Source organism: Sinohyriopsis cumingii, chromosome 12 (genome assembly GCF_028554795.1).
Source record: "Sinohyriopsis cumingii isolate HCF-2022 chromosome 12, ASM2855479v2, whole genome shotgun sequence".
Classification (NCBI taxonomy): domain Eukaryota; kingdom Metazoa; phylum Mollusca; class Bivalvia; order Unionida; family Unionidae; genus Sinohyriopsis; species Sinohyriopsis cumingii.
The window spans coordinates 74421380-74565558 of NC_142972.1; the positions used below are offsets into that span (position 1 = coordinate 74421380).

The following is a 144179-nucleotide window of genomic DNA, read 5'->3' on the forward strand; positions in this document are numbered from 1 at the left end:
TATATATATATTACCTGTGCATCTATGCACACAATACTGTGTATACATTACCTTTGTAACCATGCACACACATTAATGTGCATGGCTAAAAAGATAATGTATATTCAATATTACTTATCTGAAGAGATGCGCAAGTAATGCATACACAGTATCATGTGCATGGGTGAACATCATTGCATACACAATATTATTCATGTGCAAAGGTAGATGGGTTTAATATAAATAATATATTTATAATATTAATCAATCCAGCCCTATAAAAAGACAAAAATTAATCTGTTCTATCTGTATCATATAGATAAAGGACAATAACTCTTGTACATTACCTCCCCTTGCTGCCACCAAGTGTCGCTTGTTTTTAAGCTGAGAAAAATATCAGTGAGGATGCTTGCATGACTGAGCGGCTGGTGAGTTTTCAAGTAATGTGACCAATGAAGTATTCTTGAAGAAACATAATTTACTGAAAAAATTTGCTTTCTCATTTGAATATATTCCACGTTCACAATAATGTTGGAAGGGTAGTTAACACGAGGAGGGAATGTTGAGCATCATACCTATAGCTTCAGTATCCTTCTAGGGAATAATAAGTGAACAATAACCTTCTCTCCCAACCTGAAAGTTACACACTCTATGGTCAAGCAATTTGTGGCCCCTATATCTGGTTAAGAAGGTGATATTCTTCTTACAGACACAATTTCACTAGCAAATCCAGTGACGCTAAGAACCTGCATTGGTTTTAACTGGATATAGTGATCATCTGGGGCACCACAACGGAACCCACCAGATTCAGAGTTTGACACTGCAGAGCAAAATCTGCCATCTCACCTCTGTCTGCGTGGGTTCAAGTCTAGGATTCGGCCGATGTATGGGAGAAAGCTTGCCAGTAGCTTCTAGTGGGTTGGTGGTTCTTCCCGGGTTTTTTCTCCACCATTAACACTGGCCGCCATACATAGCCTATCGTGTGCTGAAAAATGGCATTAAACCCGACAACAACAACAAAAATCTTATGGAGACACTAATCTATCGAGTTTTCAGAGTATGTAAAGTGTATAATCTTTTTCAGCCATAAATATTAGTCTTGAGGGGTGATATCCTGCTTCCTGGCCTTCATCAGGAAAATTAGTCGTTTGCTTCTATGCACTTCAAGTAGTGCATGACTCTCAGATGGCCCACCAATAGCAACCTATTTTTGGCCCAGTTGCATCATGTGGAAGCAACTGATCTGAAGATAGTTTGGGTCAAGTGAAAGTGCAGATAACTCGTTCACCCTGTATACTATTCAAAATTTATTAGAAATATGTTTTGCAGGAAATCAGGTTAAGTGAGGCTCAGCCTAAAGCCTGTTTTATATTAGTTGAGCCATGTAAAAGCCCAAGACAGAAAATTGGCTGGTAGGTCTGATCTTTATCATGACCAGCAACTCTACTGTCAAGATGCCTGAAATCATGGAGGGTAGCTCTGATGGTAACTATGGCCAACGTTTTCTCCTTTCTAGGGCCAGAAAAAAGTCAACAACTTGAGGGATCGTGGCACTCAATGGGATAATGGTACTCACTAGGTACCAGTCCCTGAAAACATGTCACTTTCCCTCATAAGATTTAGATTGGAGGACCTTCTTGTTCTCGATATCCTCTCCACAATGGATGGTCTAAATTCTTTCTTTCAGAAGGCTCTCCTGGCAAGAGCCAGTTGTGAAGGGAAACGCTGTCCAAGCAGGGTGGACAACCTGTGACCACAGAAAGAGGTTCAGCTTGACCTGAATCTTCCTTGGCAAATCTACTGCTAGACAGAGTAGATTACTAACCCAGGACTTGTCTCATCTAAGAGAGATAATTGGAATTTTGCATGTCTGATCCCTCAATTTCTGTATCATTTTTGGTACCAAGACCATTGGTTGGTAGATACAAGGTCTGGAATCGCTAAAAAATGATTAACATTATCCACAGGTCAAAACTGGGTCTGGAATGGGAGAAATGAAGATGTAAAACTTATGATTCCATCTTGCAAAAAGACATCTTCAGACATCCCTTGCATGAGCGAATTTGAAGAAAGACTGATTGATGGAGTGACCATTCCTTATGAATGACATAGGATACTGAGTCTGCCAGGAATGTGTTTGATTTGTATGCTGATTACATTTATATCAGTTGGTAGCACCAACACAGAATCTGCCAAACCAGAATGTACAGGTTGGAGAATTTGGTGTCCACCTGTAAGAGGAGGTAGATCACCACTACATAATTATCTGACATGACTGTTTTCCCTGATAGTCTGAACTGAAAGGCATTGATGACTGCCTTCATTTCAGGAAGGTTGATGTGGAGAGGCAGCTTCCTTGGCTCCCACATGCTGCTAACCATACTGAAGCCCAACAACAGGTTAGAATTCCTGTTGTAAGCCAACCATGGAGTTTTGTACCAGTGTAATGAAAACATCACTGATACTTGACTTTCAGAAAAGAAATCCTTCGCATACTCTTACAGACAGATGGCCATTAATCTCTCTGGTCTTTGCTCACTGGAGAAGCAGTTGAAGGATAAAGTCTCTTCTTCCTTAATGATATCTGCCAAGGCATTTTCCTTGTAGTCATGCATAGTGTTTGGGGCTGGTTGGGATTTTGAAGATGACAATACCTACTATATATCTTTGAGGGTATCTTTAAAACTGAATTCAGTCCACACTACGATCGGATTGGATTAAGGCTGTTGATCAGGTGCATCTTCACACTCCCTATGTGTAGTATCCTGTTCAGGTTTTGCCTCTATATCTGGATACCCCACCTCCGGTGGCAATGACATCATAAATTTCTTGTGGATAATCCATTAATATATGGTAAATGAAGTCTGATGGATAAACTTTTGTGTGCTGGTACCAGATGTTTGGTTCACTGGAAGCAAGGTTGGCATGTCTGCTGGCCATGCTGAAGGCAGTCTCCACAGTGTCATTATCAGCCATAAGATATATTGTTAAGATCCCCATCAAGGTAGGTGTGTGTAGTTATAAGCCTGGTGAGATGGTTAGATCTATCGCTAAGAACAGTGAAATTGTGGAAAGTCCATTGGCATGGCTAGACAGATTGATCTATAAAAAAGATCCCGAAACTAAGAAAGCTGCAATGGCTGAATGGTTGGGACTGCTCTGGACAGATATGCTGTAGTATAAGATGGATTAAATGGATCCTTTAAAAAAAATATTTGCCTGGGCTAAAAGTGCCAAAAACTAATTGCTTGGACAATCAGGGGGATATATCCCCACTGGGCTGCATAAATTTGGATGGTTGCTGTTGTTGTAGGGTTTGATGGCATTCTTCAGCACATGATAGGCTATACATGGCAGCCAGTATTAATGGTGGAGGAAGAACCAGGGAAAACCCTGAAAAGAACCACCGACCCACAAGAAGCTACTGGCAAGTTTTCTCACATACCCACATTAGCCGAATCTGAGACTCGACCAACTCAGACAGAGATGAGATGGCAGTGATCCGTAATGGAGAGCACTTTAGACCAATCGGCCACTCGGGGCCCCAATTTGGATGGTCATTCCCTCAATATGTCAGAATTACCTGTGAAAGTAAGATAAAGATACAATGGTAAAACCTGCCTGGAATTTATTAATGCATTGTTGTCTCCTGAACCAGTTGACATATCTGTAATCTAAGTCTGGAATATATATTAGTGACTGCAAAAATTGAAAGGACACAATAAAACCCAAAGTACAAAAATTAAAAATGCAGCTTCTTAGCAAGTCACTGAAATAACACCCATTACTAACTGGGGGAGCACACAATAGGCAGTGTGTGCTAAACAATGATAGCATGTTGTGCCATGTGGTCTAAATGGACAAAGTTTGAGAATGTACAAATTCACAAAAATACTGAAAAATTTAAAAAATAATGTATACCACCTATAGAGGAATGATCAAATCACAATAGAAATCTAAATTTTTGGATGGATATTTAAAATTCACATCAACAGTAGCATGAATTTGTGGGAGATTTTTCGTATGATGCTGACTGTACAAAATGGAAGCTTAAATACTAGCAACACATGGTGGCAGCAAGGGGAGATAATGATAGAGTTACTGCCCTTTACCTATATGATAAACACAGAAAAAATGATTTTTTGTTTTTTTAGTAGAGCTGGGTTTGGAAAGTAAAAGGCTTGCATCCCCAACATTAATGTGATTTGGCTTCCGATTATATACATAATACATTTTTCGCTTTTTACAAATGATTTCCATGGAGTTAATATTTTTAGAGAAATGTTTTGATAGTTTGATGAATACGTTTGCGACATATTGGACATTTTCGAAAGGCTGGTGCACATGATTCACAACAGACCAAATGGCCACATGGAAGAAAAATTACTCTAACGGGATTCTCCATGCAGATTTTACATGTTGTCTGCTCCTTCAGCTTTTTATTTTCCTCTTCCAACTTCCCATAGTCTGAAAGAAATTACACAATTTGAAAAGTCAAAGAACTTAGTTTTCCACAGGAAACTCTTCACAGATTGTTTTTAAACATGATGAAAAAGACAACATTTCATGATAACTGTTTATAATTTTGTGTTCATATTTATATTACAGTGAGATAAAAATATGCAATGTTGGGATATCCTCTTATTTTCTCAAAATATAAAATACTACAATAGTAATTGCTGAGAGTTACTCCAGGAATAAAGATTGTGGGATTGGAAGGCATATTTTAAACTAGAGTTCCTCAAGGGGATTGATGCTGTACTTGCTAAAAAGAACTTTGATACAAACCATCAGTTCAAAATGAGTAGTGATCTCTGTGTGTGTTATGTGGATTTTTAACATAGCTTAAACAAGTTTTCAGTCATATCGCTACAATGTGTGCAGTGTGGAAGCTTATAGTGATGTCTAGTACTGGGACATCATGCTGCAGACATCACAAGAAGTCTTGTAGCAAAAACCCTTGCAGTGATGCTTCCATGATTTGATACAAATGACAGGAAAGGCATCAATTGTTCAAGCCCTGTAGGACATGTGTTTCTCTTATAAATAATTAGAGGAATTTCTAAGCATAATTCTTTTTGTATTAACATACATCAGCCAGCTTTGGAATAGAGAGGTATTTTGATCAAATTAATATCCTTAATTCTTCTTTAGATTCTTGTTTATTCAATATGCCACATTGAGTACATTTTAAAAGTATGATCTTTGACTAATTTATGGGAGTCTGCATGGATCACTGCTTTCAAAGTGCACAGATTCATACAAATTTTGTGTAATTTTTGCACAATTGAGCAAACTGGCAGCGTCTCTACCAGTGCAGTGCTAAAACAAAACTAGCCTGATGCCCGGGACACCTCTAATTTCAGATGAGACCTGTATTCTATTTGAAGTGCCCTTCAGGCTTGTCATACAAAAATAAAACACCAATCAACACTAACACTAATCACTGATCATATGGCCAAAATACAGAATTTTATTTTGAGGTTGTTGAAAGACTAGTAAATTATTAATATTTTATTCCCATGTAGGCCCCTTACCCATATGAACATTGTCTACTTACTGTACTTTTATCAAAGGCTTTTTATTGAAAGCTGTAAAACATGTATACCAAGTGAAGCATGTGACCTATGAATAGGGAACAGATTGCCCAGATCACCCATAACTAATGTTCATTTGGCTTTAACATATATGTATTCATAGGGACTCGTATCACCGCTTACAGTTTACCTATAAATTTTATATGAACTGTATACTGTACTTATATAGTGCATATATGTTTTATAGGAAATTGTAAGCAACAATATAAGACCCTGTGCATATAATTCTACAGGAAGTTGGATTAAAATTCAATTTTAAGTCAGTGTACCACTAATAATGATTTGTAGTATTAATGGATATAAAATAATAAAAACTGAAAGAAACATTATTTTTATGTTTTCTGTCCATGTATTACAGAAACCAGTAAACATGTTTTTAGGAGTTAAAGTAAGAAAGGAATCAGAGATGGTCCATGATGGCTTTTGCATATTTGATTCTAAAACTTGACTGTCCTTGGGTGGAGGAGATAAAAAGGTGAGACTGACAAAAACAAATTTTGGGCACATGTAAATTGGAGTCAGGGCTTGTGGAGTTTGTGTTTGGGTCTATGATCTTTTTAAAGTCAATAACCCTGGGTCTGTGTCTGGAAAAAAAAATGTTTCTTTTGAGAACTGCCATGGTAATGTTATTATTCATTCAGAAGGATTAGCAATAACAAAATATTCAAGATGACCATGTGGTGGCCATTCTCAATTTTCAAGATGATCACTGTGGTGTCCATGTTCACTTAATACCAGCCAGACATAAAATAAAGTCTTCTGGTGAAAACACCATGGCAATATTAATTTCCTTTGGAAGGAGTAGCATCAAGCAAAAACAATATTTTCAAGATGGCTTCACAGTGGCTATAAAGACATCAGATTGGCACCATTGTCATTTAAGACCAACTTCTATTACGTCTTCTGGTGAAAACCCCATGACAATATGACTTTATGATCAAGTGGAGTATTCATAACAAGATTTCAAGATGGCTGCAGTGGTCACTGTTGTAACTTTACTGGACATCAATCAGTACCATTTTCATTTAGAACCAACTAGACATCATCAAAATTCTGGTGAAAATCCCATGGCAATATGATTTTCTGCTCAAGAAAAGCAGTGATACCAAAGTTTTCAAGATGGCAACTGTAGCAGCCATAATAGACATTGCACAGGCACTATTTTCATTTTGGACAAACTAGACACCATAAGACGTCTTTTAGTGAATACCCATGTTGACATGATCATCTGTTAAAGTGTAGTAGTATTAATAAGATTTCAAGACTGCCAATGTGGCAACTTTATTGGATGTCCAAGTAGTACCATTTTCAAACAGATCAACTGCGTAAGTCTTCTGGCAAAAACCCCATATCAATAAGACACGCTGTTGAGGAGACATAGCTACAACATGATGGTCACTGTTGTTGCCATACTCGACATCAGACTGACTCCATATTCACTGAGGACCAACTAGACATAAGAAGTATTTTAGTGAAAATCTGATGTTGTTATGACCGTCTATTCAGGATTAGCAATAACAAGATTTTCACAAATTCTTATGAAGGTACAAAGTCAAAAAATGAAATTTTCATTCAGACATAATGGGTATCTTTTTGTCCTCAACATCAAATGGCTACTTTCTTATCCCAAGTAAAAGTCATCCACAATGTTTATTCCTGGAAAAAGTCACTATAATGTAAACGAAAGTGACAGTGACCTTGACCTTAGAAATTATGATTCCAAATTGGATTAATTCTTTCATTAAGAATAGTTTTCCTGTAAAATCTGGAAAAGCTAGGTGCTGTTGAACTTAGGTTAATGCCAAGAAAAGGAAAAGCAAATGGACAGAGATACAGACAACCTCATAGCAAAATTTCTCCTCTGCTTATAGGTGGGCATATTCAAAACACAGTGGTATCTTGCTGAAGAGTTCTTTTGCAAAAATTTAAAGTAATATTTTGTAGAGAATTTTGTTTGGTCATCAGCTCATTCTGTTTTGTGCAGTCCTCCCAATGATATTTATCACACATTCCAATTTACGTGCGACTTTTTCTGCTCATGGATGAAGGCCATTCGAGATCAACCTACCCACCAAGAGTGCACTAAGTGACACTTAAGATAACAACATTGTGCTTGTGCCAGCAAGGATGTCTGAAATTCTTTTTAGAAATTTTAGTATTAAAAAACAAGTTCAATAAGTCCTGCTTGCTTCATAACATTAAGTTTTGTTTATAACAAATTCCATGTCATAAACTGAAGTGTTTATGCTCTTTGTGATGACTACAAGACTTTGTATAGCTGTAAGTACATACTTAAATAATGATCTACAATCCACAGTCGTTATAAGGCATTGGTGTGTGGGGGGGAACCACCCTTTTGGTATCAGAATTTGAAGGCAGGAACATGGCAAAGCATTGTTCCTGGCCATAACATCTGACTTTGGGTGAGTTTCCATTGGATACCTGCACATCTAATGGTTTAAATCAGTCACACTTTCCAACAGAACAAGCAAAGCGAAACCTAAAGCAGGCTAGGTCACCAGACTAATTCAGTGGCTAAAATGGTGGTGGGGGGAGAGGCTAATCTGTAATTCTTCTAAACATTCAGCACACAAATTAAGTGCACATAAACTTTCTAAACATCTGGCACAAGAATTACCTCTATTTTCCATTTCTTCTGGGTCTAAGGAGTGAAATTCTTCATCTTCACTAATGAGTGCAGCAACTGCTTGGCCATGGTTACCTGTCCCCTCTGACTGACCTCCCTCTGCCCCTCTTGGTCTCTGTTCTCTCTGCTCAGACCCCTCACGATTTTGAGCCACCACCTCTTTCTTAACACTACCCTCTGACACTCCTGGTAGGTAGACAAAAAGATCAAATGAATTCTTGATTACAAATGCCTTTTTGCAGATAATAGGAATGTATGATTTCTAGTCCTCTAAAGCAAAGTATGTCTCCACATTTTTATGTAGTATAACACTCCCATTCAAATCCCACCATCTTCATGTAGTACAGCGCTGTCTATCAAATCCCACCATCTTCCCTGTAGTACAGCACTCCCTATCAAATCCCACCATCTTCCCTATAGTACAGCACTCCCTATCAAATCCCACCATCTTCATGTAGTACAGCACTCTCTATCAAATCCCACCATCTTCCCTGTAGTACAGCACTCCCTATCAAATCCCACCATCTTCCCTGTAGTACAGCACTCCCTATCAAATCCCACCATCTTCAGGTAGTACAGCACTTCCTATCAAATCCCACCATCTTCCCTGTAGCATAATACTCCCTATCCAAATCCCACCATGTTCCCTGAATCATAACACTCCCTATTAAATCCCACCATTTTCCCTGTAGTATAACACTCCCTATCTAATCCCACTACTTTCCAGTAGTATAACACTCCCTACCTAATCCCACTACTTTCCAGTAGTATAACACTACCTATTAAATCCACCATTTCCTGTGGTATAACACCCTTTATCAAATCCCACCATTTTTTCTGTAGTATAACACTCCCTATCTAATCCCACTACTTTCCAGTAGTATAACACTCCCTACCTAATCCCACTACTTTCCAGTAGTATAACACTCCCTATCAAATCCCAACATTTCCTGTGGTATAACACCCTTTATCAAATCCCACCATTTTCCTTACCTGATGCCAAGTAGTATGTCTGAAAGCACTATTGTTCACAAAGTCAAGTAACTTCCAATGAAAAATAATTCAGAGGTTCTGTCTTTATATATCTTTGCTGAGTCAGATGTGTCAATCGTGTAGAGGGGGCCTTGAGCCAATCCAGAAGTAGGGAAATCCCTCGGCCCTGGCTCCTGATGATACCCTGGGGAAATGTTGCACCCCAACATATACCGGATGCCATTTCCTTCCTGTCTCATCTTCATACAAAACTATATTATGCAGTGAATTTATTTACTCCCACTGTCAGCACGATTGGCCAGTCATGCAAACAACTCATTTAGCAGCTACACATGCTTAAGAAGAAAACTGCCTATGAAATGAAATTTTGTCCAGCTAGCTTGCACTTGTTAGGATGATAGTTCAAACAGCCCAATTCAGTTACTCAATGCAGACTCTCATTATTTTAAGACAAGGTACATGTTATATTTCTTAATGTCAGGCATTATCAACTCCAAATATTAATAACAACCCAAACTGTCTTTATGGAAAAAAGCCACATAAACATTTATGAACTGAGATAGAGAGAAAGAAGGAGAAACAAAAGATAAAACTGGACTGAGGAGTCATTTAAGGAAAACCAGTAGTTATATTTATACTAAAATTATACTACACTGTATACAACTGAACTATAACAAACTGCAAATTTGGTATACTATTTAGAACCACATCATAGTAATCAAAGTATGGATTAAGTGGCACTTTCTGTCATGCTTTTTCTACCATCTGCCAGGGTTGTGTTGAATTTTTTTTTTTTAAAAATCCATACTACATCTCTATTTCTAAATGTATTACATATCCATGGTGAAGCTCAAAAGTCAATCATTATTTATTTATTAGTTTATTGTTAAATCTTAACAATGAACATCTGCACGTTCAAACCACATTTCATAACAAACTGACAAGTATCATTTTAATTTTATGTGCAGCAGACTTCATGGAAATTTATGGCAATGCAGATTCTGCTAAATTAGTAATATGATTTTCATCACCATGTTATTGTTCTGTTTTACAAAGCAAAACCCCTCCCTTTTGCCCTCAAGCATCTCTTGCCTGGAACATATGTGTCATTGCAGAATAGAAATAGAGTGGTTAAGGCCCCTGATGCCTAAGATGCTGAAGGAACGTTTGTGACTAAACTTTAATCTTTCATAATGGTCGTAAAATGTGCTTTTTGGATTTTATACAACACAAAGTGAATTTCAACTGACATTACTTCTCCATGCCATAATTATTCAATCAAATTTGTTCAGTGCTTTAAACAAAGAAGAAATCTGATCGTCACACATGCTTCTCTAATGATCTACAAAATAAAAATGGAGTCAAACAATTTGCACATTAACTGTGGCAAAAAAGACACAATGTACTTCTAAATCAAAATAGAATACCCAACCTAATCTGTGTTTATCACCTGTCCACTTTGTTGATATGAAAACCACGTTGTTGATATGAAAAGGTGATACAGAATGAAGAATAAATTCCAAGAAGAAATAAACCAATTTAAAAGTTCCTTGAAAGAAATGATGTCACCATTCATTTGGGAGGAGAAGAGATAACCATACGGGTATACTAGATTGACATACACACCAGACATGCTTTCATTCGAGTCAGAGACATGTTTTTCAATCCTGGTGCCTTATACTGCTAAATGCATCTAATAACCAAGCCTCACACCAAGAGTTCTTATGATATTTTGTCATGATCAACATAAAAATGTGCTATGAGGATAAAAACTTAATATTTTCTTGTGAACTGTACAAAGACTGAAGTCTGTTAAATTAATAGTGACAATTAATTCAATCCATTTTTTACTCAATAGGTGCATCTCAAAGCATTTAGAACTCTGTTTTATTTCCCTCACCTTGCCTGTGAAAAAATTTGTTGTTTGATACCAATACAAACATAATTTTTTTGACGTTTTTCTGTACTGGCAACCTTAGACACTAAGGTTGCACTAAGCTATAGTTAATTTGGGTGGTATTCTAAGTGAACTAAAGGATAATAATCAACACCTGTAATACTGCCAAATGATAAGAATAAGTGTTGCATTTCAAGAAATAATTACCACATTCCTACATAACAGATGTAGATAACCAAGTAAATGCTATGATATAAATAGTTTCATGTTGTTCTTAATTTCCTGTGCATCTGCATGTAAATGCATAAACTATTGACTATTGGCATTATATAATAAGAGGTTAAAAATTTCCCAACATTTTCCAAATTAGAGTCTTTGCTTTTTTAATCATTTATTAATAGAAGTATGGTAAAGATCTGAAACAAACTAAGAAAACTGAAACCATTCCAAGCTTTCATAGAAAACATTATGGACATTCAGATTATGTGCAATAATGCAAGGTATTTATGACCTGAGAAAACACCATCCCAACCTGCAACTCTGTGCAGTTACATATAGGTAGAAACGGTAACTCAAAATAACCGTAATTTATCTGGTGACCAGAAACAAACTCTATACCTTTGGTCAATTTCATACATCATAGGAAGAGGAAGTTAACTGTGACTATAGTGCAAAAATAACTGTTCAAATGCATCCTGAGGATGAAAATTCTTCATTAACAGAGTCTACTAGAAACCTTAGTCTCACAGGTAGGAAATAAATGTGACAAATGATCCAGACAGTAGTAGCTACTGAACAGCTGTGAAGTTTAATGAGACTTGTTTTCCATAACTGATTGCATTTTTGCTTGTGTTGCTCTTTAATAACTCCAAAATTTTGTAATTTGGCATAAATCAACTAATGACAGAATCTGTTTCACTCAATCCTCCCTCCCCACCACCCTTTCATCTTATGTCTGAAGTTAACTCAATAAATATATCCCCACATTATGTCTTTCACAAAAATTTTAAAATTTTATGACTATACCATGCCTCCAGAAATGCCTGTATATGCCAGACATGTCCGACTGTAACAAACTTTTAACCAATCACAAAATACTCCTGTCAAAGTTATGAAACTAAATCTGATTCTTTGACTTAACTCGATTCATTTTCTTCATTACCAAATAATCTGCCAACCCAGTGAACCCATCTATACTGCTATGTGTAGAGTCTGGGTTTTTACTTACCTTTACTGCCCTGTTTTAGATATTTCAATATTTATGTTGGGATATGAGGTTTGAGTGCATTTCCTATAAAAAAATAAAACATGGAATTCATCAAAACCACATGAAAGTAAAATGAAAAGGTCACACTGGACAGGGTCTAGCAAACTTACATAACTCTGTAATAAAACCCTACTTTCTTCATATTGATAATTTTATCATATAGGCCTGTATTTGAAGCTTGATCACAACTGGATCAGAAATATATCTCCCATAGTTGCAATAAACTCAGCCAATCAGATCCAAGGTTACATCATCAGTATGTGTGGATCTCCATATTTAACCCATCCATGATCTTGATGATACAAGCCCATTCCTGAATTTTGATCAAAATCAGAACAGACATATGGCTTCACAAGGCAACAAGTTCAATGAATGACATGCTCAAACATGTCTTGAATAATTCTGTATCTCGATCATTACTGAAACTGTCCAAGATTTTTTTATAAGCACATATTCCAAATTGTATCAAAATCATAACATGCATGAAACTTGTTCATTATTAAACTCGTCCAAGATCTTTCTGATATAAGCACAAGTTTCAAGTTTGATCAGAAATCCAGAATGTTAACAAGGTCAGCCAATCAGATCCTAGATTATCTCATCAACATGCATGAATCTATTTATAGAACACATCCAAGACCTTCTCAATATCTACTTGATGCAAGTTTGATCAAAATCAGGTCAGAAATATGGTTTCCAGAGTAGTCAAATTCCCATCCAATCAGATGCAAAATCACTTTATTAACATGTGGATCTGACTCATTATTGAACTTGTCCAAGATCTTAATAATTTAAGCATATGTTTCAAGTCAGAACACAAATGAATCAGGAATATGACCTCCAGAGTCATTACAAACATGCTCAGTAAATCATATGCAGTATCACCTAACTAGTATGATCAGTATGTGATACTTGCATTTATTATCAAATTCATCCATTATCTTAATGACAAATATCACGCTGGATCAAAATCTGATAAAAATTGCAGTCTCCATAGTTAAAACAAACAACTGTTGATGGACAGACAATCAAAGATGCATAAAGGATGCAGGGCCATAACATGTACTTAGTTAAGATACTTTCTATCAAATTTGATTGAATTCTGCACAGTGGTTTCATTTCAATTTAATTTTTTTAATATTATATTTTGCAATTGTTGCCATTTTGGATGGCATAATGTCATAATTTGTACAAAACCAAAAGTCCTTCATCCTAAGGTAAAATTTTGGTCTAATTATGTTAAGTGCTTTTTGAGTATTCATTTATGAGGTTTTATATTTTTCCTCACTGTGACCATATTTATTCGCCAATAAATTTGCAAAATAGGAGTCCCTTTAAAGGGATCGACACTCTGCTAGCCAAAAATATTTCCAGGAATCGGAAATAGGACCATTTTTTTTTCTTCTTCATCACTGTTGAGTGTTGAAACCATCTCTGACATTCATTAAGCACAAACAAGATTTTCAAGATAGGCACAACTGCTGTCAATTAACACTAACTGGACCTCACATGAAGTCATGTGTTAAAAATCTTATGTCAATATGACCATCCAATGAGAAGTAGCTGCAACAAGATGTTCAAGATGGCTGTCATAGTGCCATACTGCGTGTTATATCAAGACTATTTTCACTTATGATTAACAAGAATAAGTAGTTTTTTCACGAAAACCCTATGTTGATATGACCATCCAATGAGTAGCAAGATGGATGTAAGATCAACATTATATTTGTTTACGACCAACCAGAGTCCTTAAGAAGTCTTCTGGTGAAAACTATTTCACTTAAGTAGTTGTTGTTGGGTTTAACGCCATTTTTCATCAAAAGATAGGCTATACATGGCAGCCAGTATAACTGGTGGAGAAAGAACCCTGGAAAAGTCCAGGAAGAACCACTGATGCACAAGAAGCTACTGGCAAGCTTTCTCATGCACCCACATTAAGCCAATCCTGAGACTCGAACCCATGCAGACAGAAGTGATGACAGTGATCCAGAATGGTGAGCACTTTAGACCAATCGAGGCCCCCTTCACTTAAGTAAACAAAGGGCTTCACTCATATGAGCTCTTACAGTGTGATTTTTGTCACAGTCTGAGTTGCGTGACATAATGAGTATTGTAAGTGTTATGTCACAGTATGAGCTGTCACTCATAAATTATGTCATTGTATTACATCAAAATATGAATTATGTCTCTTGTATCTGAGTTGTGTTAAATCACAGTGTGATACTAACAGGGTTCATACAGAATTCTGAATGATAAATTCAAAGACTTTTCCTAAACTTTCAAAGACCACAAACATAGATTTCCATGACCTATTTTCGCTAACATTTAGTATACAAGTTAAGACACATGAGAAAACAATGAATGCAAATACTACAGTATTGTTTAATGATGAAATGAAACTGAATGGGCCATTAAAATAAAGAAACCAGGAAAACTTGACTACATCCGAATATAACAACCTTAGACAATGTTATTTGTGATTATGGAAAGAAATTAAAATGTTCAGGTTTATTTAAATTTTCAAAGACTTTTAAAGACCTCAGGGCAAACTGCTCGATTTTCCCAAACTTTCAAGGCCTTGAAAATGCTACCTCATTTTTCTCCAAACTATCAAAGACCTTCAAAGACCAAATGAACCTTGACTATGTTATTTCACTAATAGCTGTGAATCTTATGTAATAAGAGAATACATGGATATTTCAATTGTGTGTACTTAAAAAATTCTACTGTGGATCAAAGCAAGACATTAGACTGAACAAAACACTGTCAAAAATGCTTGCCCTTTCTTGTGTTATAGGTCAACTGAAATAAATGTGCAGTATATTTATGTAAATATTATTGTACACACTAAATAGCATGATCCAACTTCTGCAAGAGCAGATTTATTACTAAATAATAGTTAAACACACTGATATAAATTTGTCTGATAAAAGTACTATGTATGAGGTGACCAGTCAACCTGGAAAAGTTGAATGTTGAGTCTGGGGGTAAGCAGGTTACTTATCATTAATTACTGCATACTTTGAAGTTCAAGGCACCTAACCTTCCCTTTTAAGTCACTACTCCAAAGCAAGGATAAAGTTCCCAGTATCTTGATACCTATCTAAAATTCATTCTGATGAATTGTTTATTATCTAGATTTATTTTTCACATTTGACATGCAAGATGATATCAACCTGTTGTTTTGTTATTACAGATGTATCTCCCATTAGCCACAGGTACAACATAGATAACCAGTGTTACACTCAACCTTAAGTCTTGCCCATATTCATGTAATGATGCATAGGTCTGACTTGTAACATGGATGGGACCCACTGTGTTTTGTTATTACAGATCTATTACTAATAAGATATATATGCAACACAGAAAACATGTTACATGGAACCCACTGGCTCACCATTACTGATGCAATTCTTTAACACCCTATATCTGGCTTGTAACATCTTTAAATCAAGTTTTCACCATCATCACCATAAAAGTGATGCCTGGGTCTAATTACACTTAGGTGAGACAATATTCATTACAAAGTTTTTGAAGGTTCAAATAGTTTTGTTGAAAAGTCTAACCATCTCTCTGCATTGATCTTCCTCTTGTATTTCCATTTCCTCCAACACTGGTATTCTGTCCTTTACCCTCATCTTTCCCCTGTCCTTGACTTGTTGCATTGGTGCTCTGTGTTGTTCCAGTGGCAGAAGTTGAAGTTGAAACAGATGTTGTGCTAGAGGTTCCCTGTGTGGTAGAGGTACAATGCAATTAAATAATTTATCTCCAGGATAACAGAATTACCCAACTATTCTAAATTAGAAACATCTTGCATATATCTGGTATGCATAAAGTTGCTCTTGTGCTGCTTTTGCTCATGCAGCATCTCAAATTTTTTTAACATCTTATCAATTTGTTTTCCATTTCTATGGGCAATTATCACCATCCTACATTCTGTGTAGTAATAAGAATGTAAAAAAGAAATAGCTGTACTGAACAGTCTTATCTGTATCTTTATTAAGGGCTTTTATCACCATCATGTATTCTGTGTAGTAACAAAACTGTAGACAGGAAATCATGGGCTATACTGGACACAGTCTTATCTGTATCTTATTAAGGGCTTTTATCACCATCCTGTATTCTGTGTAGTAACAAGACTGTAGACAAGAAATCATGGTCTGTACTGAAGATGGTCTTACTGCATCTTTCTTTATTATCAGCTTTTATCACCATCCTATATTCTGTACAGTAACAAATCTGTAGACAGGAAATCATGGGCTATACCGGACACAGTCTTATCTGTATCTTTCTTTATCACGGGCTTTTATCACTGTCCTGTATTCAAGTTTTCACAAGACTGTATTAGGAAAATCAAAAGCTATATGGAACACTGTTGTGCAAGTAAACCACTCATTCTCCCTGCAAATGACTTTCTAAAGAAAGAAAAGAATAACTTGAACAAAATAAAAGATCAACCTAAATCCTTTACACTGACAATATTGGCAATAATACTATCAATGTTATCACAGTAAAATTGACACCAAGGCCTCACTATATGCAAATACATGCTAGATATTAATCAATCAGTAAATTTTATTAAAGTAAGAAACATTAAAAAGTCAAGTACAAATTGCTCTTGTCAGGACCTCAAAATATTGTGTTCTATGTGATGTCCTATAAACGGAATTGTGTCCCTTCCTGCTTTTATGCACAAAGAATCTGAATCTTAAAGCATCTGAGGTATTACTGTAAAGTTAGTCTGGTTCCCTGACTAACTCCACTATTTCTAATATGAAACTCTGAGCCAAATCAAACAAGAACAGACCAATTATCTGCATCTATCGGCAACAACCATTTTTCTGTAGTTTTTGCTTTTACTCCTAAGTCCATATTGTAAGAGTCATTTTTGCAAGACTTAAGGCAAAATCATAAGGGATGGCATTCTGTAGATAACCTGGCAAAATCTGCCGATTACACGGGAGACAATTCAAACTACTAGGACATGATGACAATTTTTCGAGTTATATCTTTTGACAAGAATCAGATGACATTTAAGGCTGAAGGTGTCAAAATGAATGCATTTGAAAGAAGAAAGCTAATTTATGAGAAAACTGAACAAGGAATAACAGATTTTTAAGTTCATTACAGAATGTTTTAACACCCCTTTATGCACAAGATTTTTAAGATGCTGCTGCAATGGCCATAATGGATGCACCATTTTCATTTAAGAACAACTGGACATAATAAGAAGTAATCTGGTAAAGACCCATATCAATATGATTTTCTGTTCAGGTACAGTTATGATAAAAAATTTAAGATAGCTGTCATTGTGGCCATATTTTACATCAGACTGGCATCATTTTTATTTTGAGGATTAGCTAGACATCATAAGAAGTCTTTCAATAAAGATCTCGTGCTGATACAACCATCCATTCTGAAGGGATAGCAATAACAAGATTTTCAAGATGGCTGCTGTGGTGGTCATACTTTATGTCAGATTGGCACCATTTTTATTTAGCACCAACTTGACATCATAGACATCATAGAAATCACCATGTTGATAAGATTATCTGTCAGGAGGAGTAGTGATAACAAGATTTTCAAAATGGCTGCCATAGTGGTCATACTGAATGTCAGATTGGGACCATTTTCATACAGGACTAACCCAACCAGACACCATCAGAAGTTTTTCACTGAAAACCCCAATATGATATGCACATCATTCGTGAAGAGCCACAATAACAAGATTTCCAAGATGGCTACCATAGAGGCCATATTGGATACCAGACTGACACCATTTTCATACAGAACCGATTGGACATCATAAAACATGTTCAATTTAAATCCCTGTGTTGATATGCCAAACTAGTCAGAAGGAGTAGCAATACAAGATTTTCATGATGGCCATACTGGATGTCCAAACAGCACCATTATCATTCAGGATCATCTAGTAGATTAGGCAGAGTAGAGATAACAAACTTGTGCTAAAGGATTGACAGTCTACAGGACAACAGATGAAACCCCCCACACCCTCAAATTAAACAGATGATCCCAAAAGTCTACCAACTATTTTGTTTGAAAGAGTCATAAATGCTTAAAATATATATTTTATTTTATTTTATTCAACTTGAATTTCCAGTCATTTTCCACAAGAAGAGAACATTTTCAACAGCTTAATGATACATTTTGGGTTCATGTGCACTGATCCTCTTAGGACCTCAAAACACTTTTAACAAAGAGGCCTTTCCGCTTTAAGGATACAATCTGGAATGCTTTAACATTATCATCTTGTGTACCATTTTCCTTCATGACCTTTAACTTATGACCTGTTAAGATGAGACCTGGTGCACTAGTACACTGTCAATAGAAGATGCATTTCTTTCCACATTTGGGGTTCTGTTTTCAAGGTCAAGGTCAATGGTAATTATTTCATGGCTACTTTTGTTCAGCTTTATGTTTTAAAAGTTGTTTAAGGCTCAGCAATGAACGATGACATACTTACATTTCTTTGTTTGATGGCATCTCAAGCATCACAATCCAGTTATTATCATCATTGGTAAAAGTCTTTCTGGGTTGCATCTAGGATTTAGTAAATTTAGGAAATGCCCTTCCCTTTCCAAAATATTGAAAAACAAAGGGATGGGTGGCAATCTAGTCATAGTTGGGGCCTCTCAATAGGGTATAAAAAGCAGCTAAAATGATAATCTTATATTCACTTTCTTTAGATCTGCATTTCCACCATACAGTCGATCACTCATCTGTCCATTCATAGTTTCTGAAACAGCACTGAATATATAAATTTTACTATCACATGAAGTTCAACTTAAATGAAGAAGTTCACAAAAAACTTCCTCCATCACAGACTTGTTCTTTGAAAGTATAACAAGAAATTGTTAGCCATCACACAGCTGATTATTAGATATGACATGCAGGAAATATTATCATTGTTGTCTATGTTGATCATTCGATTTCATGTACTGAACAAAAATGGTATTGATTAAAATCTGCTGTCTTATTGTTTGATGCTTGTCTTATAATATGGTGTTGACCATGATATGTATGATTTGGGGGATTGGGGTACAACATCCAATAACAATCAGTGCTGTAGAAAACACTAGGCCAACTTTTAAAGCATATCATAGTTTGCAGCCCATTCTGACACTGTCACGTCAATTTACTTTATCTGTACTATAATTACTCTTTTTCCTTATCTAATAATTCCAGATACAATCAAGTGGTTGCATTTCCAATTTCTGTGACTGCTATTTTTGTTCTCTGAACATCAGTGTAACAGAGGAATGCCAAAGTTGGCTGAAAAAGGGGTGCAATGTAATTAACAAATGAATCTGTCTAATCACATTTAGCCTCATCTGATCAGATATATTTGCTTTGTTAATTAATTAATTCAATCAAGTCTGGCATTCCTCAAAGCAAAAAGACCGAATAGTCGCTTTGAGCAAGTGACTGCTTAAGGAAGGGAGAAAACACTGTTTCATTAAGAAACACCTGGCAGTTGACTGTTACATACAGGGCATTTATATAGGAAATTTGCCAGTTTGGAAATTAGAATGGCCATTGTGAGCAGGTGACTGCTGAGCAAAGATGACTCTTAGAACAGGTACTTTGACTAATTTAATCTCTCAAAGGGAATCAACAAGGGCAAACCAGTAGTGCACCTGACACCATTATAAGGAGGTGATCCTTACTGGCTCAAGCAAAAAATCCTAAATGTGTCCCTCCTAGTTTCGATTGACTTGAAGAATGAACTGAAAGGCAATATGTATAACCAAAACTGTCAGCAATATTTGCGGCAAATAAAGAAATTTAGCAGAAATACTAACTGATGCTGAGCTCACTGCCCGGGTAGCTGAAGTTGTGGTGACGACAGCTGTGGTAATGGAGGATGTTGAAGTGGTAATTGATGCTGACTGCTGGACAGCAGCCTGGGTAACCGCTGGTGAGCCACCTAAGTTAAGACGCTCCATTAAAGTAGGTAGTGCTGGTGGCTGTGCATCGCCAGGACGACGGGGTCGGCTGGCTTCCTCTTCTTGTCGCTGCCTCTCAATATCTTCCTCCTTCCAAATGAAATTAAGGACTTCCACCGCAGTAATCTCAGCACCAGGTTCTGCAAGGAAGAGCATCATGTAAACAGCCAACATTTATGTTAGTAAAAAATACATCTCTTTAATACATAATGTAGTAATGTCCACACATTCCATCTCCCATTATCAATCAACAGTAGCCAGTTTCTTTCATGCTATGATTTTGTGTCATTAAAACTGTAAGAGCAACCCTGTATCATCACAATGCAGACAAAATATAGTTCTTCAATAAGTGTTTTGTTCCAGCACGGCTAAAGATTTTCATGACATGACGACAATAATGCAGGTGAAAGTTATGCAAAAAAAAAGTTACAAAATCAAATGAATACTATAATATGAAATAATCTGCTTTGACCTGTGGCATTCTTAGTAATCTATTGTACTCTTTCATTTCGTTTACACTTTGACCTGTGGCATTCTTAGAAATTTATTGTACTCTTTTTGTTTACACTATCAATCCATAACAATTGTAATTAGTGTTCTCTAACGTTTGGTACAGAAAAATTTCTTTGTTATGAAGTGTTTGTCAAATTTTAGAGATAATAATTACTTTGTACATTATTATTTGTTTACCAGAAGAAGAAAAAAATAATAAAGAGTGTATTGAAAAATCAGCAATTCAGAACTCTAAATTACATGTCTAATAAGAAAGAGTTTACAGATAATGAGGAATAGTTTGTGTAACTATAGGCCTTTTCAATAAGTTACTTACTTCCCTTAGATAGGGGGTGCTGTCATCACTTAATAAACTTCCGGGGGCTATGTTTATTGATTTTGATTACTCGCTACAATGAGCTATTTAAACGATGACGCTTTGGAAAGGTGTAAAATCCCGGAACTTAAATCTTACCTGAGACAGCATGGGCAGAATGTTAGTGGGAGAAAAGAAGAATTAGTCAAGTGAGCAAAGGGGATTAAGGCATTGGGCCTACAAGATGTAAATTGTGTTTCGTTAAACGATCAGCTGGGACACAATTCAAGGACAACCGAGAAACTGGTCACTCCTCTTGGTGAGAAAATGCCATTGCCATTGTCATTGAATAATTGGATGAAAGATCTGTGTAACATTCCTAATTTTACAGATAATGACGTTTACAATTATTTAGTTTTGACAATGAAGGCAAAGCGACAGTTGAAGAGTGAAGTGTTTTTTCAAGACCAGCACATCCACAATGTTGAATTTAACAATGTTTCGGAGGAATGTTCAAATTGTTACGTGAGATGTCAAGTGATACCGTCACTACCAAACAGTGATAAGAAGGATTATACTGTATGGGTCAGTCTGTCCAAAGTCACTGGAAATGTGAATTCAGCAGATTGCAATTGTACAGCTGGGTAACTATTTCATTTTTATATATTTTGTCTTGTGATACTTGCTTTATTAACAGATTAATGTCAAGCCCGGATGTAACACAAATCTTTTTGTTAAAGAAAAAAGGACATAACTTTTCCTATCTTCTCAAATTGGCTTAAGATATAAATCTGCATATCCTGTACTTTTTGGTTATTTAAATATCCATGTTACAGGTTTAAAAAATACCCAAATATATTGCTTAAAAATTCTAACATGTGCACCATACTTCATTAATTATACTTAAAAAAATAAATTGGAATAATAGAAAAAATATATGGTTATGCATTTACAACATACTCCACCCTACCCTACCCCTACTTAAATTTAATCACTTACTACAATATATATTTCATTATACATATATAACAGTGATGGACCTTGTACACCAGTTATTTTTCTTGACTTTGTTTTTTGCAGTCTGGGTGAAGCCTGCAATCATATTGGGGCAATGTTATATGCACTGGTGGATATATCTGAAAAGAACAATGATGGAATAAATGCTTCGACTTCTGCCAAATCAAAATGGAATAATCCAAGGAAACGACGTCTTAGTCCTAAGAAATCAAAGGATCTCTCCTTTCGCCGCTCACCATATAATATTGAGGAGCCATCATTAAAACCAACTGTTAATGTTGAAAGGTTTAGACAAAAGCTTTTAAAGCTAAACTCCAAAGCTGGATGGTTAACCAATTTTGAGAAGATCAAGGATGAAGAAGATATCATACCAGCTCTCAATGACAACACTGACTTCATGTTTTCTGATAAAACAGATTTATCTTCTGAAAGCGCCACAATTCATTTCTGTAATCACTTCAGAAACATATCCTATTCTAAAGAACAATGTGTCAAAATAGAACTTGGAACGAGAGGTCAACATACTAACAATAGGTGGATGGAATACCACAAAGGGAGAATAGCAAGTTCAAAGTTTGGCCAAGTGGTAATGCATCAAGAAACTACTCAACCCGACAATTTAGTAAAAGTTATCATGGGCTATACATCATTTGATAATAAGTATGTCAAATGGGGTAGGGATCATGAACCTGTAGCCCAGAGAACTTACATAAATATCATGACAAAATCTCATCCAGATCTTCATGCGACACCGTGTGGGCTTTATGTTAACACACTTTTTCCTCATTTAGGTGCAAGTCCAGATGGAGTTGTTCATGATCCTTGTTGTCAAGATTCCTCAGGGTTACTGGAAATAAAGTGTTCAGCATCCGACAAATGGAAATTTAAATCTCCAAGTGAATGTGCTCAAGATTTAGATTTCCTTTGCACATTAGACCTCCATGGCAGCGCAATCTTGAAAAGGAAGCATGCATATTATTTTCAAGTGCAAGGACAAATGGCCATTACGGGCAAGGATTGGTGTGATTTTATGGTTTGGACTTTGAAGCAACCACCATCTATTCAACGCATTCCATTCAATCTAGAATTCTGGAATATTATGGTAGAAAAACTAAATTCTTTCTACTTGAAAGGAATTGTTCCTGAAATGTACACAACACGTGTGCTTAGAGGTGTTCCTCTCTACCATTTGGTCAGTGATGATGAGAAAAAGAAATAAAGTGATTGTCAAATTAATGACATACGGTGACATTTCAAGTAATTTATCGACTCAATGAGATTGGAATAAGAAGTTACACAACAATATGGAATGAAGAGTTTAGTGTTTTCTTTATTAAAACTGCAGTTGACATGTTTACTAAATGAGTTTAAAATATGTGTTGTTATATAGGCAGGTGTTTTTAAAAGTCAAAATTATTGCCACAAAATTTTTGAAAGTAATGTCATACATATGATCATAACAGACTGCTGTAATACATGTAAATTAAATATAATACTAATTTGCTTTGCAAAGTGGTGGCTGTAAATTTGTTAATCGTGTACATATCTTCCATAGCTTTGTTACTTGTTGTGACATATTTATGGGCATAACAGTTTTAAGAATATTAATTTTTTTTATCCTTTCCATCTGTCTCTCAACATGGATACGAAGATTTGCAATTGTTCGTGTTTGTTGCACTTCTCTTTTGGAGAACTGTTTTTTCTTTTGTTTAAATGGAGGGATGATGAGATGGATACCTTTTGGGGTTGCGATGTCTGAAATAAGGAATCCTTTGTCTGCCATAATGGCATCTCCAGGTTCACACATGTCAACCAGGGTACTATCTTTAGTAATTTGTTTGTCACTAGCACTCCCTGCCCACAAATCTGATGCAAATGTTACAACCCCTGCTGGACTAATTCCAATTAGCCCTTTCCATGTCATATGTGATTTGTAATCATTGTACATCAAAGATTTGTGCTGTAAGGAACTAGGCATTTCTGTGCATAACTCTGTACAGTCAATTATCACCCTACAATTTGGATATTTTTCCTTGAAACAACGTGGGATATGTTCATCAACAGCACATCTTGATGGCCATTGGATTAGAAAATCTAACTGTATATACAAATAATCAATCCACTTGTTAAAAATCATTCCACATGTCGACGTTCCAATGTTAAGTCGATCTGCTAAATCTTCCAGTAACAAGCCTAGTCTCAATCGCATCAAGACAAGAAAGAATTCATCTATCAGACGCAATTGTCTTGGATGTCCCTTTCCACTTGTAGCACCATAACAAGCTCTCTGACTTGTAGCATCATCCTTAATTTCATCAAATAATGCCTTGAAAATAGCTGAATTTGGAACTCCTGTATAAAATAGAAATTTTTGGTCATCATGTTCAATATCCTCAAATGCTAAAACAGGGGAATTAACCTGTATCCCGCAATCTACAGTTGTCACTTTGTTAACAGGTGTGCCATGTTCAGGTGACATTTCATTAAAATCACACTGTGTAGAAACATCTATCCGCAGTAGGGTATTGGTTTATGTTGATTGGTTTTTAATATGACTGGCAGCAATATCATTTAAATTTATTGGTCCACAATAATCATGTAAATGTATAGAGGTGTCCAGAGGTGATTCAGTTTTTGCAATAAATGGTTCTGAAATATCATTTGAATCATCCTCGTCATCACTCTGTTGTTCAGCAATGTCACCTTGTTCCATATCTTCATTTAGTTGTAAGTCACTATTGGCAAGTTTTAAGGTTTCACTCTCCAGATTCTGAAATTAAATAATTATACAAATATAAACATAATTTTTATAACAGTTAATTAATATTTACATATACATGTGTAGCATGCACATATTAAAAGTTGGTGCTGGTGTAAGTTACAGCATTTTCTTTAAGTACTGGATGGGTAGACAGTTAGTCCATATTTATAGTGTAACTGTGCACCTGTAGACATTACAGCGCCAATTGCAACAGCAGATTTAAAGACAATACAACTGTTGAAAAAGGTCATTACAACATCAAATCAAACTACAATGCAGTAACAGACTACACACAAATGCATAACTTTTGTTATCTCTGAACATCTGTATGTAACACATCACAGAGAGGAGTACACTTAATAAGTTAAATATGGAATATGACTATTTGTTAAAAAGCATACACAATGCTATTGATTACAGTTGATTAAAAACCACAGAATAACATCTCTTTTAAAATGGATGGAGCATAAGAGTACTCAATGTAGCCACTTACCGACGTTTGAAACACCTTGTTTGGGAAAACTGAAGGCACTGGATGCTCTTTTGACAGCCCACTTCTATTCACAAAATGATCGGAACACATTTGACTGTTAGCTGTGTAAGTGAAATCTTTCCGTACTAGCCGTGACCGCTGAAGCCAAACTCTACGTAGTTTACATCTTGCAGGAAATCTGTGCAATGATATTGTTTTCCCATCTACTTCCTTCCCTCTGAAATTGCTACAAATGCAACAATACTTGCGGGTTTTTGCCAGAGGCATTCTTTGACAGCTGATGAATGGGTAGGCCACGGAAGTTGAAGTGACAGCTAACGCATGCGCAAAAGATGCACTGAAGAGTTCCTACTAGGGAGAGACAACAACCCTTATTGAAAAGGCCTATAGATACAGTACTGTATATTTCCTGCCTAATGAGGGGTTCGTGTAACTATAAATACAATACTGTATATTTCCTGTCTAATGAGGGGTTGGTGTAACTATAGATACAGTACTGTATATTTCCTGTCTAATGAGGGGTTGGTGTAACTATAGATACAGTACTGTATATTTCCTGTGTAATGAGGGGTTGGTGGATCCAATGAAGATTGCCAGCTGGCATGGTCAAGTGCTGCATCACAGTAAAATTTCACAATATGTATCAGATAATGCAACTGTGAACATTCCAAACCTAGAACAATGGCTGTATCATCAGCCTACAGATCAGCATCTGTGCTTTTAGTTCTATCAATGATTCTGACTTACCATGTAAACTATTCAAATAAATCAGCCCTCCCCAACCTGTATATATGTTGATGGTTTGGGGTCTGATCTCATCTATTCGTACAAAATTGCAATTATAAAGGGCAGATTTGTCTGCAGTACAAAAATACACATACTGACTGTAAATATATACTGATTTTCCTCATGCTCTTGCATTACAGTCAGCTGAAGGTGGCTTAGGGCATACATACCTTCATTTGAAATTTTATAAATCCACTTGGAATCACACATTAGCACCCACCCCCATTTTGATAATCAGCTGTTCCCTCTGACAATAGCAAGCAACCAGTCAGATGTGACATTTGCTGATTCAAAAGTATTCTGGTTATTTTGATCATGTGACGAGTGTCCATGGATTTATGTGACTGTCATGTGATAAATATCTTATGTTACTATTATCACAGCTTTATGACCTATCAGATTACAAAAATGGGCTTATTTTACACTGTAACACAAGTTACTCAAAACGCTGTCTATTAATGCACCAAATTCTTAATTATAATTTCCCATTTTAATATAGAAAATAAGATTCATGAATTGTAATGGAGAAATATCTAACTGAAGCATACCATAAATTTCATGGAACTAGCTCTTTGGGGTACTACTAAAATCTCCTGGGAGACTAGTAAATTTGTAACCTACTCTAGCCTCCTGAGCTACTGAACAATTCCAGGAGGCATCATTTTCTGATAAACCTTAACAACTTTGAATAAATAATGAACTCAAATTTTGTGTGGCTATTATGTGTTAACTGTAACAGAATAATTGCTGTAAATCCATGATTTGAAATAAACATGTTAATTTAAACATAAAACTGAGAAAATCTGACTTTAAATTAGACTATGAAATTTTCAGAGACAAAACTTTTAAGTTGAGTACAAACTCAGGTTGAAAGGCTTTATGAAAGGAATGCATGGAGAAAACAAATGTCTCGTCTTCAACATATTCTTACCTTTCTGTCGACGGAGGATGAGAATGGAGTTGCGGACTGTATCTCGTGGATATCCCATCTCCAGGAGTGTGATAGCTGCAAGTGTCTCCAAGGGGTCAGTGCTGCCAATCCCTGTAACAGATACAAAATGTATGTGAAATAGTGCAGCATTATAATACAGTGAAATGTGAATGAAACATAAATGAAGACATTATTATCAGAACCATGCATTTAGTCAAGATTCACATAAAGTTACGAGTGAGTCAAATGTCACAGGGGTCATACTACCAGACAAAGAAAGAAAATGTAAAAAATTATGAATTCTTATTAATAGTTGATAATTTCAAAATGTTGATTAAATTTTTATGGTCTATCTACCGTTTTCGATGATAAAACGAGCGATATATCAAAGTTGCCAATTTTGGTCAAGACTTTCTTTAAGTTCAAGTTAAAAAAAGGGATCCACACTTGACTCTACATTATAAGCAGGTTCATGAGTTATCAGGGTGGGAGTTATTGAGGGAGTGGTGTAAATAGCAATTTCTGTTTAAGAACAGAATTGGTGATCTGGATATTGTATCTGCCTCTTGTACACTATTGCTTTATAAAATAAGTTTGTATCTGTAAGTGAACCAACAATGGGGAAATAATGGCAAACAATGATTTGTCTGGGAAGTGCCAGTTTATTAGACTGTTTTCGTAAACCATTGGGCAAATATATTCAGAAAAAATATACAATTCATGAATAGCAAGGCCTAGGTTTAATATTATTTAAGATTTAGCTTTAAAATGCAATTATACAGATCAGAAACATATGGAAAATTGCTATCTTTTGGAATTCGCAAGAAACACTGTAAGGTCAAAATCACTTTCTTACACGATATTTTAGTCAGGGTGTCCAACATCAAGCAGAATCAATCTTGCTAAAAATACCATAAGTAGTTAGTGAAACACATCTATATGATATTTTACTTAAGTCGCTGTCAGTAAAGTTGTATCATCAGCATGTTCTGACAATTGTGTTATGTGGATAATGTACATTCCATACATAAATAATACCAATGAGACAGATGATTTGTGTTGATGAAAATGCATTCAGAAAATCTGACAACACTCTAACTTTACAAGCCATCTGTCCAAATCAGTCCAAATGCTTGACATTTCTCTCATTTTCTGATAAAGTTTCTCTCATTTCTATGTTTAATTTGGTTTGCTATATATACGAATTATGGTGACTGGTGCTTATACTGGTACCTTGTTACATTCATTCTGTATTTCCCAAAAAGCATATTTCCTGATCTATTAGAAAATTTTGCACCCATCAGTAAACTGAATAGGTTTAAAATTAGTGTTTGGTCCCTTTTTACAAATCCAGGGCAGAACAGTGGGATAATAACTGTATGGAGAAAAGGGGAGTAAGTTATGATTTTATATTTCAAATTTATAGTGAACCTAATAATAGGTTACAGAACAATATACATGTATAGAAAACTGTAATCAAAACTTTAACCAAAATGTGTTCCCAAAGTATTTCTTGATCCTACTGCTCAATCCTGGGGCAGATCCCAGAACTAGTAGTATAGACAGAGAGAGGGAAGTAGTTGATAAAATTATATTCTGGCTAGTGAACTGAGTAAGGGGTTACATAAATACTAGTGTAGAAAAAAACTTGAAGCAAAAGCGTCACCAATGTTACACTTTAATCAAGTTAATTCATGAAGGTATTATCAAAATGTTATGAAACAAACTTTAATCAGCATCTTCAACCTATATATCCCAAATATAATTACTGACCCCATGGACATACCTAGGGGCAAAACTCAGTCACAGGAGTGGTACTGAGAGAAGGAGATTATGTAATGATGTTATATTCTAAATATGAAATGAATCAAGGGCTATGAAAAAAACTTGAGAACATTTTTTAAACTATTAGTCTCCAACATAATTCTTCACACCATTTCCCCATCCAGGGGCAAAGTAGTACTGAGTGAAAGGCAGTATTTAATACCATAGTCCAAATATGGAAGTAAATTGTGTAATGGCTGAGTAAGAAATACTGGAAAATACTTTAACCAAAGCTGTCCACACATGCACACCTACAAAACTAAATCCCCCTAACAGAGGCATACAGAATTATCAAGCATACCATACTGTGCCTTCCTTCGGCACTCTGCTCGCTGGGTTGCTAACTAGAAGAAAATAAATGAAAATAGTTAAATAAGCAGACAAGTCTATTTCTCATATAGTTGACACAAATATTCCTTAATTGATCTTGAGTAAGATAAATCTATCTTGTGCTAGAAGTAGTGAATATAACAAGCAATTTCTGATAATATATTTATCTAACAAGATAAATGTTTGTTATGTTATGTACTAAATACAATTATCATGTCAATTAGAAAGTAAACCACTACACATTATATGATACATGTATTCAGATGTCAATTACATTGTATAACTGCTATACATATAATGTCATATGAACCCTGGTGTAGTTTACACAGTATACCTGCTAAACAGTATGTGCTACATGTGTCCTGATGTCATTTACATCGTATACATGCTACACATTATCTGCCTCATGTACTCAGATGTCATTACCATGGAATACCTGTTAGAAGTTATGTGTTAAATGTACCCTGATGTAATTTACATTGAACACTGCTGCATATTTTTTGCTTTGGGTACCCTGATGTCATTAAGTAGGTATACCTGTCAAACATTATATCCTACATGTACATGGTATACCTGTTACACATTATAACCTACATTATATCCTACATGTACATGGTATACCTGTTACACATTATAACCTACATGTACTGAGATGTCACACATAGGTATACCTGCCACACATAATGTGCTATATGTATCCAGATGTCATTTATATGGAATGCCTGCCATACCACATTATGTGCTACATGTAATCAGATATCATTTACATGGTATACCTGCTACACATTATGTCCTACTTGTATTCTGATGTAATTTACATGGTATCTGTAATACATTATGCAATAGATGTAATCAGATGTACATGGTATACCTGATATTTGTTATATATTACCTTTATTCAGATGTAATTTATATGGTATACCTGCTACTCATTTTGTGATATCATACCATGATGTAATTTACATGGTATACCTGCTAAACATTATGTGATACATGCACTTATATGTCATTTACATTTGATATACTTGCTGAACATTATGTGCCACACATACTTGGATGTCATTTACATGGTACACTTGCTTCATTATATGCACTATGTGTACTCAGATGTAATTTCTATAGTACACCTGTTACACATTATGTCCTACATACACCCATGTTATGTACATGTGTAACTGATACTATCACATTATGTCCTACAGGTACTCAGATATCATTTACATGGTATACCTTCTACACAGTATGTGTTACATGTACTTTGATGTTATTTATATGGTATACCTGCTACACAGTGTGTCCTACATGTACTCAGATGTAATTTACATGGTATATTTGCTACACATTATGTGATTCATGTACTGAGTTGTCATTTATATTTGGTATACTTGCTACACATTATGTGATTCATGTACTGAGTTGTCATTTATATTTGGTATACTTGCTACACATTATGTGATTCATGTACTGAGTTGTCATTTATATTTGGTATACTTGCTACACATTATGTACTACACATATTCAGATGTTATTTGCATTTGTTTTACCTGCTACAGATGATGTCTTATATGTACTCGATGTCATGTACATGACACACATGCCTGCATGAGGTAAGATCAAAAATAATTGCCACCTAAGTACAGGAAGAGTAAATGTACTTTAAACAAAATCTTATTTTTTGGGAATGGAGAGGTTGTTATACTTGCAAAAAAAAAATAGCATGCAAAATAGTCATTCTTGGGATTTAACCTAATAGAGACTATATGGATATAACTATTGTGAATATTTAAACTCTGAAGGAGTATGGTATGTATTTTCATAGTTTACATTTACTGTTTAATTTATTAATGTTTTCTCTCTTTGACAATAGCTTCAGCAAGATGGGGGCAGTAAGGTAATACATTTTTTTTTATAAAAAAAAAACAAAGAGAGTTTGCTCTGAATATTCCCACCCCATTTTTCATATCTGGACATTTAGGTTGGGGTGTGGGGTCATTGCAACTGCATATTGAAAATAAGGAATTTGCCGCCACCATGCAGTAGCAAATAATCTCAAATGATGACATTGAAGTCCAATAGTCACATGATATCAACAACAAACTCCTTTATAATGTTGTTGTACAGAAATACAATTATATTAAATGAAAAAAGTCGGATACTTTTTGTAAAAACCAGCAATATGGCAGTCTGATTTATCAAGCAGAGAGCACATGTCAACGTGATAGTCACGTGATACAACAAAAGTGCAGAAGTTGTTCTCTGAATATATAAACATGGAGGATTTTGTGTTCTTTCCTTTTGCATTTTTATTACAACCAGTGGATTGTTTGATTTGTGTACTCATGCGACTAGCAATACAAACTGCGAGTACCAGGTCACATTTTATCAACAACGTAGTTTTATCTGGACTTTCAGCAGATTAAAGACAATGATTTTAATACTCACAGTTTCTGAGAAAATAAGTAATTTTCATATCAATTGTTTTAAGTTTGCTAGGCCATCTGGTAAGTGGTTACGCCTTGCCACCACCATGTTGGCCTCTTGTGATGCTAGACTGGTTTTCATACCAAGTAAGGAAAGACGGATATCAAGCTGACTTTGAAAATAAAAGTCTACTAGACGAATCTAATCCACTGGGTGTTTGGATTGACTCAGCATATATGTTTATTGCAAGCAACCAAATGATCCATACTGCACCCTCAGAATATTTGGTTAGAACTCGATAAATTTAACTAAATATCAGTTTAGTTACGACTCAATTACATGGTTCTTTTGGGTGTCAAGTGGTGGTGGGAAATTGCCAGGTTTTTCCCCCCTTTCAACAATATTTATGAAATTCAAGGACTTTTTATAGTCTGGAAAAAAAATTTCATTACTTTTTCCCGACTTCCCAGTAGCGTGGGAATCCTGCTCTCTCTCTCTCTCTCGTATATATTGGACCACATTTTATTGTAATCACAGGGTGCAAGAAGAAAAATGCGATGGAATACATATTATGCATCCTTCTCTCCGTATCTGTGCCCCCCCCAAAAAAAAAAGTAAAAAGCATTTTAGCATTATTGATGCAATATCCCTATTGCTGGTAATCTGAAACATAAAGTGATACTTTTAATATTTATTAAAGTTATTATAGTTTAATTCCACAAAGCATTATGAGTTTTATCCTATCCTTGACTCAATAAATGTCCAGGTCAGCATCATTATATCTAGCTAAAAGTACATAATACATTCATAATACTTAGTGCAAAACAAATCAGGTACTTTTAATTACATTTGATGATCCCGACTGAAAAAGTCATAGAATTACAGATAGGATAAAATTTGTGATGCTGTGTGGAATGAAGTGAAAAGCACAATCTGAGGTATTGATCTGGCCTCGTTTTATACTCAGTATCGACTTATATATGAATGGAAAATTTGCTAAATTTGCTGATTCGATTTACACACCACATTGACTTATAGGCTGGCAAATACGGTACTCAGATGCCATTTATATTGCATATTTGCTATACATTATACGCTACATATTACCTGGTGAAATGTACATGGTATACCTGCCCCACATTATGTCATACATGTACTCAGATGTCATTTACATTTTATATACCTGCCCCACATTATATGCTACATGTACTCAGATGTCATTTACATTTTATATACCTGCAACATATTATATGCTACATGTACTCAGATGTCATTTACATTTGGTATACCTGCTACATATTATGTCCTACTTGTACTCAGATGTCATTTACATTTGGTATACCTGCCCCACATTATATGCTACATGTACTCAGATGTCATTTACATTTGGTATACCTGCAACACGTTATATGCTACATGTAATCATATATCATTTACATTTGGTATACCTGCTACATATTATGTCCTACTTGTACTCACATCATTTACATCATATACTTATGTGATACACATATTTGGATGTCATTTTGCATCTGGTATAGCTGCTACACAGTATGTGCAACATGAACTAAGAGGTCATTAATGTTATGTTTACCTGCTATGCATAATGTTGTGTATGTACTCAGATGTCATTTAAATGGTAAAACTGCTTCACAGTATGTGCTACATGTACCCAGATGTCATTTTTTATTGATGGCTGTAGCACTCAGGCATAAGAATGATCAATTTAAGAAATCCCTGAATTGCTATCAATCTCATCATAATATGTATCCTCTTTAACAATTCTTCATCTTTGATCATCTTGAACAAAAACTGGATTTTTTTCAAATATTTGTTATTAACAAAATTTCCTTTAAATCTTGGGATTTTGAATCAAGTGCTTTTCACATCAGTGTACTTTTCATAATGCAATTACATGCTAAGTTATTTTTGCCTCAGAGTCAATAGTGTCTTTAAGTTAGCAAATGAGCTCAATGCAGAAGTGAAGCATAAATACAGGTCACACTGACCTGGATTTTAAATGATGGATGTAAGGTTGCAAAGTTTACCAATATTTTTAAATGTGTACATGCCATAAAATGATCAAAACAAAGCTATTCAAACTGTTTCAAAACTCAACATCTCCCTTTCATCTGCATGTCTGACTTAAAGCCAAATGCTTTTCACATTCAACATATTGACAATGTACATGCCATACCTTGCTCAACATGTGATGGTTTCAAGTCTTTTACCTCTTATTATGACAGGGTTCAGATTGCAAGATGTATCTTTGCTGAAAATATATTATGATTAACAAGGCTCATCAATAAGATAAGATACTTTTTGTTCTGCTGCTTATATGTTTGTGAGGAAAAAATCAATAATACAGCCACACTCCCTACCTAAAAAAAACACACATAAAATGCTTTTGAAAAGCCACAATGATGCACAAAGGAATTTTTCTTTTTGTAAATTACGTTACCCTGAGAATGCTCACCTGATCACATTAATATTAGGTAAATAACTTTTGGTACTGCCAAATTCAGGAATCCATGAAAGACCTAAAATCAGCTTTCCATGACAATATCATGTAAACATATAAAAGTAATTCTTACATATTCTCTGATATGACAAAGAAAAACAAGTGCTTACAGCAAATAGATACACAAATTATATTCAATTAGGTGAACATGTAATTACTGAGATGACCTATGAAGGAAACAAATAATAAGGTAAAGTTAAACAGCACCAATCAAAACACAATGGTATAAAGTTCATGCAAGTCTTACTGATTGATATCACATGGACAATAACAGCAAAAATATGAATAAATTCACTGAAATGCTATATACACAAGGTATATAAACTTTATGATTCAATAATGAAAACGTCTGCTGGAAAGTAAAAAATGTTTAAAAGAATTTGGAGGCAATGCAACCTGTCTCTCAGCAAAGGATTAAACTGTTAAACAAGGGAAATGGGTGGCAACCTAGCAAGGCCAATGGTAGGTAATATGGATTTAGATTTTTAAAACAATAGCTTTAGCAATTTTTCAGTAATATATCTACAACGTCTGCAGTGTGGCAGTTTACAAGGATGTCTAGCACTGGGGCATCATGCTGTAGACATGTAGCATCATGTCCCACCCAGTCACATTATCCACACACCAGGCTAACCAGTCCTACCACTAACCTCTTAATGCCGAGTGCTTACCGAGGCAGCTGTGAGTACCATTTTTATAAGTCTCTGGTATAACTTGCCCAGGGTTTGAACCCACAATCATCTGTACCCAAGGCAGATGCTCTAACCACAAGGCCACTGGAGTGGTCATAATCTGTATGAGATGCTTTCATTTGTTTATATGATACAAGAAATACATTTGTTTTCATCTTTCAGGAGAGCTGGATTTGAAGGTAGTAGAGGTTATTTTCCTAATGTAAATGTGATTGGGCAATGTATTCACCAGATAAGCTTTACAATGGCTTACAAATGGTGTCTATATATAACTTAATCAAAGATTTATTTAATGAAAAGTTTGTTCAAATGTTAGTCATGATTATCAGTAGATCAACCCGATTTGTAATATTGCATAACATATATTACAAAAAAATCTCATCAACTTTGGCTCTTTCCTTGTGATGCTATATTTAATGTGAAAATAAATCCATTCTTTAAAAAAAATTAGTACAACAATTCTACTATACAGTCCTCTTAAGCAGAGACTAGGAAATATGTAATTTAATTGGAACAGGTAGTTTCTTTGTCCCTGACAGACAGCCAACTGCATTTTCTTTTACAATGTTATAGATTTACAAGCAGCAAACTAAATAAAACTCTTTAAAAATATTGCAGCTTTAAATTTGTAGATTACCAATGTTATATGATTTTATCCAGGATGAATGGCTTAAGAGTCACACAAAAAGTGCATACAAGGTACCAGATTCATCTAGAGATATTATTCTACTCCTTCAGTTCCCTGCTTATATTTAAAGACTCCTACTGAAAAGTACCCTATAGTCCAGCACTCTGGCTTTTACACTACTTATGCAAGTACCTATAGTCCAGCACTCTAGCTTTTACACTAATTATGCAAGTACCCTATAGTCCAGCACTCTAGCTTTTACACTAATTATGCAAGTACCCTATAGTCCAGCACTCTAGCTTTTACACTAATTATGCAAGTACTTATAGTCCAGCACTCTAGCTTTTACACTACTTATGCAAGTACCATATAGTCCAGTACTCTAGCTTTTACACTACTTAATATGCAAGTACCCTATAGTCCAGCACTCTAGCTTTTACACTAATTATACAAGTACCCTATAGTCCAGCACTCTAGCTTTTACACTACTTATGCAAGTATCCTATAGTCCAGCACTCTAGCTTTTACACTAATTATGCAATTACCCTATAGTCCAGCACTCTAGCTTTTAAACTAATTATGCAAGTACCCTATAGTCCAGCACTCTAGCTTTTACACTACTTAATATGCAGGTACCCTATAGTCCAGCACTCTGGCTTTTACACTAATTATGCAAGTATTCTATAGTCCAGCACTCAAGCTTTTACACTAATTATGCAAGTACCCTATAGTCCAGCACTCTAGCTTTTACACTACTTATGCAAGTACCCTATAGTCCAGCACTCTAGCTTTTACACTAATTATGCAAGTACCCTATAGTCCAGCACTCAAGCTTTTACACTAATTATGCAAGTACCCTATAGTCCAGCACTCTAGCTTTTACGCTACTTATGCAAGTACCCTAAAGTCCAGCACTCTAGCTTTTACACTACTTATGCAAGTACCCTATAGTCCAGCACTCTACCTGAGATCTCCTGCAAATCAGGGTCAATTCGAGTATATGAAAGGTGCTCTTTGCAGTATACAATTTTATTCAGCTGTTCACTCTTAAAGTGCTTCTATCAACATAAGCTGGTAGAAATAGGGTATTGCTTGCCACAAAGTATATTATTTTGTAACTGTTTTCACATCAGGTGTCTTTAGATTGACATAAATGGTTGTTATGCTAAATTTAATTGTCACACTGGACCCCATAACAAGCATTCTGTTGTAGTTTGAATCTTGCACCAAGAAAGTGTTACAAACGTGCATTTATAATACAGGTTTTTTAGAAGACCCAAAATGGCTGATTCCCAGCGTGGTTCCTCTTTAGATAATGATTTCAAATACTGGCTTGTCATAGTAATGAAGGCAATTTATTTTTAAAGTTAGGAAGTATAGCAGATCAATGGAGCATGGAAAGTTTTAACGAAGATACCAGAGAGTGATTTTCAAACTGAAAATGGTGTTATAGGGAATCCAATGTACATGCTGGAGGGACAAAAACAGGCAGGATGCTGATCAACCCCTCATTTCAACAGTATTCAGAATTAAAATGCAGAAAAGGCAGAAAAACAAACCAAATTAAAATACAGAAAAATTAAAAGCAGAATGCACTTTTAATTTCTTTTCTTGTTACATTTTAGCTGTGCAGAATAATGTTCCAAATGACTAAGCTAGCTGCAAATATGCCTCTTCAGATAGCAGACTATGAAATGGGGTTATCGGTGCAGAACAATATTCATACATAAGGAACAGATTAAGCTCAGAAACAATCCACAAATTAATGCTTATACACCTACAAGAAACATCTTTGAAAGGTTTTCATTTCAGGGGTTAAGACAGTGAAGCAGGAAGAAAGAGAGAAGGAAAGTGTTATGTAAATATTGAACTATGGCAGATTCCTCCTCCCCCCAATTCTTGCAACAAAAAGTGTGACTGTCCTGAACTCAGACCTTCAAAATGATTTGTGTATCATTGCAAAAAGACTTCTGATACATGCATACACATCCCTAATTGTTAACTTCTCTATGCAGTGAACTCTCACTGTCAACAACAATCATATGCATCATTTCCTACCCAATTACAATGACACATAAAATATACAAATACCTAATTATATGTGTACAAGTCTAACGCAGCATAATTTCTTATCTATCTATCTATCTATCTGTATATCTATCTATCTATCTGTCTATCTATCTACCTATCTATCCTAACAAAGTAGTACAAGTTCTAACTCCACTAATAATTCAGTCATGCATTATATTACAATGCAACATAGTAAATTACACAATCCAACAGTCTACATATCTTAATCTTGCATGTTAATAATTCGCTAAACATTGAAGAATTGATTTCTAATAAATAAAAAGGTACATAATAATGCATCAATTCTACAACAACTAGTTATAAAAGTGAGACAAATTCAGGTGAAGATAAGCTACCTCAAGAAGCCTTCGCTCACAATCCAACTTAGAAATTCCATGAAATTCCTTTCCAGCTTTTTTTAACGAGCATACAAATTTGGCACTCGGAATGTAGTCTAGTGTCTCCCAACTTCCTTATGATCTGCTTTCACCAACTTCCAAACATGCACTATCAGAACAATGGACTTCCCCGTTCGAGACATCACTAAGTGCAAAGCAAACAAAGGCATCCCAACGTAGAATTCCTTCTGAAGTAAGCTGTGAGCAGACCATTGCATCATGGTTACACAACCGACAGGCAGTTTCTTTGTCCAGAATCGGGTCTACAGTCAAAACCTTACATAATACATATTAACACATTAACCCCTGAAGGTTTTTGTCATTTTCACCTGAAAATCGAGTAGGAAAACATTTTGAAAGCTATTTCTGAACAGATCTGAAAACCAAATCCCCAGTGATCTTTCAATAATATACTGCCTAGCTGTGTTAAAAACATAGTTTTGCATTGGCTATTTGGCTTACGCATGAGCAGAAGGGTAAAAGTTGGAGTTCTTTTCTTTTTTTTTGGTGCTAAACGGAGCCATTATTTTTGCATCGAGACCACTCTTTACACCAAATGCCCATCTTATCCTGCAATTTGCAAAGGCTCATCTGTCTGTTTGCAGTTCATACAGTTTTGCCTTAGATCTGAGACCAAAAAGTCTAAAATCTGGACACCAAATAGGATTCTGACCACGGGCGAATTTTGGATAGAAAAAAGTCGGGTCCAAAAAATGAGTTTTTTTATCTATATTTTGTAGTGCAACTAGATATTCAAGATTATTTGGTATCGTTGTAGAGCTACATCTGTCTACCTTTCTATAATACCACCCACTTTAGTGTATCATGCATGACCATGACGCTACAGAGCTTGGCAGTAGGCTACTACCTCCTGCCCCGTTAGTCGTCGCTAGGGGTTAATTAGGGGTTAATGTGTTAACAAGGATTTTTTTTTTTTTTTTTACAATTTGTCAAGGAATTGCTAAATTTTTAATTTATGTACAATTTCGATGCACAAGTGATTAAATACACAAGCAATATTCAAATTTGGTGATGTCATCAAAATGCACTGTTTAACACATTAACCCCTGGAGGTTTTTGTCATTTTCACCTGAAAATCGAGTAGGAAATACATTTTGAAAGCTATTTCTGAATAGATCCGAAAACACCAAATCCATGGTGATCTTTCAATAACATACTGCCTAGTTGTGTTAAAAACATAGTTTTGCATTGGCTATTTGACTTATGCATGAGCAGAAGGGTAAAAGTTGGAGTTCTTTTTTTTTGTTGCTAAATGGAGCCATTATTGTTGTATCAGGACCACTCTTTATTCCAAATGCCCATCTTATCCTACTTTTTGCAAAGGCTCATCTGTCTGTTTGCAGTTCAAACCAGTTTGCCTTAGATCTGAGACCAAAAAGTCTAAAATCATGACACAAAATCAGATTCCGACCACGGGCGAATTTTGGGTAGAAAAAAGTCGGGTCCAAAAAATAAGGTTTTTTTTATCTGTATTTTGTAGTGCAACTAGATATTCCAGATTATTTGGTATCATTGTAGAGCTACATCTATCTACCTTTCTATAATACCACCCACTTAAGTGTATCATGCATGACCATGCCGCAACAGAGCTCGGCAGTAGGCTACTACCTCCTACCCATTAAGTCGTCGCTAGGGGTTAATGTGATAACATACCAAGGTACTCTCACCACAAAGTAACTATAAGAAAATATGTGTATACATGAACCGGAACATCAGCAAATTTTCCCCACAATGTGACATCGATATTTTGTCCAATTTTGTTATCCACAGTGTACTGAGATTGTTGTTTGTAAAGAAGATTTAGAAAATTAATGATATATCAAGGTTTCATTTACTAATTTTGATCACAATTTTCTTCCCATTCAACAATCAGTTTAGTATTTTCTAGTAAAAGCACATGGGATCCACTCTTGACCCCACATTATAAGTTGTCTTGCAAGTTATCCATGTGCAATTTACAAGTGGATAGTGGACTCTGAAAAAAAGGTCTCTTCCTGCCATACATTAATTCTGGAATAACCTAATATTTTTCATCCTCTAAATGAATGTGTTTTTATACCAGTTCAGCCTGTTTTTTTAGTACAGCATTGACAAATCTCTGGCCTTTGCCTTTTTCAATATGAGGACATGTGGGATACCATCTGCAGTGTTCTATCCAGGGATTATCTCCAGGCTCCCAGTTTCGAAGACCACCACCACACTGGTAACATCTAGTGTAGTCCTGATTACCTATAAATAAATTTTAACGATGAAAACTAATAATGCAGCAAAATAAAAATAATGTATATAATCACAAAATATTAGTGAGCAGAAGCTTAGATTTAGCAAGTAAATTTTTTTTTGCTAAAATGTTATTTACAGCAATTTTTGTGATGAAAAAGACCATACTGCATATCCTATAAGGGCGGACAACTATCAGGATGGATAGTTCCAGAAGCAAGGTTGCCATCATTTTGTTTTGAACCAATACTGAAATGATGTTTTAGTAAATTTAATGTCCTTAGATACACTTTGTCATAACATTCAAGTTTAATTTCCCCAGCCAAACTCCAAAATAACAAAGGAGTAACAACAAGTCACCAGATAACAAAAGTGTGATGATCACATGTCATTCATAAGTGGTACTTTTGAACCATGTGTTGCTGGTTCAATGCAACTATTAACTTGAAATGTTTTTGTTCATACTTTCAAGACTAAATAATTCAGACATATGCCTTGTTGTTGTAGTTGTTGTTGTTGTGGGGTTTAATGCCATTTTCCAGCAGATGATAGGCTATGCATGGCGGCCAGTATTAACGGTGAAGGAAGAACTTGGGGAAAACCCTGGGAAGAACCACCGACCCACGAGAAGCTACTGGCAAGCTTTCTCACATACCCACATTGGCCGAATCCTAGACTTGAAACCACGCAGACAGAGGTGAGATGGCAGTGATCCATAATGGACAGCACTTCAGACCACTCAGCACCCCTGACATATGCCTTAGCTACTGCTCTATTCCTGTCATGTATGTCGACTAGCCAAATACAGCGTGATGTCAATCTCTCTCATGTTCATTTTGAATTCAGACTTGTGAAAATGACATAAAATATGCTGGTCAGAAAAAGACAAAATGTCTCTTCAGACAAAACTACTACGAATAATATGAGGAATACAACAAGGCACTGATGAAAGAACATGTCTGAATTTTTTTGATTTTCAACTTTCAATGACTGGAAATATTTGTTGTAATTATGAACAAAATATGAGTGTCACTTTCTTGAGATGGATCTGGTAATGAGAATGTTGATTGGATTATGTTCATTCTGACAGTGACAATGTTGCATCAGAGACAACAACAACTGAGGAAGAGGAAATTGTTTACAAAATTAGTGATTGCCAGGAAACAAAACTAATGTTTCTGTTACTGGAAATGATGGAGATGACAATGATTCAGCAGCAGCCATTAACATAACCAGAGCCAGTGACGTTGTGGTTACTAAAGTGTGGGGGTAAGGGGTGAATATCTTTTTGGTAGATATTTTATTGCAACATTAAATTCATGGTCCAGCTCACCCCCAAAAACATTAATAAAATGAATTAAAGTGTTTCACAGTAATCTGAACGACATGTTTGTTTAGCACTTCATATAAGAACCACCAAGAATATTCAACAAGGCTTGATCATCACATAAAAATGGGAATTATAGTGCATGCATCTAGTGTACATGATCCATTAAGATCCATTAAGATTATCTTGTTTATATCCAGCCTCTAAAATGCATCCCCACCAACTTTTTGTCAGGTGGACTACATGCACCCAATAATGTGTGAGAGTATGTTTGCTTTGGCTTTTTAACATAGCTTTAAAAAAAAATTCAGTCATATCGCTATGATGTTTGCAGTGTGGCAGTGTATAATGATGTCTAGAACTGGGGTATCAGGCTGCCAACACATAACATTATGTCCCACTCGGTCACATTATCTTGACACTAACCGACCAGTCCTAGCACTAACCTTTCTAACCTTTTAATGCTGAGCACTGAGCAAGGCAGCTGTTAGTACCATTTTTATGTCTCTGATATGACTCAGCTGGGGTTTGAACCCATGACCTCCCACATCCAAGGTTGACACTCTAACCGCTGATGCCACCGGAGTAGCCTGTACCCATTAATAAATATAGTAATGAAATGACAAATGTCAAGTTTACCAGGCTATGGTGATCAATATTCCATAGCAGGTTCTTTATCAAATGTAGAAATGCAATTACTAGTCCATTCTTATCTTTCTTGAGATATGCTTCTTATCAAGCATTTGGAAATTAAAAACATGATTTAGTCTATTCCTTCAACTAACAATACACACATCTATTCTTCTCTATACACCACAGCCTATACTCAGCCTTAAAACTCACATCAAAGGGAAATAAAACATGTGACATTCTAATGCTGTGTAATTTTAGGACTTGACACTGCTCAGTCACAAAAACAGAGTTAAAATGGATGTAATACAAACACAGCTCTGTAGTAAAATACCACAGGACTACTTGTATTTAGCATCTATAAACTCTCTTTCTCTCAAACATGCAAAAAGCAATCAAAATCTTATTTGTAAATCACATTATTAAATTCCAGCTTGTACTAAAAAATGAATCAGATTTGAATCTCTCTGCCACTCTCACAACAATGATATTAGTAAGTCCAGATGTTAACTTGAGTTAAGTGACTTCACAGTAACCATACTGTGGTTGCATATTGAAAGTTTGCAGTCTTGAATTAAAATAATAATTTTTGTTACCTTTTTCATACACTTTCATTTTGATCAGCGTCCTTGGATTCAGGCAATGAACATGTATCTGACTGGTTTGCTGCATCACTGAAATATTGTGCCATATCCTTCTGCTTTGGAGTTTTGCCAAATGGTCCCAAACTTAAGTACCACAGAACTGAAGCAATGTGTGAATGTTCCCACAAAACAGTCATTAACACAACACAAACAGCACCAACCTTCGATTGGATCACTCCTTTCCCTGTTGTACCCTATGTACCCTACCCATTCGTTGTACAGTACAGCTCAAATGTATTTTTGGAACCCCATGCAACAATGTGGTGATTAGAGGAGAATGGAGAGGATTATGAAAAGAAGAACCTCCACCATCTCTCCATGCATCCCAACATTGCTGTCATGGTGGCCCACTGAGAACTGCATTGCAAACCACACTTTCTCACAGAGAAGTTGAGGATGACCACTGTGGAGTGGAAATGGTCTATATCAAATGGGCATGGCTTAATATGTATGAACCCTGCAAGCATGCTCTTTAGAGGTTGAGCGACACAGAGAGATGCCAGTTTAGCTACATCATTATCAGATATTATATACATTTCCTAGTTCTAATGAAGACTATGTAATAAATATAATGCCAAATCAAATTTTTTATAATGTTAACATAGTTGCAATGTCTTGAAAACTGTACTAATAATAATGTACTTTTTTCATTTACAAAAGGATGAATAACACTTTTCGAAACAAATTTATGCTTTTACTTTATTCAAAGAAATCTAAACAAACTTACACACAGACCTGACAAGACTCTGTTGATCTTCTCTTGAGCAGTGCAAAGTTATGCAACTGTTTAAACCAGAAAAGTAATCCTCTAAGGTATGTACATTAAATTCCCAACGACAAGCCACTGAATTGACACTAAATACAAAGCACATGTCGAGTCCTTGAAAAAATAATGCTCCCGTCACAAGGCTGAATATACATTTACACAGCTATGAACTTTAGTTCAATTCTGACTGCATTTGTACTGTATCAGACCAGACAGTTATGTTACGGTTTTTTCTGACGGGCATTTGTTAAAATTCTTTTATGCATCACAAGATAAAATTGTATCAAATGATATAAACATTTGGAAACTCAATTGGTCTCTCCCTAACAGAGAATTAACTCTGCCATGCCAGTCGCAAGCCCGGGTGTAAAAGGAGGAGGGTTGGGCGTAGGGCTAGCAACCCGACCCTGTAAAACCCAACTTGCTACAAAAACGCCAACAGAAGAAAAACCAGAAACTGAAAGCCTGAGGGAGGAAGGGTTTCTTCTGGAAGATTTATGATGTTATGTGGTGAAAGCTGCGAGCCTGCGGAAGCCATAAAGCAGACCATATCAAACAGGAGAATTGACATCACAAGATGGAATGTGAGGACAATGTATGAGGCAGGAAAAAGAGCACAGGTAGCAGCAGAGATGAGGAACCACAACCTATCCCTACTGGGCATTAGTGAGACAAGATGGATTCAATCTGGACAAAGAAGACTGATGACAGAGGAGATGCTACTGTATTCAGGACATGAGGAAGATAATGCGCCTCATACACAGGGGGTGGGGTTCTTGCTGTCAAAGCGAGCATATAATGCACTTATAGGATGGGAACCACATGTACCCAGAATCCTCACGACAACATTTAGGACCAAGAAGGAGAAAATAAAGATGAACGTCATACAGTGCTATGCTCCAACAAATGACAGTGAAGAAAAAGATAAGGACAAGTTTTACAACAGACTACAGAATATAGTAGAGAACTACCCAGACAATGGCATCAACATCCTCATGAGTGACTTCAATGCCAAAGTTGGGTCAGGCAACACAGACATCCCATGGGGATACACAGCCTGGGCGAGATGAATGAAAATGGAGAGTGATTTGCAGACCTTTGTGCACTGAACAACCTGGTCACTTGGGGTACCATCTTTCCCCACAAGAGAATCCACAAGAAGACATGGATATCACCAGACCATGTGACAGAAAATCAGACTGACCACATCTGCATAGCCAAGAAGTTCAGAAGATCTCTGCAAGATGTGAGGGTGAAGAGGGGAGCAGATGTGGCATCTGACCACCACTTAGTTGTCGCAAGGCTGAAACTTAAACTGAAGAAGAACTGGATGGGCACAAAAGAGATGAAAACAAAGTATAAGATCAGCCTGTTGAAAGATGCAAAAACTAAAGAAGAATACAGACTGATGCTTAACAACAAGTACCAAGTGCTACATGAGCTTCTTGAAGATGAGGAAGACAATGCAAACATCAGATGGCAGAAAGTTAAAGTGGCAATAAAATTAACATGCCAAAAAGTACTAGGCCCCATGAAGAACCAGCAGAAAGAATGGATTTCAGCCAAAACATAGCGCAAAATCCAGGAGTGTAAACAGAAGAAAGCAGCACTAAATAGCAGAGGACAAGAACTAAAAACGTAGCAGCAGGGGGGGCGAATCCGACATTTTGTCCAAACGTTATTTGGCTTAATTGTTACTTTCTGCACTCAGCGGATCCGGTGTAGTCAGCGCTGGTAAAAAAAAAACGACGTCGTCGTCGAGGGGATCGTCCGGACGTCATTTGGTTTAATTAATACCTTCTGCGCGTCGATCCCAGCGTCGTCAGCGTCCGGTAAGCACAGCGACGACCACGTCGATGTCATCGCCCCCCCTGCTGCTAAGGGGCTATTTACAATGAAAATTAGTTACAATTTAACCGAATATTTGGTCAAGTCCGATACGATATCGTGTCCGAGGATCATGTAAATTTATCGTTACAAATCCATGTGGGGTCGACTGAGCATGACTAAAAAAGTTTCGAAAACCATTAAAGTCCATGTCACCGCCACACCAAGTTTGCCAGATATTTCGTAGCGTGTGTGTATCAACGCCGTTGAACACAGCAAGAATATTACAGTTGTCTCTAATTACTTTTGGAATCTGAGTGTATCGTTGAGTGACATATATCACGTCAGTGTTTTTATGCCTGCCTCTGGAAAATATCCTAGCTGGGTTTTTTTGATTGTCTAACATAACATCATCGTACACGACTAGATTGTTAACGTCGCCATCAATATCATCAATACCCGGTGCATCATTGATATCCGTAATAAACTCAATAACATTTTTTTTAGCGATCGCTGATGCATTCTCGTTGAAATCTTTCAACACCTCGTAGCATCGTTGATCATCTACGCTAGGAGCAACCAAATACAACTTATCCCACTTCATCCATCTCATTATTAAATTGAGTAACAATTGCGTCTTGCCGGATCCAGATGGTCCGATGATAATCATCCGGATCGAGTTTGGTAACGCTGCAACATGCTTAACTGGTTCTCTTGTTTTAGTCGCCGAAAAATCAATTATATTCATATCTCTATACATAAATTATGGATCTATATTGTGTGAAGTGTAGAGTACGTACTGGCACAAATGATATGACAACCGCTACAACAAGAAATAACAGATCGGCCCTTACTGGCAAGTGTGTACAATGCGGTACAAAGAAATTTAGATTTATTTCTATTAGACCCGGAGATGTTTTAAAAAAAAGCGAGGAGGTGACATCGCAGCCAAATTGGCAAAACTCCCCGGAACACCGTGGGCAAAGTATCCAGGAGAAAAACACCTCCCAGGATATAACTACTGTGGCCCCGGAACACGATTAGATATTAGACTCGATGATCAAAATCAGCCCAAACCCGGTGAGTATCCAATAAACGCTATCGATAAGGCGTGTCATGCTCATGATGTTGCTTACAAAAGTAGCGATCTGCAACAGCGTCATATCGCGGATGTAAAATTAATTCACGCATTAAATGCTATTCCTGATAAATCCGTCAAAGAAAAATTGGCCTCATGGTTGGTAAAATCGGCTATGAAAGGTAAATTAATGATTGGAAGCGGAGCTTCTGGCGCTGGTAATTGAAAACGATAGCGTTTATAATAACAACATGGAATCCATCTATTATTCTCCGAGAGGATACTGGAAGGGGAAGGCCGCAATTGGTAAGCTTGCAAGCGCTGCAAAGGTAACAAAGACCACTGCGGCTAATTGGTTATCCAAACAGGCTATATGGCAAATCTATCTACCACCGCCTAAACAAATCAACTTCTCGCGCTTTGATGTCAGCGTACCTAATGAAGTTCATCAGGCTGATATACTATTTTTGCCGCATGACAACGGTTACAAATACGCGCTAACCGTAGTTGATGTTGCGAGTCGATACAAACAAGCGGAGCCGTTAAAAACAAAGTCAGCAACTGAAGTAGCCGCTGCGTTTGAAAGAATTTATCGAAGAGGTCCTCTGCGCTGGCCAAATCTATTACAAGTTGATCCTGGTAGTGAATTTCGCGGCGCCGTTTTATCAACGCTGAAACATCATAGCGTCGCGATACGACGAGGTCATACTGCGCTACATCGTGATCAGGCAATTGTTGAACGATTCAATCGGACTCTTGCTGAACGGTTATTTGGATATCAATACGCGAAGGAATTCATCCAAGAAAAACGATCTCGTGAATGGGTCAAAAGGTTGCCAGGCGTAATTGCCGCGTTAAATAACGAGATTACCCGAGCAATCAACATGAAGCCCAGCGACGCGATTAAATACGAGTATATATCCGGAAGATCGAAAATAGATAGTGTTTCCAAGCCGATTCTCGGCGATGTTACCGTGAGATATCTATATGAACCAGGAGAGCTTGAAGGCGGTAAAAAAAGAGCTACTGATCCTATTTGGAGTGTTACCACACATAACATATCAACGATAACACGATCAACTGGTAGACCACCGATCTATAGACTGGATTCAACTGCTCCTCAGCGCGGATTTACACGCGAGCAACTACAAGTGATACCTAACGATACTCAATTACCCCCGCGTGGTCTTAACTAGCGCCGTTGCGTCTATTGCACTCAAGACAGGTTAATCTCACATTGTTTTTGACATGACCGAGACTGTTATCGATCCTGTCCACGGTAAATTGGCGAGCGTCTTTATCCGAATAACGCCAACGCATTACACAATTACAACTCGCGCAGTGATTATTCTGTTGTTGTCGTAGCGAGATTATTAATTCGGCATCAATATCAAAACGCCGCTGTTTTTTTTTATCCTGTTGGCGGTAACCCGAAAGTTTTCTATCAATGACGCTTGCATCGATGGTGACTCCGTCACTGACTCCGTCACTGGCTGCGTCAACAACAATTCTTCGAAGCTGATTTATTCTCCGTACTCGGGACACTGCAAGATAAACTAGATTCGACCATTCGATGCGATTATCAACTATCCAAACAATTGTGTCCGTGATGGTCAGTCCCTGCGAGGAATGTATTGTTGTTGCGTATCCTAGCGTCCACGGGGATTTATCAGCACGTAGCGCGTCCTCGACGACGCTGATATCAACGAGCACGATATCATTCAGCACGAGAATTTGTTTTTCTGTCCGGCCCGGAATCTCAACTTCAATGTTCTGCCGCCGTGTGTCCGCGGGTCTATAACATAACGGCACTGGACGCGTTGGAAACTTTTCCTTATGCAACGTAAACAACTTCCGCTGAAGTGTGTCTCTGACTATCTTTCTACTCGCTACAATCAAATCGTTTGGTCTCCATGTTTCCCAGAATTCATTCAACGGCGTTTCCGGAATCACCTCGCGGATTATTTCACACTGAATTCTATCCGGCTGTAATCTGATTAGTTTTTTAACCTCGCGCAGTTGTTCATCAAGTGCCCGGTAATCAGTATCGGTTTCTTCATAATAGTCCACAAAACCCCTTAACCAATCATGTGGACCCTCGCCGACAAATGGTGGTGGTTGACCATGGTCGCCACACATGATTACCGCTGTATTCGCGAGCAGCAACCAATCAAGAAACATTCGTAAAACATCTAACGAAACAGTACATATCTCATCCCAAATGATAACCCCAGGAATAAATTTTTCACCCATTCGATCAGGAGTCCACTCGCCGCCGCTGTATCGAAAAAAGCTGTGATAAGTAACGGCGTCAACATTTCGTTGTTTTATCTCTCGCGCTAGTCTATGGGTCGGTGTAAGCACGATTATACTTGCCCGCGTTCGAAATAATTCAATTGCCCGAGTCGTCTTTCCTGACCCGCCACAGCCGCTTAAATAAACCGTCTTGTGTCTACAAATTGGATCAGAACACGGTGGTGCATTAGACCATTCTGACAATTTATCACCGCGTAGGTAATTGTTTTCAACGGTGACATCTGCTGACGGGGAATAATCGCGTCGTATTTCATTTTTAATTCTCCATGTGCCCCAACTCTCGTCCGGACTAGTAAACTCGGCTATGTTTTCCTTATACGCTACGTCAACATAAAACGAATCAACGGCTACTCTAACCGCGGTGCCGGGGAATCTATTTATCATCGAGAATAAATTGATAGCGGCGTAACCCAGCATAGACGCCCTCAAATGCGGGTATGCCGGGCTGTCTCCATCGCTGTAGGTAACAACTGTACCCAACCTTGTTCCATTGGACAAGAAAGCTGTTTCGCAGTTCACGTATCTATTTTTCGCCACTGCGTCCTTGATTACGAAATCATATTCTGCGTCATCTATAATCAGCCGTGAGCAATATCGTTTGTAGTCGCAGTTTTTTCCACCTTGTGTGAACTTACCAATTATTCTTCTACCGAGATCTTTTGCCTCGTGGTTTCGTTGGTTGAATATCCTCCTGGACCATTCGACGATATATTCCTCGTCGGCATCGATGTGTTTTCTGGATTCGTCAATTATGCTATCTAGACGCTCCGGTTCTGGTAACCAGACTTCAGTCTGCGCTCGGTATGATATAATCGCATCACTGACAATCAACGATACAAGCATGCTACAATCAATCATGTACCGTAGCAGCGCTATTGGCAGCCACTTCTTTTCAGCCATGTGTCTACCGATCCAAATATAGCAACAGCGATGAAGTCCTGCCGCGAACTCAAATGATACTACGCGAGCGAATCCGGTTAAATCAAAATCGGGCAGTGGTCCATTAATAGCAACACGAGTCATTTCATGTCTGGGGTGTCCAAATCGTCTAAAGTACTCAGCGGCGGATCCATACCCGAGAAAACTCGCTGGATAACAGGCAACCATACCAACGGAAATCATAGCGTCGCGGTTGTATTCAGTGTTCCATAGTCCACCGTGATAGTATTCCAAACAACTGGATTGTACATCCGGTAGAAATTCCTTGCGTGTTGGACTCCACGCATTTTTCCTCGCTGCAACATGAGCCGCAACCGATGGAATCGTAAAACAATTTGTTAGCAGTTGTTCATCATGCTCTTCAAATTCTATGGCGGTTTTTTTCATCCTGTTGTGAAATGCTTCAGTGCGATATAATTCACCGTTTGGTCTTACAAACTGATCAAAGGTATCAGCGCTGCGAAGTAACCACACTGATACAGGGTCGTTTTTACACAAATAAGCGATAGCATCAAATAGTTTCCTCTCCGCGAGAAAACCATCTTGTATAAATTCCCCCGGGATATACTTTACCGTTCTATCCCGTGGAAACACTGTGATCGCGGGCGTCCATGCGTGTTCGTTATGATCAATAATTTTGATTGGGGCCCCATTTGATTTGTACTTTGATTCCTATAATACTTCACCGGTTATCGTTGTAACGGTTATTGGAAATCTCAACGACGTTTCTAATCTCGCTATGTCGCTGATGGTTGCTCCACGCTCGCGCACTGTCTCCTCCCACTGGTTGATTTTGCTACGTCGTAAATCAGTCAATTTGTTTCCTCGACATGCATTTGTAAAATGCTCTATTACTCGTTCTGCTACACAATTTATCCCCGTTGACTGTTTCATTGGTTTCAGTTTTCCGATATCAGGTTTCTTATTTAACGGGTATATTCCATAAACAACTGCTGTTTCAGGATACGCTCGTTCATAGTATGGTCTGTCAATTCCGGTTAACAACCCCGGCTTGGAGTCGCGGCTGACAATGACTGTTTTCTTGTCGCTGAGAACTGGTTCAAATTTATCACGTATGATCCAATCACCTGATTCCACCCGGACAATGAATTTTACTCTGAAGAAATACCTTTTACCGTCAAGTTGTGATATTATCGTTGCTGCGCGGTTGTCGTTCATGGTAGCATCAACAACGCCATCAATTCGAAATGTTGACCAACTATGAGATGCACCATCACGCTTGAATTCATTGATACAATCGCGTATTTTATTTAACAGGGTTCTATCGTTTATTAATGCTTTTGGTGCGTCCTTGAGGACTCTATCGAGATTGAACTTAATATTTTTCCAGGGCTTAATTGCTGCTAATCTCTCGAACTCATCCATATAATTAAAACAAGTATTTAAATGAAAGAATATAGTATAATGAATCACTGCAAATGGTTGATGATTGGGTCGACAACCCCGTGCAATAAATCATGTAGAGGTGAATTCTGCGGGTATCATTTACAAAGCGTTCGTAATGGTTCTCTTGGCCCCCTCCCGTGCTTGGTTTGTCACGTCGGTGTAAGAGGAAAATCGCAGTTGTGTATCAATTGTGGCGGAAAGCGATACAGGGAACTAAAACGCTATTATGACAAGCGAATTAAAAACGCCGTCATTGACCCTACCGCAGACTTCGTCATCAAAACCCCCCAGGACTACGTTGAAAGATTCATAATTAAACCAAATAATAAATTAGACAAGTAGTATTATTATACAAATGAACCAAGAATTTCAGCCGCATCCTGTGCTCGTTAATTACGAGGCATCTTGCGACGGCGTTGTTAGAAACCGCAAACTGAAGAAACCAGTTGGCACCGTAAGTAATCAGGGATACTTGCAATTTACTGCAGGAGGAAAAAACTATTATGTTCACAGGATTGTATTTGAAGCATTCAACGGATTAATCGAAAATGGGCTTGTGATTGATCATATTAATAATAATAAGACTGATAATTCTCTTATAAACTTGCAAGCTATCTCGCAAAGTCAGAATACCAAAAAAGGCGAAACTGGTAAATACTCAAAGAAAGCAAAACCCGTAAAGTCATTTGATACAACAACTCACGAGGAAAAAATATTTCAGTCGATGAATGAGGCAGGAAAATATTTTGACATTTGTGGAGCCTCGATACGATTTGTTGCAGAAGGAATACAGAATTCAGCGATCTCAAAAAAGACCGGGCATAGAATTCGATTTTCATATATAACAGAAATCAGCGAGTGACAAGGTCACCGGCGCCTATGGCGCTGACGAGGTCACGTCTAACGAATTATTAAACACCTTCGGAATTGATACACGGGGGTTTCATTTTTTTTTATATTTAAAAACAAGATGTTTTATAAGAATAATGAATATCGAAGACATCAATAATATATTAGCCGAGATTTCAAAATTAAAAAATCAAGGAATTGAATTATCTGATGGTCTCGACAGTGAAAAAATATTATCCGATTATGAAATTATTAACAAACAATCGAAACGGGGGCGTTTTACCCTGGCCCGCGAGTATTTTTTTATAAAACGATTACAACATACGATCAATGAAAACTTGTACCACAATGACGCAAATGCATTCATTGGACTATTTACCGCCGTTTAAATAATACGAAAAAAACTTGGACGTGTTTATGAACGACGCCGGGAGATTTCTAGCAAGATCAAAAACATTAGAAGGATTATAGACGAAAACTCCGTGGAGCCCCCGATGGTACACTCGGCGGGAAATTAGAAATTGCTTCGCAATTGCAATAATGGTAGGCGAATCACTTACTACTCGGCTAGCCAGAGAGCGGCTAGCGGCGCTTAAAAAGTTCATACCGTTACGAGACAGGGTCCGAGAACAACTTCAAACGCGGCAACAACTACAAACCGATTTTACTGTTGGAAGCGAACAACTCTTTGCCCCGGTAACTAAAGCGACCAAAGATGTTACGGCGGCAACTGTACCCGTCCTCGATGCGCTTGAAAAGATAGCGGCGGAGACAAAACAAACAAAAAGGTCTTTAGAAACACTAGCGGCCGCTGCAACACGGAGGCCACCACCACTCGCTATAACCGAACCACAAGAACCTTATGTTACAATGGCCGACGAGGAAGAACCAGGCGCCACCGCAAGAGAACCAGAAGAAGAAATACCGGAAGAAACATCGGAAGAAACACCGGAAAAAAAAGAGAAAAGGGGGAATATACTCAAGAAGAGCACAATAGATCAAATTAGAGCCCTCAGCAGCAGGAGCAGGGAAGAATTAATTGATTTTACCGCCAACAATTTTGCTAAGAGCATACGAGATAAGGAGCATATCAATAGCGGTTACGAGAAAAATATAAAGTCGTTAAGGGATTGGACAAGAATAGTGTATTTAGCGAGTAAACATGAAAAAGTATTACTACGTGGTGATGGCCCCGATTACGACGCATTCCACAAGGAAGTTGAAAAAAGGGCAAAACAAAGAAAAGGAAAAGGATACTCTGTTGGCAAAGAATCCTACGGCGTTACCTGTCCTAACAGTGTTCTCAGTGATATATCACGGCTAGAGGTACTAATCGGAGGAAAACGAGCCGGAAATAACTCTCCGGAAATAATCAATGAGGCCGCTGATATTTGCAAGCGGTTATTTACGGGCGGTATCATGGACGTTAGTGCGTATCGAACGCTCATAGACGAACTCGTGGATGATTAAAAAAATTATCGTTTTTGTTAATTCTGACCGTTTTTGACCGTTTTTGGTCGTTTTTTGACCGTTTTTGGTCGTTTTTTGACCGTTTTTGGTTGGTTTTTGAGGACAAAAACCCCAGGAAATCATTTAGAGAAAATCGATGTTTTTGCTGAAAAATCGAAAAAAAACGACTATAGGCAACCAAAAATGACCAAAAATGACCAAAAATCAAGAAAAAACCGGAAAAAACCGGATTTTTATCGAGGGCAAAAACCCCAGGAAATTTTGATAAAATTTATTCCGGTTTTCCACACGGCGGTGGGGGGGGGGGGGTGATCACAATCACTAATTGAAAAACCGGTGTTTTTATAATAAAGATGATCATACACTACAACCACGATAAACCAGTACTCGTCTACGTGGTAAACTCGCGATTGCCTGTTTACCGCGCGTACTATGGAGATGGTCTCGGTAGCACCATTGCGGGGTTATTTACAAGAATGGCTCCAAAAGTAGCGCCGTTAGCCAAACAATTAGGAATGAAGGCTATTGATGTTATTCGTGATAAGGGTATTAGTGCTATTGGAGACGTTGCCGAAAAGGCGCTTTCAGCCGCGCGGGACAAACTAATGTCGTTGGTGAAATCCAAGAGATTTTCAAGAAAAAAACAGAAACCACCGGTGATGCCATCAACGACGGTGATGCCTGCAAATGTCAGTAAAGTAATAAATAACGCCGTGGAAGAAAAACTAGAGTCGTTGGCGGCTGAGTCATCCACTAACGCGCTCATGAACGCGATAGCGGGAAGTGGTCTACGACGAAAAAATCGCAATTGAAAATATCAACATGATAAATAATAGAAATGTTTGCGCGAACCGCTGATCCCGCGTTTGATATGGATGCCCCAGTGCGCAGGGATGATTCTGTCCGTGATTATCAATATTATTCTTATTATGCAACGCAACCGAATCTACGATCGCGAATTGAACTTCAAGTCCAAGATACCAGTAGATACTTTCTGCCATGTGAAGCGTTTATCGAAACTGAGGGGGAACTCGTGACAAATGCTGCCGATAATGCACCATACGACAACAACCCGGCTATCCGAGTTGGTTTTGTCAACAACGGCGTAATGGCGTTATTTGAGAGCGCAAAATATCTCATTGACGGGCGAGAAATTGAATCAATAGAACGCGATGTTGATGTTGCAACGACGATAATCGGGCTAGCGAGATACTCAGATGATTATACAAGGTCGGCTGGTCCGTCTATGATGTTTGCGAAGGATACTACCGATAACGCTGAACACAATCAGTTTTCTAGGGTAAAGGCAACACATGCCACCGCGGTTGATCCAGCACCGGCCGGGTATGTAAGACCAGCTGGGAGCTTCGATGTCATAAATGTTATTACTAATTACAATCTAGGGTTTGCAACACGAGTAGGGATGTTGCAAGGACAACGCCGACAGTTTTCATGCGCGATTCCACTGCATCATATATTCGGATTCTGCAGAAACGTCAGAAAAGTCATCTATGGGGCTAAGCATACAGTAGTACTCGTGCGAAAGGGCAATGATAATGATGCAATCTGGCATGATGCTGGTGTTGCCGACGGTAAGGTCAATATAAAGAATATAGTATTGTGGATGCCAGTAATGACCCCATCAATCACCGCAGAACAGCGATTACTCTCATTCATGGAGACAGGTGGTAAATCACTGTTGAGTTGGCTCACAGTAACCACTGATGCTAAAGAGGATAATATGGATGGTATATTTACATGGCACCTGGCATCCAAACAGGGTGTTTCAGCCCCGCGTCATATATTTGTAGCGCTACAGAATAAGGCGCGATTAGGCTCCCAAGAACGCAGCCATATGATATTTGATCAAATCGGTGTCAATGAGGTCTCGTTGAGAATAAACGGACAGCAGGAACCATCCGAGGATATACAACTCAATTACGGTGACAACCATATCGCACGTGTGTATCATCGATTGCTGTCATATATGGGTCGTGATCAAAACGTCGACACTGGTTTGCAAATATCACAACTTGATTTTAAAAACCTGTATCCGATTTATTATTTTTCGTTGGAACATCTCGATTTAACGAGACAATCCGTCGTTGATATACACTTCCGAGCTCGTGTGCAACGTCCTGGTGGTATTGCCGAATATAGAGCGGTTGCTGTCATTCTCAGCGATAAATCAATGCTGTTGGAAGGTGTTGGTGGACGAATGAGAATCATTGATGCACCAGTGGAAAACATGTAATTGAAAGCACAAACGCGTTTACAATAAAATGTCGTATAATGTCGTCAGTGTAGAGTTGACTGATGGTCAAGTCAAGAAATTACGATCAAAGTCGGCTAAACAATGCGGGACCACAATAACGCTGAAGCCGTCACAGATGGCAGGTGGTAATCATAAGATATCGTTGACGGCGCGTCAAATAAAACATTTCAATAAAGCGATGAAGAATAAAAAGGGTGTTCAAATAGATTTCTCGACCGCAGCGATCAAAGACATGGAAAAGACCGGTGGGATATTTCCGTTGTTAGCCGCGATTCCGGCATTGATTGCCGCGGCGGCCCCAGCAGTGGCTAAGGCGGCTGCGTTAGGGGCCGTTGGTACCGCGGCGGGGATGGCATTGAAGAAGGCAACCGGGAAAGGCTATAAAAAAAAACGATCCGTGGCCGGAAAGGGTCTAAGACTACCGGGAACCCCGTATTCATGGTACTCGGGAAAGGGTCTAAGACTACCGGGAACCGTTTATTGACTCAGGAGTCATTGACTCCCATGTCTAATTTTGATTTAATAGACGCCGCAAACGCGCTAGCGATAAAAAACTTCAGGGGTGTTTTTATGAGGGATCAATTACCGGCGGCACCAAGGAATATTGAAACCGGCATAATTAACCTCGATGGGTCCTCCGGAGCGGGAACTCATTGGGTTGCATACGCGATTGATCCGCGTGCGATCGTCTATTTTGATTCATACGGGTTAGCCCCGCCGAACGAGTTCATGCGGTATATCCGGACGTGTTCAGCCCGGGTTTTTTATTCCACGCTGCCAACACAGCAGTTAAGCGACCCGCCGATATGCGGCCGTGAGGTATTGAACGTACTCGCGGCGATTTCATCATCGCGAAAACCACCTCATGTGGTTGTAAACGAATACACTAGTGGGGTCGTAGAGGCCCGGCGGGTTAATTAGAAACGCCGTTTTTTTTTACAATAACGATGATTGATATTTGGGGACGACCGGTTTCGGCGCTGAAAAAGCCCACGGAAACGCCCGCCACCGATGACATAAAAAAACTAATCGAGGATGAAATCGCTGATACGTTGAATTTAACCAGTGTTGACCCAGGTGAAATAGTTGTATTTCAAGACCGCCAGGGTAAATTGAAATCCAGTAATGTGTCGCTGGATGACGTTTTAACACGACAGCGTGATGCCGCCGAGGACGCTATCGCGTTGTATACCGGCGACGGACGACTCAAACCGGGTGAACATCTATCGACGATAACATTAATCCGAGACGGTTTTACAACGCTGTCGGGTCAATTTTACACGTTACGAAAAAAATTTAACAGGATCGATAACAACTTTGATAAATTCTTTGGTAAAAAAAATGTCAAGCTGGATGAGATTACAACAACTATAAATGATATCACTGCGTATGGACAGGAAATAAAAACAATCAAAACTGATGTTGAAATGAGCACAGGGAGTATAAACGTGCATGCAAGGGAAATAGCAACGCTCAGAACCGAGGTTGAAGCGAACAAAGGGAATATAGACGAGCATGCACAGGAAATAATAACGCTCAAAATCGAGGTTGAAGCGAACAGAGGGAATATAGACAGGTGGGTAAGGAAAATAAATACACTCGCTGTTAATACTGAAGTGAACAAAAAAAATATCGACGAGCATACACAGGAAATAGAAACGATCAAAACTAATGTTGCAGCGAACAAAAAAAGTATAGACGGGCATACACAGGAAATAGGAACAATCAGAACTGATGTTGAAGCGATTAAAGACGGACTACCGAGAGTAGCAGAGCGATTCGAAAAAATAAAAATCCCTCATGAGAACATCATCAACATAGTATACACAATTCGGCATGGATCATTCGATTGGACTCCTACACAGAATACAGTAAATATCACCGCAACTGTTAAGGGCATTTATCGATTGACATTGATTTCGGCGATGCAGTTTAGTATATCATCGTCGAGTTCATCCGGGTTTAACAATACAGTGTCAACAATCATTGACAAGGATACAATTGAACGGTTTGTAATTAAGGCCGTTGATAGCAGTCTATTTAGGACAAACATCACATGGTATGTGGAATTTGTAGCGAATCTAAGTAATTAAAAACACTAGCTCTTTTAAAATAAAAATGACCACCAGGGTAATTGAATCAGAGGTATCACCGACGTCACATCAATATCGATTCGATACCGCAAAAGAATTCTCCGCGAATTTGAAAACGCTTTCCGAACAATACCGCGTAAAAATAAAAAAACACCGCAGAAAAATAACCACCATCGACGCGGTCGTGTACTCGGTGTCGGGTATAGTAGCCGGTACCGGTGTTATTTTATCCACGGTAACCACGATAGCCCCGATCGCTGTTCCAATCGCTATCTCCGCGATGACAACAATTGCTGGAGTCGCCAACGCAATCACTAAAAAGATATCATCGTGTTTTCAGAAAAAACTCGACGAGTATACAGTAAAACATCAAATAGTATCCGACGCGTACTCGAAATTATCCGGGTTGATCTCGTTATCGATTGATAATTTGTTCATATCCGATGTTGAATTCTCCACGATGGTCCAGTTGTATAGCTCCGCGATGTCAAAAATCGAGGATTTTTAACTGGAAGTCGGAACCACCTGGTTGTTGAAATTAGACACTAAAAACAACGAATAATAATAATGTCGCTGAACCCCGAAGGGTCTCAATTACTTCAGCGGATCGCGGAGAACACCACTCCGGTACAAACAAGTATGATATCGATAACGTCAACGAAGCCAGAATTCAGTGTGAACTTCCCGTCGCCGGTTCCAGTGAAGGAAATAGCGCTGGCAAAATTGCGAATATATCACAGATGGCCTAATAACCGAGCGGACGCATTTAACGGACAACAACCTAATAACTCGCTGGTTTTTGCATGGACAAATAAGCCCGATGGGACCCCAGACTGGAATGAGGTTACAATACCAACTGGGTCATACCAAATAGAACAAATCAATGGAGAATTTCAGCGCAGGATAAAATCGATCACAGGAAAAGAATCAAAAATCGCTATTACGGTTCATGAACCGACGTTATCGTCGACGATTGAAATAAGCACACCGGGGTATATGGTTGATATTTATAACAGTTCAATAAGAACCATACTAGGATGGCCTAAGAATCCACCCGAGGACTTGCACACGAATGCGAAATCGTATCATGAAATTACCCCCCGGTATCTAGATAAATTATCTACTATAAAAAGCACGTTATCACCCAGTTGGTTTTTATTTCAAGACAGGAATATCATGCAGTGGTATTTTCAGCATAAGGAAACTACTGAATCGGTCGCCATATTAACATTTATTTTAAGTGATATCACTGATATGTTTGCCGAGATTGATTATTATTACCAATTACAACTAGAACAGCTACGGGAAACAAAAGAACGAAAACACGTTGAGGTGTTAAATCAACTTATATCAGACATGGAATATATCAATGAACGAGTCGTTAAAATGATATCCGATAACAGCGATGGTAGTAAACAAAAATTCCTAACCGAGTATAATATCACAGAAGCCGATTTACCCGATTTCAAGTTTCCAGGATACAACGCGCCAGAACTAAGAAAGTCTCTTAATGATTTTCTCGGTCCATCAACTTATATCCTCAAACACGATAACGGAGATGGTGGTAGGCATATTGCCCCGTACAACGTAAATATCGCATCAGTGATAGCGATCAATCTAGTGTGTGATGTTATCGAAGGGAGTTACCAGGTGGATACCAAGCAATCAAATCAAGCTCAACAGGGATATATCCTTTATTCATTTTCACCAACAGCCCCTCCGGGATTTTTGATCATTGAGAGTCCGATTAATCCGGTCTATATGCGATGCCATAATCGGTTTTTAACGAGAATTAATTTCAGACTTACCGATCAGTCAAATAACCTAATTGACCTACAAGAGGAGGAGTTAGTGATCACTCTGTTTGTAAGATCATAGCAGCAGGGGGGGCGATGACATCGACGTGGTCGTCGCATTGCTTACCGGACGCTGACGACGCTGGGATCGACGCGCAGAAGGTATTAATTAAACCAAATGACGTCCGGACGATCCCCTCGACGACGACGTCGTTTTTTTTTTTACCAGGCGCTGACGACACCGGATCCGCTGAGTGCAGAAAGTAACAATTAAGCCAAATAACGTTTGGACAAAATGTCGGATTCGCCCCCCCTGCTGCTAACGTAAAGGTATAAAAAGAGTACACTGACGCCCACATAGAAGTGAAAAGAAGCACCAGGATAGACAAGAGAAACTATGTTGAAGGAATGGCAGCAGAGGCAGAAGAAGTGACAAGAAGTGGGAACATGAAGTAGCTGTATGACATCACCAAGAAGCTGTCTGGCAAGTACAGCAAAACAGAGAGAAACGTAAAGGACAAGCAGGAAAAGACCATAGCAAGTACTGAACACCAAATTAAGAGATGGGCAGAACATTTTGAAGAGCTGTTGAACAGGCCAGCCCCAATAAATACCCCAGAAATCCACCCAGCCAATGCAGATCTCCCCATAAGCTTTGACAATCCAACTAGAGACGAGATCAGGAAAGCCATCACCCAGCTGAAGAATGGCAAGGCAGCTAGACCTGATGGCATCCCAGCAGAAGCCCTCAGAGCAGACTTAGATGCTTCAGTGGAAATGCCATACCACCTCTTTGAGAAGATCTGGGAGGAAGAAGAAATACTGATTGACTGGAAGGAGGGACACCTCATCAAGATCCCAAAGAAAGGCGACCTCAGCCACTGCTCCAACTACAGAGCAATCATAATCTTATCAGCACCATGGAAACTCTTCAACCGGGTCATCTTGGAGAGGATGAAGGAGGCCGATGACCCCCAGTTATGAAATGAGCAAGCGGGCTTCTGGCAGAACAGATTGTGTACAGACCAAATAGCTACTCTTCGCATCATAGTCGAGCAAATTATTGTAGTGGAATTCTTCACTCTACATCAACTTTGTCAATTATGAGAAGGCATTCGACAGCATGGACCGAGAGACACTCTGGAAACTTCTTAGCCACTATGGCATCCCATCCAAGATGGTGAACCTGATCGAGAACACTTACAATGGAATGTCCTGCAGAGTCATTCATGCAGGACAGCACACAAACAGCTTCCTAGTGCAGACTGGCATGAGGCATGGCTGCTTGCTGTCGCAGTTTCTCTTCTTGTCATCGACTGGATTATGAAGACGTCCACCAATGGGTGGAGAAATGGGATCCAGTGCAAATTGTGGAGTCAACTTGAGGACCTGGACTTTGCCAATGACCTAGCACTCTTGTCCCATAGTCATCAGCAAATGCAGGATAAGACCGACGTACTGGCAGCCACATCAGCTCAGGCTGGCCTCAACATCCACAAAGACAAGACCAAGATCCTCAAGATCAATTATGCCAGTAACAACCAAGTCACACTGCAGGGAAGTCCCCTGGAAGAGGTGGAGTCTTTCATGTACGTGGGCAGCATCATCAACCAGCAGGGTGGCATAGACGCAGATGTCAAGGCAATGATCATAAAGACAAGAGCAGCTTTCATACAGCTCAAGAACATCTGGAGCTCCAAAGAAATTTCCTTAATTACCAAGATCAGACTGTTCAACTCCGACATGACATCAGTCCTACTGTATCAAGCAGAGACCTGGAGAATCACCAAGTCAACCGTAAAGAGAGTTCAGATCTTCATCAACAGCTGCCTAAGCAGAATTCTCCAGATCCGCTGGCCAGACACCATCAGCAACACCAACCTGTGGCAGAGAACCTCCCAGATTTCAGTACAGGACAAGATCAAGAAGAGAAGGTGGGGTTGGATAGGACGCACCCTATGTAAGCCGCCAAGCAACATTACCAGACAGGCATTGAAATGGAACCCTCAAGGCAAGCAGAGAAGGGGACAACCAAGAAACACCAGGCAACGCGACCTTGAGGCAGACATCACTAAGATGGGTCACACCTGGAGTCAGCTTGAGGGTATGGTACAGGACAGAAGCCTCTGGCGATCTTTTGTGGGCAGTGATTCCCTGGCAGAGGTGACGGGCAAAACTAACTAACCAACAAAGAATTAGCTTGAGTGGATGTTCTACATAAATATAGTGACCATTGCAAACCTGGTTTTAAAAAAACAAACATCAGAAGACGGTGCCAATTTCAGCATGGGAAAGGTACATTTCTAACATTAGGCCATCTGACTTGGTGTGTTGTAGTATACAACACAAATTATGGTCTAGTCATTAACAGTGGAAGATCATTAATTGTTTCTAATTAATCTGACCTCAGTGCATTATGGAAATGAATACCAATAATGAAAATTGTCAAATATTAATTGTGCAACAAATTTAAGGCATTCTGTATGGCTGTATCCATGTGTCCTGTTATTTGATCATTCTTGTAAGAAAAATATAAAAACAAGTTTTATCATTTATATAAAAAACTAATCAGTCATATGGATACAATGCATCAATAATAATATAGATCTAAGACGTCTAATTATTTCAATGCTTTTCCTGTCTGTGACTGCTGGAGTGTTTGGCTATTTGAGACCAAAAAAATGGAAATAAAAATAAAACATGCAAACCAAATTATTTAGCTGATTTCTGTGTTTGGTATACTGCTTTGCAGCTAAAACAGATTCAGTGGAAGACATTGGATTTATTCCTCATCTCTTTCTCTTGATCAATTGATTGATCGACAAAATGATAGGTGTCAAAATTACATTTTTATAACATGGCTTTACCGAAATAAAAGACCTATCAGCAGCAGTAATAACAAATTTGGTCTCTACATGCATTTCAAATTGGTTTAGTGCATTCTATTGCTCAATATGAAATCCTCTACTTAACACAGAAACTTCAGAAAGTGCTAACCGACCTATTTCGAGTCTATTTGGCCAATGAATCTTTTTTATTTTTAAAACTCTCTCAATACAATGTTATTGAAATGTATAGACGCATTCATTTTCTTATTTCTGCTGCAGCTTTCGCAATATGCTTTGTGTGCGTGCGTGTGATTTGGAATTTTAATGTAGCTTTAACAATTTTTCAGTCATATCACTACAATGTCTGCAGTGTGGCAATATGCTTTGTGTGCGTGCGTGTGATTTGGAATTTTAATGTAGCTTTAACAATTTTTCAGTCATATCACTACAATGTCTGCAGTGTGGCAGTTTTTTGTGATGCCAGGCACTGGGGAATCATGTCGCAGACATGTAGCATGACGTCCCACCCAGTCACATTATCCTGACACCAGGCCAACCAGTCCTAACACTAACCTCATAATGCTGAGTGCCAAGCGAGGAAGCTGTTAGTACCATTTTTGTAAGCCTTTGGTATGATTCGGCCGGAGATCGAACCCACGACCTCCCGCTTCCAAGGTGGATGCTCTAACCATTAGGCCACTGGAGCAGTCGCAATATGCTTGTTAAGTATCTCATGACATTCTACAGTGAAAAGAACGATAATGATCTATAGATGTCACACAATTTACCAGAAAAAAATTGCATTCATTGCTGACTGATGTAAAACAATATTGAACAGATTCCGATAGTTAATAGTCATCCCCATGCACAAGCATGGCCTGATCAGGTCAGGTGTTGGGGGGGGGGGGGGGTTAAAAATGTAAAAAGGGCCACAACTTTCCACAAAAGGGTGCCAAAACAATATAATTCCCAATAAACATGAGCAAAAATAAAACAATTGTAAAAATTTCAAGTGACAAGTGACTGATTGTGTGTTCAAATGTCAATCACTAAAGCCGATCAGCTGTTCCATGGTAGAGATGCAATCGGCGCACCATCAGAGACGCAGGGGTGACTTGTTAGTATTATACTGCTGGGTTGCGAAGTGAAAGAGGAGTGATTATGCCCCCCACTGTGTTGCCTGGGGTTCCAAAAATATGTATGAGCTGTACTGTACTGTTTGCTGATATGTGTCATCTCTGAATTTATGACCATAGTCATCATTGCTCTACTTTACAGACCAACATATCATAGAATTCCATCATCATCTGCATTCTTAGTAGAGTAACTACTTATAATATATCTGATAAACACCAAATGTGCAATCTCTAAGCTCTTTTTCAGCATGTGTTATCAATCGGTGTCACTAGCATCCATCTTTCGCCTATCTTACAGTTTCCAATCTAATCTTCTCAATGTACCTTTTCTTAAATGCTCATTAGATATTTATGGTCATTCAAGCATTTCAGAGCAGGGATCGCGCAGGCTTCTCCAATGTCGCAAATTGCGATTTTTCCACCTTATTGGCAACAAAATATACCATTTGGCAATTATTTTGGTGACAGCATTTTTGGTTGTTATAAACTGTATAGGGTTTGGAGTGGAGAAATTCAAAGGCACCATGATAAGAAGCCGCAAACTTGGATATAAAACTGCACTGGAATCTATTATTACATAAACAAATCCTTTGTTCATATTGACAAAACCTCCCTAACACAGCATTGTTATATCATAATCTGCTTATGCTGATGTATGGCTTTAGTACTGCACGCCGTGTTTGGGTGAATTGGATTTTTAATGTTGCTTTAAAACAAATTCAGTCATGTCGCCATGATGTCTGCAGTGTGTCAGTTTATAGTGATATTAGCACTGGGGCATCATGCCGCAGAGATGTAGCATGATGTCCCACCCAGTCACATTATCCCAACATCAGGCAGACCAGTCCTAACACTAACCTCCTAATCCTGAGCGCCAAGCGAGGCAGCTGTTAGTACCATTTTTTGTAGGTCTTTGTTATGACTCAGCTAGGGATCAAACCCTTGACCTCCCGCATCCAAGACAGATGCTCTAACCACTAGGCCATTGGAGCAGTCGACTGTATGCCTTAATATAACCAAAATATTTGTGCTACCTAACTAGCTACAACTGACAACCTCTGAAGGCAGTTATGGGAATGACTGCAGATGACGACAATATTTTTTCTTTTAAAAAATGTAGCATATTCTTGTACTTTCTGCAACAGCAATGAACATATCCTCAAGAATGCAGTTCTTGATTCGATATATATGACCTTCTGATAAGCACTTTTAAGAAATCTTGGAAATATTTTTGTATATTCATTAGATATAGAGGATATATTAAGTATCAAAAAACATAATTTTTACAAGATAGCAAAGCCCTAATTCCAGGATGCTGTTTGTATAATTTGATAAAATTCATCAAACAATTTAAACAAAAAGGCTTTAAAATGTTCTTTTATTTTGTTCAAAAAGGGCAGCAATATTTATGGCTGTTCCATTAAATTTCAATACATTCAAACAACATTTATATCTATATAGTCAAACCTGGTTTTCTTGATTATGTTGGGGATGTAAACAAATTATTGATATAAACCGGGTCCCAGAGATATCAGGGTTTAGTTGATAAACTGACTGCAGAGAAGTTTTATTTTTAAAGGTTATATCTAGGTTAGGGTAATGTGATTACTCTCTTGGTTTGGGTAATGTGATTACTCTCTAGGTTTAGGTACTCTGATTACTCTATCACATCACATGAAAACAAGTGTCCCCAGTAAGGCTCATCTCAGTCACCTGGGTAGCTGGCATATGTTACAATGTGAAGAAACTTATTGAAACTGTATAGGGGAAAGAAAAGCTTCGAGCACATAGTTGCTACATTATGTGTCAGTCTTGGTGGCATGTTTCAGATAATCCTACAGAATTAAATAAATGTTCGAGTCCTTGAATATTTTGACATAATTTGATAAGTACTGTTTAAATTAAAGATTTAACACTCTACTAGATCAGATGCACAAATTATACATAAATCACAATTTCTTCTCAACCACTCTTAAAAAGCTAAACATAACTAAAAGAATGTCTAATTGGTGCGTGTATTCTCATTATACCTTCTATATGCAGACCAAATCAAGATATTCTGAGTCACTAAACTGTATTATTTCAAAACAACTGACCTCAAACTATTGAACCAATCAACAACCAGAGTGTGCATGATTTTTCTATAGGGCACATGCACTCCTACTCTCATATAATGTTTACCTAACATCAACTCAACTAAATGCACTAAATGACCAACACAGTTGTTGAGATGACCTTGGCAATCAACCTTGGCTTATGAATGACATTATAAACATACCGTACATGTATTGCTAACAAGTCACTGAATATAAATAAATAATATAAATATCATGAACCTAAATGACTAAACTACAACTATGTTATAATTTAAAAGATGATACATAGATTTGCAACAATATACACCTGCTTATAATATGGAGACAGGAGTGGATCCCATATTTTTCTTGCATAAAGTACCCTAAAATAGGCCCATTTCTTGAACATGAACAAAACTTCAGTCAATATTGGTAGAAATAAAACCTTGATATATCCCTTGTTTAATAGTGTTAAAAAAAACTATTGTTAGTGTCCACAAATATGAATTAACATTTATCACAACTTTTAACAAGTTATATACTTTGTTAAAGCTTTCTTTCTTTAATAAAAATCTCAGTACACAACAGATAATAATATAAGAAGAAATTTCCATCAATTAAAATGTTAGTAATTCCTGCTGGTGGTAAAACTTTCAAAAATAAATACCAATTAAATAAGTTTTGTCAAGTGAAATTAATGTTTTAGTTTTATGTTTTAATTTGTTTTCATTGTAATCTTCATAAATGTGATATGTCCTCTTGTATTCAAATGTGAAAAGTGTAAATCAACTATCTGAGAACCCAATTACTCATTACTCATTCTTGTAATAAGATTTGAAGCAGAATCATTTGTATTGTTGTGTTTTTATTTGGATTTATTCAAATTATTATTCACTAGAATTACAGAATACTCAATAATGATCTTAGGCAAAAACATTAATTTGGAGTCATAGTGAATTCAAGCAAGGACATCTTGGATTATATCGTTGTAATTCATAAAAGGACTGCTGGCACATCTCTACATTCTAGACCACTAATAGCACATCAGCACATTTAGTGTCTGATCTTAGTCAGAATACCACTAAAATTTAATTAGAAATCTATTCATTAGGAATGCTGATAGAACTTTTTCGACTATTTAGGATTTAATTTACAATATTGTAAGTTCTATCTATATTTTCACATTGTATTCTTGGGAAATAAATTATTTGTTGTTTTTACTCTTTTCTGTAAATTAGTTTAAGACCACAGATTTGTACAGCATGCAAATCCTACCTGTGTTAGAGCAAGCAGACACTGTCTTGTGTTAAGTGAACTCATTTCAACTGACTAATCAAACAATGAGAGCACTGTAGGTACTTGTAAGATAACTGAAGTAACTAAATAGTTTATGATACTCATTTTTAAATCTGATCAACAAAAGCAAAGGAATTAAAGGCATATTAGGTGCATGAAAAGCTAGTTTCACTAACAGGATTCATTTGGAAATGAGAGCTCTATAGTTAATATTAAAATTAAAATTCTTGAACTAGCACTTGCTATAACTTGTTTTGAAACAGTCACATATTTTCACTAATATAACCAATAATATTAAAAAGAAGTTATGTTGTTTCTCTCAATAACTGGCACTCATTTTTATTCTGAATACACAGTAATACTTTAATGTATCCACAGTCAAATGAAAAAAAGCAGTGATGTAATGCACAATATTTTCACTTGTACCTATGTCATTTGTGTTGAAACTTTTCAGTAATGCTTTATATCAGTGATTCCCAAGGGAGCGGTGGGATTACCGAAGGGGGCACTATTGCTAAATAATGCTTTTTTTATGGGTTATGGTAGGGGGCGCTGAGGACAATCAAGGGGGTGGTGACCTGAACAAGTTTGGGAACCACTGCTTTAAATGATCTTTCATAAACTGAATCTATTGAAACTAGAAACAGAAGTAACTATTTAGTAATTATTCGCAATATGATCATTAACAGGCATTCAACCACTTAACACTGACCTCCCCATAACAGTCAATATCCACATACCTTTCTTAAGTTTTCAGAGGTCCCTCAGTAACTAGCACCCTCACTATTTTATAGTCTGTTTTCCTGGACCCTGTTGTGTGTGTGTGTTTGTGTATGTTATAGAGGGAAAGATTTATTTATATAGATCCTGACAACAAAAGGACAAGTCACTTAAACAACTAGCACTGTCCCCTGAATCTCTCCCTATCCTGGAGACAGGCACTGATTCACAGCTTAGAATCTATTGATAGCTCCACCATTAAAGTATATACACTTTCTTAGCATTAAAAAGGGAGTTAATCTGTGTGGTCAGCATGGTTTCCTGGATCTGTCTCTACACCCCCACCCCATCCTAGACCCCATCCTTGCACAACTTGGAAAAAGTTACGTTCTCCACCAAAGAGTATCAAAAACAGATCAGAAGGCCTCCAGACTGTTTAAATTGTCAGTCAATCCAGTGCAAGATCACCTCATTTATAAGCAAGGATCTCACTGATTGATAAACTTGTCCAAAGTCTTGTTGATTTAAACATGTATTGCAAGTATCTATGAGTGACTATTCCACCCTGAAAATCCTTTCCCTGGGTCTGAAGTATGTTTTACTGGAATAACCATTACTGGCTGGTTACATCATAATTACCAGTTTGAAAGATCTTTACATCAGGGTGTTCACAACTAACTTTAGTTCAATCCTAAATAGAAGCCTTTTTTTTTTCTCACCAATTCGGACTACCCTGTTTATGCACAATTTTCTTTCTATTAATTTGAAAATAACACATGCTGATCAGGGATCGTCCTGGGCTTCGCCAATGTCGCAAATTGAGATTTTTTTTCCTTATTGGCGACAAAAATATCCCATCTGGCGATTTTTTTGGCGACATACTTTTTGGTTATTTAATTTGTACACACAATCATGGATTTGGACTGGATAAATTAAAAGGCAGAACGAAAGGAAGCCACAAACTTGACTAAGCAATGCATTGGTATCAATCTGTTACACAAACGATCCTTTGTTCTTATTGACAACCCTATCTTTACAGTGCATTGTTACATCATAATCTGCTTATGCTGACATCTGGGCTGAGTACTGTATGCTGCGATACATTCAATCATGCTACCGCACTATACCTACAACTGACCGACTTCTGAAGACGTGAATAGAACAGATACAATTAATTGTATGGCTAATCCTTCTGTTTTTTTTGTACATATACCAATACAATAGTTTTGCTGAACCTTCATAGAAAACTGATAAGCTTTGAAGTACCGACAACTGTGTATAAATACAAAGCAAATGGAAACAATCTAAATCACAATTACATCTGTCGCCAGTGCAGCATTTTACTCATTGATCTTTTCCTTTTGCCATCAGTCCTGTGTTACGGCTGCAGAGACTTAAACTCCGCAACAAGAAATAGCAAAAAAAAAAAACAAACAGTTTTGCATAATTAATAATAATTATTTATTTCTCAAAATACAGGAGTGAAAGAATCCCTAAGTTGGGTGTGAATTTATGCTTATATATACGGTCCAATATTGCCAGGTGTTGACTCGTGTAAGTTTCATTCGTGGGAATGGAGATCCTATTTTTCTTGTCGAGAAAATTTATACAGCATTCAGTGATCATTCTTGGGATTTAGGAAGCAATTCGCTACAAGCTTTGTGAAGCTAGCCATAAAGGGGGGGGGGCTGCTGAGAGACTACTGGTGTCACCTGTCAGCACTGTAGACTGTGAATGTGGATTCAGTAAGATGAACCTCATAAAAACTGACATCAGAAATAAGCTCTGCATCTCATCTCTCAAGAATTTAATGAGAATCAGCATGTACAGATGTGAAAACATAGACTTTGAAACTGCATTCAACAAGTGGGCAGCCCTAAAATCGCGACGGATCTTCATGTAACACTTTGTAACATTTTGTTAATGTAACACTTTGTAACATTTTGTTAATGTTTCTTGTAATTAAAGTATTAACTAATCCATCTTTTGTAATTTTCATTGCCTGTTACATTAATAGACTAAATTAACACTTGGAAAAATGTACACTACTTTTTTTGGCGACACTTTTTGAAAATTGGCGACAAAATATTGAGGTTGGCGATTTTTTTGGCGACAGCTTTTTAAAAGCCAGGACCATCCCTGCTGATGGACAGGTCCAATATATGATGGATTTAGGAACATACCATAAATTCACTGTGCCTTAAAGACAGATGAGCTAAATACATAATATAATGATAGGTGCATGAAAATGACACTGACATATTTTTTAAATGCATAAGATTCAATTTCTGATAATAATAGCCTCATTAAGCTTCATACCCATAAAAGCAATTATGTCAGAGAAATGGAGCTAAATGTGAGTGCAGTAATTGGTCATTGTGACCTACATGTTCTATTCCATTAGCTGTGAGCAAAACTCAAGGATCAAAATGGGTGCGTTTATCAATTTCTTTACTTTGCATCCTATTTATGCCCCAGAAAACTGAAACCTATGTCTTTTCTAAGTTTGTAGGCATAATCTTCAACAGAAAGTCAAATTTAAGTCACCAGTGAAAAAGAATCCCGCTTCTGCCATTTGCTGAGGTGTTTGATCCAGATATGGAGGCCAGCCATGATTAAATGTTGCAATCCGACTGGGCAGTGGGACATGTTCTGGGAACTTGAGCCTGTTGTCTGCTTCAGACTGTGCCGATTCCTCCACTGGGCGGGACTGCATTCTGTGACTTGTCTCCCCTGATTCTAAATTTTGCTGTGGCTGCAATACAAACAATGGCCTAGTAAGTTGGGGTGATCACTGGATACACAGTGCAATTACTATAACGGTCAGCCATCTTAAACAAAAAACCTCTTATCCATCTAGGTTCTCATTTTCTTTTCTCTTTAAGTGCAAAAATTTGCCAGGATGATTTCTATTAAATTGGGTTATAAACTGTTGTGCAGTTTTTGAGTCAATGTCATTTAAATATTTTTCTCTTTTCAACAACAGCAGCAACATTTAAAACTTTTTTTAAATGTTATGCCATTGTGCTTGTGTTAAATGGGGTCAAATTATGTTCATTTCTTCTAGAAAGAAGTCATTTACAAGTTTTTCTAAAAGTGGCCATATTTTGTGGTGAACTGTCATCATGTTTACAAATTTGAATGCCCTTTATGTCTGGATGCTTTCTGTCTGATTTGGCTGAATTCTGCTGGGAAGTATTTAGAATTCATTTAAAGGTTTATTTTATTTTTTGTAAAGTCAGCGATATTCAATGGCAGATCTGCACCATTTGTAAAAGCTTTAAAGTTATTTATAAAATACTGCTTTCTATTAAATATAGTAAAATTCTGTTTCACAGTGTTTGCAAAGTTTAAAGGTACTTCTTTTTTTAACAATTACACTGTATGACCATCTCTGCTGGCACAATCTGTATATACCTGCATGCCCATTTCCATGTATGCCAGTATGTTTACTGTAAAATTTGATCTTATTCTGTGGATTTTTTAAAAAGCCCAAGTCATTTTAAGCATTTTTTTCCCTTAATAGCAGCCATGTTTGATATCAGAATAACCTCTTTTGTAAAATTTAAAATCACTTTAAGATAGAATTCTTCCAATAAAATTTGGTCAAATTCTGCCTTATGACTTTTAAGGCAAATTTATTTATGTTCTTTTTCTTCTGCCAGCCATATCTGAGGGCAAATAAGTATTAACCCTTTGTACCAGGATGATGTGTGTCAAATCTGGTCACATTCTGTCAATTAAGCTTTAGAAGCTGTTTCAAGATTAAACTATTTTAATTAACAGTAATGATATTGGATGGTGAATCTTGATCATTTGTACAAATTTCAAAGCACAATGTGACAGAATGCTTTCATTCAAATTTGGTCAAATTCTGAGAAGTGGAATTTTTTTAAGAAGTCAGTTGAAGGTTTTATATTTAGTTATGGTGGTCATATTTGAAGACAAATTCACATTATTTGTTCAAAATGAAAATCTTTTCATGCTAAAATGCACTCTGCCAAATTGTATTAATAAGTCTAGTGGTCTTTTATTAAAAGTTTAAAATAGCAAATGTTAACCAACTGACAGATGAGATGCATGACACACAATGTAAGCTGGACACAGAACCATACCATAAGCTCATTTTAAAGGGAAATTCACGTGTTTTTATTTTCACGACAACTGTAAATCATTCAGACTCATTTTTGGGGGAGAGCCTAAGCTTACCAATATCTTGTCATCCTCATCTGTAGTTCTGGAAGATCTAGGCACCTCTGAAGAAATAGATCTGCTTCCTTCAGCCTGACTCTGAACTGTACCTGACCCAGGCAATGGGGCAAATGGAAGAGATGGAGGTGGTATTGAATCCCTATCTGCCCTGCCAACAACCCCACTTCCCTCAGGACTCATGGGGATGTTTATATGCCCTTCCTGTCTCCCATTTAAAAAGGGGCAATTGGGAGACAATCTCTGATGGACTTCACGGGGATTGTCAAAATAATTCCATTCTCCATACGATACCCCACAGGAAAAGCATCTAGTCTGTGTCCCCTGTCCTGTATAAAAGAATCCTTCTCTGGCAATACGGATTGGGCTACCATGAGCTGTAACGGGGTAATTCTGGAAAGTCTGCAATCGCATCCATTCCACTGACATGCGTTCTTCAGCACTAGGAGATTCTCTGCTTTCATCGCTAAAAAACTCATTCAGATTGGTAAATGGATAGTTCAGTATTGACTGTAATCTCTGCAGAGCTTGTAATGTTACAGGTCGTAATTGAAACAACCATTTTAATGATCCACAAACTGATAATGCTGTTGTTAGGGTAAAATGTAACTGCATCACTTGATGCCAATAGTAAACTCTGTTCTGCACATTAATTTGTCTTTGTATTCTTTCACAAATGACCTCCGGCCTTAGTAAATGAAGTTTTTCATGGACACCAAGTTCTGTGGTGGCCATATTAAATTCTCCAGTTGTATGACCTTTTTCAAATGTACTATTATCAAAAGTCATTTTAGACTTAAGCAATAGATTTGAATTAGTGGTTTCAAAGAAAGCAAGGTCATGTGATTTGTCTGATGTATCATATAGTTCATATGAAATCAATGAATGCATTTCAGGCTGTCTTTGGCCATTGGACAATGAATATCTGATGGTGCTGGACTCCATTTCTTTGTCACACTGTGACAATACAGCTGGCATTACATATACAGCTTCTTTTGAACTTTCAAACAAGGAAGTCTCAGTCAGGCTTTTTTTAAAACTGTCAGACTGGCATGATTCCACACATGTTGAAAAACATGATTCTCTCGTATCTTTAGAGCAGGCTAATTCTGAATTTTCTATACATTCAGCAGGAGGTGAAATTAATTTGGCTATATAGGAACCCTTTTCCAGTGTGTCAGAATGGGAAAACTCTCGCTGTGATGAAAATTGAGACTCGCTACAACCATCACTAGAGATTGCATTACATTCTTCTCGGCAATAATATGGAGACATCATATTTAGTTTAATATGGCTAGACATGCCCTGATTTTGCGGTAAAACTTCTGGTAGTTTAGATTGTGCCAAATAAAAAGGACCTTCAAGACTGTTGGACTTGCATGACTTGAACTGTGGCTGTATTGACCTTATAGACTCTCCCTCCCTATCCAATAATAATAATCCATACCTTAAGAAATTCACAGACTCGCTTGAAATTTCTGACTGATCTGAATGAGACTTTGCTGAATAATCCAAATTTATCTGTATAGATTCAAAATGTCCAGACATTACCAGTTTTTCTGAACTGTCACACTCTGCTGACTTGGTTTTATTTGTATCTGTGCATGACAAGTCCTTCTGTATGTTGATACAACTGGGCTTCTTCAAAATTGAAAACCTGCCCAACTCCTCACTTTGTAAGGAATTAGTACAAGCAATACTGGTATATTGACAGTCAAGGCTTGCATTGTCTATACTTAGGTCACTCTCATGACAGATGTTTAGAACACAGGTAGCATTATCTGTACATTCCTGTGAGAATTGTGTTGACTGATTGGTTATTATTCCCCCAGATTCACTTGGATTGCTGTTAGAATAAATATTACACAAATAATTACTGTCATTTTCTTCATATCTACTGTTTTTAGCAGATGTTGGATCATTTATTGAACATATAATAAAACAACCACCAGGCCATGTAAGAATATCCTGCAATGCTGTATCCAGATAATTTTCAATATCTTGCTGCTTTTTTTCAAACTGTGCATCCTGCACAGAAATGAATGGAAGGACTTTATTTGGTTTGTATTGTTTTAATTTTCTTTCTTGCTCTTTATCTGCTGTGAACTTCTGCTCTTCCACTTCAAACTTGTAACCAGCAGCATTCCTAATACTTGGATTACATTTTCCTATATGCATCAAATCTGCATTTCTGGGCCATCTGCTAAGCAGGTAGTCTGTACCTGTTTTGAGTTTCTTGACACCAGTATTATCACCATCCCTCAGCTCCAAAGATTTCATCACTGATGAAGGTTTTAATGACTCTTTGTACTCATTATCTGACGATAAATTTATTTCGTTATGATCACATAAATAACAAGCATGCTCGCCTCGCACATGTCTTACTATGTCCTGAGAAGATGTCCAATATGTGGACTCCATGTTGAACTTTTGATTCTTGGAACCAACTGACTCCAGTGTTGATTAATTGCTGGATTTTTTTCAATATATTTTTCCCTGCATCATTATACCTCAAAACTTCTTCAATAAATGCAAGAACATCTGAAGAAAAAAAAAAAAGAAGAAAGTTAGGTATCAAAAAACGAGAATGAAATAGTTATACAGAGCAACACATGAACAATGACACATGCTTAATTATTTTTAAGCACTAAATATAATATATCGGTACATGTATCAATTCAGTTAAATGTGAATATGGATGGAACCTTCCAAATGGATTGGGCCTCTACTGGACAAAAAAGAAACTAACAATCTGAATAGACCTTTATGTCAACAAGATATTATTCAGAAACTCCAACATACTAAATTAAGTATAAAAAAAATGCTTTCTGATGCCCCTGTATGTTTGAGTTGATTTGTTCACAAAGAATAAGCATCACAAACATCTTTGGCATTACCAATGACCTTGAACATAAAATTATGGGTACAAGACTAATGAACTAACCTGTGAAGATATGGCCCCATGATACATACACATGTAAGCTTGGTTGATATGACTTGGCCAGAATGCTTGCAACAACTGCTTTGCATGGCTTACTTGCTACTGATTAGACTAGGTACAAATTAAGTTAATTTGCCGTTATGACCATCTATTCAAATGGAATATTGATAACAAGATTTTCAAGATGGACAAAGTGGTGACTATAATGGATGTGTTAGCAGCACCATTTTCATTTAGGTACAACCTGACATTGGGATAAAAGTGTTTGTACAGTTTCATGACAATCCTCCAAGCAATGTAGGAGGAGTAGCCATCAGAATCTTGTGAAAATGGACAAATGGATATTGGACAACAGGTCATCCCAACGGCTTCTCTGGTCTGTTAACAGTAGAATTAAAAACCAAACTTTGTATTTCAATCATTTTATCCTTTTGGTTTCATCTTTTGCCATGTGTGCCTTTTTTGGATACCTAAATTTACTCTGTGTTGAATAGCCAGGATTGTACTGATGCATAATTAAACCCAGTACACACACATAATTAAACCCAATACACACACATAATTAAACCCAATACACACAAATAATTAAACCCAATACACATACATAATTAAACCCAATACACATATATAATTAAACCCAATACACACACATAATTAAACCCAATACGCACACATAATTAAACCCAATACACACAGATAATTAAACCCAATACACACACACATAATTAAACCCAATACACACATAATATCAAACTGTGTAAATTACGATCCTCTTTATGTTCATATCATAAAAGAAACATGCATGTATTCTATAGCCCAATATCTGACAAGTAACATCCTATGAACTAAGCAACTGAGATGTGTCCAGTAATAAGAATATAAAGTCCAAACATAAGAAAGAAGTCTGTGAAGAAAATTAAAATAACAACAAAAAAAGATAACCTTGACCTGCCAACCCTGACGAGTCCGTCTCAGTAAGGCAATTGTTTTTTTTCTGTACGATGGACCAGTTTTCAGTAAGGTGTAACAAAATATCAATAGCTACTATTGTAAAGCTGGAAAACATAATTAAAAGTTTGACACATCGACAATAAACATTATGTTCAACTGAAAAGTTTGTCAAGTACAAGTAGATTTTATTTACCACTAGTACAGTTGCAAAAACTTTAGTTCCAAACTCAATGGCTTGTTGCTATCTCTCAACTTGACATAATTCTTTGAAATTATTTTCTGTTTCACATGACGATTGCAATATTATGTCCCGCAACGAGACATACTCAAATTGGCATGTGATGTCCAATAAACGTAATGGTGTCCTTTCCAGTTTTTTTCACAAGAATCTGAGTACTCCTTTTTATTCTTCTTTGTTGATTATTAACACTTTTTAAGAAGGGTATTATCCCTTTCATTTTAAACATGCATCGTTTTCTGGACACCATTTTTAAAAATTCTATAATAAACAGTTTGATCATGCATACACTTCGCATTAACAAAAAGGTGCAGTTTAAAGCATCTGGGGTGCTGTTGTAAAGTTAGTCTGGTTCCCTGACTAATTCACTAATTCTAAGATGAAACCTGAATCCAAATAAAACACAGATGAACCAATTATCCAGATTTTTTGGCAAAAATCATGTCTGTTAACTGTTAGGTGAGAGGGAGCAGTGGGACTCAAAGGGAGGCGTTACCACATTGGCCTGTTCTGTGTCAAACTCATGTGCATTGGTGAGGACAAAAAGACATCTTCATCCTGTTCTTTCTCCTGGAAGGCAGGAATACATGACCCAATGTCTCTCTGTTGCAGGGAAGACTTGGGAGAGGAGAAATCTGAACTTGTAACTCCTCCAAAGAAGCAAACAGTTTTTAACAGTGGATTCGGCAGGTGGTTTAAGGCAACTCTCCCCGTGCCTAGAGCATCTGAGGAAAGAAGATCTATTCCACTCCCTATTTTCTGACCCAACCTCATAAGATGATGTAGGTCCACAGCCACAACCTAACTACCATGTGGTGATGGTCCACAAGTTCATGGCTGCATATGAAACAGGCCAATCACTTCATGGCAGTAAAAAACCCTACATTCCATAGGGATTTAAAGTGATGTTAGGGATGTGGCAGATGCTGATCCAACCCCCTTCCCTAACCTGAAGTCTCTAAGCCGATTCATGGTCACCAATGGGATAAAACAGCAGTCTGAGAGAGAGAGAGAGATATTCAGCCTCAACCCTATCTCTGTACTCTTAGGCTCCAAAGACTGGTTCCTGATGACCAGTCACCAGGCCCTGGTACCCAAAAGGGTAATGTTCCCTCCTTATGGAGTGAGACACGACTAACCCTCTGCCTTTCTGGACAAAAGAGGGTGCTGATCCTCCTGGATGGGTGGGTTCAACTTGTGGTCTGTCCTAATGAAAAACAGGGGGTGCTGCTCGTCCCCATTTGGAGTGCTTGACTCCTTCACCACCATCAAGGAAAGGAGAGGGTTCTGCTCCTCCCTTGGGAGGGGCCCACTAACCCTAGGAGTCAATGAAGAGACTTTGGTAATCCTTCTCCAAAACCTGAGGGACTCAGAGAATGACAATCTGGAAGACTCTGACAACATGGATACCTTTTTCCTTGGTTTGTAAGTGTGTCTACTCTATGTAAGATTCCAGACTACAAAAGAGACATCCATATTGTCCTTGCACAGCATGTGCAACATAAGCAGTTGGGGGGGGGGGTGTTCCCCAGGGGGATTTACTGTGACCACACATACCCACACCTTGTTTAGACATTGTTCCTGTAGAAGAGATCTGAAAAGATTTATTTATACATAAAAAGAACTTTTTGTTTGTATACACAAGGTAATGCATGGAATTAGTCTATGCTAGTATAATTATTTCAGTGAAAGGACAACTTTACTTCTTTGTTTTCACTACGATTAAATATTAATAAGGAAACAATGCGAAGGTAAGAACAAAAAAATGCAATTTAAACAAAACCAGGATTTACAATATAAGGACTACGAAATTAGCACACAAAAAAACAGCAGGATATGATTGCTAATAATAAGGAAAAATCTTTCAAGAAGGTTATCCAAAATTAAAATAGATAAAGAACTTGTATTCAATAACAGAGCTTGAAATATGAAGGTAAAAAAGTGGTGTGTGACCTGCTTACCAAGTAAAACATTAGCACAATTCATGATATAGGTAAGGTGAATTAATTAATTCATAAGGAACAATAAAATAGACAAAGGCAAGTCTATTAACAACAATTATGCAAGGAATGGAAAATTTAAACAAAATACCTACGCTTACCTAAATAAAAGCACAACCAAATTTTGAAAATCTAATGCCCGTGAAGGGGTAAAAATAACAAAATAAAATGCCAAGTGGTACATTTGTACAGAACAAATGCTCAAATGAGAGAAAGAGAGAGTGAGCTTAACAGCAATAAAACTTGATCAGGGTATACTCCTAATGTTTAAAAATATGGCACTCAAAATAAATATTAATTCACTCATTGACCCATGAAGCAGCAGCTAAATCTGGACATAAATGATGTTGAACATTAGCATATGGAGACCAAGAAAAGAATGAAGAGTGTAGCTGTATGCATAAGTAATATGTGTGGGTGTCCAGCAGGGCAATCTTGTACTATGGAGTGTTCTGGTTCACCTAGATGGGAGGACAAATTTCATCACACAGTCCAGGTATTTTCCATGTGGAAAAGTACCAGCAATGTAATAGCAACAGGTATGGAATTACTGGTATAAAAATATACGTTTCCAAAAGTATTCACAAACTCTGACAATCAGATGCAAGTTTATAAGCCCTATTTTTATTTCATTAATTCCCTTTAATTTTCAGTTCTACAACAGATCATGTAGATATTACAAACTTGTATATCAAATGTGATCAGAAATAATGCCTCTAGATTGTCCATTTTGTTTTCTTCTTGTTCTTGGGCAGCTGTAGTGGCTGAGTAGCTAGTGTACTAGACTTATGACCGACAGGGTGGAGTTTTGAATCTCACCATAAGACCAGCCTATGTCAGCAACCATGGTGTGTCTTTGGGTAGGACACTTTACACTGATTGCCTCAGCACTAAATAACCTACCTGTGTTGTTGTGCCATAAAGTATCAAAACCAAACCAAATCTTCTTGTTCTTGAAAATAAAAAATTTCTTCAAGTTATAGATTTAGCAGCTTGCCTGTCAGCCATTGTCCTTTGGATTTTGAGAAGGGCCAGTAACACTAAACCTTCAGGACCATAGGGCCAGTTATATATTCCAAAGTCATTATTCTTACTTCAGGTCAAGAGCCAGCTAATTTTTCTGCAGAGCCAGATGATTACCTTGCTTGTTGGCCCTGTTGCCAATGTAAGCATCTGTGTTAAATTAACCCCTGCAAGGAATATGATTAGTTCTTTTGATTTACAAATTAAAGCAATATTTGTTCAAGCTATTTTGGAGCTACAAATTGTGGGGAAGTATATTTTAATCCTGACTCTAAAAGGTGAAATCAATGTATTCTACATGTGTTTATTTTCGATCGCCGCATTTTCTCTTCAAAAGATATGGAAAAATGGAAGACTTTAAGTAAACATGCATAAATCGGCTAGGGTTTGCTGTCTGTGCAAAAACGTCAAACTTCTGCATGTAATTTGCTTAACTTGTCACCCTATTGTCAATAACTGTCAATGATTTGCTTCAATCACTGCAGTTTGGCAAGTACAGAAGTATACTAATCTGCAAAATAACTGACTAAATGATTATGAGGTGCAAGATTCATCACACGCATTAAATCATGGAGCCAAAACTGCACTGCAACAAAATAAAGTTAATGTTCCTGCCAGCGTGCAGCCCACAGACCAGTAAAATATAACAATCTTTGTTTTACTCAAATTAACAACCATTGGCAGCAGTTCACATCTTCAGGTCATGTAATCAGTTGCTGCACATTTAGTATACTGGTATTGCTTGCCATGAGTTTACCTGTTCAAACTGTAACAGTTCAGGACTCACGTTACCAATGATATGGAACAATGAGATCCAGTCTAGAAATGGATGAACAAAGCACAAAGAATATATGGGTTTGGCTGGCCAGGATTGGTTGATAATAAAAGTAAGATTTTAGTAAAAAGAATCTTTTGTGAGCTTATCCTAGTTGTAAATGAACAAAAAGAGACAATGTTTTATTGATGGAACTTCAGTCCTTTTACAAACTTGAGTTTGGAAAGCTCACTACTGAAATTATGATCCGACTCACTGGTATGGGACTGAAATCATGTTTCAAACACTTGTAGATCCAGAAAATGCCACGGCTCATGTAATCAAGGACATGTCTATACTTACAAATATAGGTTTGATTATGAACATTCAAAAATGTAAAGTTATTGAATTTTCAAGACCATGGTGTTTGCACAGGTTTACTAATGGAAGCTGAATTAGTATTGCAAGTCCTTCAAATGCAAACATTTAGCCAGTTTGAAAATGAGGCTGTGTGGTAGTTCTCTCAGCATATTACACCAAACATTTACCTTTAGTAAACCAGTCTCAAGACTGTCAACAAGAAAAATAACCACCATTACTATATTTTACCCAATAATAATAATAAGAAGAAGAAGAAGAAAAGAACAATACTTACAGTAATGAAAAACAGTGAACAGATCTGACAAGAAAACAAAAAAAAAATTAAAAGAATAAGAAGACTGGAATTTTTATGAATAATTCTATATTTTTAATCCAGGTTTTCTGGTAAAAAATACTGATGTAACAATTGATATGTATGTAAAGATATCATATAGAAAATAAAATTACAGGCATTTACTTTTCTTTAATCTATGAATCTATTATTATTGCTATTATTAGTATTAAAATTTTTGTCACTCTACCACATTCCAAAAATGTTGCATATTCAATATTAAATAGTTAACAAAATAGAATTACTGGAAATTAAAAGATAATATACATGACACATTTAAGGTATTCAAAATACAAGTAAACTTTCACACACACACACACACACACACACACACACACACATATATATATATATATACCAACCACACAACCAAATTAAGTGTCTTCTGTCATCTGGTTAGCCTAACCATATTGCATTTATTTCTTAGTAACACATGGGTTGTCTTATTAAACAAAAACCTAAATATCTTACTGAGAGATGGAGATGCCATAATTTTAAACACTCAAGAAAATTTGGGGAACAGTAAGAAAAATGTTGTGAATGCAAGAAATTCCAGATTTAGATGTTTCTTGAATGCCAAAAATCTGCAGAGTCCTCACATATGTATTAGTTCAGGAGACTTGCAGAATAAAAGGTTCTGAGAAATCATGTGATAGCCTCACAGATGATGCAGTTAATGGTTGATATTTTGATACCTCCAAATGATATATTTTAATCCTGAGTTTGGTATATAACACAATTATTTCCAAGAAACTACAGACTATTGCACTAGTATATCTCAGGATGTTGCAACATAAAACTGTGATATCTTTGTTCATGCAGCTGTCTAAAAGTATATTTCTGTTAGGTTATACTACCTGCAAGACTTAGAATTTTGTCCATCTGAAGTAGAGACACAGGTGACTTACAAACAAAAATGTTACTTTTTATTTTAAAAGTTACTATGTGTAATGTAAATTGACAATATTAGCCAATTTTATAAAAATGAACAACTATTGTTTGAAACATAGTTTTCAATTTGCAGCATCTTTCAAATTTTAAATCAAAATGAAAACAGCTTACCGTAATTGTAGCATGTGGTAAATTTGTTTCAAGATTTCATTTTTTTTCTCAGCACAACTTAAACACAAAAACGGTATTGCTTAATTCTTCTGTGTCAATGCAATTTAGCATTATTTACAGCATATACATTTAGCATGAGTGTAAATACTGGGACACTGCATTGTTGTGAAATTGTCAGTTCATGCTGGAAAGCAGAATTGTTGTTATTTTCAAATTTGTTTAGCATGAGTGAAGCATGCATATTTTGCATGATAGCAGTCAAGAGCATGGGTGTGGGAAATGTACTGCAATAATTACGGTATAGATAAAACATTATCTGACTGGCATAAGTATGTACTGCAATATTTACAGAATAGATGAATAGATATAGTATTATTTGACTGGCATAAGTTACTGTTGTTGTTGTAGGGTTTAATGTCATTTTTTCAACACAAGATAGGCTGTAAATGGCGGCCAGTATTAATGGTGGAGGAAGAACCCAGGAAAACCCCCGGAAAGAACCACCGACCCACGAGAAGACTGGCACAGGTATGTACTGCAATATTTACAGTATAGATATAATATTATCTGACTGGCATAAGTATGTACTGCACTTTCAGTGCAAGATGCATCTTTCTAATGATATACCAGGCTGAAAGTGACAACCCTCCAAAATAAGTTTATGTTATTTATCTGTGTCTTACAGCTTGAGTCCAAAGCCAATAACACTATGCAAGTTTACTGAGGCATGTATTTAACTGTGATGTAATAATTTAATTATTGAATAATTGCTTAATAGTTTGATCAAATAATTTCTTTTTCCTATTCATGTAATCTTTATTTTTCAAGTAAAAACATAATTCATGTGAACAAAAATTAAGTAATTTGATTATTTATTAATTTTATTGTCATTCATTTTATTTCAAGTATTTTTTTTTTCTGGTTATGTTATGATCACCATATAATGGTTGAAAGAAAAAGTAAGAAATTATTCTGTCTGTGTTGTGGCAAACAAAGTCTTTAATACAAATTCATCCAAGTAATGTTTCTGGTTTGGTTGTGTTTAACAGTGCATGGTGTTAAATACAGAGGACAACTGATGGTGCATTTTTGGTTTGGTTGCGATAAATTTGGTATAAAGAAAGAATTTATACTTTAAGAGCTACTTTTGGTTATATTCTAACTAACCATGTCATTGGGTGTCAGTTACCATAAAATAACCATAAGTATTTGTCACTAGTGGTTTACTTAGGTCTGCTTTTGGCTAAAACTTAAGGCAATGGATTTTATTAAGCTTACTTGCCACTAATTTGCAGCAACTAAATCATTTTGGTAAGGGACAAGCCAAAGATTTGTGAAACTATGTGATCACCATTTTGACACATGGAAAGTAAATTTAATTTTGTGACAACAGATTTCAATGATATTTCACTTAATGAATTGTTTTTTTTTTTTTAATTCTGAAATCAATTTTTAGTTTTTAATATTAGCAAACTCTTAGCTTTGTTGAATATATAATTTTATTTTGCAAACTGTTCCTGCCCCCAAAATCTTTATCCCACAGGACCTCATTAGTTTAATAAAACTTGCATGTCATTCTTGCTGGATCATGCACTTACATATCTTTGTGTTACAACTTTTGATTATGTATGTACTGTGTCGATATGATTGTTATATGTTATATGTATTACTAATTGTGTTATATGCTTATCCTACTGAAATAAATGTAGTAGTATTAGATCTAGCAGTAGCATATAGGATATATGAACCAATTTATTTCACTAAATATAGAAACATTTTGCTCATGACAAAACCATTACACCAGGAACTTTCTCCTTTTTCACATGTAAAAAGCTTACATTTTTACATGTCAATATATTCAGATCAAAAGGTCAACTGCTCAGACCTGGCGTACATATCATCTGGGATTTTCCACAACATACCCGGTTGACAATATGTTTTCAATGAATCAGAACAACTCATGAAATGAACATATATGCACACCTATGCCTGCTTGTTAAATACTTTTGAGTTTTTTAAGAGAATAAGGGTAAATGTGTGCAAATATTTGTATAAAACCCCAAAATTATGTAACTCTTTATACAGGTCACCCATGACAGTAAGAACCATAACTCTTCCCAGCATGTTGCTATGTCAAAATGTAAACAATGACAAACTTCATTTTATGAAAAAGACAACATTTTTACCAATGAATCAGGCAATAAAAATGTAATGTCAGTCATTATGCTAAATTTATTGTAAAACTTAAGTAAAGCTTTTGTTGTATAATGTATTTTTGAGGTCTGGCTCGACATATGTGACTGAGCGAATTAGTGAGCTATTGTTACTGTCAGGTTATCTACTCTATGAAAGATTCTTTTCCAGAGACACTGCTATTCATATTACAAAAGTAAAAGACAAACCTTTCTCCAAAATTTTGAGTTATGTATATTTAAATGTGCGTTGTTTGTTTGTAACCATAGTTTTTTTTAAACTTCATTATATGCTATTGGTAATGTTGTTGTTGTTGTGGGGTTTAACGCCATTTTTCAGCACGATAGTCTATGCATGGCGGCCAGTATTAATGGTGGAGGAAGAACCCGGAAAACCCTGGAAAGAACCACCGCTATTAGTAATGTAAAATTGTATCTAATAGCTAACCTTGTCCATGATCACTGACAGTTTAGTAAATAACACTGGATAACAATTAGGATTATTATCTAAAGCTGAGTCAAGACATTTTAAATTTCTTCCTATAGCTAGACTGTGTACCTGTTCTTTGTCACATTCTTTATATAACAGGCCTTCTAATTATTCTAGAACAATGAACTTTTGACCCTCATCCAGGTTTTCTTGTTATGTCTTAGGTTTTTTAAATAAATCTTGTTTACTGGAAAATTAGTCATTCATGTGATAACAGAATCAACTTGTACTATTGTTGGGCAGTATTTTCATATAGGTGAAATTATTTAATTTAAATTATTCTCTGGAAATACAAAGTGTTCAAAATTACTATTCTTGGACATAGAGACTTGGATTTATAGTAAAAAATTAAATAAGGATATATTCTTCTATTGTACTAATGCTATCTAACAAAAGACTGTTGGCACATTGACAAAACACAAGCCATCATAGGTTCATCAACACTTCCAGCATTTTTGGAATACCACGAAAGATTATTCAGAACTTTAATCATTAGGACTTGTGTTAGAAATTCAAGAATTATTTAGCTTTTAATTCACAGTACTGTAAGTTATGTTTTTCCATTTTCGCTCTGTATTCTAGGGGATTAAATTATTTTGTATAATTTTATAAAACTTGTTGGCTTTTGCTCTTTTCTGTTACTGTGTTCAGAGGTCTTGGAAATGCTTAATCACATGTATTTGGTAGCCAATTTTTTAGCTGGGATGCAGAAAATCACTTAGGACAAAATTCAAAGACTCGACAGTCCTGCTTCAGCCACCTGCTAAGTGGGAACATGTGTTGATCAATTAGCTGTGCTGATATTTACAATGACATAATTCAGTGGCTGAAAGACCCCCTGATGTACATGTTGCCATTATAAGAGTACACCAAAAGAACATGATGCAATAGCTGGGTGGCTGGGTTGTAAAATGGCTGATATTTACAATGACAATGCAGTGGCTGAAAAACCCACTGATGTACACGTTGACATTATAAGAGTACATCAACTTTAGCTTTCTTTATGTATTCATTTCTGAGTGTATTTGAATAAGCAGTATCTGAATAAGCAGCGAACATGACCTTGGAATCAAGACATGTTGAGACTTAGACAAATGCCATTTGCAAATTTTGATAAGTATTTTAGGATTAAACAGCAAATTGACAAAGATTGTAATGAGATTCAGAAGAGGGCTAAAGTTGCTAGAACTGATAGTTCGGATGGGACAATAGCCAAGTGTAAGAAAGTGTGTGACGCCTGGCTTAGTGTTTGAAATAAGACCTTTCTTTGGATTGACAAAATTCAGTCTCACTCTGATGGACAAACAATAGCTATATGTCAGTGTTATAAAGAATGTAGAAATTAAACACAACGGCTACCAATAGTTCTTCTAATCTGCTGGTTTTCTGGGAGAGGGCTGCAACTTTTGCTGGTGGGACTCCTATTTTTACCCAAATGGGAGTCCTGGACTCCTAGTTTTAAAGTCCTAGCAAGAACTCTGGTGTTTAAGACTTAGCACCATAACACCTGTCACTTTTTTTGTGAATATCAATATGAATATTGTCATAATGAAGAACCACAAATCGATCTGTAGCATTTCTGTTTAAAAAACATAATCATATATATTTCTTGAGAACCCACCCAATTCCACTTTCTTCTTTGTCAGATTCCACATTTGAACACTTTTTTAATTAACTGAACAGAAGTTGTTAGGATTTTACATGTGCCCCTACATCACCACCTGACCAAGGGTATGGGGTATTACCTAAAGATTATTTTCCATCCTGAGCTTTACTCACGTTCCTACTCTTAGACACATTCACACACAGACACGTGCACTCTCAAAAGATTGTGCAAAATAATCACTCATTTACAAATCCCAAGGTTTTTCATTGCCTGTTTGTTTCTTTTGATGCAAATTTAAACAAAAAACTAAGTAAAATCGAAAGCTGACAAAAGGTTCCACTTTTTCTTGAACTCTTCAGTTTGGTTATTTACTTTGGCAACATCTTTATAAAGCCTTTTGTACGGTAAAACACAATTTTTCTAATAGGTGAGATCTGGGATTTTTGATGTGATTTGTGTATAACATTTTGCAAGCAAGATTAGAAGTTGACAAGATCATGAAATTTGTATTTCCTATAAATACATCTTCTTGTGCAATTTTAAAATCTGGATAGTAAGTTTGGATCCATTCCACAAATTATTTCCAAAAATGTTCAGTAATTGAACAGTCATAGAATAAGTGCTCAAGTGCTTATGTTCCCTACTTACTGAAGGTGCATTTATCATTATTACTTAAATTAATCCTTTTCAAAAACTGGTTTGTGGCAACAGTTTTTATGCAGAAATCTAAAATTAAAGCTACGGTAATCAGTTTTGTGTCTTTTGTACAATGTTTAGCCCAAACAAAAGAGCTGGACCATTCATTTACACCAATTACACACTCTAGCTGCCTGGACCAAGTTTCATATTTACCATTTGGCTTTAGCATCCTGATTTCATTACATCGAAAGTATTTCCACTTTCAAAAAAATACTTTTAATCATCTTTTTTAACTTCACTGATATTTTTAAGATAAGAGCAAAGTACTGTATAAAATTCTTTGTTTGTGTTGTATGTTTTATTTCATCAAAACTTAACAGAGCTCATTGTGCATCTAAAAGGTGTTTAATAAGTACAACACCATTTGTTCTCCACCTTGTGTACGATTTAAAATGGTATATAATTACTAAATTAAGAATATCTTGAGACAAGTATTCCTGAACAGTCGATGGTTCATTCTTCCATTGAGATAAAGCATAAATAACATGATGCCAAAATGTTTTTAATTATTTTAGAGATTTCTTTCACTTTAGTTTTTTCTAATTTTAATAACTGTATACCTCCAAATTTTCCAAATACTTGTTGTCCATAAACCATCTTCATTTAGTATAAGGCGCCTAATCCAGAAAAGTTTTATATAACATAAATTTGTGCAAGTGAATCATATTTAATCCCCCCATCCTTAAATGGAGCTATAAATGCATCTCTTTTTACTGTCTCACTTTTGCCACACCAAATAAACCTGAATAATAATGTGTTCTGTTTTAACACTTGCTTCTGCGTTTTTTACTGTGTAATACTACTCAAAATAATGGTCAGAATTTTGTTTTGGTTACTGATTTTGTTTTACAGATATGAAAATTGGCTCATATTATACCTAATTTTTAAAATGGCATTTTACTAAATTGTGATTTCAGATCTATGTATATATGTACAAGAACACTGTAACAAATAGTATTACTGATTTTAAAAGTAACATAATAGTTTATGTTTGTGTATATGACCCAAGAATATGGTATTTGATGCCAAACTGTTTGGGTGATGCTTGATATAAGGGCACATGTTTCTGAAGTACCTGGAATACAGAAAAAGAAGATTTATTCTTACGGCTGTTCATACATTTCTTTTTAACCATATGTAAGAAACATGTCAATTTCAGCATGAAATCACATGTCAAGTAAAGAATTTGCAACAAGTTACCAAAATCCAACAATAAAATTGGTGTGTGTGCTTGAATACATCCTGTGCATTTTTTTGAAAGATATAACAAGTTCATTTTCGATAGGTCTGCACATTAAAATGATGCAGAAAACATTCCATTTTCATATATTCAACAATTCAGGGGAAAAAAATCATCTGTTGCAACTAAAAACAAATACGATTCTTTTTCTTGAGTCTGTCATATATTTTAATGCTAATATTAAGAACAATATATTCCTGGCCAAAGTGTATTTTATTTTTTGACCATGTTTATAGTTAGCATTTCCTTAACAAGTTACCATACGCATGACAATGTAGTCTATGCATAGGTACACATCATGTTAACGCGAATCACTCGATCTTTACACGAGAGTATAATTTATAGACTGTCGAACTTTCCATACAAAAAACCCAGCTTATTTTTGGATTCTGAATATATATATATATATATATATATATATATATATATATATATATATATATATATATATATATATATAATGCAACGTGATGGTGGCAGAGTGTACGTGGTTCCCACGCTATGAACGTGACACTGGAATTCGAATGTTTCATGACCAAAACAATGGAAAATTTAAGGAAGGATAATTTGTGTGACCGTAGTCCTACAACGTAAGACAAATCACCCGATATGTATTTGTTCTGGGGGGGGGGGTGATAGCACTAAAACAAACAACATGTGCTATGTCTTACATTGTAGGACTAGTGTAACAAAAACATGTGCTATGTCTTACTTTGTATGATTACCACAGTGTCTTGCAGTGCACATCCGCGAGAAGAACCGGAAGTCCACAGCTAGAACCACTGCCGAACATCCACGCTGAGAACCAATTCAAGAGTAATTTCCCTTTATTAGCAATTGTACGAAGAAGAACTAGAACAGAAAAGATCATGTGTGAGTGTGTGTAAATAGGATTTTTAACAACAAAAGAGATAATAAATGTGTTACCTCTGTCTCTTCAAGTAAAGTGAAATAACAATATTTCTTCGTGCACGGAGTACTGTAATAAAGCGAAGGCATATGAAAACACACATCTCTCTCTCTCTCTCTCTCTCATATTTGATATTTCAATTCAACATGACAAAGTCACCACATATGTTTCTTACGTTTACAAAGAACATTTCTTTCCAAAATATTAACCTCAAAACTTATTTCTGCTACTAAATATGACATCATCAGTAACTCTCTCTCTCTCTCTCATACACACACACACACGTCACACAGAGAAACAGTGAATCTCACAAATTTCTCTCTCTCTCTCTCTCTCTCTCTCTCTCTCTCATTTAGATACACTCGCGATATGAATTAAATAAGCGCACGAGCTACCGCACCTTAACAAAATTCAGGTGAAATTAAGGAACCTTTTGGAATCCTCGATTAATATGGGTAAATCCTGACAACGAACAAACGATTCGTAGTACAATGGACGTAATTATAAATCGTATTGCAGTCTCCCTTACACCATCCTCACCTCGAACTAGCCCCACTTCTTTCAGAATGTTTAAATTTCTTGATAAGTCTCGCATACAGATCTCAAAAGAAATGTCAAAGTTTCAGATCTCTATATCACTGTACAAATTCAGGACATTTTTTTTTTTGGGGGGGTGTATTTTTTAAATCCTGTACCCATAATATGTGGAATACGAGCATTTACATCAGCGATCATAACATTTTCACCAGTAACCCAAACAATTAAAGGCATTTTCTAGCAATACTCAAAATCATTCCTAAGTTTATTCAAATTCTGTGTCCATGATCAATCTAGTCAATCTAGGAACTTCACGAAGCGCTTTTACTCCGTCATGTAGCGCCTACTAAAATGGGGTATGTAATACCACTCAAATATTTGCATCCGTACTTTAAACCAGCCACTAGATTCGTGTTTCTCTACAACACAATAATAAATATAGTCTATTCTGCAAATGTACAGAAATCAACGAATATCATGGAATTCTATTGTTTCGTGTTCCTGAGAAGATATATGGACATGTGCTATGAAGTACCATATGAATTATAGCACCAGTATAAACAACTAACTTATTCATCTGTGTTTGTATGTATATAAGTAAAATGTACTGGGCTTCCTTCACATCAACCTAACATTTCAATTTTAGCATACCTGGTCAGAACCAACTTGTGTATTTCTCTACGAAAATGACTAATATATATTGGGTTTCTTTCTCATTTGTAGACGTAAATTTATCTCCACGTAGAATAAGGACATTCACATCATGAATGATAAAATCCCCACTGGGAACCAAAACAACTTCACGTATGTTTTATCATATTATAGTTAGCATATCTGAAATTCTGCGTGCTGAATAAATCAACAAATTTCATAATGTTGGTGATTTTCATGTTATTTCACTTACATCAAAGCACCAGATCTAAGATGTGACGTATCAAATTTTGCATCCGTGCTAAGAACCTATTTAAATATTTCTCTTTCTAAAAGCCTGAGTCGTGTATATTTCGTTTCTTACACATCTGCACACGTCACATTATTTCACAATTTGATGCCTTATGGAAACTAATCACCAGTAAATGAAAGGACTATTCCTTATTTTAGAAACAAAACATCGTACCACGAGGGTATGTAGTGTAACAATAGTAGTTAAGTGGGCCACCATAGGGACAATGGGACTTAGCATTAAAAAGACCCCTGGGCAACTCTAGGGACAATGGAAATTTAACATGGAGAAAAATCGTGGGCAACTCTAGGGACAATGGGAATTTAACATAGAGTTTGGGCTTGTCTAGGGACAAGGGAAATTGAACATGGGGGGAATAGAGTTTGGGCTTGTCTAGGGACAAGGGGAATTTAACATGGGAATAAATCGTGGGACTGTCTAGCGTCAAGGGGAATTGAATATGGAGAAAAATCGTGGGACTGTCTAGCGTCAAGGGAAATTGAACATGGTGGGATTGTCTAGGGACAATGATGGTAGAGGATCAAACACAACAGAGACAGAGACATACATACACTAATACAAGCGTGAGATTTATATATAAAGCATTACCAAGACCTGAAATCTTGCTGGGGTGTTCAAAAATTTGCATAATTGTAATGATGCTATAAATAGCTATAATCAAGGAAATGCTCAACGACAAAATCGATGTGACTAAAAGTAACGCTAAAATGACGAAATTGTCCCAGAATTTAAAGGAAAATAAACATATCCCCGAAAATTAAGTTACAATGGTTTAGACTAAAATGGATAAAATTAGTAACTACTTACAATATCAACTTCTGTCACGATCGTGAATAAATACCTATGTATCTATAATCAGCTGAAATTCCTATGAAATCCCACTATCTATTTATAGCTCCAACTTGTGGGTTTTTCCTTTGGAAAATCCCACTATCTTTTTATAGCCTCAGCTTGAGTGACGTTCCTGTTTATGAATTCTAGTATATATGTATAGCTACAAAATGTGGAAATCCCCAAGTCGATATTTATAGTCTCAAAATTTCCAGCGTCAGTGACGTCACTGTACTGAACACTAGGGGATAAATGTCAACAGTGTTGCAAGTGGCTGACCTGAATACACGCTACTGCAGGTAGGTAGGTAGAGTGTATCTGATAGGGATAAAGTGAGTTTTTATAGGGACAAACAGAGACCAATACACACACACACACACACACACACACAACGTACGCGCGCAGACATACACACACACACACACACACACACACACACACACAGAGGGAAGAGGAAAAAACAAACCCCAAATATACTATCAATACAGAAGGGAGATAACACAAACCCCAAATAAACTATCAACACAAACGTACGCGAACGCATACAAACCCCAAATATACTATTCACACAACGTCGCTAACGCATACAAACCCCAAATATGCTATCCACACTCGGGAGGAAGAAGAAAAAACAACCAAATATACGATCTACACAACGCACGCGAACACACACACACACACACACACACACACACACACTCACACACAGAGGGAAGAGGAAAAAACAAACCCCAAATATACTATCAACACAGAAGGGAGATAATACAAACCCCAAATAAACTATCCACACAAACGTACGCGAACGCATACAAACCACAAATATACTATCAACACAGAAGGGAGATAATACAAACCCCAAATAAACTATCCACACAAACGTACGCGAACGCATACAAACCCAAAATATGCTATCCACACTCGGGAGGAAGAAGAAAAAAACAACCAAATATACGATCTACACAACGTACGCGAACAAACACACACACACATACACACACACACACAGAGGGAAGAGTCAAAAACAAACCCCAAATATACTATCAACACAGAAGGGAGATAATACAAACCCCAAATAAACTATCAACACAAACGTACGCGAACGCATACAAACCCCAAATATACTATTCACACAACGTCGCTAACGCATACAAACCCCAAATATGCTATCCACACTCGGGAGGAAGAAGAAAAAACAACCAAATATACGATCTACACAACGTACGCGAACACACACACACACACACACACACACACACATACACACACACACACACACAGAGGGAAGGGAAAAAACAAACCTCAAATATACTATCAACACAGAAGGGAGATAATACAAACCCCAAATAAACTATCCACACAAACGTACGCGAACGCATACAAACCCCAAATATATTATCAACACAGAAGGGAGATAATACAAACCCCAAATAAACTATCCACACAAACGTACGCGAACGCATACAAACCCCAAAAATGCTATCCACACTCGGGAGGAAGAAGAAAAAAACAACCAAATATACGATCTACACAACGTACGCGAACAAACACACACACACACATACACACACACACAGAGGGAAGAGTCAAAAACAAACCCCAAATATACTATCAACACAGAAGGGAGATAATATAAACCCCAAATAAACTATCACACAAACGTACGCGAACGCATACAAACCCCAAATATACTATTCACACAACGTCGCTAACGCATACAAACCCCAAATATGCTATCCACACTCGGGAGGAAGAAGAAAAAAAACAACCAAATATACGATCTACACAACGTACGCGAACAAACACACACACACACATACACACACACAGAGGGAAGAGGCAAAAACAAACCCCAAATATACTATCAACACAGAAGGGAGATAATACAAACCCCAAATAAACTATCCACACAAACGTACGCGAACGCATACAAACCCCAAATATACTATCAACACAGAGTGAAGAAGAAAAAGTTTTTTGAAAGCACCTAAGCCCTCACCTGCAATGACCAACTCTGCCAAACACCTACACCCCACCCCCACTCCCAACACTACAAAACCCATTTAACCCGTTATTTTATGGCATCAGTGTGTGATTTAGGAAACATCAAGACACAAAATGATGGATGAATAGACTGACTATTGTTTACCGACTTGCATGCCTAAAGAGCGTGCGTGAAGGAAAACATCCTTCCATTTCAATTCTAACTAAAACATGATCCAGAGGGATAGAGAGAGGTGAAAGAGCACAATTTCATAAAGTGTGAGTAAAAACAAAACACGCCATCCTTATTATACAATGTCAAGACCAAGAGACACTTACGTTTTCTTTCTGGTCTATTCTCTTTTAGAAGGTAGTATGAAATTTCACATCAGGGCCAACGCATCGGCTCACATTGTCAATTTTTCCATTTCCATGTCTTTACTGGCACAAGTTCTTCATCATCTTCAATTTCTTCTTCTTCTGAATCCCTCTTCTCTGTTTCGTCTTGTTTTTGTTTCTTCTCTTTTCTCGTAGGGCACTCTGAATTCCAGTGTCCTTTCTCCTGACAACGATATTAGGTATCTTGACTTTTGTCTCTCTTTCTTAGACGAAGCAGGTATTTTGGAGACAAATACCCATTTACCTTTGCAGATATAGCAAACTTCATTAGCACTTACACACTTTCGTATGACTCTCATCAAATCAACGATCAAAAGAGTAAGTTTTGTTGCCACTTTCGCCTGTGAATTATGCTTTCGTATGACTTTTAGCAAATATTTGACCAGCAGGTCGATCTCTGCTGACTCTTCCATCTTCTTGATCGTTTGAGAGCGGAATGAATACTCTGACGCTAAGACACTCTCCTTATATACAGAGACCTGCTGCGTATGAAATCTAGTCAAATGTAATTTTGCAATAAGATGAAACGATTTCATTGAGGAAGTAAAAAGCAATGATGTACCGTATCGCCTCACACAAAACCTGAAGTGTTAGATCAAATCCGTGTCAGCGATTTCGAAGACGACATAACTGAGCTTTCATCAATGCTCTCCAATTATGCCACAAAACCACGAGTCCTGATTCACGCCAAAAGAAATTTCGTTCGGTCCATAAAAAATAGTATCATATCTGAGAAACGCAAAAAGGAACTTCCAGAAAACTGAGAAAGACGGCTTACACCTACAACGTGAAATGTATGAGTTCAAGTAGTGCGTAAAACTTAGTCAAATTAAATTTTTATAGTCAAGACGAAACGATCTCTTTTCGAACAAGAAAGCAGACACCAAGCGACAATGGCGACCCGTGTCACACAACACTTTTCAAAATGTATATTATCAGAGGTTTGTTCTAGTGATCTGCACGGTTAAATTAAATGTTGATGTATTTTGCAATAAGACGGACACAATTTCCATGGGATCGCCCATGGTACGAATGTTCGTGCATTAGTTTAATTTTTAAAAATATTTTTTTTATATAAATCGCCTATAGGATAGACCCAGTAAAGCATGGCCATTCTCGTCACTGTCTGAATAGCTACTCAAGTCAATTCGAAGTGAACGCGGTAAGAAAATAAGTATAGCCAATGAAATGGCTTACAACGGGTGATGCATTGTTTTGTTCTAGGACTGTGTGGCATAATAATCCCTATGTTCTTGCGTTGTTACCATTACAGTGCAGACAGACTGAAATGTGACCTTACAAGCCCTCTTTGTGTGTGTTGTACCATTTCCTCTTACCACATCAAAATACTGAGCGTCACAGTATTGGTTCGCGTTTTCAAACTGACCATTTTTTTTATATCTCACTTAAACATTTCGACATAAACACTCACACTCACATCGGTAGAGTCAGAACAGACGTGTTACAGTATTGAGGGGCATGTTATCTTTTCGTTTTCAAACTAATACATTTGGGGCTTGTATGAAGTAAAGAACCGAAAGTACAGTGAAACTCAAGGATGATGACCCAATCTGTCTGTCTATTGATGCGTGTATTTACTTAAGAAGAAATATGACCTCTAAAACACAAAGAGATACGGCAAGCATGATTAGATCAAACACAACGATGTTTTCCTTCACGCCCGTGTAATTTAGAGTTTCAATCGTCTTTGAAGACAAACTTGGTCTCCTTTTGTAGGGCTTGAAATAATAAAAGAAACTGAAAAATCTTAAGCACTTTGCTATAGATAATTTCATCAACAGACTAAACAACATAAATACCGTTACAACAATAGAAAGCCTTAAATCTTCTATCAAAAAGAAATGCATGAAAAAATTAAAGATTAACGATAACTAACCAATGAAACCGAATTTAACAAAGGCAATGACATGTGAAGAAATGCCTCTCACTTTGGAAAGGTAGGCGAACGTACTCTGTCATGCACCATCAACTTGAAAAAAATTATAAACAGAGAGAAACCTGAATTCAAAATTCAGTTGTTTCTTTTTCTTCAAAATTGTTTCGTTTCTTTTTTCTTTTTTTTTTTGGAACAAATCTAAGCACTAATATAGAGTGGAAAAGGGAAAATGCACATACAAGCTTTGATATTTCTGAAAAAAATGAGGGGATATTCCTAACGTTCATAACCACCTATATATGCTTGGACTTGTCTGTGACTTATCCACAAAACAAGATGTACATATTTCTGGTCAAGCTGCAAGTGTGTGCGTGTTTTCGAAAATGGTATAAATTGGATATACAATTTTCTCGTGACACTTATAAAGTGAAGAGTCTGTGCAAGTGTCAAAAGCCAAAGTCATATAAGTTTTGTATTTTGTACGGCTTGTAAAGATTTCCACTTTAGAAAATGTGAAGTATCACAAGTTATTATCACAAACAGAAGTGGAACATAGGGGCTTGCAAGAAAGAAAATAACCCAGACAGTTGGTGTCATCAAGAGTGCTAGAGACGGTACCCGAACTTGCTTGCTTGCTTACTTGAATTAAAGTGATTTTCGCTCTAATGGAGCATGTATCACTGGTTTAATAACGCACCGCGTGATTTTTAATTACTCCTGGGAAGGAAAGAGAGCCTCATCCCCCCCAGGCTTTTATGTACTCACAGACTACTTTTAAATTTAGCCAATCAGGTGTAGGACTAACTAGTCCTTAACAACCAGACTGAAAGGCTTTAAACATGAGTGGGAATTGTCTCACCACACACTCATTTTTCTGTCCGAGCGTGGTAAAGGAGGAAAAATGTGCTCAGCAAGACAGCCATGGATGTTAAGTACTCACCAAAACGCTAGCCCGTACTTATTTCAAATCAAGTCGTGTCACCAAAAAAGACGACGTGTACGACATCAAAGGCATTGTCAAACGCAGAATGCCTCAGTGCTAACTGGCTAGGTCTGCATTTCTTGCTCCCGCTGCTGTTGCGTATATTTCTTCCCTCCACACCGAGTTCTGGGCCTAATTCTTTAAATTTCGTTGTACCCGAACTTACATTATCCATATTATCACCAACAAAAAAAAACCAAAAAAAAAAACGCACAGACCTAAAAGAAACACTCACTCACTTTTTACAGAACATTACTATTTTTAAAATTTTGATAAGCGACGGAAACAAACAACTTAGAGTCACACTTTCTAACCAAGATAAAGAAATCATGTGCTGATAGACTCACTTCTGTATTTTTTCTTCTAACTGACTAACATATCATAGGCAATGGAATGTTATTTCTTTTCGAGAGTATGGGGTAGCCCTGAATTTTTTGGGGGGAACTTGAAGCGATCGCCATAGCTTCAAGTTCCCAAAATTTTCTACAGGATAAGTTCCTAAGATGGCGACCTCCTCTGACAACAGGCTTTCTCACAGGATAAGGTCCTAAGATGGCGACCTCCTCTGACGACAGGCTTTCTCACAGGACCTTATCCTGTGAGAAAGCCTGTCGTCAGAGGAGGTCGCCATCTTATAACCTAAGCGACCGCCATAGCTTCAAGTTCAAAAAAAAAAAAAAATTCAGGGCTACCCCATGCTCTCGAAAAGAAATAACATTCCATTGCCTATGATATGTTAGTCAGTTAGAAGAAAAAATACAGAAGTGAGTCTATCAGCACATGATTTCTTTATTTTGGTTAGAAAGTGCGACTCTAAGTCCTTCGTTTCCGTCGCTTATCAAAATTTTAAAAAATAGCAATGTTCTGTAAAAAAGTGAGTGAGTGTTTCTTTTAGGTTTGTGCGTTTTTTTTTGTTGGTGATAATATGGATAATGTAAGTTCGGTTACAACGAAATTAAAAGAATTAGGCCCAGAACTCGGTGTGGAGGGAAGAAATATACGCAACAGTAGCTGGAGCAAGAAATGCAGACCTAGCCAGTTAGCACTCCACCCACCTCGAGAACACAAATAACATCTAGTCAACATCCGACTATACCTAACAAACAACCTGCCCCGGAAAGAGTGGTGGCAAAACAAAGGGCCAATTATGTTAGACAAACGGTATGGCAAACTCAAATGTAATTATCGGAGGCACTACGTTCTTTTCTGGGGCCCCGAGTGGCCGAGTGGTCTAAAGCGCTCTCCGTTACGGATCACTGTCATCTCACCTTTGTCTGCGTGGGTTCGAGTCTCGGATTCGGCTAATGTGCGTATGTGAGAAAGCTTGCCAGTAGCTTCTCGTGGGTCGGTGGTTCTTTCCGGGTTTTTCCCGGGTTCTTCCTCCACCATTAATACTGGCCGCCATGTATAGCCTATCGCGTGCTGAAAAATGGCGTTAAACACTACAACAACAACAACGTTCTTTTCTCACTCCGATACTGCAGGCAATCTCAGCTGAAAGAACAACCACAACAACAATAACAGCGACAGACACCATAGCAGCGGACTTGAAACTATTTACCTCAACTAAAGAATTAGTATCAGAACCAGAAGAGGAAATTGAGGCGGTTGAGGAGGAGGAGGGGGACGCTGACACTCGTTGAGAAGTACACCGAAATGGGACTAGATCAAGCATTGTATGACGTCAACAAAGCAGGGTAGTTTATTAGAGTCATACAATACGTTGCCTACAAATCTCTAGACACCTTTAAACCAAGACCTTCTCAATGGGGATTAGGGTCAGAGTTCTTCCCCAATTCTACAAACAAACCTACGCTGGATACCCCCTCAGTCAACTGGTAGAAGCCGCTGCTTACATTGCCGCCCATCATGGCTACGCATTTCCTGATATCAAGAATCATGAGACTAGGAGTGCGAGAAAGAACGTGAAAGCAAAAGAGAGACGTGTTACCTTCTAACAGAAAAAAACAGCCTTTTTTAGGGCTCCAAAAGATTGCTTTTTATTAACTAGGGAACCATATTTGGCTTGGTATCCCTCCTTGACTAAACTATTCTCGAAACAAACTTGACCCACTGGAACACCGCAACAAACTTAACTTTTTAAACCTAACAGTGACCAAACTGGTATATGTCTCTTAGACATAATAATTTGAATAAGATCAGTATGGCTATTTTTATGTACACTACACTAAGTACTAATATTATATAGATATGTTAGGAAGTAGGAAATTTAACAGACTCGTTAGATTTGAACTAATTGCACAAGTGGTTAACACATTATTGGTACTTTTTACTGTCTATTAGCAAAAACGGGACTTGATTTGAAATAAGTACGGGCTAGCGTTCTGTTGAGTACTTAACACCCATGGCTGTCTTTTTGAGCACCTTTTTTCCTCCTTTACCACGCTCGGACAGAAAAATGAGTGTGTGGTGAGACTATTCCCACTCATGTTTAAAGCCTTTCAGTCAGGTTGTTAAGGACTAGTTAGTCCTACACCTGAGTGGCTAAATTTAAAAGTAGTCTGTGAGTACATAAAAGCCTGGGGATGAGGCTCTCTTTCCTTCCCCAGGAGTAATTAAAAATCACGCGGTGCGTTATTAAACCAGTGATATATGCTCCATTAGAGCGAAAATCACTTTAATTCAAGTAAGCAAGCAAGCAAGTTCGGGTACCGTCTCTAGCACTCTTGATGACACCAGCTGTCAGGGTTATTTTCTTTCTTGCAAGCCCCTATGTTCCACTTCTGTTTGTGATAATAACTTGTGATACTTCACATTTTCTAAAGTGGAAATCTTTACAAGCCGTACAAAATACAAAACTTATATGACTTTGGCTATTGACACTTGCACAGACTCTTCACTTTATAAGTGTCACGAGAAAATTGTATATCCAATTTTTACCATTTTCAAAAACACGCACACACTTGCAGCTGGACCAGAAATATGTACATCTTGTTTTGTGGATAAGTCACAGACAAGTCCAAGCATATATAGGTGATTATGAACGTTAGGAATATCCCCTCATTTTTTTCAGAAATATCAAAGCTTGTATGTGCATTTTCCATTTTCCACTCTATATTAGTGCTTAGATTTGTTCCAAAAAAAAAACAAGAAAAAAGAAACGAAACAATTTTGAAGAAAAAAAAAACTGAATTTTGAATTCAGGTTTCTCTCTGTTTATAATTTTTTTCAAGTTGATGGTGCATGACAGAGTACGTTCGCCTACCTTTCCAAAGTGAGAGCCATTTCTTCACATGTCACTGCCTTTGTTAAATTCGGTTTCATTGGTTAGTTATCGTTAATCTTTAATTTTTTTATGCATTTCTTTTTGATAGAAGATTTAAGGCTTTCTAGTGTTGTAACGGTATTTATGTTGTTTAGTCTGTTGATGAAATTATCTATAGCAAAGTGCTTAAGATTTTTTCAGGTTTTTTATTATTTCAAGCCCTACAAAAGGAGACCAAGTTTGTCTTCAAAGAGGATTGAAGCTCTAAATTACACGGGCGTGAAGGAAAACATCGTTATGTTCATTCTAATCATGCTTGCCGTATCTCTTTGTGTTTTAGAGGTCATATTTCTTCTTAAGTAAATACACGCATCAATAGACAGACAGATTGGGTCATCATCCTTGAGTTTCACTGTACTTTCGGTTCTTTACTTCATACAAACCCCAAATTTATTAGTTTGAAAATAAAAGATAACATGCCCCTCAATACTGTAACACATCTGTTCTGACTTTACCGATGTGAGTGTGAGTGTTTATGTTAAAATGTTTAAGTGAGATATAAAAAAAATGGTCAGTTTGAAAACGCGAACCAATACTGTGACGCTCAGTATTTTGATGTGGTAAGAAGAAATGGTACAACACACACAAAGAGGGCTTGTAAGTTCACATTTCAGTCTGTCTGCACTGTAATGGTAACAACGCAAGAACATAGGGATTATTATGCCACACAGTCCTAGAATAAAACAATGCATCACCCGTTGTAAGCCATTTCATTGGCTATACTTATTTTCTTACCGCGTTCACTTCGAATTGACTTGAGTAGCTATTCAGACAGTGACGAGAATGGCCATGCTTTACTGGGTCTATCCTATAGGCGATTTATATAAAAAAATATTTTAAAAAATTAAACTAATGCACGAACAATGGTTCCATGGGCGATCCCATGGAAATTGTGTCCGTCTTATTACAAAATACATCAACATTTAATTTAACCGTGCAGATCGCTAGAACAAACCTCTGATCATATACATTTTGAAAAGTGTTGTGTGACACGGATCGCCATTGTCGCTTGGTGTCTGCTTTCTTGTTCGAAAAGAGATCGTTTCGTCTAGACTATAAAAATTTAATTTGACTAAGTTTTACGCACTACTTGAACTCATACATTTCACGTTGTAGGTGTAAGCCGTCGTTCTCAGTTTCCTGGAAGTTCGTTTTTGCGTTTCTCAGATGTAACACTCTTTTTTATGGACCGAACGAAATTTCTTTTGGCGTGAATCAGGACTCGTGGTTTTGTGGCATAATTGGAGAGCATTGATGAAAGCTCAGTTATGTCGTCTTCGAAATCGCTGACACGGATCTGAGCTAACACTTCAGGTTCTGTGTGAGGCGATACGGTACATCATTGCCTTTTACTTCCTCAATGAAATCGTTTCATCTTATTGCAAAATTAGATTTGACTAGGTTTCATACGCAGCAGGTCCCTGTATATAAGGAGAGTGTCTTAGCGTCAGAGTATTCATTCCACTCTCAAACGATCAAGAAGATGGAAGAGTCAGCAGAGATCGACCTGCTGGTCAAATATTTGCTAAAAGTCATACGAAAGCATAATTCATAGGCGAAAGTGGCAACAAAACTTACTCTTTTGGTCGTTGATTTGATGAGAGTCATACGAAAGTGTGTGCTAATGAAGTTTGCTATATCTGCAAAGGTAAATGGGTATTTGTCTCCAAAATACCTGCTTCGTCTAAGAAAGAGAGACAAAAGTCAAGATACCTAATATCGTTGTCAGGAGAAAGGACACTGGAATTCAGAGTGCCCTACGAGAAAAGAGAAGAAACAGAAACAAGACGAAACAGAGAAGAGGGATTCAGAAGAAGAAGAAGAAGAAATTGAAGATGATGAAGAACTTGTGCCAGTAAAGACATGGAAATGGAAAAATTGACAATGTGAGCCGATGCGTTGGCCCTGATGTGAAATTTCATACTACCTTCTAAAAGAGAATAGACCAGAAAGAAAACGTAAGTGTCTCTTGGTCTTGACATTGTATAATAAGGATGGCGTGTTTTGTTTTTACTCACACTTTATGAAATTGTGCTCTTTCACCTCTCTCTATCCCTCTGGATCATGTTTTAGTTAGAATTGAAATGGAAGGATGTTTTCCTTCACGCACGCTCTTTAGGCATGCAAGTCGGTAAACAATAGTCAGTCTATTCATCCATCATTTTGTGTCTTGATGTTTCCTAAATCACACACTGATGCCATAAAATAACGGGTTAAATGGGTTTTGTAGTGTTGGGAGTGGGGGTGGGGGTGGAGTGTAGGTGTTTGGCAGAGTTGGTCATTGCAGGTGAGGGCTTAGGTGCTTTCAAAAAACTTTTTCTTCTTCACTCTGTGTTGATGGAATATAATGGGTTATTTTCTTCACTCTCTGTTGATAGTATATATATAAAGGGTTATTTCTTCACTCCGTGTGGATAGTGTATAATGGTTTTCTTCTTCCCTCTGTGGTGTGCGTGTGTGTGTGTGTGTGGTGTGTGTGTGTGTGTGTGTTAGCGTACGTTGTGTAGATCGTATATTTGGTTGTTTTTTTTTTCTTCCTCCCGAGTGTGGATAGTATATTTGGGATTTGTATGCGTTAGCGACCTTGTGTGGATAGTATATTTGGGGTTTGTATGCGTTGGCGTACGTTTGTGTGGATAGTTTATTTGGGGTTTGTATTATCTCCCCTCTGTGTTGATAGTATATTTGGGGTTTGTTTTTTCCTCTTCCCTCTGTGTGTGTGTGTGTGTGTTTGTTCGCGTACGTTTTGTAGATCGTATATTTGGTTGTTTTTTTTTTCTTCCTCCCGAGTGTGGATAGTATATTTGGGGTTTGTTTTTTTCTCTTCCCTCTGTGTGTGCGTGCGTGTGTGTGTGTGTGTGTGTGTGTGTGTGTGAGTCTGCGCGCGTATGTTGTGTGTGTGTGTGTGTGTGTGTATTGGTCTCTGTTTGTCCCTATAAAACTCACTTTATCCCTATCAGATACACTCTACCTACCTACCTACAGTAGCGCGTATTCAGGTCAGCCACTTGCAACACTGTTGACATTTATCCCCTAGTGTTCAGTACAGTGACGTCACTGATGCTGGAAATTTTGAGACTATAAATATCGACTTGGGGATTTCCACATTTTGTAGCTATACATATATACTAGAATTCATAAACAGGAACGTCACTCAAGCTGAGGCTATAAAAAGATAGTGGGATTTTCCAAAGGAAAAACCCACAAGTTGGAGCTATAAATAGATAGTGGGATTTCATAGGAATTTCAGCTGATTATAGATACATAGGTATTTATCCACGATCGTCACAGAAGTTGATATTGTAAGTAGTTACTAATTTTATCCATTTTAGTCTAAACCATTGTAACTTAATTTTCGGGGATATGTTTATTTTCCTTTAAATTCTGGGACAATTTCGTCATTTTAACGTTACTTTTAGTCACATCCATTTTGTCGTTGAGCATTTCCTTGATTATAGCTATTTATAGCATCATTACAATTATGCAAATTTTTGAACACCCCAACAAGATTTCAGGTCTTCGTAATGCTTTATATATAAATCCCACGCTTGTACTAGTGTATGTATGTTTCTGTCTCTGTTGTGTTTGACCCTCTACCATCATTGTCCCTAGATAGTCCCACCATGTTCAATTCCCCTTGACGCTATACAGATCCACCATGTTCAATTTCCATATGTTAAATTCCCTTGAGGCTATATCCCCCAGGGGTTTCCGTAATGTTAAATTTCCCATTGTCCCTAGACAGTCCCACGATCTATTCCCCATGTTAAATTTCCCATTGTCCCTAGACAGTCCCACGATCTATTCCCCATGTTAAATTCCCATTGTCCCTAGACAGACCCACACTATAGTCCCCTGTTCCATTCCCCTTGTCCCTAGACAAGCCCAAACTCTATTCCTCATGTTAATTTCCCTTGTCCCTAGACAAACCCAAACTCTATGTTAAATTCCCATTGTCCCTAAAGTGGCCCAGCGTTTTTCTCCATGTTAAATTTCCATTGTCCCTAAAGTGGCCCAGGGGTGTTTTTAATGCTAAGTCCCATTGTCCCTAATGTGGCCCCATTTACTACTATCGTGGAGCTAGGGCATCTTGCAATTTTTGCATCTCAGGAATGCCACAGGGTGTGTCTTTGGACAGTCCGGCTTGTTGTAACAGGAGTTCTGCTTCATTTCGTTGTTTGGCTCGGTCGGATCGTTGAATAGTTTTCCAGGTTCTTTTCCATTCTACCGTGTCGTTCTTGTTGGCATAGGTTCGTCCCACCACGATGGCACGGGCTAAACACATCTGGTCTTGAGGGTTGTAAATTCGGACGAGACTTGTTTTGGTGTTGCGAAGGTCGTCCACCAATACCACGTCTCTCCTCCTCAAGGGATTGGACGCAAAAAGGTCTTATTGGTGGACGACCTTCGCAACACCAAAACAAGTCTCGTCCGAATTTACAACCCTCAAGACCAGATGTGTTTAGCCCGTGCCATCGTGGTGGGACGAACCTATGCCAACAAGAACGACACGGTAGAATGGAAAAGAACCTGGAAAACTATTCAACGATCCGACCGAGCCAAACAACGAAATGAAGCAGAACTCCTGTTACAACAAGCCGGACTGTCCAAAGACACACCCTGTGGCATTCCTGAGATGCAAAAATTTCAAGATGCCCTAGTTCCACGATACACGTTGAAAGTGCACCCTCAAGAAGTGCGCGGACCTCTGTTGTTTCGAGGCCAAGACTTTAAGGACGGAAAATACATTCATGTCTATTATCACGATGAACATTTCGATACCATTACCGCCATCCCCGGATTCCTGAGATACAGATATTACTGTGAGAAATGTGACCGTGGTTATAATAATCGAGAGCAACACAAGCATTGTGGATCGAAATGCCCAGGATGTTTGACCTCTCAACCCTGTCTGAGCGAAGGGCAAGAACCAATGCATTGTCCTGTTTGTCTGCGCACGTTTGTCAGCCCTGCCTGTTACCAACAACATCTGAAGACGCAAGGTTCACAGCAGAAATGTGCTTGTCAACTCCTGAGATTGTGCCCTACGTGTGGACAAGGCATACGTACCAATAGTACCAAGGCACACGTATGTTCAGGAAAAAAAAAATTCACATTTGTCATCACATCGTGGACTTGGAACACCAATGATACATGCAAAAATACCAACCCCAACCAGAGAAAGAGGACGGTCACAAGAAGAAAAGCAATTTCATCTTTTTCGATTTCGAATGCATGCAAGAGACTAGCATTCACATTCCTAATTTCTGCGTGGCTCATCGAGCGTGCGAGAAGTGCATTCAAGAACCTATCTTCAATCATTGCCCTCACTGCAGCAAGATTCCTGGAGGACGTGAAAAAATCTTTCGGGGACCGAACACGCTAGCCGATTTCGCTCGATGGGTCTTAGACCCCATCGACAAGATGTGGAGCCAAGAGGACATCGAACGTTACGGAGATTGTCATCGTCATGCCACGGTGATGGCTTAATTTCTCCGGATACGATGGGCAGTTTCTTCTCAGATACTATACGGAACATGGCACCGAACGTCCTAAAGTGATTTTGAACGGAGCCAAAATCATTTTCATGCAAGTGGGACAAGTACAGTTTAAAGATTCGATGAGCTATTTGGCCATGCCTTTGAGTCGAATGCCTAAAACGTTTGGAATGACAGAAATGGCTAAAGGGTACTTTCCACACTTTTTCAATACGGAATCCAATCAACACGCCGTTCTACCCCATTTACCTGAGGCTCACGATTACGACCCCGACAGCATGCGTACCGAACAACGAGAAGCTTTCTACGCTTGGTATCAGGCTCACGCCTCGGACCCTTTCGACTTTCAGGAAGAAATGCTAAAGTATTGTCGTTCCGACGTGGAGATTTTACGGCGTTGCTGTGGAAAATTTCGAGAACTGTTCATGGAACACGGAGGGGTCGATCCTTTGAAAGAAGCTTGCACCATTGCCAAAGCGTGTTCCTTAGTTCATCGACAACGATTCATGCCTGAAAACACCGTGGCTGTCATCAGCCCTCAAACGACCAACTTTGTCAAACGTCAATACTGGGTCAAAGCTCAACGTTGGTTACATTACTTGTGCGACAAGGAAAACAAATGGATTCAGCATGCCCGCAACGGAGAGGGTGAAAAGACCATCGGAACGTATTCGGTAGATGGCTGCGACTTAGAAAACCCCAAGATCGTGTACGAGTTTAACGGTTGCTTATTTCACGGATGTCCCGTCTGTTACCCTGATCGTAGCACTAAAAATCAGTTTTTACAACGAACCATGGAAGACTTGTACCAGGCCACTTGTCAGCGACGCCTAAAGTTAGAACAGCAAGGATACCAAGTGGTGGAAATGTGGGAACACGAGTACGATCACCGTTTGAAAATCGATCCCGAATTTAAACGCATCGTAGAAAGTTACCAGTGGGTGGACCCCCTGAACCCAAGGAATAGTTTGTACGGAGGTAGAACCAATGCCACCTGTTTGCTGTACCAAGCCGACGAAGAGAAAGGAGAAGAAATCAAATACTTGGACGTGTGTTCGCTGTATCCTTACGTGTGCAAATATTGTCACTTTCCTGCAGGGCACCCGCAATTGCTGACGGAACACATCGACCTGAAAAACATTCGACAATACGAAGGTCTGATCAAGTGCAAAGTCCTGCCTCCCACGGACTTGTACCATCCCGTGCTACCTCACCATTGCCAAGGCAAACTGATGTTTCCTTTGTGCCGTACTTGTGCCGAAACGTGCAACCAAGATCAGCCTTGTCAGCACACCCAGGGAGAACGTGCCTTGACGGGGACGTGGGTTAGCGTGGAATTGTTCAAAGCTCTGGACATGGGATACCAACTGTTAGAAGTGTACGAAATTTGCCACTTTCCCAAGACACAACAATACCACAAGGGTGACCCCAGTCAGAAAGGCATTTTCGCAGACTACGTGGATGCCTTTTTGAAACTGAAACAAGAAGCCAGCGGCTATCCTTCCTGGTGTCACACTTCCGAAGACGAAAAGACATTCAAAGAGAAATACTATGAACAAGAAGGTATTCCTTTAGACCACATCGAGAAAAACGAAGGCAGGGGATCGTTTGCCAAAGTGATGTTAAATTGCTTGTGGGGTAAAATGGCACAACGACCGTGTTTACCCAAGACGGAATATTTGACAGAACCTTCCCCCTACTTCCAGATGATTCACGACAAAACCAAATACATGAAACACGTGGACGTCGTTCGTGAGGATTTGATCTTGGTCAATTACGAAGATCTGTACTTTGTAGAAGCCGAGGAATTTGGAAATGTCATCATTGCGGCTTATGTGACAGCCCATGCTCGCTTAAAATTGTACGAAGCTTTAGAACTGCTAGGGGATCGTGTCCTGTACTTTGACACGGACAGTTGCATCTACATCGATCGACCGGGTCAGCAACACCCTAACATCGAAGAAAACTGTTTAGGAGCCTGGACAGACGAACACCCCGACGACAAGATTCTAAGTTTCGCGAGTGGCAGTCCTAAAAATTACGGCTACCAATACCGGGACAAACAAGGAGAAGTGCACACGGAGTGCAAAGTGAAAGGACTGACTCTGAATTATCGTACCAGTCGAGTGGTCAACTTTGGGGTATTGAAAGAAGCCTTGCAATCGGGAGATGATGGAAACTTTAAAGTGACCACTCACCAACCGAACAAGATTGTACGTTTACCCACTCACCACATCGTCAGTCGACCCCTGGAAAGAATCTATCAAATCGTGTGCCAGAAGCGAGTGAGACTTCCCAATCACTTTACGTTGCCGTACGGTCACATCGATATTGGTCAACATATAAAAAGGGACAACGTCCAAGACCAATAGTTCATTGTCACTACCAAGACCAATCGACAAAAATGAATCCATTCAAACAGCAAGTATAGAGCGTAAGACTCAAGTCCAACGAGAAACTCGGGTGTGATTCTATGCCTCACGATCACATCACCAATGCAATACCACATCTTAGTTGTTATGTACTAATGCCATGACAAACTACGTGCAACCAGTGAAACTTCCAGACCACAAAACTTGACATTATGGACATGCTGATATCACCCAGTATAAAAAGGGACGACTTCCAAGAACGACACTTCATTGCGAGGACAAGCGACGAGAAAGATGAATAACTCTACGCAGAAGAAAAAAGAGAAGGAACAAACATCATTGACCTCTTTCACCACCATACCGTCACAGCAAAGTGCGTTCAAGAAGGGAAAGGATTCAATAGACCTAAAGGAGTATTTTAGCATCCAAATGACCCAGACAGCGACCTCGAGAAAATTTAGAACGACAACTTACACCTACACGGTGAAATTTAAAGACTTCGCGTCTGACGTTCCAGCCGAGGAAGTATCAGGTTTCATTACGGATCTACTTGACTCACTGTTAGAGGAACTCAAACGTCATTGCCAAGTCAAAGATGAAGGTCGTTTGAGCCTATCTATGTATCACGACAGTTTGAACTCGCCTGTATGTCTCGGATTTAGCACACCTGCAGAAATAACTTCTTCCAAACTTTTGAGGGCTATTGAAGACGTGCGGTCGGTGAGAGAAAAATTTGACATCACCGATGGAAAAGTGACCATTCATATGGCATATGTTGTACCTCCATGGGAAGAAGACGATCACTGCTCTTGATCTGCTTACCGATAAGTGTACCTAGCACGATGGACGTAACAGCAGATTTACGACTGACAGGGAATACGAGATGAGAAACATCTATGCTGGGACACAAGTGGTAGCTGACCAGATTTTAAACAACGTGTGTAACGGATAGAGAGACAAACACGAACTTTCTCTTATTTGATTGTTTCTTACTTGTTTTGTTTTAGCTTTTTCTTATAAACGAACATTTAATGTAAATTCGTTGCATATGAAGTGATTTTAGAAAGGAGTGGACGTTAATTTTAAACATTAGTTTACTAGAGTCAATAACTAAACAACTCGTAAATATGTTTCTTTTATGTTCAAATGTTTATGTATTTAATGGATAGTGCTTAGACCAAAGCACAGGCCAGAGAGCCCATGTATATATGTACTTGAATAAATGTTTTGAACCCATACAACAGACTTTTCTTTATCGAGTCTCTATTCTATCTGTGAGTCTTTCTTTAGAATATTTCTGTCCTCTTTTCTGTGTGTTTGAATGTGTATTTGTTTGTTTCTATATGTCTATGTTTGTCCCTATCAACCCTTTGTCCCTACAAATACATTTCACCCTATAAAAGGTTTTGACCCTATAAACCTATGACGTTACCAATGTTTAATTCCCACTGATCCCCAGGTGACATTCCCATGTTCAATTTCCATGTTTAATTCCCCTTGACGCTCTACAGTCCCATCCATGTAAAAATGCCCCATGTTAAATTCCCATTGTCGCCAGAGTGCATGGACCGTTTTTGCATGGTAAAGTCCCTTGTCGCTAGGGTGGCCCCATTTACTATTCCCATATATATTGATAACAGTTGAAATGATTCGCATTAAAATGCTTGCCATTGTAAGCTTTTTAAAATCTTGTCTATCAAGAAAGGGTCATTGGTTCTATTCCCAATCGATAAGATTTTTAAAAAATATATAATACATAATACATGCCGATGCATATCTGAGATTTTTATTTGATGTAATATCATGACAAAACAGTTAGCATTATCGATTTTAAGAGTACCGGTGTGCAATTTTAAGATCGTATCAAAATGTCTTAAATGCACGTATATATAAACCGCAAGCGAAGGCGCGGTCACTTCAGAAACATACACGGCATATTAGGTCTAACAAGAGTTACATCGCCACGCCTTTTTTGTCGTATCGCTTGAATATTATTTTGTAATTTAAAATGCAGAATGTTTATGAAAATAAAATATGCATTTCCCAAAAATAATTTCAAAAATACATTATAAACTAGAAAACGTTAGAACAAATTGCATATCAATGCTTCAAAATTCGATTTGAAATAAATTAATAAAAGAGTGCCCTCACTGGGATTCGAACGCTTATACACATACTAAACATATGTATATATATGGTTTTCTTAAATAATACGCTGTACCGCCTAGGCCATTGATTGATCCATCACAAACTTTAAACTGAACGTTAATTCTTATATATATATATATATATATATATATATATATATATATATATATATATATATATATATATATATATATATATATAATTTAATAAAATCCTAATTTTACCCGATTTACCTACAGTAACAAATAGACAAAGTCGTTCATTGGTATACATCTTTAAACCGACTGTAGATGGTTTATTCATTATTCACAGGTTCTTATTTACTGTTATAATTATCCTCAGGGACGCAGGTAGTATATGATTCATGATTAAGCATGTTGAACGGCGAAGCCTCGAACTGCTAGAGGAGTGGGGGTGTACGGAGCAACATTGTTACAATCTAGAGGCTCTGAGATAGCATTTCATGCATCTTGTTGAGACTTTCTGAACCTTGGTACTGTTTTAATACTGTAAAAATAAAAAGAAAACATCAAATTCTTATGAACAGACTCAATAAAATCGAGTTTGCTACTATCTTGTTCGTGTTTTTGCTTCTAATGAATCCTCTTTTCCGTATGTATTGTATTATATAAATATAGATTTCATATCGGTTTCGTGAGTGAAACTTAAACCATTGAAAAAAATCGTCAAAATTCTGTGTAGGCAGCTGCCTTGTAGGCAGCTACGCTCCTGATCATCGCTAATATACTGTTCAGTTGTTTACATGCCCTGTGGAACCTTGCGACTTTACCGAAGTGAAACATAGCCATTCATTTATCAGTTTGTCCAATTTGTCCAAAGCAAAGTTCAGCTATTTTGAAAATGTTCCGCATTTTGGGACATTTAAAAAAAAAAAAAACGGAGAGAATTACGATAGTGACAGATTAACAACATTCTATTGCACACAATTGTTTCCTTAAAAGAAAAAAAGAAAATTAAGAAAGACACAGCTCAGTGAGTAATAAGTTGATTTCATTTTAGAAGTGGTTCAAAAATCAACGTTGAGTTTTGATAACAGAACATTTTACCCTAAGGTCATAATTTCACCTGAACGGGTCGTTATTTAACAGGACATTAAAAAAGGGTCAGTTTTTAACGTGAAATTTTGATCACGTTGAAAAATTACCGACCGGGTCAGAATTCAACGAGGGTCAAAATGTGATACTACATCTGGGTCGTTATTTAACAGGACATTTAAAAAAGGGTCAGATTTTAACGTGAAATTTTGATCACGGTCGTTGAAAAATGACCCGGCGGGTCAGAATTCAACGAGGGTCAAAATCTAACACTACACCGGTTGCCAGTAATGTTTCAGGGTCCCGGCTTTTTCCGCCCAAATTACGGTCTGATTCGGATCATGCGAAATATTATTGGTTTCGTCGAGGATTCAAATGTGACACTTACGTTTGTTTAAAATATGATATTTCTCATTATTTCGCAGGTAAATGAGGAGTTAAAATATACAAAGAAAACAAAGAAAATCCCGACTGTACAGGTGATAGTGGGATTAAAACATAAGACTGTTCGTCTTATACCGGCAATTTAGTAATTTTTTAAAAAGCTTATTCACCTTTGTGCAATATAAATCATTTATTTTATTGATAAATAATACAATGATTAACACTGACAAAAATAATGAAATCGGGGCTCTTGCAGTATTTTATTATTTGTCTATTCATATTGGTCTGAATATGATACAGTTTTTGTTAGATTTATTGAATTGTAATATACTATTAGAGATATTTATACTAAAAGAAATCAAACTGGGGTCCACTAAATTTTAAGATTTAATTTTATACAATATAATAATTTTATATTCTAATAGTAATGTTGACCTCTTAATACTTTGTAATTAAAATAAAGAAAATGCCAACGTAACAAAAATGTGCAGCCTTATCTCCGTTAAAAGATTAATTATATTTTCGAATCTTTCTTCTTTCTCTGTGTGTGTGTGTGTGTGTACATACTTTTCTGGGTATGTCAAAACATTTATTAGATTTATGCATACTTTATCGTTATACTGGGTATTGTACAATATACTAATAGTACTAAATAAAACTCGTATAATAAAATATTTAAAAGCTGGGTCATATACAATTTATGATTTAGTTCCATGCATATCTCAGGTCAGTATCATATGACTATATTCTCCTAATTTTGTGGACCTTGTAAAATGAAATATAATGTATTAAACTTTGTTTAATTTTTGTTTTATGAATTCATAATATATCATTTAATGTTCTGCAAATTACTCACAATAAATAAAGCCTATATATGAAACCAATGACCACTTTAAGTGATTTGGCATTTATAATGCGTTATTTAAAGGTATGCACGTTATAACTGAAAGTGGATATTGTACAAGAGCAAAAACAAAAAATAGCATATTAATTTTTAAAATAAATTTATTAATATAATATAACAATGTAGATACTGACTTGGTCCATAAATGCTGGCACTTTGGTATCTCCTGATTTTATAACCGAATATAATTTTAACTTAAATCACTGTTTATTATTTTGCTGATTACTGCGTCCTTACTTAATTTAACTGAAAATACTAAACAGCGTTTTCTGACCACGAACTACCTACAACCATTCAGTCAAAGCTGCCACTATAATTAAAGCACTTTTGATGCCTGTAAAGGTGCAAATTTGTGTCGATCAATAAAAAGCACATTAACTTGGGCAAGAAAACAATTAATCAGATTTTTGGGGACAGGTGCATGTTAAATTGCTATACTACAATGAATTTTAATGTTTGTGTCGTGAGAGGAAGTGATTCTGAATTAAGCCTTCGTTTATTTAACAGTAAGACAGACTGTTAGGAAAAGTTAACTTCGATCTTTGTATCGAAAATGTCAGAAGTTGAAATTGTCCAGAATCAGCTATTTGGACATTTAGAGGTCAAGTTGACCACAATTTTACACCTTGTTGTATTAGGCGATAGATATATTTGATCCTGACTGGTTACGCTAAATAAGAGGCGTGTTTCCCACACGATATTTCTTGGTCTTTAATATTACCTCATTGAAAAATCTAGTCAGTCTACATTTTTCCTGCAAGAGTGAAAATATAAAAGACTCCGAGACTGAAATTAGAAGAAATTCTCTCGCAAAAACTTTATCCAAGGGACCGGGTGTCTGGAAATTCGACGGACACAATTCTGGCGGTGGAAGCGAACAAAGCTTGAAAGCACAAGGTATTTGCGTCAATCTCATGTAATTCGTTGATACCAATATAATGATTTGCTTGACTTTATTGGCATTAATTATTTGTTTAAATCCATCGATCAGTTTTCTTGATACGAGTATAACTGTGTTTGAGTTCATCTATCTAAATTCGTACAATGATCTTCATTATATAAGTTTGACGAATTGTTTGAATTTGTCGTCTTGATTGTGATAGGAATCTAAGAATTTCATGCATTACTTTAGTTAATATGAGTTACGAGAATCCGTGATAATTCACCGATCTTAGATGATTTCACGTATGATAAAGACTTGAATGTGTGTATTCGCTGAAAATAAGGTAGTTAAGTCATGTAATGAATTTCATCCATTGTGTAATTGGCACGAGAACGGAAGAGTTATATTTCGTGTGATGTTAATGGGAGTCAGTGATGAAATATCCGTCAGAAAGTACATTAATCTTACGAAACTAGGTTTGTTTATGGTCTGCCATCTTTGGCTTGACCAGATAGCCTTTGGTATCTGTTTGAATTTCGATAGGACGATTTCTGACATAGCGAGTGGGGGGGGGGTTAATGATCTATTCCCAGTAGGATATCTGACAGAAGATTTAGGTTGCTTCTCTGTTTATTTTGAAAGGGAAAATAGCTCCACTGACGTATCCATGTACCTACTTATCCAAGCATCTACCTACATACTTACTTACGTATCCACCCACCCATACAACATTTGATTATCGAAAGAGGCGAGACAATAGAGAGTTTGGAGAAGCAAAAAGCGAAAGGACCAAGAAGAACAGCCACACAAGTTGGAGTGAACCAGAATAAGCAGATTTTGGAGTTATACACGGTAATGACTTCGATTGTTCACTCTATTCTATGATGAACCAATCCTATCATTTAAAAGAGATCGGCTATTTATATAAATATTTGTGTCTGAAATTCGGTGAATGATTTATTTCAAAAAGAAGTATCTTCCTAATATAACGTTTTTCACAGTTGTTTATGTAATCGATTAAATTGTTGGTTTTCATTACGGGGGCTCGTGTCATTCTGTTCTATATATCTGCTCAGATCTCTATTTATTCCACCTGTAAGTTCACACTTTATATTGATATTTGCTCGATCCGGGCAACAGTACCGAGGGCGATCACCCTCTAGATAACTGTAGCCAAATAAAGCGGACACATTGTAAAAAGGTACAACCTCACCAACAATACCACCACCCGCACACCGCCACAATGTCATTATCCAATTTACTGAATTTAATACCATTCTAGAAAACAACATGTTATGCTATCTTGAAATAACTTTGCTATCATTGAATACAGTGTTATCCTATTATATATGTATTAATACAATAAAATATATATTGAGAAATTAATATTTAATGGATTTAATATGTGCTTTAAATGAAATATTTTCATATATTTCAGAGGTTAAAATGAAAAAAATATTGGTTGTCTGGTTCGAGATTGTACTCAAAATACAACATGTCAATGATAACAGAAGATATAAATTTAATGATAACAGCAAAGTAACATATTCTGTCCTTTTGTTTTATAAAAAAAAAAAAAACTCGTTATACAATTCAATAAATACACGTGGGTTTGAGTCTAGGGCTTGACCAATGTGGGTATGTGAAAAAGCTTATCAGTAGCTTCCCATGGGCTGGTGGTTCTTCCAGGGGTTTTCCGAGCATATTCCTCCATCAGTTGCACTGGACTGATTTATGAAAAGTTGATATATTTTCTTTATTGAAAAATTGTAAAGTTATTTTGGTTTAAAAAATCTAAATATAATTGCTCATATCTATGTTGTTTCGATTCTTGCTAATAATTAGTGATGTAAATTTTGAAAGCTGAAAAGCAACCATTTACATTTTCTTACTATCCTGGCAAAAACAGTACTAAATACTAAAATACACCAGGTACGTGTGCTCTATTCTATTTTTTTAATATTTCGCATGGTCCGATTCAGCTTGGCATTTTGGTCGAATCAGCCCCGGTCCAGATTAGCATTTCAGGCAGTATTTATGTTGCCCAGTCCAACAAAAAATAGTCCAACTATGGTGTTGTTCCATCACTGTTGGTTTTCGTTTGCGCAGTAAAAAGTGATAGAATATTTTTTTCTAAATTAACTATTAAATAAAAGTTATGGTATTTATTAATATTTTAAATCCAGTTTTTCACTTCTATTTTTGTCATTGAATAGCTAATAACCATATATTTTTTGTATTGTTTGCTGAACAATTTCACCGTAGCTAATTCAAGAGCACAGAAAATGTTTATGGAAGTTTAATATTTACAATGTAAAGTCATGCCCTTATAAATTTATTTTTATCGGCTTTTGTTCAAAACATTTTCAAATACTTGGACTTAAACTGACATTTAAGAATATAACTTCCATAATGCAATTATCCAATAAAACGGTCAGTTCGTGGCATTTTCATATAGATGTTCATATTGAAAAGCAAAAATCACCAATACATTATGAATTTTCTTCAGATGATTTGAGGAGAAGTAGACATTATTGTGCTGATATTATAAAACAATATAACTTTCATTATGTATAACATCCATAACCAGATAATGAGCAATGTATACATCATTTCCATAAAATTTCTTTCTGACACATGTGAATCATCTTTTGTATTTAAAGGATGAATACGCACATTGATCAGAAAACTTCAAAAAGTTTCCATTTTCCTTAACTTTAAAATTGAAGACTTTTTTTCTGAACTTGGACCATTTTCTTGGGCTTGGGTGCAGTGCATTCTTACAATCCAAGACGACTCACCCTCATATTTATAATGGGGGTGGGGACCCAACATCAATGTGGTTATGTGAGATAGCTAGTAGCTTCCCTCGAGTCGTTGTTTCTTAACGCGGTTTCCACCCATTTTACTGGTGGCTTTGTTTAGCCTATTGCGTGCTGGTAAATGGCGTTAAATCCACAACAAGAAGCCCACATCATAAATATCAGGACCAGACATCTTTACATTGCAGGACTAAGGGTGGGTGTCGGGTGTCCAAGTCCGGTTTGAATATTTACAATTAATATCCAGCTCTCGGGTTCTAGAAAAAAGTATATCCAAATGCAGATTTCTTTTCAGTTATACATGCTTATCATGGGCGTATGCATTTACGCTAAAAATAGTTTTAAGCTATAAACACGGGGGCCAATATCACTGCTTACAACATCCTTATGAATACTGCATGTACTGTTTGTAGCGTGATGTAGTACATGTACGAGTTATTGGTAATTGTAAGCAAAGATACGAGACCCTGCGAATATAGCCTCCATTATCATTATCACTACCCCCATCAGCAGCACTATCACTATAGTCGGGCTGACCTGGTGGGTATCGAACCCGCGACCATTGAATAAGAGTTCGACGCTCTACCCACTGAGTTACCGAAGCTTCCAGGAGTACTATTTCGTGGACGTAGTACTAGGTTGGAACCCTTTCATATATAAAACTGCAAACGTCACATCATGCTTACACCCGCTCTATTTTTCCAACTAAAATGCATCTAATGGTTTGAAGAGCAGAGCAAAAAGGGACAGAGAAAACTTCTTTTTCGTTAAGTACAGAAGCGGAGTTGATCAAATGGAAAAGTTGAAAAGTTGCACATTTTATGGATTTTGTAAGTTATTAAGTTGAAGAAAAGCAACAATAAATAAAGCCGTAACAACCATGTGGCGACATCTCAGAATTAGCATCTATTATAATTGGAGCGACCTTTCCAGGCGCAGTGGGGCGACTTCACCGACCACCATGGTGCGACTTCTCCTGACACCTAGGATGAGTTCTCCCAGGGCGATTTCTCCATGAGGCGAGTTTCCCCAGGGCGAGTTCTCCATAATTCATATACGATAGTTTCGTTGTTTACCATTAATGCGATTTACCAAGTAGCCAACCATTCTCCTTTGTATTTGCAAGTGTAGCGGGGTTCTACCATGCTCACCATAAAGCATATACGTGGGGGTGGATTGCTCAACTTTTAGCACATATTTTATGAAATTTAAATGAACCCGTTCCATCATATCTAGTTTTTCATAACCCCAGATTTAAGCTACGTAAGTGAGAATTGGGACTATTGTCATAGCAAAAGGTTCAGACTTACTACTCTTTTCTTGAGACGGTACATAGCTTTCCTAGCTTAACTAATCAGGTTCTTAATTCGCAACAAATATCCACCATTCTCCGTTTGGGTTAGCCCTAAATATTTACAAATTCTGGCAATTTCAAGTTCTGAATCTCTTAATTTGAACTACACATTTTTCCTGTTTCTACATTTCCCAAAAATCTTAATTTTCGTTTTGCTTGTGTTAAAGATAAGTTTATATTTTTAGCAGTAATTAAAAAATACGTGAAGGCTGTTTTGCATATTTCTTGGATTATCTGAAAATACAACGGTATCGTCAGCATAGAGCAAAACAAATAGTGCTAAATATCTCACTACATCTTCCTTCAGTACATCAACTGTAATGCTATTACAATTCGAGCTCAAAAAGTGATTCTCGATATCATTTAGATACAGAGCAAATAATACAGGAGAAAGTTTGTCTCCTTGTCTAACTCCTTGACTACAGGTAAACAGTCCTGATTTCTTTCCATTGTGGAATATACAAGACTTTACATCCGTATACAAATTCATTATCACCTTGAGAATTTTGGAAATTTATACCAGTTTTAATCAGTTTTCCCCACAAGCCAACTCTCCATACCCTGTCAAATGACTGAGAAAAATACACAAAAGTGCAAAAAATGGTGTATGTCTTCTGTTTAAAATGTTTATTAAGGAATATAAGACAATAGGGTTATCAGTTGCGGAGTATCCTTTTTGAATACCTGCTTGGGTCTTCGTTAGTAAATTTTTATCTTCTAGAAAAAGCGAAATTCTGTTGTTAAGAAAAGCAGTAAACACATTACCAAGACAACTCAGTAGAGCAATCGGCCTAATACTTATTATGAGCACAGGGATTATTTGTTCTTTAAAGGTTATTATCGTGCACGTGTCTGTGTATGAATAAGTAAACTATTGATTACTTTCAATGTCAGCTTGTTTACGCTGTAGTGAGGCATATTATAATTAACAGAAGCATATAAATAATATGGCTAGTAATTAGCATTTCTACGCCACTAACAATTTGTTGTTAGCTATAAATTTTCCAAGCCGGTGATTAGTACCACTACGAAGTTAATATACCTGCCAAATTTCATGATCGTTGATTCAACAGCGTGAAAGAAGCAACCAAAGTGCAAACGCCTAACGTAGTAACTTGCTCGTGAGAAGTAGAAACCGGCCATTCTGACACTCATTACTGAGAAGCAAAGTAGTGCGATTTTAAACACTTGATTTTACTCAAACTCTTGCCGTGGCACGAACAAAACAGACAGCCAGAACGTCAACAGGATGAAAGGCTCCAAGAAAAGTTTTGGAGTCCCCTTTTGATGTCTTTAAGTCTGAAGTCTGATGCCAGAAGACAGAAGAACGAAGACTCTGATGTATATGCATTAAATTGATTTGGATTTTCATCATTTTTGCTCAAGGAAAATTATATCTTTCACACTTTCACAACAAATTACACATTCACATTTTCGTGCCGCAATTTTTTATATATACTTTTGTTCAATAAAAGTCCTTTTAAGAGCTAGCTATAACTTTAAATAAACATGGCAGAAGCCAACCGTTTCAAAGGGGATGCCTTCCTCTCCCAGTATTTTCATACTGAGGAGGAGAGCATCGACAAAGGACGCTTGATAAAGGCCTACAGAGCCCCTCGGGTTCAGGCCATAGATCTATCCCAGATACAGGCCCAAAAAAGGCCAACAAGCATATCAATTCTAGCAGCCCTCTCCGCAAGAGGCCTGCGAGACAAAATGACAACTTCCATAGTATCGAGAAGGGAATATACCTAATATATCCAAAGGATAACAAAACACTATTACCAGACGGTAATATCATAATAAAAGAACACGTCGCAAAAGTAGTGGGCCACCCCCCCATTAAGCGACTTTTCGAAAGGAAATTTGCGGATATTTATATATCCAAGTTTCCCCACGAAATCCCCCTTAATGTTTGCAAGGAGGGTTTCGAGCAAAGAACTGGGGTTCAAGTGCTCGAAATAAAGAGACACATGCAGAGCTATGCCTGGTCTCCACAATGGAAAAATTTTCATCAAAGTTGACACTAAAGATACGGGGAAAATCCCTCTATTTTTCAAGATATTCGGGATACCAGTGACCAGCTGGTATTGTAACTGGAATCGGGTCACAATTAATACTTCCAGTTCAGTAACCACGAATGTAGTTCTAGTCTATTTTAGAACATTTTTTCCTCTCATTTTGGTGGTGATAGAAGAGTTTTATTTAAGCATTTTTGACAGGAATTTATAGGTAATTGTTTATTCTTGAGAATATGAGCTCAGGGTGTTGTTGTCTGTATGTATTTCGGCGACAGTGCACAGTGAGTAATAAGGCCTTGGTGATGATCCGGAAGTGAAATCTGTTCTGTTTACATGCTGCTATGTTGACAGTCCAGCATCTCAAAACAGAGCAGGTCAGCCTTTGACGAGAACTTCACCATGTAGTCATCTTTGAAGGTATTTTAGATTAACATATGATTTGCATTGATTGTCACAGTGGAAAGGTCAGTACTGAGAACCAAATGTAGAATGTAGTAAAACTGTGTTCTATGTCCAACTGCCACATGAGCAGGCCCTGCTCCAATTGCAGCTCAATTGGTCGCAAAGTGTGGAACTGTCCACAACAACAGAACAACACAAACACAAACCCACCAAATACAATTCGCAATACAACACCCCCATCATATGCGCAAGCTGTAGCCCATAACACAAACACACTAACCAACACCTCAGACAATGATGACAGCGAGGAGGAGATGGAAATCCTATCTTCTCCAAGCTCGAGATCACCCTCTCGAACACCATCCACATCAGCTGCAGAATCCCCAGAAACACACACCACACCACAATATACAATTACAACCCACCCAACCTTTGAATCTGTTTTACCTTCCACCTCAACACAAGATGATACACAGGTAAAAACAGCTATCCAAAGGCAAGAAACTCCACCTACACCAGCACCCACAACCACCATAACCATAACCCCATCACAAAATACATCACCCAGAAAAGGCAGGAACAAAAAAGAAAAGCTAACACACCTAAAGCCAATAAGGCGAAAAAGACAACACCAACACCATCAACATCACATCAACTACAACATCAGCAACAAGATACACCCAACACAAAACTAATCAAGAGCATACTTCAGGAGTTGGCCCTTAAATTCCAAACATCAACTCTCCTGACAACAACAACAACAATTCCATCACCACCACCACCACAAACACCAAACTTACAACAACAACAAGCACCATCACAACATAACAAATTCCAAACTACCTCCAATGCTAATCCAACCAAAAGGGAAGAGTAGTTTCAGTACCCTCCCCCCCCCCCGACAAGCTCACATAAATCTACTAAGAAACAAAATGTACCAGATGCTACAAAAACAAATATCATCCGAAATGGGAAGAACCTCTCCACAAAACAAAAAAAACACTAATGAATCCAAACAAACTACAAACAAAACGAATGAAAACAATAACAACAACAATCTTAACAGACTAATAACTTTTCTTTAGTACTATTTTTAGTATACCACATAATGAAAACCAATAATTACATTTAAAGAAAGGAAATGGAGTTTTAAAAAACCTCCTAAACATTCTGTCCATTAATGTAAATGGACTAAACAATACCAAAGCAGATAAATTAATCAACTTAGCAAAGAAATATGATTTGATATGTATTCAAGAATTACATCACATCTCACCTAAACTGATTAAATATGGAGAAGATAAATTCAATGCTATTTTCTTGACTAATTCAAATTATCTAGATAAGTGCTCAGGTGTTGGAATAGTAATCAATAAACATCTACTTAATACTAACTGGAAATCTTTTGACACTCCCCTCGAATTAAAGGGAAGACTTCTACACCTCTCTATTAACAACCTACACATACTTAATGTATATGTTACTGCAAGAAGCAATAGGAAAATTGCATTTCATCATAAACTTATGAGGTACACTCAAACATACAACACAGAAAACATCCTCGTAATAGGTGATTTCAACACCATAACAGAAGGAATCGACAGAACTAAGGGAATTACCCCACCAGATGAAAAACACATCAAAATTATTAAAAAATTCATTACCAATAATAATTTAATTGACTCTTATAGAATACTATACCCTGCTAAGAGAGAATACATTTACTCATATGGAAACGAACAGTCAAGAATAGATAAAGCATATATTAATAAAAGCTTCCAATATAATTTAGTAGATAGTAAAATCATACAAGCACAACTTTCGGATCACAAACCAATTGAAATAACACTTAAGAACCAAAAACAAAATAAATGGGGAAATGGGTCATGGAAAAGGAATAGTTCTATCCTTGACCTACCCAAATATCAGCACGAATCAACTGAACTTTTACAAAATATAAACCATGAATTTTTCTACTATTGTTGGGACGAAATCAAATCTGAGATTGTAGAAATAACCAAAAAGTGTTCCAAAATGGTATCTGAAAACAATAGATTAATAGAAAATGAATGTACAAAAATCATTGAAAACCCTAATACCCCAATAAATCAGAAAGATACTGCAAAAAAAGTTTTGAATCAAATTGAACAATACACACTTCAAGGTACAAAAATTAGAGCAGGAAAATATGATTCTCTATATAAAATGGGGAAAAAACATTTACAACAAAGAAGAGATAAGGAAAGGCTCTGAAAGGAGTATCACTAAACTTATCGATAATGGAGAAACTTTCGAAGGAAAAAAAGCAGATATTGGAATATATAAGATCGTACTACGAAAAACTTTATACATCCCAAAACATAAATGAAGATACAATTCAAAACTATTTAAATAATATTAATTTACCGACAATTTCACAGGACTCGAAGGAAAACTGAAGCGGAAATTCATGATACTGAAATTTCTGATGCAATAGATCAACTTTCGCCTAAAAAATCTCCGGGTTCTGATAGAATCGTAGAATTTTATTAAAAAAATTAAACCTCACCTTATACCACTATTAAAAAACATTTACAATACTGCGTATGTCAATAAGGAGATGACTAACACTATTAAGGAAGGTGTTATTACACTCATATTTAAAAATAAAGGCCCTCTTGAAGATTTAAAAAATTGGCGCCCAATCTTTTTATTAAATGTAGATTATAAAATCTCAAGTAAAATGTTGGCAAATAGGGTTACAAAAAACAATGGAGGAGATTATTAACCCCACCAAACTTGAGGAGGGGAAAACAGAAATATAGCTAATAACACTGTCTATCAAAACAATCATAATTTATGGAAGCCAATAAAATGGAAGGAGCGCTCATTCTATTCGATCAAGAAAAAACCTTCGATAGGATCGAAATTAACTACATAATAAATATACTTAGAAAATTCGGTTTTGGCAATGGTTTCTTCAATTGGATTGCGACTTTATATTTTGACAAACTCAAAAGTACAAACAAATGGGGCTCAAACCAAATCTTTCAAAATCTCAAGATCTGTTAGTCAAGGCTGTCCCATTTCAATGTTACTATATGTTATAGGTATTGAAGCTTTACACAATGCTATTCAGGAAGACAATACTATAAAAGGCATTAACATACCAAATATGACTTCAGAGTGCAAAACTTTTCAACATGCGGATGATTGTTCAAACATTGTTACAACTAAACCATCATATACTCATTTAATAAATCAATATAATCTTTTCGGAAAGGCCTCGGGCTCGAAAATAAATGAAACTGAAACGGACATTCACCTATTAGGGAAACGGAAAGAGAATCCTATTGGCCTTCCCACCCAACAATTAAGACATCAAGTTATATCTCTATGTATTATACTAGGAAAGGTAATGAAATTCTCAACTTCTTACAAGTAAAGAAAAAATTAGATAAACATACAGAAATTTGGACTGTTAGAAACATAAGTCTTGCACACAAAATCCAAATTGCAAAAACCTACTTATATAGCTCTATCTGGTATGAATTTAATGTAATAGATTGACAAATTATATATCGATAGACTTGACTCAATCATCATGAAATATCTATGGAAAAAAGTCCATAAAAATGCAAAACACACTTTACAAAGAAAACCTGAGCTAGGCGGACAAGATCTACCTGACCTTTCACAAAAACAACATATCAATATCATGCACAGATTAAATAGTCTTACAACAAATTAGAGGCCGACCGAAATTCGGTTTCGGTTTCGGCGCCGAAAGTTGGCAAATGGCCTCTTTCGGCATAGTTTGTTTCGGCCGAAGCCAAAAAGTTAGCTTTCGGTTTGCTTTCGGTTTCGGCCGAAACTGATATTGACTTTCGGTCATGAGCCGAAGATCTATCTTAACTTTCAGAATGCAACGCTAGTGCTGCGTCTCTTACTCTGCTTGTCGGCCGGTCAGTCGGCGCTAGGCAATTCTAGGCACTGTTGCATTTCAGTCTACTCGCGTGTTGAATACAGAGATTTCGAAGTCTGACAATATTGACAATTTCAGTTAGTTAAACTGTAGCGAATTAATCTGTGTGAAGTAGAAAATTGAAGTTAAAAATAAACGGAATAGTTAACCACCGCAAAGAATGTCGAAAAATGCAGTGTGGAATTACTTCACAAAAATCGATTCTGATGCAAGCAAGGCGCAGTGCAAAGAATGCAACAAACTTATCACTTGGCAGCGATAAACCAAGACTTCAGACAGTTTCAGGCTTGAAAGGTCATCTGGCCAGCTGCCACAAAGAGCTCCATGGTATGTATCTCAAGAGATCCATGAACGACGGAGCAGAGCGTGCCTCGAAAAAGATGATGGAAGAGAAAGCGACTAAACATGCATTACCGAATTTTGTGCTGACATCAAATGGTCGAGAGCAGAATGGTCTGGCCTGATGACCACGTTGCAGTTCAGAGAATTGTTAAGTGCATCATGGACTTGATCGTTGTCGACATGTTACCCTACTCAGTTGTTGAAGTGTAGCATTGCATCATGACCCAGGCCTATTTAATAAATCTTGTGTTCGGTAACTTCTGTTTATCTTTCGGTTTCGGTGTCGGCCGAAGGTGTAGTCAAACTTGCGGTTTCGGCTTCGGTTTCGGCCGAAAGTCAATTTATAACTTTCGGTCTGGTTTCGTTTTCGGCCGAAACCAGAAATTTAGTTTCGGTCGGCCTCTACACCAAATCCAATATATTTTTGGCAAGGTATATATATTTACTGGTTCGGCAGACATTTAAATCATAGGACTGATAAATCCCAAAACATGGACCTTCAAATTTCACGCAGAACTCCAAGATGTGTATTTAAAATATCCCCAACCATTAGAAAATTCAAAACAACTCCTAATATATGGAAATTAACCAACAAAAATGAAACTGAAAAAGAAATATTCATTAACACGGTCCTCACACCGAATAATGTGGAAACCAAAATTAGAGAAGTTGACTGGAACACTATTTGGAAAAATTATAAAGAAATCAAAGACTCCAATAAACAAGCAAATATATATTTATATCTACACAATGCATGGTGGACAGGAGAAGTACCTCAAAGAAATTAAATACCAAACCTACCTAAATGCCTTTTATGCCAAACAGCAGTAGATAGCAAATATCACATGATAATGGAGTGTAACAAATTTACTACTCAAAGGCAATCAGTTAAAAACAAAATAATTAGGAAACACGGGAATTTTAACGATAACAACCGATTTTACACAAAAGAAATCAATGACAAACAATTATATATGGACATAATAAATTTTATCTATAACATAATTTAAGAAGGAAGGATAAAAAATGGGCCTCAGAATTATATGTTTAAATTGCTCCCTGCTAAACAACATTATATATGCTCTGGAGAGCCCCAAAGAGCTGATTCTAAGAACACCAGATAAATCTGGAGCCGTACAGTTTCGTATTTTGCATTAGAATTTGAAAGAAAATGAATTTTCTCGACTTTCCTCACTGGTTATACTGGCTATTTAAAAAAGACCCTGTATATCTTAGGTATAATTCACAGAACCTTTAATTCCTTTTATTTTCATGTATGACTGATGGGTGTAAAATGGGTTATAAAGTATACAGTTTGGCCTTACTCCAGATGTGCACCTTTCATAAAAGTGCTAGCTCTACTTGGTCATTTTCACTTCCTGAACTTCAGAGGTAAATTGTATAAAAAAAAGAGCCCATAACTTTTTTTACATTTTATATATTTGGTAATTCATTGACTGTACTTTCCGAAGCTGGCATTGTCTAGTCTGGCAAAATTTATTTTCCCTAATTTAATAGATGCTATGGATAGTGTACTTTAGACTAATACAGGCTGATTTTTTAAGCACAAGGGAGCAGTCATTTTAGTTACCAGTGTGCTTAAATCATGTACAATTTCCAAAAGTACAATATCCAAAGAAATATCATCCACATTACATTAATGTAGCATAGAGGTATGCCAACATTCTCTCAGTTGTGCATGTTTTAAATGCAAACAACTTCACCTTACATACGTCACCCTCTCAAAACTACATAATAACTGGTGAGCGCCCCCTCAGTAAAACTTTGCCTAAAATGACTACATGATGATAGTCTGAAGTCCATGGATTCGAAGGTTTTCCAGCTAGAAAGCGAAGGAAAAAAACACAGCGCAAGCAATATGCGAGGAATGAGTTAACCGAGGCACCTTCTAAAACTTAAAAGAAATAGGATGTTTTCCATCACGTCCGCGTGACGGATGATTTCAATCCCTTTTTGTACAACACGAGTATACAAAGCCCACCCCGTATGCTAAGGCATATCTTTTCTACAGACACACAACACACACGTATATACAAAACAAACAGGTAGACACATTATTTTATAAAGTTTTTTTTTAAGATAAGGATAACTAAGGATTAAAACTCATGAATTTGACCTAAAAGGCTGTCCAAACACAAACATAAACAGCAACAACAAAAGCACCAAATACTTACACACATGGACATATGACTCAGGCTAAGTCAATGAATACAATAACAAACTATAGGGAAAGGGAATGAAATTATTCCATAGCCGTACCTAGATCATGGAGTAATAAATAGTACAACTCTAAATCTAAGCTACCAGGATGGAAATCAGGCCCAGTGTAAGCACTGACATAGGAAGATAGTACATCACGTAGCTATATGGGCTAAGAAAACTGAATAATTTAATAGATACAAAAAAGAGCAACCCTGCAATTTTTTTTTACTGCATTATTGTTTTTATACAATAATACTTACACACAAACGGGAAGACAGGAAAAACCCACACCAAACACACTTTTTGAAAAACATGGTGTCACTTCTAAGTTCTAACCAGCCATATATGCTGGGATGGAGCTAAGAGGTATCAACAACAAGAAAACAGTTAGCAACCAAGGCTGCTTGTAAGAGCGCATAAGAATGAAACTTATCAAAATTGTATGTAGAATCAGGTAAATAAACTACAACATAACAAAATACAAAAAAATTTGGGAAGAATATACAAAGAGTGAACAAATTTCAGACGACGAGGAAAGCAAGGAAACATGGCGGATGCTCATAACGCTATACAAAATCTGGAGAAATATTTTAAGACAAAGCGAACAGACACAGAAGAAGGATCATTTCTATAATTTAACTATCAAGATGGAACCTAATATTTAGAAATGAGAAGTATACCGAGAGAAAGGGTACCAAGTATTTCAACGGTAATAATAGCTCTAAGAGTCGTTAACCCGGACATAGTACAACAAATCCACTCGCTACATAGAAAGGGATACGAGGGCTACATAGTAACACCACGAGGTAACACACCGGTTTTACCATATACAGGAATAAACATCATGGGAGAAATGGTAGCAGTGAAATATCCAGAACCAATACGAAAGAAGATCAAGAAACAGAGGGGAACTTCACCTATCTGATATTCCGATGGAGATACCCCACTGTCGAGTGCTTCGAAAACAAAATTGGAATTAAATAGAAAACTCAAGTTTGGCAAAAGTCCAAGGATTTTCCATCTATAATGGGCTCAGAATATTTGAAATCGAAAAGACCAAGTTGCAGGGAATCGAAATGGCCTCTTATTTACACAGTTTCCTGGTAGAAACATGGTATAAGAGCTGCATCTACCATAGACTATGTAACAGATACGGAGAGACGAGGCATACTCCGTACATATGCAGAAAAAAAATCAACAACAACAACATCAGCAACAACGGCCAGGACAAATACTACAACAACAACAACAAGAGACAGTAAGACAGAAAGTGCAACAAATCGAGGGCAAACAGAACCTTGAACAAAACAAAGAACAGCAAAAGCAACAGATTGGACAACAACAACAACATCAGATGGAAAAAGAGAAACAAGTGGCGGAGCAACAAATACTACAAGAAACAAATAAAGGGAATACCCAAAACAACAACAAGGAGATCAACAACACCTAGTCCAACAACAACAATAAAAGAATTTGCCGAAACAAGGAAAACAGAAAGCAGATGTACCCCAAGAAGGAATAACATAGAAACAAATACAGACAATTACAAAAAAGGGAACCATACAACAAGGGAAACAGATACAGAAAAGAAACGAAACAGAACAAACGCAGCGAAGCAAAGGGATATACGACAAAATAAATAAGTACTTAGAAGACTATGACAACTACCCAGAATTCATGATGTCATCTACAACGACAATACTCGAGACAATAACAACCGAACCAAACCCATCAACTTCGTCAGAACAAGCAGACATAGACAAGCGAAGAAGAGCCTATAAGGGACAAAAACTAGAAAAAGAAGCTAAAATGAGCGAAACGTTTTTACTGTACAACGACGAATGCCTTGAATAGATATCATTTCATCTTTTTAAATATATATATATATATATATATATATATATATATATATATATATATATATATATATATATATATATATATATATATATATATAATGCAATTATGAAAGGCATCCTTAACAAAAATAGCATTAAAAAATATAGCATATACGCAATTACAAGTAGGGCAGGAGCTCCCCAAATGGTCTGAAAAGATCAACCGGGGACAGCACCCTCCACAAAAAAAGGTGAGAAATAGGTCGGCGTGTTCTACTTCTGCTTGAAGTGAAAATTATTCCTCAAGACCAATACAACCAATACAGTTGTATTACTCTTCATCATACAGTGTCAGTGAAACCTTAAGACGTCTACGCCGCCACCAATGATATCAATTGGAAAAGTGTCCAGTGAAAAGATTACGCTTCGCAGCAAGACAAAACATTGTTTAAACAGCCAGAGAATCCAGTCAGGTCATAGTTGAATTTAAACGTGTTTTCAAGCTGTATAATATTATACATCCAGGGATGGTCCTGGCTTTTAAAAAGCTGTCGCCCAAAAAATCGCCAACCTCAATATTTTGTCGCCAATTTTCAAAAAGTGTCGCCAGAACAAGTAGTGTACATTTTTCCAAGTGTTAATTTAGTCTATTAATGTAACAGGCAATGAAAATTACAAAAGATTGGTTAGTTAATACTTTAATTACAACAAGCATTAACAAAATGTTACAAAGTGTTACATGAAGATCCGTCGCGATTTTAGGGCTGCCCACTTGTTGAATGCAGTTTCAAAGTCTAATTTTTCACATCTCTACATGCTGATTCTCATTAAATTCTCGAGAGATGAGATGCAGAGTTTATTTCTGATGTCAGTTTTTATGAGCTTCATCTTACTGAATCCATGTTCACAGTCTACAGTGCTGACAGGTGACACCAGTAGTCTCTCAGCAGCCTCCCCCCCCCCCCCATGGCTAGCTCACAAAGCTTGTAGTGAATTGCTTCCTAAATCGCAAGAATGATCACTGAATGCTGTATAACTTTTCTCGACAAGCAAAATAGGATCTCCATTCCCACGAATTAAACTTACGAGTCAACACATGGCAATATTGGACCGTATATATATAAGCATAAATTCACACCCAATTTAGGGATTCTTTCACTCCTGTATTTCGAGAAATAATTTTTAATTATGCAAAACTTTTTTTTTTTTGCTATTTCTTGTTGAGGAGTTTAAGTCTCTGCAGCCGTAACACGGGATTGATGGCAAAAGGAAAAGATCAATGAGTAAAATGCTGCACTGGCGACAGATATAATTGTGATTGAGATTTTTTCCATTTGCCTTGTATTTATACACAGTAGTCGGTACTTCAAAGGTTATCAGTTTTCTATAAAGGTTCAGCAAAACTATTGTATTGGTATATGTAAAAAACAGCAGAAGGATTAGCCATTCAATTAATTGTATCTGTTCTATTCGTGTCTTCAGAAGTCAGTCAGTTGTAGGTATAGTTCGGTAGCATGATGGACTGTATCACAGCATACAGTACTCAGCCCAGATGTCAGCGTAAGCAGATTATGATGTAACAATGCACTGTAAAGATGGGGTTTTCAATACGAACAAAGGATCGTTTGTGTAACAGATTGATTCCAATGCATTGCTTAGTCAAGTTTGTGGCTTCCTTTCGTTTTCCCTTGTAATTTATCCAGTCCAAATCCATGATGGTATGTACAAATTAAATAACCAAAAAGTCTGTCGCCAAAAAAATCGCCAGATGGGATATTTTGTCGCCAATAAGGAAAAAAAAATCGCAATTTGCGACATTGGCGAAGCCCAGGACGATCCTTGACATCAGTAGTGTTTGATAAGGAATACATGTTTTTAAAAAAAGACAAGCATGCATGAAAACACCTGCTAAAGAAAAACATACAAACAACATTTTCACTAGACCCAGACAACAGACCCAGCCTCCAATCCAATATTCCACTGTATTTTACCCTTTGCCTCAAGTCCGGACAACGTGCCTTATTTTGATTCTGGTCAAGTGATGCATGATTTCTTGAGCATTTGGCAGTATGATGGTTTGTGTTCTAGACTAAACAGTATAAATTATTAAATAGTTTAGCTCTCTCTGCATCATGTGATACTATGGCCCCATTTCAATAGGCGATTTAAAAAGTTGCTTCGTAGACTTTCCCTGGATCTAGTTTTCCGATTTAACTGTGCAGCCAAGAATGGTACGCTGTTTTGATTAGCACATTTACTTGACTGCATTCCAATTTAGGTTTGTAAATTCGTCAGTGCTTTTTTGAATATCTCTATTTCTTTTTTATATATCACTACTCATCCTGTGAAATCTACTGCATAAGAAAATTAATTTTTAAAAACTCCCTGTGTATTACCACATCACTTATTTATCGTCTAGCACTTGAATTTTGGAGTCTAAAGCAGTATATTAGACACCAATCATTTCCATAAATAATTTTTTATATCTAGTTGGTTCTAATGAAAATGGTGTGAAATTATAGTCCGTATTGCCATCACTACAACAATTTTGAAAATCTAATTATCTCTTCTCCTCCAGAACAGAAAATCATACTAACATGGGATTTTCACTAAACGACTTCCTATTACGACAAGTAGGTCCTAAACGAAAATGGCGCTGCTTTGATATTCAAGATGGCTGACACAGTGGCCGTCTTAAAAAGTTTTTAATGCTACACCTTCAGGATGGATGATTGTTTTAACATGGGGTTTTTAATTTAAGGACTTTTGGGGTATCTGGTTGATTCTGAATGAAAATGGTGGTGATCTGGCATCCATTATGACCCAAGCGGTCAGTTTACAATCGGTCATGTTAATATTACTCATGCAGAACTTTTGGCTATATTGACACCAAAATAATGTTTATGATATCTAGTTGGTTCTAAATGAAAATGGTGCCCAGCATACATTCAATATGGCTATCACTATGAACATGTTGAAAATCAGTCAATTTTAACAATTCGCAACATCGAGGCACCGTTTGGACCACCTCGATTATTTTCGATTGACCTAGAAGTTGCGAAAGCATTGACCTATTTCTTCATTTGGAAGTCCTCAGGCAATCCATTTTGTAGAAATAGTTGAGGTTCGAAGCCTAGAAAGCCAAAATCTGGTTAAGTTGAAGTATTATTCTTTAACGAAACGAATAAAAATATATTATGTCTATAGTGCCCATAGGAACAATAGGCAACGTTTAGTTTCGTTCCAGAAAAAAAACACCAAAATGAACCTACTTGTACGAACTTCGGCATACCTCGACTACAGTTGTATTTCAACAAATTCAAATGTAAGTCAACGGTGACATGAAAGTGCGTCCATTTGATAGTATCGAATTTTGTTTCCACCAGGTTAAAGACAGCACAGTAAGTGTATTAATTACACATACATTTGTAGAATAGTGTCGATATAGGCGTAAGTGTGTAAGATATTCCTGAAACTTTGACTACTCGTTCCGATGTCAGTAAGTGTGTAAGATATTCCTGAAACTTTGACTACTCGTTCCGATGTCAACTGACATCTGAACACGCTACACAAGGCAGTTATTTGGGCAGTTAGAAGTAGCACTAAAACATAAACATGCGATACGTCTTACATTAGCAACAGGGAATGATTTTTTCATAATTATAGAATATATAAAAATGGAATGTTTTCTGCATAATTTGAGTGTGCAGATTTAAAAAATGAACCCATCTGTGTGATATCTTTTCAAATAAATTCACAGAAAGCATTCAAACACATGTACCGTCCACCATTCTTAATATTGGTCTATGGCAATTTTTGAAAATAGTTGTGTTATTTAAAGCTAAAATTTGCATATTTCTTACATATATTTTATATAGAAATGTTTTGTGAACATTCATCTTTAAGAATAAATTGACTTTTTATATGTTCCAGGTAATTCAGAGGCCCCCCTGTACCTTTTTATTACAACCCCCCCCCAAACGTTTTTGCATGAAATACTGTATTTTGAGTTATACACAATTTGAAATTATATGTTGCTTTTAAAATAGAATATTTTCTGCTTAATTTGAGTGTACAGATTTCAAAAATGAGCCCATTTTTATGATATCTTTTCAAATAAATTCACAGGAAGCATTCAGATACGTGTACCGTCCACCATTTTTAATACTGGTCTTTGGTCACTTTTTGAAAATTCTTGACCTCATGTTACTTCGTGCTTTTTACATATGGTTAATTATAAATGTTTTGTGAACATTTAGCTTCAAGAATAAATTCACTTTTGCTATCTTCCAGGTACTTCTGAAGACTTTCTGTGCCTTTTTATCACACGCCCACTAACATTTTTGCATGAAATAGCATAATCATGAGTCATACCAAGTTGAAATTGTATGTTACTCTTAAAACCAATGGTGCATATTCATTAGTGTTATTGTACATATCTACATTTATCTGAAATCACAATTTCGTAAATAACAAATGCTATTTTAGAATTTAGTTATCATAAGATATATTTGGTCAGTTGTCATATCTATAAAACAAAATCAATGACAAAAGGTTTTCCACCAAGTTTTCATAACAGTAAGTCAGGATTTCTATTGTGTCAACTTAGGATGGTGCAACATTAAATTTTGGATGTCCTAACTTTGCGATGTTCATAATAATTCTGACCATTGTTTTGAGCAATATAGTTCATGAAGTAAAGACAATTGTGGTTTCAGAGATAGAGAAGAAACTGGCACTGAGTTGGTTCTCAAGAAACATTTATGATTATGTATTTGTTTAAATGGAGAAATGCTACAGATCGATTCTCTATTCCTTGGCTTATGATGACAATATTCATATTGATATTCACAAAAAATGGCATGACAATTTTAAATGAATTTGTTTTCATTCTTCGAAATTCTGAAAAATAAATAGTTCTTTTACCTCTTTTCCGTCCCTACTAAACATGAACTTTTTAATTTTAATACCAGTATCTCTAGATAAGAATTGTACGTAGAACAGATGACCTGACATTCATAATATCTCAGTGATCACAATCACATACATATTATCAATACGTCTAGTGATCCGTCGAGTCTCTCACCTCGAAAATATATTACACAACAAATGTTGTACAAATATTTTGTAGTAAGTTTGGTATAATGAATGACAGTACGTCTGTATAATCCGATTCCCAGCTATAAATGTCTGCCTTTTCATACAATCAAGTTTTCGTGTGTGTTTTTAAAACCCAAATTAGGTCTTATTGTTGTCATTGTTTACCTTTTGTACGTACCCATGTGCCGGGAAGAGTTACCGTTCTTGCTGGCATGGGTGACCTTTGAAAAAGACGTAATTTGTGGATTTTCCGCAAATATTCGCACACATTTTACCATTATTCTCGTAAAAAGAACTCCAAAGTATTTAAAAAGTAGGCGTAGGTGAGCGTATATGTTAGTTAATTTAGTTTTTCAGCGTTTTGAAAAATTCGGTTTTTATTTTTTCCTCCTGAATAAGTTGTAGAAATGGCCCAGTGTCATACGCTAAATATAGACATTTGACCTTTCAACCATGAATACATTCGGATGTAATAATGTCGGCTTTTTACATATTAAAGCGGAGAAAGAACCGGGTGTAATGAGGTTGACATTTTGAGAAAACGTTAATCTTTATCGCCAGTGCCCTCTAGCGGCGTTCCCTGTTGCTAGTAACTTGCATCGTAGGACTAGTGATCCAGTGCTTTGTTGATAGTCCAGCCTCTCAAAATATTCCGGAAAACCTATCACAAGAACTTCACCATGTGTTCATCTTTGACCGATGTTCAGATGAATAACTTTTCTGCAAATTATGACGGAAAGATACATACCATGAATAAATTTCTTGCAGAAATAGTCTAGCTGCTACGGAAAAGTGAACAGCTTTTCGAAAACTAGAGATGATACATTGCTGACAAGAAAAACCTTTCAAAGGTCTCAAAATGGCATTAGAAATGAATCATTTTTTTAAAAAAATCTGTAAAGGGATTCTTTTTTTTTGCAATGTAGATTCATGTTTTTTTGCAAGTTATGGTTACTTATGCTGACAGGTGGACCCGAGTGGCCGAGTGGTCTAAAGCACTCTCCGTTACAGATCACTGACATTTCAACATCTGTCTGCGTGGGTTCGAGTCTCGGATTCGGCTAATGTGGATATGTGAGAAAGCTTGCCAGCAGCTTCTCGTGGGTCGGTGGTTTTTTCCGTGGTTTTCCCGGTTCTTCCTCCACCATTAATACTGGCCGCCATGTATAACCTATCGTGTGCTGAAAAAAGGGCGTTAAACCATGCAACAACAACAACTTTTGCTGATCAAGTGTCTCTTCAAACTGAGCAAGTGTATTCTACACTCGATATTAGCGTAATTTAGCGACATAAGGAAAATATCAATGTTTTCAACTTTACTTTATTAGAAACGTATCGTTCAGATGAATATTGGAATATACTTGTTGAAGCATTAAAATTGACATGACGTGAAATATCACCTTTCTCACTTTATTTGAACTAAATGAACAGTTCAGTTTTGATTTATCATCACACTCTTTTAACGCATATCTCTCCTCCCAGCGATAAAAAGATATTCTAAATTAGGTGATATAAAACGTTATCATCATGAATGTACATTTCAGCTGTTAATTAATGCAAGAGTGTTGATGAGCAAGCGTAAATCAGCCTGAAACCCGGGCCCACAAGATGGGTCGGGATCATCCGGGGATATATGCCCGGGACCCAGGCCCATAAGAGGGCCAGGGCCGAACAACACTTTAAATTTATAAAAGAAAATTTTTGTTTGAACAAGAACTAGGAGAGGCCCGGGTGTTTCTTACCCAGGGCCAGTGTTCATTCTCTACGGTCCTGCCTGAAACAAATGGTTTGGTTCTTTTTATCGCTTTTAAAGAAACATGTAAGAGCCAGTGGAAATTGCAAAGAAATAGAATGATGGTTATAAATCGAAAAGCTATTTACTTACCGAATCGAGCCTCCAATGCTTCGATACGACATGTAGTTGAAAAGGCTACAATGTAGGACATGAATAAGGTGCTATCAAGGGAAGTAATTAATTTAAACGTTATTGGCATACTCCATTATAGAGTTACCTCTCCTACACTTGTCGAATAAAGTTTTTCAGTTGGAATTTCCTCGGTCTTTTCCATAGTATGGTCGTTGGATTATACTTGCACCCTGTCCCAACTATAGCTTTGTCGGTCTGGCATGAGACACAGGGGCTCGTATCGTTGCCTAAAATTGACCTGTCATACCTGTACTATATAAGGACTGGTTATTATATACTACATGTATGACAGGTCAATTTTAAGCAACGATAAGAGACCCTGTGGCATGAGACAGGGAACTTTCACGTATGTTTGAGTAATTTCTACAGTTGAATTGACCGTGGGATTTGACCCAGAAGTTGCGAATTTAAATAATAGGTCAATGCATTCCGTGGTCTTTTCCGGTGAGTCGATAATGACACGAACTTAGGAAAGTTGCCGAGTGATGCTTCGATCGGTGTTTGGACCAATCGGAATATCCTCTGCCATTTCCTTCGCATGCTACATAAAGTTGTTCGATTCTTGTCGGAAAGAGAAGAGGACATTCGTATTATTGTTATAAATCTGGTTCGCAGCAACTAGCTTATAACCTGGCCCGGAAGGAGCAATTCCAATATTTGTTGTTGTTGTTCTAGGGTTTAACGCCATTTTTCAGCACAAGAAAGGCTATACATGGCGGTCAGTATAACTGGTGGAGGAAGAACCCTGGAAAACCCAGGGAAGAACCACCGACCCACGAGAAGCTACTGGCAGGCTTTCCCAGGTACCCACGCTAGCAGAGCCTTGGACTCGAACGCATGCAGACAGGTGAGATGGCAGTGATCCGGAACGGTGAGTTCTTTAGCCCACTCGGGGCCCCTCCAATATTAGAAAATGGTGGCTGACTGGTGTACGTGTCAAGTATCTTTTAAAAGATTCTTGATTTCTTACTTATTTTGACCAATTTTAATTTGTTCAGATTTATTTAATATGATAATAATGAAGAAAAAAATGAAAATAAAACCTTTCCCTCCGATTTTATATTTCCTGACTCAGATTATTTGCACTTCTACTGAAAAAAGTAATGTAGGATCCAAAGCAGTTTTGAAGGTCTAGAAACTGCATTTAAGGATTGGGGTTCTGCATATTCACGCTGTCAATTAAGTGTTAAAAATTGGTCTTTTGGTTTAATTTATAATAATAATAATGATAATAATGAGACTCTGTATAGCGCCTCATCTTTAGAAGCTCTAAGCGCTTTACAACATTAGACAACTCCTATAACATAAATAAAAACCATATATAATGACATTATTACACAAAAACACACCATGAAATTAAAAAACAAAAACATCCTGAAAATATTTAAGGTAGGGAATATTAGGTCTTTAAGTTTGTTCTTGCAGTCGAAATAAGTGAGTTGGTCCGTCAGTGAAACTTAGCACAGAGAACAAATTTTGTATTTGATTCAGGATCGAATGGATAGCCAGTGCAGAGTACAGAGCAGCTGGGAGGTGTGCTCTGATCGTGGTACTCGAAGGATGATCCGAGCAGCTGTGTTTTGAACTTTTTGAAGTTTCTGGAGTAGATATTGAGATGAATTAGACAGAATAGAGTTACAATAGTCCAGTCTTGAAAGTACTAATGAACACACAAGTGTTTTAGACTAGTGACATCAACTAAAAGATATTTGCGAATGGAGCTGATGCGTCTCAGTTCAAGATATGCATCAACAGTTGGGTGGCTAGATTTGTATATTTGGGTGTCGTCAGCGTACAACTGGCGAGACACTGGATGATCTATGACACTTGAGAGCGGCTGAGTGTATAGAATAAAGAGAACAGGTCAAAGAACAGATTCATGTGGAACACCACAACATATATTAACTGGGCTGGAGTGCATTCCATTTGCAGGCACAATTTGTATCCTGTTGACCAAGTAGGACTTGAACCACTGTAAGGCTGTATCAATCATGAATGCCAAATATATGCAGGAGACTGAAGTAATATATCATGGTCTGTTGTGTCAAATGCTGTAGACAAATAATATATACACTGGAAGTAAACAATATTATAATACCATAATGATTTTCTCAATTTGATTCTGGTCACAAGCAGAAGTCAACTCGTTGGACTAGAGGGATATCAACGTAATTTGATAAGCATGATTTAAACAAAATGACTACTGTTTCAAATAAATGAGAGCTAAGTGCGTCAACACCCTGGACTCCAGTATACTTACGTTTGAGCGCATATTTGTTGATACCGTGTATGTAAATATTAGATTGCCCATTTTTCAAATTACATAGAATGCTTAAATCGGACGTACGGATTGAAGTGAGCAGTATTTTATGTGACAACGTTCGTTCATTTGTCAATGACTGGTTTGACAGTTGATGACATGTAGACATAGATGGCAATATTGTTAGTAAATTTTACATGCATTAATTGAATATAGCAATTTAATGACTAGGATGAGAGTAACTATGGATATATCTTCAAAACCTTATGACTATACCGTACTTTATGATCCTCATGTGTTGGTATACCTTATAAGTATTCAACCAGCTTAATTGTATCTAGTAAGATACTGTTCTATCGATGCGTGCCATTATGACTTTGATAAGTGGATGACACCTTTATTAGGTATTGTAAGTCTCACTCATCCATCATTTTTTGCTTTTAATTCTTTTTCAAATATAGAATCAAACTATTTGTTTAAGTTATAATTGTATTTCGTTAAGCTTTGCCAGATGAAGACATTCTAAAACATCTCAAGTTAAAGTGCGGTTTATTATCGATTCATTTGGATGCTATATTTAGACGCCTTGCAAAACTTAGTGTGGATGCATCCAAAGAAATAATTTTCTGTTATACTGGAAGTAAGTCATAGCAACCCTTAGTTCATATACTTTTGATCATGTTCGATGTTTTGTGGAAAACATTTTCTCTTCTACTGTAAGTAAGTGATAGCAACCCTTCGTTCACATGCATTCGGACATGTTGGGTTTTTTGTGGAAAACTTTTTTTAAAGCAAGGTTTTCAAACCTTAGGCTTGACGTGACCTTTCATGCCCATATAAATATACAAGGTTGGAACGGGGCGTGAATACATTGTAATGTATTTCTCATTGACAAGGAACAGAACTATACCATCACCAGGTTCTATGACTTTTGTTTTTTAATTTAAGCGTTGTAAAATGATTGCTTTGTAGCATAAAGTGATGTGATTTTTCAATTTCAGAAGCTAATATCTTTTAATAAAATTCCTATTTTATCTTGATTTTGTTTTAATGTTATGTTTACCTTCAAAATAACCAACATATTAATCAAAAATTATGTATCCATGACGACCTCCACAATTCAAACAAACATATCCACAGCAAACAAGAATCAGTATCCTTGTTATGAAATGATCCCACATTTAGTTTTAAACTTCTTCCGATCAACGCGTCCACTGAGTTTCAATAATAGTTCGTCATGTAACACATGTTCATTTTCGATGAAATTTATTTCTATATCCTCCAATCAAGTTTTACTTTTATATAAAGTTTAAACAAGGTATTTGTTTTGAAAAACTTCTTATGAAATATAATAATGTATTATTATAACAATTACTGAAAATATGTAGAAACATTCTGAGTGCATTTATTCCCAATAAATTATATAATCATGTATATAGGTGCGATAAAAATATGAAGAAAAAAAAATAAATCTGAGGAAATGTTTAGCCAAATAGGTAGTCATGGAAGTAAAACCGAAAACGTTTTATTGACGGCAACAGCTGAAAAACAAGAAACTGAGTATACTAAATGTCGGAATTCTAATCTTTTAGCTAGCCAGAACACTAAGGAAGGTAAGCTTGAGTATATATAAAAATAGCCAAACAAGTTGCCATGTAAACAAATTGGCCTGCTAAATAATCTAGATGGTCTATTGAGGTAGTTAATTAGACATCTAAAGCTAGATTTGTTTTAAGACGAGAAACGTTAGGTACTCTGTTAGTCGATAATGTTGCTGATGTAATTGAATATTAACATCTGAAAGTAAATGTATTTACTTTTGTAATGTTATGAATTAAAAGTAAATAGCATAGTACAATATTGTATTTAAAATACGATTTGAAAGAAAAGAAAAGTACACAACAGCGGAAAGGGATGGATTGTCTGTAGTAATGCGGCTATACTATTTATCATAGATGAAATAAGTGATAGTTTGCAGATGTTACTTGCAGCATTAGAAGACAGAGTTCAAGATATTATATATGTGTCTGTGTGTGTATGTCTCTGTGTGTGGGTTTTTTTTTTCCTTCAAAATATCACTCCATTAGAGGAAATAGTTATATCCAACTAATAATAAAATTAGAGTTAAATACAGGATGTATAAATGTTAAGGTCAAACAAATGTTGTTTGAATGATCTATGTTAGGATTATTATAAACCACTAAAAACAATCTTGGAATTTCTTGTTTTATTGACATATATTAATAGATTTAAAACGAAATAATGAAATATCGAATGATATTTTAGATTGGTAAAATGTTTGAATCCATTACAGATTTCTAACAAAAAGGAAAATAATATTGGTCTGATGATGCTATCTGAGAAAAAAAAATCAATATGCTTTGATTAAACTACCGGTATATCAAGATAAGCAAAACAGTTTAAAACATCATTACAAAAGTGAATTTGATTCTGGTTCTGGTTTTGATTCTAAAGCAAATCAGTAGATCACGCAACGCAATTGGCAAAATGTGTATTACATTCATCACAAAATAATTCAGCTAAGAATAAAGGAGTGTAACATAAATCTTTGTTAACTATTTCATAGAAATAACATTAAATTATTTGCTTCTTTTATAATACATATTCCACTTCTGACTCAGCTGTTTACGATATTGGAATATCGCACTGCATGAATTTCAAATTGTGCAGCGTAAACCATCAAACCGGAACATTACCTGTTTCGTGTGCTCCTGCGTTGCAATCCTCTATGTTGTTCGTTCTTCGAGTTCGAATACGACCATGACATTACTATCTAGTTTGGTTTATGTAGGTACGTGTGTGGCTGATCAGGCCATCTTCTGTCCAGTGGCACACATAGCAAGAGATGCCCCTTCTGTACGGGACGTTCTGAGATCGTCGATGCTCGTACTTCAGCATTGCCTCTGCAATTCTCCTCCTTCTAAAGTCTGTACCTCCAGTATGGACGAGACTGTCCCAGGTGGAGCGATCCTATGCTAGATCTTCCCAAGACCCAAGGACAGTGTTGCAGTGTTTTAAGGATGACTTGAGGGAATCTTTAAAACATTTCTTCTGACCGTCCTAGATAACATGACCCCATTACCACCCCCCCAACCCATTTAGACCACCTTCTTTGGTTGTTGCTGTTCTGCTCAACTCAACACTCGTTTGGTCAGCAGAGTGTTGATGCTTAGAAGACATTCCTGTGTTAGAACCTCTGTTTATGGGACCCTGTCCTGCCATCATATCCTCATCAATTTCCTCAGGCAGCCCCTGGTAAAACGGTTCAGCGTCTAGGCATGGCGTCTGTACACTGTCCAGGTTTCACAATCATGCAAGAAGGTTGGCAACACAATGTTTTTGTAGACCTCAAATTTGCTTGTAAACTGATGTTTTTGTGCTTCCATACAATTGCGCTTGCTCTGCGAAAGACCACACTTGCTTGGAAATTTTACCATTGGTTTTATCATCGATATGGACTGCACGTGACAATGTGCTGCCGAAATAGATTAACCTATCCATTGACATAAGGGTTTGGCCATTAACTGTGATTGTAGGCTCTACGCAAGTCTTTTCTGATGCTGGTTGGTGCATCATCTGACTTCTTGATACTTTTTGCGACACTGAAATTATCACAAGAGAAGAGAAATGGTCCATACTCTGTTATATGGTAGTCTTCAAACAGTCACTTCCTGCAGTTTTGTCTTCGCCTGTAGTCTCCTCATATTAAATAACTTGTCATCAATCCGGTATATAAAGTCAACCCCAGTGTTGTAGTCACGTAATGCATCAGTACGCATTACAGAGAACATGACACTGAAAAGAGTCCAATCCAACATGCAGCCATGCTTGACCCCATTGGTGAATCTGAATGGTTCAGATGACCTACCGTCGTCCACCACACCAGCCAGCATGACAAAATGGAACTGACAAACCTTCACAATGAATTTCTCTGGATAACAAAACTGATATCCAATATTCTTGAGTTTCACATTGCCACGTCCCTCCTACGGTATCATTTCTAACATAGGAGAAGTACGGAAAACTTAAAATTCAGATAGCTCCGAGCTCCCAAATCAGCAATGCCGACGGTCTAGGTCTATAAAAGACTCATGGTGAAAGGTATAAGAATTTAATAAAATATCAACGTATTCAACTATTTCATTGACAATTTCTCAACCGTAATTCTTTCAATACAAACAATGATCTATTATGTTACCAATTACAATCCTCATGAAATTAGTCTTAAGAGAGTGTGTTTCCCTTCGGTGTCGATTATGTTATTCATCTGGCCGCCTCTCGTTTCTCTCCTCTGGTACTTCAGGTACCCTCAACTCCATGCTCTCCTTGCACTTCCGGAATTCTATTCTACGCTTCCTTCCGGTAATACGCCTCCACCCAAACTGTTTACTTCACAATAGACCTCCCACGCGGCATCAACATGTCTTCCTTCTCTTCGATTCTCGGTTGTCGCCTCTTGCTCCCACCCAGACAGCTTCCATTGGAATTAGAAGAGACGTATAATCTGGTCTTCTTGCTCTGATCTCACGAGACTTAACCACACTCTCACATACCTTTCATAAGAATAATCGTGAATAAATTATCAGGTCAGCTCACACAATCACATCTAAATAGTCCATACAAACTTAGTTCTACAATGCATGTGCTATAACAATAACAATATTATCAACGACTTCTGATACATGCATACACATCTCTAAGTGTTAACTTCTCAGTCACTCTCATCATCAACAACAATCATACGCCTTTTTACCCAACGAATTAAAAACGACACATAAAATAAAAAATACCTAATTATGTGCACAAGTCCAGCAATGACTAACTCTGCATAATTCATAACCTCTCTCTCTCTCTCTCTCTCTCTCTCTCTCTCTCTATATATATATATATATATATATATATATATATATATATATATATATATATATATATACTAACAGAAAAGGTAAACGTTCTTGCACAATTCACTAAAAAATCCAATCATGAAATACGATGCAACATAGCAAATTACACAATCCAAAAATCTACATACGTTAATCTTGCATGTTACTAAGTCGTTAAACATTGAAGATTCCATTTCTAATACATGAAAAGGTGCATAAAAATGCATCAGTCTAAAAACCCTAGTTAGGAGAGTAAGGCAAATTCGGGATGATATATTACCTCAGAAGTATTTTGTTCCAAATCCAAACTAGAATTTCACAAGAATTCCTTTCGTCCCGTCTCGGTTGCGCGGGAACTCCACCTTAAATTTGAATCTCTGTTTCCTATTGGCTTCTCTTTAAAACTCCCCTGGGGTAATTTCTCACTTACTGGTCGCTCTGAATTCACGGCTGTGACATCGCTGACTGAGTGTAAAGCAAACAAAGTCGCCTCGAGTCGGAGGAAGAATTTCTTTTGAATTTAGCCGTGAACAGGCCGTTGCGTGACGGTTACACAAGAAACAGGCAGTTTCTTTGTCCAGAATCGGGTTTATCGTCGAAACCTTACGTAATACGTATTAACATACCCAGGTGCTCTCACTACGATGTAACTAGAAGAAAATATGTCAATACATGAAGCTTGAACATCAGCATTTTTTTCCACAACGTGACACACATAAAGGATGTCACCAAAAGCTTTGGCTCAATATCGAAGGATAACAAATTGATAAGATTGAAGCCATATGATGGATAGTGTGTTTTCGGGCATGAACGTCTTCCGGTAGCCTAATTCACGTGCATTGTCTATGATCCATAAATAACTGTCGAAATCTGTTTACAACTACGTAAAATGTCCTGAACGGATCGATGATATGTCAACATATCTACTTGAGAATCAAAAGTGCAAAAGGTTTCTCGTTTTTCTGTTTACCTAACGTCAGGATTGTAGTAATTGACTACAGACACATGCGGGGGTACGATTTTGTTTCGGTATTGAAAAAATATGTCATTGAATACGTTTTGGGCATTCTGCAATAAGGCATAACCAAATAACTCACGGAATCTCTAATTTGTACTTTTCTCACTTGCATATGTAAATGATTTATACTTGACTCATCATGGTGACATTTGGAAACTGAGTTCCTTGTTTTGAAAAATATTTCAAATGAAAGTGTCCATCGTATCCTGATAAACTGTGAGCAAAGACTTCGTATTTATGATAGTTCTCATAACGATGCCCCTCCTCTTTGTTCCATGTGGAGTTTGTGGAGTCTAAAACTCATTCAGGGGACCCGAATAGCCGAGTGGTCTAGAGCGCTTACCGTTACGGATCACTGCCATCTCACCTGTCTCCGTGGGTTCGAGTCTCGGGTTCGGCCTCTGTGGGTATGTGAGAAAGTTTGCCAGTAGGTTCTTGTGGGTCTGTGGTTCTTTAAGGGGTTTTCCCGTGTTCTTTCTCCACCATTAATACTGGCCGCCGTGTATCTTGTGCTGAAAAATGGCTTTAAACCCCACAACAACAACAATGAAACTCATAGAATGAGTATGAGAGTCACGAAATATCTGTTCACGTCAGCCTGGAATCACGCTGAAAATTCAGACAGTGATAAAATAAAGGTTCCTCAATACCATCTTTACAAGCGCGATAAGAAAAACAAAAATAGAGAATGTGAATACTAGTCTCTGGAGAACATTAAAATTCATAATATATAGAATGCCAATGATGGTTCTATTTGTTTGTCTCATTCTGGTCATTCAGCAATTTCTCTCTTTCGTTGTTATATCTCTGAACAGAACATTAATCTGATTACCAAATTAGACGGCTTTTCTGCAAAAAAATGACATCGTTTATTTCCTGCACAAGCGTGCGACGTTTTGGAATTGGTACAAGTATAGTGTCCACAAGTCGAACACACTGTCACTTGTTCGCAACCACTTTTCTGTTGCTGGAATTGTTTCGTGTGATGTGGTCCATAGCATGCTGAACTCGGAAATATTGGTCTGCACGTAGAGATTTAAATCCTTTCTTGTCTTTCAATATTAAAATGTCTGGAGACTAAACAGTCACAACGTCTGTCTCCACGATAAATAGTTTG

At 37.0% G+C, this 144179-nt stretch overlaps 3 protein-coding genes across 3 annotated transcripts; 1 reads left to right on the top strand and 2 right to left on the bottom strand.

Annotated features, from left to right (window-relative positions):
• Nucleotides 1-229: 229 nt before the first annotated feature.
• LOC149786751 (uncharacterized) lies at nt 230-74484 on the bottom strand. Its single transcript, XM_089977271.1, has 9 exons — nt 71950-74484; nt 70288-70495; nt 40108-40277; nt 29269-29311; nt 27144-27254; nt 20204-20487; nt 15947-16109; nt 8215-8409; nt 230-4446 (listed from the first exon to the last, which is right to left on the bottom strand). Exons 1-9 carry the CDS (start codon nt 74368-74370, stop codon nt 4253-4255), a joined length of 3789 nt encoding a protein of 1262 aa, XP_089833397.1. The 5' UTR covers nt 74371-74484; the 3' UTR covers nt 230-4252.
• On the top strand, nt 21457-23447 carry LOC149786752 (uncharacterized). The gene is made up of 2 exons (XM_089977273.1): nt 21457-21799; nt 22236-23447. The coding sequence occupies exons 1-2, from the start codon at nt 21483-21485 to the stop codon at nt 23389-23391; spliced, it is 1473 nt and encodes a 490-aa protein (XP_089833399.1). The 5' UTR covers nt 21457-21482; the 3' UTR covers nt 23392-23447.
• On the bottom strand, nt 23622-25921 carry LOC149786753 (uncharacterized). The gene is made up of 3 exons (XM_089978076.1): nt 25361-25921; nt 24876-24942; nt 23622-24704 (listed from the first exon to the last, which is right to left on the bottom strand). The coding sequence occupies exons 1-3, from the start codon at nt 25691-25693 to the stop codon at nt 23668-23670; spliced, it is 1437 nt and encodes a 478-aa protein (XP_089834202.1). The 5' UTR covers nt 25694-25921; the 3' UTR covers nt 23622-23667.
• Nucleotides 74485-144179: the final 69695 nt, after the last annotated feature.

Bases quoted from the DNA above. Each gene is read 5' to 3' on its own strand.
- LOC149786753 (XM_089978076.1), bottom strand. From the start codon at position 25,693: ATGCCTCTGGCAAAAACCCGCAAGTATTGTTGCATTTGTAGCAATTTC. The intron at 24,943-25,360 runs TAATCAACTGTA...ATTTAATTTCAG, and splicing joins AGATGTTATTCTGTGGTTTT to AATCTGGAGAGTGAAACCTT. The intron at 24,705-24,875 runs GTGACATTGCTG...ACCAATCAACAT, and splicing joins AAATGAAGATATGGAACAAG to AAACCAATACCCTACTGCGG.
- LOC149786751 (XM_089977271.1), bottom strand. From the start codon at position 74,370: ATGGAGTCCACATATTGGACATCTTCTCAGGACATAGTAAGACATGTG. The intron at 20,488-27,143 runs GTAAGAATATGT...TCTTCCTTGCAG, and splicing joins CATCCTCCGTCGACAGAAAG to AACCTGGTGCTGAGATTACT. The intron at 16,110-20,203 runs GTTAGTATTTCT...TCTACCACACAG, and splicing joins GGGCAGTGAGCTCAGCATCA to GGAACCTCTAGCACAACATC.
- LOC149786752 (XM_089977273.1), top strand. From the start codon at position 21,483: ATGCCATTGCCATTGTCATTGAATAATTGGATGAAAGATCTGTGTAAC. The intron at 21,800-22,235 runs GTAACTATTTCA...TGTTTTTTGCAG, and splicing joins GATTGCAATTGTACAGCTGG to TCTGGGTGAAGCCTGCAATC.